General features: G+C 41.1%; 1 protein-coding gene, 1 long non-coding RNA gene and 2 pseudogenes across 10 annotated transcripts, besides 6 other annotated features; 2 read left to right on the top strand and 2 right to left on the bottom strand.

The window, feature by feature from the left end:
• Positions 1-1,336: 1,336 nt before the first annotated feature.
• ANKRD18A (ankyrin repeat domain 18A) lies at positions 1,337-55,782 on the bottom strand. 9 transcript variants are annotated; one of them, XM_024447481.2, is made up of 22 exons: positions 55,266-55,782; positions 51,116-51,230; positions 50,780-50,953; positions 46,401-46,507; positions 45,459-45,596; positions 42,612-42,679; positions 40,049-40,102; positions 39,339-39,473; positions 38,345-38,398; positions 36,317-36,390; positions 30,672-31,589; positions 28,946-29,095; positions 23,737-23,849; positions 21,369-21,498; positions 13,053-13,334; positions 12,239-12,450; positions 10,662-10,884; positions 8,270-8,315; positions 7,192-7,245; positions 6,308-6,387; positions 4,587-4,627; positions 4,342-4,433 (listed from the first exon to the last, which is right to left on the bottom strand). In XM_024447481.2, exons 1-21 carry the CDS (start codon positions 55,469-55,471, stop codon positions 4,601-4,603), a joined length of 3,360 nt encoding a protein of 1,119 aa, XP_024303249.1. In that variant the 5' UTR covers positions 55,472-55,782; the 3' UTR covers positions 4,342-4,433; positions 4,587-4,600. The 9 variants fall into 9 exon arrangements, with proteins under 9 accessions (XP_024303251.1, XP_024303249.1, XP_024303248.1 ...); XM_024447480.2 differs by lacking the exon at positions 4,342-4,433 and having other exon boundaries at positions 4,619-4,759; XM_024447479.2 differs by lacking the exon at positions 4,342-4,433 and having other exon boundaries at positions 4,619-4,762.
• Positions 2,587-4,368, bottom strand: SNX18P3 (sorting nexin 18 pseudogene 3; annotated as a pseudogene).
• Positions 4,048-4,717: an enhancer, noted in NCBI's record as "H3K27ac-H3K4me1 hESC enhancer chr9:38568859-38569528 (GRCh37/hg19 assembly coordinates)". NCBI's record gives its function as "activates a minimal SCP1, AML or CMV promoter by ChIP-STARR-seq in primed H9 embryonic stem cells {active_cell/tissue: H9 hESC(primed)}" and the evidence as "EXISTENCE:reporter gene assay evidence [ECO:0000049][PMID:30033119]".
• A 491-nt stretch (positions 55,783-56,273) lies between the features above and the next one.
• FAM201A (family with sequence similarity 201 member A) lies at positions 56,274-58,470 on the top strand. The gene is made up of 2 exons (NR_027294.1): positions 56,274-56,551; positions 57,018-58,470. It is a non-coding gene; the product is annotated as a family with sequence similarity 201 member A (long non-coding RNA).
• Positions 56,428-56,547: an enhancer, noted in NCBI's record as "active region_28417". NCBI's record gives its function as "activates an Ori minimal core promoter by ATAC-STARR-seq in GM12878 lymphoblastoid cells {active_cell/tissue: GM12878}" and the evidence as "EXISTENCE:reporter gene assay evidence [ECO:0000049][PMID:35858748]".
• Positions 57,200-57,409: an enhancer, noted in NCBI's record as "active region_28418". NCBI's record gives its function as "activates an Ori minimal core promoter by ATAC-STARR-seq in GM12878 lymphoblastoid cells {active_cell/tissue: GM12878}" and the evidence as "EXISTENCE:reporter gene assay evidence [ECO:0000049][PMID:35858748]".
• Positions 77,750-78,251: an enhancer, noted in NCBI's record as "H3K4me1 hESC enhancer chr9:38642561-38643062 (GRCh37/hg19 assembly coordinates)". NCBI's record gives its function as "activates a minimal SCP1, AML or CMV promoter by ChIP-STARR-seq in naive H9 embryonic stem cells {active_cell/tissue: H9 hESC(naive)}" and the evidence as "EXISTENCE:reporter gene assay evidence [ECO:0000049][PMID:30033119]".
• Positions 78,226-79,135, top strand: YWHABP1 (tyrosine 3-monooxygenase/tryptophan 5-monooxygenase activation protein beta pseudogene 1; annotated as a pseudogene).
• Positions 78,252-78,751: an enhancer, noted in NCBI's record as "H3K4me1 hESC enhancer chr9:38643063-38643562 (GRCh37/hg19 assembly coordinates)". NCBI's record gives its function as "activates a minimal SCP1, AML or CMV promoter by ChIP-STARR-seq in naive H9 embryonic stem cells {active_cell/tissue: H9 hESC(naive)}" and the evidence as "EXISTENCE:reporter gene assay evidence [ECO:0000049][PMID:30033119]".
• Positions 107,454-108,097: an enhancer, noted in NCBI's record as "H3K27ac-H3K4me1 hESC enhancer chr9:38672265-38672908 (GRCh37/hg19 assembly coordinates)". NCBI's record gives its function as "activates a minimal SCP1, AML or CMV promoter by ChIP-STARR-seq in primed H9 embryonic stem cells {active_cell/tissue: H9 hESC(primed)}" and the evidence as "EXISTENCE:reporter gene assay evidence [ECO:0000049][PMID:30033119]".

Below are 111,357 nucleotides of genomic sequence, written 5' to 3' on the forward strand. Positions count from 1 at the left end.
ACCAACACAATGGGGAAAAGGCCTTGAAGGCATTTCATAGCTCCACTTCACAGCACTAATTTTGTGTACAATCATAAAGAAAGAGGTGTAATTGGCTCACGGTTCTGCAGGCTGTAAAGGAAGCATAGTGGCTTCTGCTTCCGGGAGGACTCAGGAAGCCTCCCAATCATACCAGAAGGCCAAGGGGCAAGGAAATGCTTCATGTGGCAGCAGTAGAAGCAAGACTGAGAGAGGAAAGAGGAGCCCGCCCTGTTATACAACCAGATCTCATGAGAACTCAGTATCACAAGGTCAGCATCAAGAAGATGGTGCTTAACCACTGGTGAAGGATCTGCCCCCGCAACCCCCACCTCCACCTCCCACTGTTTCCAGGCAGAAGCCTGCTGCAGAGGCAGAGCCAGATTCATAGACCCACCAACAGCTTGCACCCCCACTGTGGAAAAGCTACAGGCACTCAACAGTAGCCCAGTCCTTGAGAGCAGCCGTGGGGGCTAAAACTTGCAAAGCCACAGGTGCACTGCCCTAACACAGGTTGTCCATGAGGCTGTGCCTCTGCAGCAGGCGACTCCCCACTCCCACTACACCCCACCCTTCCACCACCCTACACCAGCCTACTCCTCCCCACCCTGCCCACCTCTTTTTCCTTCCACCCCACCCGCCTCCCATCCGTGATTAAATCACTCCCACCAGGCCCTCATCTTTTTGTCATTTTCCAATCCCTGCAAACCCTCCCAATCTTTGTTTGTTACCCACTTCTGAACCTGCTTCTACTTTTTCAGGTATCTCTATAGCGGGTTGGCTATGTAGTAATAACACAAAACCCGATTTAAGGGGGAACATTCAAGAAGACTTCAGAAATTTGCATATAAAGAAGCCCTGTGCTAATGGCCAAGACAAATGGAAAAAGGCCTTGAAGGCATTTCACAGCTCCTCTCTGCAGTTCTAATTTTCTGTATTATCCTAAATAAAAGAGGTTTCATTGACTCAGGGTTCTGCAGGCTGTGAAGGAAGCATAGTGTCTTTTGTTTCTGGGAGGAGTCAGGGAGCCTCCTAATTATACCAGAAGGCCAAGGGACAATGAGCTGTCTCCTATGGCAGGAGTAGGAGGAAGACAGAGTGAGGAAAAGAGGTTCCACAGCCTGTTAAACAACCAGATCACATGAAAACTCACTCACTATCAGGAGGACAGCATCAAGGGGATGGTGCTTTATCATTCGTGGAGGATCTACCTGCACCATTTTATGACTAAATCTTTTTCCACCTAGGCCCCACCTCTAACGTTAGGGAGTATAATTCCACATGGGTTTTGATAGGGATATAGAGACAAACCATATTATTCTGTCCCTGATCCCATGAATCTCTTGTCCTTTTCACATTGCAAAATACAATCATGCCTTGCCAGCATGAGTCTTAACTCATTTCAGCATTAACTCAAAGTTACAAAGTTCAAAGTCTCATCTGAGTCAAGGCTGCAGCCTCTTTTGCCTATAAGCCTCTGAAATAAAATGCAAGATCACTGCTTCTAAGGTACAGTGGTGGTACAGGCATTGTGTAAGCTTTCCATATCCAAAAGGAAGACATTTTCCAGAAAGCTTCTTATTTCTATCTGAGACCTCCTCAGCCTGGCCTTCACTGTCCATGTTTCTGTCAGGATTTTGGTCACAACCATTTAACCAGTCTCTAAGATGGTCCAAACCTTCTCATCTGTCTTCTTTTGAGCCCTCCAAACTCTTCCAACCTCTGTCCATTACCTAGTTCCAAAGCTGCTTCCACATTTTCAGGTATCTTTATAGCAATGCTCCAGTCCTCATTTGCCATTTTCTGTATGATTCATTATGAAAAAGAGGTTTAATTGGCTCACGGTTCTGCAGGGTGGACAGGAAGCACAGGGCTTCTGCTTCTGGGAGGCCTCAGAAATCTTTCAATCTTTGTGCAAGGCAAAGAAAGAGTCAGTTGTCTCACACGGCAAGAGGAAAACATGCAGAGTAGGGAGGTGACATAGAGTTTTCAATGACCAGGTGTCATGAGAAGTCACTCATGATTGTGAGGACAGTAGCAAGGGGATGGTGCTGAACCATTCATGAGAAATTTGCCTTCAGGATTCAATCACCTTAGACCAGGATCCACCTTCAACGTTAGGAAATATAATTCAACATGAGATTTGGTGAGGACACATATTCAAATTGCATCATCAATCTTTGAATATAAAGACATCCACAGCAGGCTTTATCCAGCCAGCTTCTTTGAGACTCTTCACAGGGTTTGAGGTCTACAGCATATACACGAAAATATTCATACTTCAAAAAGCAATAAAGTAAGTGGTATCATTCTTCCAAAAGTTACAATGGTAGTGTAGGAATTCATAGCATGGTTTAGGTCATGTTTGCTACTGTTTCTATTCTATCGCCATATTAACTGTTTCCTACACAATTCTATGTTCAGCCGAGTTTCAATTGAGAACAAAGCCATCCTTGTACTACCGCCAATACCTGGCACTATCTCTTTGCTAGTGTTATTATTCTGCTGTAGAAAGCATCCTTGAACTGGAAACAGTGCACAATCGAGTATCTAGTCATTCAACACTATCAATTCCTGGGTGACCTTTTGAAAAAATAGTATCTCTTGTTGCAAGAAATGCTGCATCTGTGAGTCCATGTTTCTCACTGGAATTGGATGGAAGTGGTGAATTTCAGCCACAGTGTCCAAAGAAATCCTGTTCCTGTGATTCTGATGTCATCAGCCTCTGCATCTCTGTCTTCCCTTCTGCCACATGTTGCCTGCTCTCCATGACTTTGGTAAGAGCTTCCTTGTGTATGTGGATGATGTCCAGGATGATGACCTGGTGTCCCAGAGACAGCACTAACAGGTCCATGACTGGGTCCAGTTCCTGGCTGGGCTGATTGGCAAAGAGCTCACCGACGGTGTTGAAGGCATCTCTGGTGAAGTGATGGCCTGGTCCAGCTCCAAGACCTGGCTGAGGCTGAAGAGCTGGCCACCTTCTGATGCTCTTTCTTAAAGCCCGTCACCATAATCTGCTTGCATGTCAACTCATTGGCTGAGAAGTTGAGCTGAGTGCCCTGTGGTCCATCTTCTTGGTGAAGCGCTCGAAGCCGTCAATTTTGCTCTCCCACTCTTAAAGGTTGAGGGCCACCTTGGGGGTGGGCTCAGGGTCAGGAAGAAGCTGGAATTCACCACCTCATCCTTCGCAGCCTTCCTCTTGCCCTGTCTCCAGGCTGTCTCTTCAGTGCTGGTGTGGCACATCACGAAGTGATGGAAGACGTGGCACTGTGCCTGCACCCAGAAGCTGGCCATGTGGTTCATCCACGAGATTGGGCCCTTTCTGCACTTGAACATGGAGTCCTTCTCAAGATGGCCTGCGGTCTGCCTCTTGGCACCCAAGAAGCCCACAGTGCTGTAGGAGCCCTCATGCATGGACTGGAGCCCCAAAGGCAGCGCACAGCCTGCTCCTGAGCCTGCTGCTCATTTCCTCTATGTGGCTCCATCTGCAGCACAGTGGTTGCATTGAGGCCTGTGCATGCCAGGCAAGGCCAAGCTGGCTCAAAGAGCAACCAGCCACCTCTGCAAGGGTGTGCCAGGAGCAGGTGGACCAGCCACCAACCTCACTCGCTGCCAGTCAGGGTAAATCAGTTATTCTGCCCTGGAGGTAGGGCCCCAGTGCCATCTGCTTTTCCTCAGGCCTCTGCTCCATCAGCCGTCAAGTGGCAGCCCCTCAGGCTGTGGGAACCTGGCCACCCCTGATTCCTTGAGTGGGTGAGGTTGGTGGCCGGTCCACTTGCTCCAGGCACACCCTTGCAGAGGTGGCTGGTTGCTCTTTGAGCCAGCTTGGCCTTGCCTGGCATGCACAGGTCCTGGGTACTGACACCCTGCTCTGAGTGAGCTTGTCCTGTCTTGGGCCAAATTCTAACTCTGGCCAGGGCCACAGAAGGCTGAGTCCCCTGGGTGGTAATGCTGACTGCTGCTGGGGGGACCATAGTGCCCCTCCCCTCCCAGGGCCCAGGATGAGGCCCAACTGGGCCAGGACCCTTTAGGTATGGATCTCGCTCCCCAGCAGGGGGCCTCTGTCCCACAGGTTGGATGACAAGATGCTGCTGGCTGCCAGGGTTGTTCGGATGCCACGTTCACCCTTCCCTCCAGGGACATCAAAGTTTCCAGCTTCCCCTTTGAGAATGACTTCCCAAGGCCCAGGTGCCATCTGGGGCTGCAGGGCAGCTGGCTGCATGCTGCCCTGGCTTCTTCCATGTTGGGCTGGTCACTACCCACCAAGGGGGGTCAGATGCAGGAACCAAGTAGGGCGGTTGTCTCTGGACCTGCATCTTGGTTATCACGGAGCGAGACTGGGCCTGGTGACAGGGCCATGATGGGGTTGTCCTGGTGGTCCTGGGGGTGTCCAGAGGAGATGCAGAATGGAATTGCTGCAAGGATGAATGAGATGACTGTCAGCACAGAACAGGCACCTGGTGAGTGCTCAGGGATTACCCTCAGTAGCTGCCCAGAGGCCAAAACCACCCACCCGATAGCGACTGTCCCCAAGCCAGGAGGAAGAGAAGAGAGCAGGTCCCACTCACCTGAGTCCGATCAGTCAGCTGTGTTGAGATGTGCCTTTCACCTAGAAAACAATCCTTCATGCAGAGCCACTCACAGAGACTGCTGCGTGTCTCTAACTGCTCCACAACACAGAGGCGATGGGGACTCAGCAAGAGTGACATTGTGGGGTGACACAACCCACCACAACAGGAGCCTGCTTGGGTCAAGAGGGCCCAGAGTCGGTGTCCTCTATCCCCTGAACTGACATGTGTGCATGCATTGTGTTTGTGTATGCGTGTGTGTGTGTACATATGGGTGTGTTTGTTTGTCTTGCTTCTCTGGCCAGGCCTAGCTGCTCCACTCACAGGTGCACCCAGGTCCTCATCACTGTCACCACCAGGGCCCAGGGCCAGGATTAGAGCCTCCCACAGGTGCTCCCCAATTTCTTCCCTCTCCACTGAGGGTGGTCCTGGGGATGCAGACAGAGGAGGGGTGCCGAGCAGAGCAGAGAGGGCTGGCACCCTTTCTAGGTGGAACCCAGGTACTGTGTAAAGTTGGAGGTCTGCCAAGCAGTGCTGAATTCAACACATCTTCTCACGTTCTCTTTCCAGCCACCCTCCAGGGTGCCCTGACTCACCTTCCCTACAGATGGAGGCAAAGAGGCTCCACAGACAAACCCCCTGCCTGAGGTCACACATCGGCTAACTGGCCAGGTTCCTACTGACCAGGTGGCCCCAACGAGGCCCCTAATGAGCACTCCCCCATTGACCAGGCCCCACTGACCAAGTCCCCACGGACCATGTCTCCCTAACCAGGCCCCCATTAGTAGGCCTCATGGACCAGACCCCACTGACCAATTTCCCACTGACCTGGTCCCCACTGACTGGGTTCGCACTGACAAGACCACAATTTACCAGGTTGCTGCTCACCTCACCCCCATTGAATAATTCTCCATGGATCAGTCCCCAGCTGACTGAGCCCCCTCTGACCAGGCTCTCACTGACCAGGCTCCAAGCCACTAAGGCCCCACACTGACCAGACCCCTAATACACTGAATACACCCCACCGACCAGTTTTTTATTGTTTATGTTCCAACCGATCAGGCCCCACTAATAAGAGCACCACTGACCAGGTCCCCACTGACTAGGCTTCCAATGACTAGGTCACAAGATACCCACTGGGTGAGGCCTTCACTGAGGCGGCCACCACTAACCAGGTCCCTGCTGATCAGGTCCCAACTGACCAGGTCGTGATGGCTAGGTCATCTCTGACCATGGTCCACTGACGAGGCCCTTGAGCAGCTGTGTTCAAAGTCTCATTACAATGCCACCATCAGCTCACAGAACCTCCCCTCCCTGCATGTGTGCCCAGGGGTCAGGCCTGGGGGGTTTTCTTGGGCTGCAAGGCCTCTCCTCCAAGACACAGGGAGGGAGTCAGCCTCAGGCTCCAGGTACCCAGCTTCACACTCACCCCGCAAGGCCCTCTGGGCCCATCTCAAAGGAGACAATGAGGTGGCCTGGCACTGCCTGGACATGCCATCTTCCCTATTCCTGAGTGTCAGAGTGGGAGGAAGGGAGGGACATTTGGCAGACAAGACATCCTGTGCTGCTGGGTCTCCCAGGGCCCTTCCTGAAGAGCCCCGACCTAGAGACACAGCACAGAGACTGCAGGGAGACTAATCAAGAACCCTTGAGGCTGAGCCAGGGACCACATGAGGACTGTCCCCAGACAGCTAGAAGGCCCTTTGCTAGTTTCTTGGTACCTCAGTGGATGCGACAGTGGTTCTTCTGTTGGGGACTAGTGAGCGCATGATGGGAAGGGCTCGCCTGTGCTTCCTTGGTGCTGCCGCAGAGAAAATACATTAGTTTAGAACACCTTGTGCCAGAAAGTAAAAAAGTGCTGACAGAATAATGGGGACAATTCAAAAAGACATAAAGTCAGCTTGAAATGTCTACCACTGGCCTAATCTTGGGGAACTGGAGCACCAGAATCATGAGCTTTCCCTTCTCCTTTATTTATTGGTTTTATTTCTCCATGTAGAACAAAGAAGAAAATAAGAAAAACAATCATCTGGCAACCATCACAGTAATACTTGTTCAAACACAAGTCATCCATGAAATGCTAAATCTAGTGGGTTTTGAGGAGTAACCAGATATTTACAGAGCTTCAAAGTATCTCCACACAAAATACTATTGAGCTACAAGAAGAAAACCGTAACACTAGTATGGACAAACCTGGCAGATACTCTTTAAGTCTCCTACTACATATGGTAATAAAAACTGTAAAATGCAAAGAAGCCCTCGATGACCTTTACTAAAGTATCAATGATGACTTGGTTGTTTGGCTGTTTAAACAGCTGACATTCAGGCAATTTGAGTAGGCCAAACTCAATAACGCTGGTGTTCATTTGCAAGATCCACTTAAAACTTAAGGAGGCTAAAAAACATCATTTAAAATAACATATAAATATACACCATATGTGACATGAAAATATTCTACTTTAGTAAAGATTATGATGTTTTATATTATATGAGAAACAATTAAAATTTCATGTAAATAGCCCAGTAATAAAGTTTTATGATCTTTTAAATCATACAACTTTTCCTTAAGATTTTATGGTTAATCTCTTCATTAGATGTGGCTTACCAGTGGATTCTACAAAAGAAAGTAGACGGGAGCAAGTGCTCAACATAGCAAAACCTGGAAAGAAAAAGAAAGGATTATGTTCTTTACCTAAAACATTTCAGTTAACGAAGTGTAAGTTTAAAATGTGGAGTTGAGAACGTTATCAGAGTTAATAAGAATGAGAAATATGTACGTGCAATTACAATACAAAATTACTATTAAATCATTTACACATGGCGTTAATTCCAATTGTGGTTAAATATCACAGCTTTTTCATTCTTCATTCATGTACTCAACAGCCACGTGCTAAGGTACTAGAGCCAGCACTGGAATTACAAGATGAAGATGGCATGGTCCACCTCCCAATAGTCATATGCTATAACCTAAAAGACCGGCAGGTAATGTCCATATAGAGTCATAGATACCATGACAGGTATACAGCAGGGCACTACTGGAACATACAGAAGGGACATCTATCCCACTTTTGTGTCAATATCATGGGCTTTCTGGTGGAGGGGATACATAGGTTGATGACTGAAGGACGAGGAAAATCTTGCCAGATAGAGGGAAGAGGCGAAGGCAAAGATCCTGAGGTAACAAAGAGCCCTGCGGAGCTCTATTCTGTCCACTTTGGTGCTAGAGCAAAGGGCAGAATGCAGTAAGTGGTGAGAGACAAGGCTGAGTAACCTGACAAGAGTTACATTGATGTGAGTGTTTTTATTTCATGGTGAAATTTTTGGAACTTTTCCTGAGAACAGATGTAAGCCAACTGATGCCTTTGTTTTTGGAGAATCGTTTCAGTGTGCTGGCTGACAGTTCCATGAGGATGGCAAAAGTGAACAAATTGTAGAGCTGGTAAAAAAGAGATGGATCCACTTCTTGGGAATTTTTTAAGCTATGGAACATGATGAATTAATGATGCATAAGTATACTCTTCACTGTGAAAGTTTTCGTTTTCACATCTTTCATTAGATGTGTGTAAGAAAAAGATACTGAATATAGTATCTACTAACCCAACAATGAAAAGGAATGCCATTTGCTATTTACACTTTATTACTAAAATAAACCTAAATTTAATTAATACATTTTGGCAACATACTTTTCTTTGTTCCTGTAATTATTTGTTCTACACGGTCCAGCTCCATCTAAAATAAGTAAATAATAATAATAATAATGTTTAAGTTAAACAAGAAATATTATCATGAGATTAATATATTACAAAATGTGGCCCTTAGTATTTTTAGTGACTAGACATAACACAAAGTTTGCTTAAATAGAAAATTAATCACATTAAGTAAAGTAAAATTTCTACTTATTCTAAGTTTAGATAATAGAGGATGTATCTGTGTAATGCTATTTAGAGTAATCTGACAAAAATAGATAATATTGGTCTATTGGATATACATAATTTTAGAAAGGTGGTGTTTTATTTGTACAAAGGTTAAACAATGGCCGGGCACAGCAGCTCATGCCTGTAATCCCAGCACTTTGGGAGGCAAATGTGGGCAGATCACAAAGTCAAGAGATCGAGACCATCCTGGCCAACATGATGAAACCCTATCTCTACTAAAAATACAAAAATTAGCTGGGTGTGGTGGTGCATGCCTCTAGTCCCAGCTACTCGGGAGGCTGAGGCAGGAAAATGGCTTGAACCCAGGAGGTGGAGGTTGCAGTGAGCCGAGATCGTGCCACGGCACTCCAGCCTAGTGACAGAGCGAAACTCCATCTCAAAAAAAAGAAAAAAAAAAGGTTAAACAATTAAAGTCACATTTTGCAATGAATGAATGCATTGCTTTGAAATTCTTAGCAAAACTCTGTCCTTTACAAAAGTTTAATCCATTTTTTACTTAAATAAATTTTTTCTTAAAAAGAAATTTATATTCTTTAGTTACTGAAAAAAATATGTAAAGTTTTCTTTTTTTTTTCTAGTTTGTATTCTAAATTAAAGCGGTACCTGTGTAAGTTTCTTCCAAAAGTATATTGAGGAATGCTAAGGTTTGGAGTACAATTGAACCCATCACACAGGTAGTGAGCATAGGACCCAAGAAGCAGTTTTTCAACCCTGGCCCACTCTGTCCCTCCCCATTCTTATTTCCCAGTGTCTATTGTTCCCATGTTTATGTCAATGGGCACCTGATGTGTAGCTCCCACATATGAGAGCAAACAAGATATTTGGTTTCTGTTTCTGCGTTAGTTTCCTTAGGATAGTGGATTCCAGCTGTATCCATGTTGCTGCAAAGGACATGATTTTATTCTTTTCATGGCTGCATAGTATTTGGTATATATGGAATTTTCCAATCTACCTTGGATTTTCAAACTACCTTGGGTGCACCTGGATTGACTCCATGTCTTTGCTATTGTGAATAGTGCTGCAATGAACATACATGTGCATGCATCTTTTTGTTACAATGATTTATATTTTCCTTTAGGTATAACCCTAGTATAGTAATGGGGTTGCTGCATGTGGGATTACAGGTGCCTGCCACCACACCTGGCTAATTTTTGTAGTTTTAGTAGAGACGGGGTTTCATCATGTTGGCCAGGCTGGTATCAAACTCCTGTCCTCAGGTGATCCGCCTGCCTCGGCCTCCCAAAATGCTGGGATTACAGGTGTGAGCCACCACACCTGGCCAAGCACAAAGCTTTTAACAGAAAAATGGAAATGAACCTTTCAGTGTTTTGTTTATTTAATTCATAAAATGCACTTATTTGGGGTTCTATTAAATAATAAATATCTATATGTTGTTAAGTGTTTGGTTGCCTGTCATTCACTTGTGATTATGGGTGGAAAGAGTTAAGTTGGTGCAAAGAAACTTTAAAAGTGGTATGGGCTGGGCACAGAGGCTCACCCCTGTAATCCCAGCACTTTGGGAGGCTGAGGTGGGTGGATAACAAGGTCAAGAGTTCGAGACCTGCCTGGCCAATATGGTGAAATCCCATCTCTACTAAAAATACAAAAATTAGCCAGGTGTGGTGGCAGACACCTGTAGTCCCAGCTACTTGGGAGGCTGAGGCAGGAGAATCACTTGAACCCAGGAGGCAGAGGTTGCAATGAGCTGAGATCATGCCACTGCACTCTAGCCTAGGCAACAGAGCAAGACACCATCTCAAAAAAAAAAAAAAAGTGATATGAACCACAGACAAACTACAATCAAGTAGAGTAAGACAAAGCATTTCAAAGTATACCATCAGTTATTAGGCAATAACATGCATTTTCTAAAACCTAACTTAAATGCAGCTTTTAAAGAAATTTTAAATGTGTCAGTTTAACCACATTTATTGAATAAAGTTAGCAAATGGGTGTCTCTTGAAAATGAGAGCTCCAGGGAATTAAAAAATGTAAAGTTTCCATTTCCTTTCTGTGTTAACACAGCTAATTATAATCTTTACTTAACATGCGTAAGTCAACAGAACTCAGTATTTCATCAAATTATAGACAAGAATTATATTAGAGAAATGAAACCCAAAAGAGAAATGGTCATATAACTAACCTCAGTCAAGAAGTTCTTGCAGTTATTTGAAGTCTGTGGGTTTGAAGTAGGAATTCTTATGGCCGTTTTGGGAATATATTTTCTGTTGAGTTCTATACTATTAAGATTTTCAACACAAGGTAACTCTGGTTCTGGCCTTGTAGGAAGAGTGCTGAGAAAATATTTCATCCGCTGTTTCTCCGTAAAGAGCTTGGTGCTGATCACTGCTATTTTCTTATCCGATCTGTAAAGAGAGCAAAGACAAATGCTTAGTATTTCATTTTTCCTTGAATGATTCTTAATGACTTGCATTTTTTAAAAAGTTGCCCTGAGAGTAAACCAAAATACCCATTAAACAGTGCTTTCACACAAAGATGTGTGAGGGCATACCTCTTGTAAGTAACGGTAATTTTAAAATCATCCTAAATAAGTATATGTGTTTCTAAGGTGATTTCTACTGAACAAGCAGTTCAAAGTGGACAGGGAAGAGAAATGGCTATCAGTGATGTACGGCTCAACAGGTAACCTAGCTGCCTTCTAAAATAGCTCTACTTATAAGATTCTAAAGATTCCTTTAGATATACTTGTATTTAAAGGGTAACTATGTGGGAAAATGATTACGTTAATTTGCTTGACTATAAGAACTACTTCACTATAAATAATTATATGAAAACATCATGTTGTACTCCTTAAATAATGTAGATTAAGAAAACTAAAATGAACAAAAATAATCTAGAAATACTTGTGTTTAGTAAACCAGTTTCAGGTTTCACCCTTGTACATTTCACCCATTCTCTAAGAACACTTAAGTATTTGGCACTGAGGAATAACTCAGAGCAACAACTCCTGGGGGAGAACTAGACTGGTTGGTTGGTGATCAAAAAGAACTAAAGCATCTCTGAAGGCAATTAGCCCTCAACACCGTGACCAAGGCACTGGAGGTGGGGCTTGTTCTTTCTGCCTTCCACACAGCCCTTCAGGCTGAAAAAGGTGTTATTTTTGAACCCTTGTGGATTACCCTTCTTTTCATTCCTGTGATAATTATTCCCTCTTTCACAAGGATGACTTTATGTAACACCTTGAAAATGTTACACAAATAGTCTTTCTTGAGGCACCCTCTAGTGATAATACCAAAGATCACAATCAAAAACAGTCCCTGCCTGAGTGCCAGGATGTGCCCAGAGTAGCAGTATCACTTGACACTTTGGGTTTAGGTTGTGATCTACCAAAAAATAAATTAAACTCACTAATATTCCCATTTAGGGAAATTCTGACAAGTAATTTTATAACAAGATCACTTTATTGATCATAAAGCTTCAAAAATACTTAGTGAAAAAAACTAACAGGTCAGGTTAACTACATGAGACTTTTCAGGGGAAAAAAGCCACACAAAAACAAAAAAAGAGAAGAGAGACAGAAACTATCCTTGATGAACATTTTAAAGGTAGGATTATTTACTAACATTATTTTCCAAAATTACATTATCAAATTAGCATTCACTTCCTACTGATCTCCTGAAGCCATCTCACTAAAAATTATGCTTTTAAGACAAATTAATGAGCTGAATTCATTTTCTATGAGTGTATGTTTTGACTTACTTCATTAATTTTTTTGACATGGAATTGTTAGCTTTCACTGCTCCTGCAAAGGCTTCCTTAAATTCTTCTAATTCAGTTGTAACCTCTTCATAAGCAGTTTTCATTTTGGAGAATTTACATTCCACATCTTTAAGTGTGAGTTCCTTCTTTTTTAGTGAAGCCGTATTATCCTTGTTTAACTGCTCTAATTGTTTTTCATATTCTGCTTGTTTCTAAAACAAATGAAAAGAATACACTTTTAAAACAATTATAAGTTAATTACCATAGGTTTGTTGCCTTTCATTTTGAATCAGTGATTCGAAGAGCAATTTTGAGTATGTTGAAAAGAGGCTGAAGCTTAAAATATTTATCAGCAATATCAACAAAACTAATAACTGAATTCAGAATTGTCTGATTTAAAAAAATTTGAAATCATACTTATGTTAGTATTAATGTAATCTTGTCCTATAAAAAGTAATAGAATCCATTTATAATTTTAAAAAGTGAACAATGAACAACGTAGCTTAAGACCAATTCAAAAGTATCATATAATTTCTAAATCACAGTTTTCTCTTATGCCACCTGGTCTTAATCATCAAATTCCCCCTTTTACTCTATAGTGAGAATCATTACTTTGAAAGATTGATTTTGTTATAATAATAATGGAAATTTAAATATTTAAAAGGAAAAAAGTCACTTTTTTTCTAGAACTCTACGAAGGAAATTGCTGTAAGAGAGGCAGAGGAAACACAATATATACATATCCAAAATATAGTTTGCAGTGAAATAAATGAAAGCCCATTACAGATAAACTTACCTGATTTTAAAAACTAACCTGTAAATGGATTTCTTCTAATTTTTCTATTTCCTGCACTGCCCTTTCATCCAGCTCCGATTTATATTCTTGTAGTTTACCAAGTTCTACCATATCTTTTTCCATATGTGTCTTAAGATTTAATACTTCTTCTTCCAACATCTTTTTATCCTTCTCAAGTTTTTCACATTTCTCTTGTACATTTCTCATAGATAATAACTCCTGATGAAGAACTTCATTGTCTTTGGCCAAATTGACACATTCTGAAGACACAGCTTCCTTCTCGGCCACAAGATCATTAAACTGCATTAAGAAAATAATAGAGCTTGATAATGAAGTAGGCTGAGAATAATCCAATACAAAACCAATAGCAAATTTTGAAATGCATTGACTTGAAATAAAATGTTATCTATAATGTAGTAGATTCTTCAAATGTGAACCCTTAAATTACTCAGAATTTTAAGAACAAAGTTAAAGCTACCATGAGTCACAAAAATGTGCTTTACTGTCATCATCTTTGCCACAGAACTTTTGCACTTGCTTTTACTTTTATTTTTCTGATAATTCATTTTTGTTCCTCCTTAAATGGCACTAAGTTATCTCTTAGTAAAAAGTGTCTAACCCTCTTCCCTCATCATCATTCCCCAAAATTTGTCAAAAAAACTTTCAGAGATATCATATTGAGTTATTTAGGCCAAAGTCAATAAATGGCTCTCAGAATAAGACTTTGAAAATAATATAATACTCTACGCTAGGCATGGTGGCTCATGCTTGTAATCCCAGCACTTTAGGAGGCTGTGGCAGAAAGATCACTGGAGGCCAGGAATTTGAGATCAGCCAGAGCAACATAGTGAGACCCCCATCTCTACAAAAAAACAAATTTAAAAAATTAGCCAGGCATGGTGGCTCAGGCCTGTAGACCCAGCTAGTTGGGAGACTGAGGCAAAAGGATGGCTTGTACCCAGAGTTCAGGGCTGCCGTGAATTATGACCACATCACTGCACTTCTTCCTGGACGATAGACAAAGACAATATCTCAAAAAAACACAAAATAATGAATCCTGTAAATAAGGATTCTGATGCCATAAGCCTTTCCCTAAACTGCAAATGTTTCATGCTAATTTGAATTGCATTTTAAGAAGTAATGATTCTTGGGGTAAAGGCCATAGAATACAGCACCCAGAAACAAATCCACATATTTACAGCCAACTTATTTTGGAATAAGGTGCCAAGAACATACATTGGGGAAAGGACACCCTCTTCAAATGAATAGCGCTGGGAAACTACCCATATGAAGAATGATACTAGCTTCCTATCTATATAGCACCATATAGCAAAATAAACTCAGAATCGATTGAAGACTGAAATGTAAGGCCCCAAATTATCAAACTATTATAAGTAAACATAGGGAAAATGCTTCAGGACATTAGTCTGCACAAAGATTTGTATAGGTAAGACATCAGAAGCATAGGCAACAAACAAATGATAGACAAATGGTACTACAACTGAGTGAAGAGAAAACCTGTAGAATGGAAGAAAACATTTTCAAGCAATTCATCCAAAATATCCAAATACACAAGACAAATATCCAAAGTACACAAGGAACTCAAACACCCTGACAGTAAACAAAAATAATCTGAGTTCAAAACTAGGCAAAAGATCCGATTAGATATTTCTCCTTTTTTTAAGAGAAAAAAAAGAAATACAAATAGCGAACAAATACATTTTAAAATGTTCAGTATCACTAATCATCAGGGAAATACAAATCAAACCTACAATGTGATATAATCTTGCTCCATTTCAATAAATGGCTATCACAGAAAACACACAAAAAAGTGCTGGTGAGGTTTCAGAGAACAGTAAACTCTTACATGCTGTTCGTGGGAAGGTAAATTAGTGCAGCTACTATAGAAAACAACATGAGGCTTTCTCAAAAAATGAACAATGCAACTGCCGAGGGATCCAGCAACCCCACTACTGGGTATTCAGGCAACAGAAAAGAAAACAATAGATCACAAGGATACTTGTCCTCATATGTTTATTGTAGCTCTATTCACAACAGCTAATGTATAAAATCAACCTACATGTCCATCAACAAATGAATGGACAAAAAAATTGTGGTACACATAAACAATGGAATACTCACCATATAAAAAAATGAAATCCTCTTACTTGTAGCCACGTGGCTCAGTCTGGAGGATATTATGTTAAGTGCAGACACAGAAAGATAAATACTGCACATTCTCACTCATGTGTGGGAGCTAAAGAAAAATTGAGGGCTGGGCAACATGGCTGATGCCCGTAATTTCCTAGCACTTTGAAAGACCGAGGCAGGAGAATCACTTGAAGCCAAAAGTTCCAGAGCAGCCTGAACAACATAGAGAGACATCTCTACAAAGTAAAAAATCAGACAGGTGCAATGGTGCACGCCCATAATCCTAGCTGCTCAGCAGGGTGAGGTCAGAGGATCACATGGGCCCAAGAGGTTGAGGCTGCAGTGAGCTATGATCAAATCACTGTCTCTAGCCTGGATGACTCTACAGTTGCCCAGAGCCCAGACTACACTAGCAAGACCTTGTCTCTTAACAACAAAAAAGCTCATAGAAGTAGGAGAGGGGAGTCTGGTTAATGGATACAGAATTACAGTTAGATAAGAGGAATGAGTTCTGATGTTCTGTGGCATTATAGAGTGAATATGGTTAACTATGATTTATTGAATATTTTTAAAAAGCTAGAAGATTTTGAATGTTCACAATTCAAAGAAATGAAAAATGATTGAAGTAGTAAGAAGTAGTAAATATGCTAGTTAGCTTGATCATTATGCACTATATAAATTTATCAAAATGTCACCCTATAGCCCATAATTATGTATATACATGTCAATTAAAACAAAAGAGAATCTATATTCATCCCATTAAAAGAATAGAATATGGGCCATCCTTACTGATGGCCTTCTCCTAATGAATAGAATGCAGTAAAAGGGATACCATGTAGCTTCCCTATCTCAGACTGCTTTCCCTTCGAACTCAGCCCCCAGATTGTGAGAGAGATCAGTCCACAAAGACAGCCTGGGAGTGCCAGTGTCGGTGTTCATGCTGCCTGCCCCAGCCGAGGTTCCAGCCAGTGGCCAGCATCAACCATCAAACACATGGGTGAGCAAAGCTTCAGATGATTCAATTTCTCCAACTTCCTAGGGAACCTGAGGGGAGCAGAGACAAGCTGTCCTGGCCAATCTTTTTCCAAACCACAGGTTCATGAACAAAATAAATGTTTTTCTTTTAAGCCACAAAACTCTGGGTAATTGTTAGAAAAATAAGTTTTAAAAAGAGACAACAGGAAACAACTTAGGTAGCAGAAAAGAGTCTCCTTTAAAGTAGGATCTAATAAATGTTGAGATTAATTTGTTGATGACAAACATTATTGAGAAACAGCAGATAACCAGGAGAGAGATGTAAGCTGCTGAGGAGGAACTTTTCCTAAAACCCCCTTCAATTATGAACTCTGATAATAAGGCAAGGGTGTCTCCTTACCATTTCCCCTCAAGTTAGGAAATAAGACTGCAAAGCAAGAAGACACATGATTTGAAAAACAACTGGAAATACTTGGTTACATAACCAAAATCAGACATTTACCTGATTTCAATTAATGAAAATTCTAAAAGAAGAAGCTCTAAGTATTTATTAATCAATCTAGTATTCGATTTTCATTTTCCTTTTTCTCAATGAGGAAATAAGGAGAAAATTATGGAATGACTTTTACTCTTCACAGAAGTAAAATAAACACAGCATACTTTGAGTGTTAAGACATCAAATGCATTTTCTCCTTTACCTTACTTCACGTTTGTTTGCATGGAGAAGTTAAGACCATCCCATCTCTGTATTATACCGCAATGCTTCTCTATAGCACACAACTTGGCTCTGAAATTTTGAAATTCAAAATACTAATCTACTATTTGTCTCTGATAAATTGCCTGAATATTACCTGATTTTTAAGTGCTGCACTCCTAAAACTTTTTCTTGGAATGAGTTAAACTTTTTATTCCAAGAATCCTCTACTGAGCTAGAAAGCAGAGCTGTGCATCTCTGTTTCAGTAATAGGAGGTCAATACAGAAACCGTGGTTTCTGAGAATGCAAGATCTGCACCAAGAAAAGGATTAGCCACAGTGTTACACAAGAGAACAAGATGCCAGGTGGAAAGAGGATCTGTGAACTGAAAGATGATGACTTCACTTGATTTCCACTGAGGAAAGCTGGCAGCTCAGACTTAAACTCCTCCTTCCTGGATGGTAAACATCTATGGATGATTCTATGAATTATAATGAGTTAGTAAAACATAAGGCACTAAATAGTAGACTATTTCAGCAGATACTGCGACCAAAATTTACTGAAAATGAAACTATAGAGGGAGGCACTGGATAAGAGACTAAAGGTTCAAATGGAGAAAAAAAGAAATAGTGTGTCTCGTAAGCCTGACTTGCCATCATGTCTTAGAGTAAGTAAGGTATAAGCTGGCCACAGACTCCTTTGAGACACAAAAGGTGAAGTTAAAGATATTCTACTACATTTAATTTTTATTATGACATAAGACAACTGGTAATATGCAACATGATTGAAAAAATTTTCTCAGTAAATTCAATTTGGTCCTCGTATAAGAATAGACATAAACTAAGAATTGATAACCTAAAAATAAACCTGCACATTTACAGTCAATTGATTTTATACAAGGTAACAAAAAAACAGAATGGGAAAAAATAGTCTTTTCAATAAATGATATTGGAACAACTGGGTATCCATGTGCAAAAAAAATTACAAAGTTGGACTCTCACCTAATACCATATTTAAAAATTAACTCAAAACAGTTAACTGTAACAGCTAAAACTATAAAACTCTCAGAAGAAAACATTGGCATAAATCTTTGTGACTGCATTTGGCAGTGTTTTCTTAGCTATGACTCCAAAGGAAAAATGGATTCAATGGACTTCAAAATTGAAAACTGCTGTGCCTGAGAAGACAGTATCAAGAAGTGAAAAGGCAAGACACTGAGTAGAAGAAAGTATTTGAAAAGTGTATATCTGATAAGGGACTTACATATATAGGATATATAAAGAACCCTTGCCATTCATAAATAACAAGATAACCCAATTTAACAAATGGGCAAAGAATTTGAATAGATATTTCTGCAAAGAAGATATAAAGACGGATAATAAGCACATTAATAGATGCTTAATGTAATTAGTCATTAGGAAAATGTAAATCAAAACCACCTTGTGGTATCACTTCACACCACAGGACCAAATCTTTGTTCAATAAAAAAGAGAAAATAAGTGTTAGGAAAAATGTAAAGAAATTAAAGCCCTTATCCAATGCTGCCGGGGATGTAAAGTGGTGCAGCCACTTTGGAAAACAAACTGTCAGCTCCTCAAAAGGTTAAGCATGAAGTTACTGTATGACCCAGAAATTCCAGTCATAAGTATATACTCCAGAAAAATAAAAACATATGCAAGCACAAAAACTCATACATAAATGTTTACAGCAGCATTATTACTATATTTTTTTTGAGACGGAGTCTTGTTCCGTAGCCCAGGCTGGAGTGCAGTGGCGTGATCTCAGCTCACTGCAACCTCTGCCTCCTGGGTCCGGGTTCAAGCAATTCTCCTGCCTCAGTCTCCTGAGTAGCTGGGATTACAGGCACACACCACCATGCCCAGCTAATTTTTGTATTTTTAGTAGAGACAGGGTTTCACCATGTTGGCCAGGATGCTCTCGAACTCCTGACCTCGTGATCCACCCGCCTTGGCCTCCCAAAGTGCTGGGATTACAGGTGTGAGCCAACACACCTGGCCTACAGCAGCATTATTAATAAGAGTCAAAAAGTGGAAAGAACCCAAAGGTCCATCACCTCATGAATGGTTACATAAAATGTTTAATGTATCCATACAATGGAATATTTCTCAGCAATAAGAAGAAATTTAGTACTGATACTGATAGAAGCAGGAGACAGCAAAATGCCTAGGCAGATATGGAAGGGTCCCCAGAGAATCTCCAGGCCCACAAGTGTCTACACCAGATAAAACGTCCGGTGCAGATAAGGGAACCTGCACAGGGGCTTGCCTGGACTTGCCAGCAGCAGACTGGAGGCCCACATGCACTGGGGGGATGGGGTGGAGCCACCAGGAATTCACGCCTTATGCAGAGGAGGAGCCTGGCCTCTTCAGCTCCTGTGTGCCTGTCCTGGTATTCAATTGTGAGGTGGAAATCTGTTTGCAGGACCCCTCTCTTTGCTGAGAGCTTCCCTTTCACTTAATAAATTCTGTCCTTCTCACCCTTCAATGGGTCCACATGGCTAATTTTTCCTGGTCATGAGAGAAGAACCCAGATTTGGCTGAACTAAGGAGCGAAAGCCCTGCATCAATACCTGCTACAGCACAGATGCAGCATGAAAAATTATGCTAAGTGAAATAAGCCAGTCCCAGTCGACCACTTGCTTTTTATTTCAGAGGCTTATATGCAAATCTATACAAAGAAGGTGGGTGGTTCCCTAGGGCTGAGGGAGGAAGGGAAAACTAGTGAAGATAGCTAAATGATGTGGGGTTTGTTTTTAGGGTGATGAAAGTGTTCTAAAATTGATGTAATGATGATTACATAACTCTGAAAATAGTAAAATTGAATGACTTGTATATTTTAAATGAGTGAATTGCATGGTGTGTTAATTACTTCTCAATAAACCTGTTACACCCCAAAATTTATTTGGTACTAGTGATCTGGAGACATGGGCTGCTTCGTTTCAGATCACTGGCCAGGGTTCAAGACATAAGAGAATCAACAGCACATCTTTTGTAAGGAAAAATATATACATACATATATTTTAAAGTATCTTTTTATTAGTATCAAGTCTGTAAAATTAAATGAAAAATCTTTCACTGCTTAAAGCACTGAGAGATTTATATTGAGGAGCAAGACCTTGTATTCTTTTGCCCCAGTTTCTATCTAAAGGGTCTGGGAATCACACCCTTCAAACAATCAAATCTCATCAGATGGGTTTTATTAACTCTTATAATGTGGTTTACTTTCTAACCTGATTCTGGTACAGCATCACAGAGAGAAGAAGCTGAAAAAAATCAAAGTTATTTTACCCCCAAATATATATTTTTTGACATATTTTGAAATGGCTGTTGCAGGGCCAAGAGATTGAAATGGCAGTACAAAGCTGCCTTCTGTGGGGGAATCTGCATCTGTAAGAAGTCTTCATTAATGTAGCCCAATCTCTCCCCTTCTAGGTCTTCCCAGATCTAGGGAAGATTAACTAAGATCCTGATGCATTTCAAGTCTGAAAAGATATATTTACCCTCTATTTTCTCTGAGGGCTGCCAGCTAGGAGGCTTCATCTACATAATAAGAACCTTAACCTCCATAATGACCTTATCTTAATTAAGGCCTTCCTTTATACCTATTTCCAGTTTTAGACAACAGATTTTCTTTATCAATTGTCACCTAAAGAATCCTTAAAACCCACCTATGACTTGTTAGCCCCTCCTTTTTGATGTCCCACTTTTAGGCTGAGCCAATGTATGTCTTCCTCATATTGATTTATGATTTTCCCTACAACTCTGTCTGCTGGAAATGTACAAAACCAAACTGTAATGTGACTGTCTCATGAAGCATTCTCAAGAGCTCTTGAGATTGGGTAATCCAGGGCCACAGTCACCATACTGGCTCAGAATCAACCTCCTTAGATGTATTTTGGCTGAATTTGGGTTTATCCATTATTAATATTTCTCCAAATTACATAATTTTAATCCCCAAACTGATTTAAAATTACCTTATGTTTAAATATAAATTATTGTATTATGAAGACACATGTATTTGTATGTTCATTGCAGCACTATTCACAATAGCAAAGACATGGAATCAACCCAGATGTCCATCAATGATAGACAGGATAAAAAAATGTGGTGTATATACATCATGGAATACTATGGAGCCATACAAATGAATGAGATCATGCTTTTTGCAGGGACATGGATGAACTCGGAGCTGTTATCCTCAGCACACTAACGCAGGAACAAAAAACCAAACACTGCATCTTCTTACTTATAAGTGGGAGCTGAATGATGAGAACACATGGACTCAGGGAAGGGAACAACAAACACCGGGGCTTGTTGGGGTCAGGAGGGAGAGCATCAAGATTAATAGCTAATGCCTACGGGGCTTAATACCTAGGTGATGCATTGATACGTGCAGCAAACCATCATGGCACACATTTACCTATGTAACAAACCTGTACCTCTTACACATGTAATCTAGACCTTAAGATAAAATAATAATTTTTTAAAATTACCTTCTGTTTTAGCTTCTTAAACAGAATATCCATTTTCAGTTGGTCTGTATTTAAGTCTCCATGGCAACTGAAGTCCTCATTTGCAAATGCATTTAACATATTTATTGTCATTTCTAGGCATTTCTTATATCTGCAGAAATGTAAGAACTAGTAAGTCAAGTATTTTTAAGAGTAAATATTTAATAATTGTTTAAACAGATATTATGTTATGGCATATCAAAGAAACAAATCTATAAACTATGATCCTCTCAGTTTCAACTGAACATAGTTTGAAAGCATTCTATATGAAATTATAATCTTATATAAATAATATGAAGAACAATTTTATGGTATATATAGCAGGTAAAGTGATAATAGCCATACAGTTTTTGGTTTTTTTTTTGTTTGTTTTTGTTTTTTGAGATGGAACTTCACTCTTGTTGCTCAGGCTGAAGTGTGATGGCGTGATCACGGCTCACTGCAACTTCTGCTTCCTGGACTCAAGTGATTCTCCTGCCTCAGCCTCCCAAGTAAGCTGGGATTACGGGCATGTGCCACCATGCCTGGCTAATTTTGTATTTTTAGTAGAGATGGGGTTCACCATGTTGGTCAGGCTGGTTTTGAACTCCTGAGCTGAAATGATCTACCTGCCTTGGCCTCCCAAATTGCTGGGATTACAGGCATGAGCCACCACACCTGGCCTAACCATACAGTTTTTTATAAATAGACTATTCATATCCATTTTGGTATGCTAAGATGAAATAACGTATTAGTAAATATAAGGCATAACCGAGAGATGAGTAACCAAGATTTTTAAAAAGTAAAACACATATATGTTTGAAAAAGACACAAAAATACATTTTGATATCCGTTGACCACAGTCTATAAGAAGAAAAAAAAGTACACCCAAAAAGCACAAGGACATTATTCAATGTAGAAAAAGAGAAGAAAACATCTTTAATGTCTGAATTGAGGAGAAAAAGAAAACGGGCAGTTTTAGAAAAAAGGAAAGGTGGAGAGAGATATGTGATGATTTAAAGACTTTGAAGAAGAGATCTAGAGATCTTTACTGACATAATGTCAACAAAATGAAAGGTACAAAACCATGTAGAGAAAGACAATGGCAGAAAAATGTTGATTAGAATCAGAAAACCAACTTAAGTGCTCAGTAAATACATGGAAAAGTAGCTGTGTTCAGGGCTTCAAAGACACATTCCATTTTTTTAAAAAAAGTCTGTGATCAAAACATGAATGCTCATTTTACTCTTTTTCTTTAGGTTATACTTTTTTATATATAAAATTTATTTCTGTAAAACAGAAGTTTAATAAGATGTATACTTCATGTATACAATGGAGGTACCCATGTAAAATGAGTAAATTTCCATGATATGTTTTATATCTAAAAGAAAAACAAAGAAGCAGAAACAAAATACAAGCTATATATCAAGATAAATTTTGATGTTAAAGAAGGACACAAATAGGTCTTTAAAAAATTTGAATGCAGCAGAGAAGAATATTACAAAAGGAAGAAAAGATGACCAAATACAGCAAAAATATCTTCAGAAATAAAAATTCAAACTAGATAATGAAAAGTGCACTTGACATTACATGTCCAAAGCATTGTCATTATTGTTTTCAAAATCATTAAAGAATACGTTGCTAAGCGCAGTGGCTCATGCCAACTTTGGGAGGCTGAGGCAGGTGGATCATGAGGTCAGGAGTTCGAGACCAGCCTGACCAACACAGTGAAACCCCATCTCTACTAAAAATACAAAAATTAGCCAGGCAGGGTGGTGCACACCTGTAATCATAGCTACTCAGGAGGCTGAGGCAAGAGAATCACTTGAACCCAGGTGGCAGAGGTTGCAGTGAGCCGAGATCGCGTCATTGCACTCCAGCCTGGGTGACAGAGCCAGACTCTGTCTCAAAAGATAAATAAATAAATAAATAAAAATAGGCGTAATGTTTTGGCATTCAAAAAAATTTCAGATTGTGTTGTAAGTTTCTTTTTTCACATATTTTTAATATAAATTTTTTCATCCCAATCTCGCCCCAGCAGCTCAGCTGACTTCCACCCCGTTTCTCCCCTTCCATTGGACTCTATGACACATGGTCTCATCCAGAGATCTATTTTTCATCACTTATTGTGTTTTTATACTGAAATTTGATTTTTTTAATAATTCCAACAAAAAAGTCCAAGGGTCATGGACTCCTGCTCACATGCCTATAAAGTTGTGTTGTCAGTTTCTGAAATACATTTTAAAACAGAATTCATTTAATTATGAAAATGAAGACATAAAATGGATTTGTATCAAAGTTTTAGTCAAGTAAAGTTAGAGTTAAATCAATTACTAAATGGTTAAAATGTTCTACAATATGAAAACCATACCCAGTTGCCTCTTCTTCTAATTCACGATTTTTCTTTCTTATTTGGTCCGCAGTATAGTTCAGTAATGATATTAATTCAAAAAGTTTTCTGAATTCTTCATGTTTTTCTTCAGGCTTGAAAAAAAGTGTTTAAAATTATTTTTGTAAAATCTAGAGACCCTCTTCTATCTTAAAAATATTATTTCTCATAAGTTGATGAATAATATGTATTTAGGCGGTTGTATAAAGTGCATTTTACAAACCTGATGCCAATAACGAGATTTCAAAACTAGTCATTTTCTTAAAACAGCTAAAAAAGATTCACACTTTCATCATTACCTTTTCTGAAATTTAAACTGCCAAAAATGTTTGTTAAAAATGAGAGTTTTTACACATAAAGTACTAAGGGTTAGTAAGATACATTAAGAGTAGTAATATTTACATTTTAGTTTTTAAAGATGCTCTAGAAACATTGTCATTAATAGTTTAAGATATTCCAAGTTAAATTACATCTTACTAAGATGATTTTTAGAAAACTCTTATCTAGTTCCCACTACATTTTTGATCCTCATCTATCTTCAGGCTGAGCTAAATACTGTCATTCTCTGTGAGTATTCACCGGTAGGTTTCGGTTTTTCCCTGTCTATTAACCATTTCTCTTTAAACAAAGTTTATTTTTTCTACAATACACAAATAATAACTTTTGTCTACTTTTTGTGGCTTTTCTATTATCCTGTTTCTCCCCTTCCATTGGACTCTATGACACAGGGTCTCATCCAGAGATCTATTTTTCATCACTTATTGTGTTTTTATATTGAAACTTGAGATAAACCAGTGCAAGTCTCTTTAGAGCAAAACCTAGGTAACAGACATCTGGGTTGCTTGGCAAAGGTCATGTGTAATCCTAAGTTATGAACCTGTCACAATTTAATTAATTGTTCTGCCTCTGTATCCGTGCTTTCACACCACTGTAACTGTAAGCCTGCTTCAAGCTAGCCCACCCCATTTTTGAAGTGTGTATAAAAGTCAAGTGCTGTCTTTGTTCTGGGCCCAGTTTGTCAGATGTTGAGTCCGCTGGGTCTGAGTACACTCGATAAAGATATCTTCCTGTGTACACCCCAAGGTCTCTCTCTGGTCCTCCTGATTCTGCAACACCACCTCACCCAGCTAATTGTTTGTATTTTTAGCAGAGATGGTGTTTCACAATGTTGGCCATGCTGGTATTGAACTCCTTACCACATGATCTGCCCTCCTCGGCCTCCCAAAATGTTGGAATTACAGGCGTGAGCCACCATGCCTGGCTGCTACTCCTCTTTTTAAATTCTCTCAGAACTCCTAATATCTCAAAACATTAACCTGGATTCCCTAATATAAATTTCCAGCTCTGACCTTTTTACTGAGGCCTCTTCCCTCTAGTACACATATTATAGACAATATTCTCAACCACACACTTATACATTTGCTACCTGGTGCAGATTACTTTTGTAGATAGTGAATCTTGTCTATTTTATGTTGATTCTTATGGATGTTACTTTGAGTACAGTGTTATTTTCTAATCTTGAAGGGGGGCTGTCTCACCCTTAGGATATTCACCAGTATACTTTGCTTTGTCCTTTCTTTTTCTTTCTTTCTTTCTTTTTCCTTCTTTCTCTCTTTCTTTCTCTCTCTCTCCTCTCTCTCTTTCTTCTTTTTTGTACCAGTATATTTTGTCCATTTTTTCTTTTTCTTTTTCTTATTTATTTTTTTTGAGATGGAGTCACACTCTGTCATCCAGGCTAGAGTGCAGTGGTGCCATGTCGGCTCACTGCAACTTCCACCTCCTGGGTTCAAGTGATTCTCCTGCCTCAGCCTCCCAAGTAGCTGGGGCTACAGTTGCACACCACCAGCTAATTTTTGTATTTTTAGTAGAGACAGGGTTTCACCATGTTGGCCAGGCTCTTCTTGTACTTCTGACCTCAGGTAATCCACCCACCTCAGCCTCCCAAAGTGTTGGGATTACAGATGTGAGCCACGGCACCCAGCCCTTTTTTCTTTTATAATGAAAACTTTTCCATGAGAATCAGATTATCAATTGTTTGCCTTTGTTTTCTTTTAAAGAATTTCCTTTTCCATAGAGATATGGCATGATGAACATCTTGTTCTAAAGTTCCTTTTGGGGGACACTCAACTATGTCATTGGGAAGCTTCAGTAAGTAGAGATCTCCCTTCTTCCTGATCGAGATTCTTCATCTCAGAATGGTGTCCACCAAATGTCTTAATCCAGGTAGTCTCCTGCTTAGGAATTCATGAAATAAGAACCTTCTGGAGAAGTTAGAGGCTATTGATTGAGATGGTTTAAAGCTGCCCCTTATTATATGTTTTACTCCCAAGGCAGACATCAAAGCGGCTAATAATTCTATGCCTGATGTCTAACTCAATTCTATGGGAATCTATACAAAACGTTTTATTTATGAGACAGAGCTTGCTCTGTTACCCAGGCTGGAGTGCAGTGGCTTGATCACCGCTCACTGCAGCCTTGATATTCTGAGCTCAAGCGACCCTCCTACCACAGCCTCCAATGTAGCTGGGATTACAGGCATGCACCACCATGCCCCAGCTGTTTAATTTTTTTTTTTTTTTTGGTAGAGTCAGGGTCTCACTTATATTGCTCTGGCTGGTCTCAAATTCCTGGGCTCAAGCACTGTTCTTGCCTCAGCTTCCCCAAGTGCTAGAATTACTGGCATGAGCCACCTCACCAACCAGGTGTTCCATGGAATGGTTTGAGAGGCAGTTCTACACAGAAGCCAGAAGGGCTGGGTCTGAATCCCAGATCTACCAGATACTAGCCGTGCGACCTTGAGCAAATTAATTTTCTGTGTCTCCGGTTCTTTATCTATGAAATGGAGAGAATAATACCATCTACTTCACTGGGATGTTGGGAAGATTAAACCAGGGACTGACATGAAGCACTTAGAAGAGTATGTGGTGCATGGTGAGCTACAGGTAAGATTTGCTTAGAAGCACTTAGAAGAGTACATGTACATAGTGAGCTACAGACAATATTTGCTATTAGCATGATAATTTTCACTGTTTTTTATCTCTTGACCATTGTATGTGTTAGGGAGGTGGCATTCCAATGGAAGTGGCCTTCTATAGATGCACTGAATCATTCTTCACACCACTGAAAGTGGCAGCAAATGGGGAGTGTATAATTTATAGCTTACTCTTCTCTCTGTGTGACTCAGTGGGCAACAGTCACGTATGTACTACAATGGAAACAGCACCTCCTGGATTGAGTAGTACATAACCGACATGACCAGCAGAGACAGGCTGAGCCACGGAGCTGAAAACCCTGGACTCTATTGCTAAATCAAGTCTTCTGAATCAGTTCCCTCCCAGCAGCTGTTGCTGTGGCACTGCCTTCACGAGTACTCTGCTGAGCGCTCGGATTAAGGAGCTGTGCTGTCCTTCATCAGACAAGCTGCAGCCAGAACTATTCAGCTGACAAACTGGCAACCATCCAGAAATACAGTTTTGGCTACATAGTGAAGGAAGGCAAATTTAGATTCTTTTTTCATACTGAGAAAAACATGAGCATTTGATTGAACAATTCTCCTCTATTAGACTAATTGGTTTTAATTTCATATTTAATTGCTAAAAATACACTTAGAATAAAAGATTTACTGTGTTAATGTCTCAAAGAAGTAATTGGTAGGGTATATTTTGTTCTATGCTGAAAGCTGCCAAGCTAAACTATTTTCAATTTATAGAAGGATAGGCGACATTCATGTCATATATTATTTTCCCTTTAAGCAAATTTATGTTAAGACAAAATTATCTTCCATTAAAAATGAAAAGCCATGTCAAATTAAGGGCTAAGTTGTTCTGAAGACTGGGCAACAAGTGCTGAGATGTAAGGTCAGTGAGAGAACAGTCAGAGAAAGCTTCAAGAAGAGGAAATTGCCTGCCAGGTCTGAATGAATGAGGCTAGATGAGCAGGAACTGAGAAGGCAGGAAAGACAGCATGGGTAAAACTGGTGCTGATATCTGCCCAATTAACTCTGAGGATAGAGTCCAATGGCAGGGAAATAAAAACATATGTCCATACAATAACCTGTAAATGAATGTTTGCAACAGCTGTTTTCATAATAGCCAAAAAGTGGAAACAACCTAAAGGTCCATCAGCTGATGAATGAATGGAAAACTGGTGTAGCCATGAAATAGACTATTATTTGACAATAAGAAGGAATAAACTACTGATATGTGCTACAACATGGATAAAATTCTGAAAACATTCTGCTAAGTGAAAGAGCCAGTCAGAAAGGACTTCATATTGTATGACTCTATGTATTTAAATATGCAGACCATGCAAATCTGTGGAGACAAAAGTGGATGGTGGTTGCCTACAACTGGGGTAGGTGGAGAGACATGGAGTGGGGTTGCAGTCATGGCTAAGAGATGTAGGGTTGCTTTTCAGAGTGGTGAAAATGTTCTACCATTGATTATGCTGATGACCACACAGCACTGTGAATATACTAACAGACACTGAGTTGTACATTTTAAATGGTTGAACTGTCTGACATGTGAATTATCTCTCAGTGAAACTGTTTTTAAAATCCCATGGTAGGATCCAGATAATTTTCTGAGCTCTCCATTTTGGATGTACATACTCTATTAGATCTGAGTATTTCTACGCCATTACAGTATATTTTAAATGAAAGGAAGATGAAGGCAATGCCTAACTTTTCAAGTAGTTTGTAAATTAACCTAAAACATGTGCATTTCAAAGAACAGTATGATGGCCTTTCTGTACAAGTTAACCTAGAATCCATGAAATGAATACGCACAGCTGCTGTGTCCATTCACAAAAGTGAAGAAATAAGACAACTTGCTGGAATATTCCATTAAACATTCTCTTCTGACTTAATCTGGCTTGCCTCACCAAGGCATTAAGGAAATTATCTAAAAATACTGTTTAACGGGAAAAAAGTCAATTTTCTGTGAGGAATGATGTATTATTCTCAACTTTCCCAAGTGTAGATATTATAAGAGAAAACATATGCAACTATTATTTCAAAATGGCAGAACAAGAGCCAGAGTTGAAGAAGTACGTTATAAAGATAATAAAATGGTAATGATCAATTATAATAAAATATAAAATCAAGCTGTCCACTGAAATTAGTATCCTAAGACACTTTATATTATTCAACCAGCTACAGATTAACTGTCTACATGTTAAATTCCATACATACTTGAATTTCTACTTGAAATAATTTCTTCTTTGAAGTCCATGTCTCATTCAAATTAATATGACAATGTGATGTACCTTCCAGTGGAGACTCTGATATTGAAAATGTTTTAAGGTGATCGACCAGTTCTTCTTGAAATTCTCTCACAATCACCTGACAAAATATTTTTGTTACCAATTTTATAAAGTGGCTTATTATTAAATTATGTTAATATTTAAGTCTAGCATACATACTTTGAAAATTATTACCACACACACAGATTCACTTTCTTTTCCTCATATGTACACTTTCTTCTTTATTACTGAATTCAGTGAGGGACATAGAAGGTGTTATATTCCTGCCAAATTGGTATTCTCTTACATGACAGATTGATCCAGCCCGCTATTCACTCACCTTAGACCCTCAACTCAACCTGAGTTCCTCACATATTCAGTCGCCTGTTGAAATCCTTCCAACGGATTCCTACCTCAGAATAAAATTCCAACGGCCTTCAAGGCCCTAGGTAACATGGCCTCTACCTCCCTCCCTGACCTCAGCTCCTACAACTCTGTCCCGTACAAACTTCAATCCCACTCTCTGTGAACTCTGCCACCCCTCATTAGTCTGAAAATGGGGATTCAATGTCAAACTCATAAATCACAGACAGCTAAAAGTATCTTTGTACTGGAAAGAATTATATCCAAATGATAGTCATTGAGACTTAAAATGTAAATTATGAGCTAATTACTCATAAAAATATTCACAGTAAATTATAAATACCTGCCAGTGGAAACATTACATCAAATATTTTTTTGCTAAAATTTACCACATTTATTCCAAATTGTGATTTTATAACAAGTAGAAGTCTTTAAAATACTAAGTGGTCAGAAAAATACATAATGTGAGACTGACATATTTTCAGACTTAAGTCACATTGGCATGAATCAAAACAAAGTTACACCAACTAAAATACATATAAGAGAGAGCCACTGAAGGAAAAGCATCACAAGACACAGCAACACACTTCAGTTCATCTGGAAAATCTAGAATTAAGTGTCAAAGCAGCTCACTTAATTGAATCTGATTTTCAAAATACACATTTCAGGTACAAGCATTTCCACTTACCTGCTTCATTATGCTCTTAAAATGCGGCAACATGAAGACGTTACATTTCTTATTTCAGTAGTCTAAGACTACACACCTTATCAGCATTGCTCTGCATCTACTAACATTTCATAGGTGACATAATGTCTTTACTCAAAGGAAAGCATCTTGTCAGCTCTACCTTTTATCTCCTGGAAACAAAGCATGTTTCCAAGCTGATATAGTAAACACTTTTTTGGTTTACTAAAACAGCTTTGTTGAAATATGATTTTTATTCAAACAGCTTTGTTGAAATATGATTTATAGAATTTATCTTTTTTAACAAACAGTTCAAAGATTTTTAGTAAATTTACTGTGTCGTGCAACCATCTCTACAATCCAACTTTAGAACATTTTCATCACTCCAGGACAATCCCTAATGCCCATTAGCAGTCACGACCCGCTTCCAGCCCCAGGCCTACACAAACATTAATCATCTTTCTGTCCCTATAGATGTATTTCCTGGATGATTCATGTAAATGGAATTATACAGAATGGTAAACACATTTTCATCTATTTATTTGTATATTGAACTAGGTTCAACATATAGCCAGAATGAAATATTTAAATTTTCTTTCCAGAAGTTTATAGTTTTCTTCATACTTACTTCTCTTTCTGCTTTTTCTTTTTCACACTGAAGCAGTTTTTCTTTTAAATAATTATATTCTTTCATTAATTCCTTATTTCTTTCTTCTAGAAGATCTTCCTTTCCATTCTCAAGACAGTCTCTGTGGATATTAATGACTATCTCTTTATTATCGCCTTCCTTACGAGCATCCTCTAGTTGTCGTTCAAGCAAGAGATTTTCAAGTTCTTGTTGACGTATTCTCTCCTCTAAAGAGTTCTGCTTTCCAATGGATTGACTTTCTTTAGCTTCTCCATTTGGATGCATCTGCTTCATTTCCTTTATTCGATGCTGTGCTTGCCTTAGGTCCAGCTGTACACTTCCTAAAGCCAATGTCTTTTCCCTGAGAGCATCTCTTGTCTCACGGAGCTTACCTTTTAAGGTATTGAACTTCACCCGAGCTTTATGGACCTGTTCAGTAAGCAACTCATTCTTATCTGTTAGTTGAGAAATATTAGAACCCATTTTTTCATGTCTAGAAACATCATCTGCTCTCCATAAAACTAGTTCTAGGTCTTTTCTTTCCACAATTTCATTGTACTCATTTATAGCAGTGGCCAGGCTAGAATGGAGGGATTCAACTTCAGCTTCTAGTCTTTCTTTGTTGTGTTTTTCCTTCTCCAATTCTGAATTCAGCCTTGCATTCTCAGCTTTCAGATCATTAAGCTGTTGCGAATACCGGGCCACTGTTTTTGTTATCATTTTTTCATTGAGTCTTACACTCTTTTCAAAGTTAGCATTTATTTCTGTAATGCTTTTAATTTCCTGAATATATTTCTTTTCCTTTCTGAGACTGTCATTTTTTATTGCATATAATTCCTCTTTGAGCATGGCAATGTCTTTCTTCAACATAAAATTTCCATACATCGCATCCTTCTTTTTTCCGTAACTTTGAGAATCCTAAATAAAACAAAACAAATTTTTAGTTAGCACTCAATAAAATAATCTATGATGGTTATTTCTGAAGTGAAAGAGCAATCTATACATTCATGCAATTAAAAGTTGCTGTAAGTGGATATCCAACTGGAGAAAAAGTTGAAGCAAAACCTTGAACCTTAGAGAACATACATTTCAAAAAGTTCAAAAATGTATTTGAAGTCAATGAATCCATAAAATACACACACACACACTCTAGAGAATTTTTAAGAATATCAGAATTGGAAAAGCCTTTCTCTGAATTACAACAAACTCAAAGCATAAAGTTGTTAAAAAATTTGACTAAATTAAAATCTTGGAAAAAGGAAATTGCATTTATACTCTGATATCTAACCCAGACACCACCCTATAGTAAGACCTTTACCTCGACATCTATTTGGACAGATAAAATCTCTCAAAGTTTTAAAAGTTCTGTTTCCCTGATCATATTCTATTGTGATTTGACTCAACATTTTTTAGTTGTAAGAATTACATTTACTAAATCATAAATCTAGACATTGTACTAAGCACTTCTACATACATACATTGATGAACTTATTTAGTTATCACAATCCTTAAAAAAGACAGGTTAAAAATATAAGCAAGCTGCAGGATTTTCCTCAGGGCTTCTGACTCTACTTCTAGTTCTCCATCAGATCACAGTTACCTCTGTGGTATAAATATATCAACACAAAAACAGAGAAACAAAAAGACACAGGCATAAAATGTGTCTTCTGCCTTTGTCACCTGGATTCTCCATGAAATAGCCAGATTGAGAGGATGTGACCTTGTGGGGCTTCAGAAACAGAAAAGAAGCTTTCCCTTTTCTGCACTAAGATATTCTTTTCCCCACTGCCTTTTCTCCTTATTTTTTCATTTGGTTCCTGGGATATCAAAAAAGTGAAGGTGCTCATTGAAATAGAGGAACCAAAGTTTGCCACAACACAAGGAGCCGAGTGAAACTGCTGAGTTTCTAGTGTGGAATCCTGGAAAATGAGATGTTCCTCAAATTTACATTCAATCACCACAGAAGTTTGTAGCTGGAAGATACACAGTATAGCTGTCCACTCTAGCCCCATATCTACTTGATACTGGAAGTAAAACCAAGAAATATTAAGTAACTCACCCAAAGCTCCTAAGGTGGCATTGCCTAGCATTTCGTGGCACCAAAAGGGAAGATACAATTACATATTGCTGAATTACATCAATTACCAGATAAATACATCAAATTTGTCAAATAAATTAAAAGTGTGACTTTGGCAAAACAATTTAATGGCTCAGAGGGTGGTGGGAGGCCTCATCTGCTTTTACTTTGAAAGAAGAAAATCTCTAGATTTTTGTCTATCTTTAGAACATAACGTACAGGACTCAGCCTTCTACTATAGAGTCAAATGCTAAATTTTTGGCTGAGGAGTTACGCTACTTATATGATAAAATCATACATGTCAAAACCTACCATATTTTATTAAACAACATCATGTAAAAGTCTGATTCAACAGAAACATTGGAGAGTGGTGATTTTCTTAAATATGTGAAAGTATGTGTATTTGTTTCCAAAAACATTTAAAGTGGCCATGATGGAATTATAAGTTTAAACAGTTTGAGTCAAACAGATAAACTTGCATGCATGAAAGCACATTAAACAGACTGGTTTGGCTGGGAATATTTGTTGCAACTCTCAAGGTCAGATACATTTTCATGTCTCTTCTCAGTCATTGCTTTCCTCCCACTGTCTTACCATTTTATCATTTAAATAAATGTAATTCATCTTTAAATGAATACAGAAAAAAGAATCTAGACATTATTTCTTTAGCAATTTCCCTTATGCTTATCTGGTTCAGAAGGTCACATGGTATATGGCCAAATAATTTTCCCAGCCCATATGCCACTTGGAAAACTCACAGTGAGACTTAGGTTGATGAATGAACAAAGATTATGAGAATGTTTTCCAGAACCGTCATTTAGATAGCAGCACTAATCTACTTTGACACATAATTACACATTTAGATAACCCCACTGTAACTATACACATGAGATTTTCTTGAGTAGAAAACCAGAACGGATCAGATAACTTATAATAAGAGAAGCAGCAAAGGAACCTCTTTTATAGTTGAACTTTTTTTCTTCAAAGCCAGGAACTCTACTTGTAACAAGCCTATCTCATTCTTAAGCCTTTGCATATCTTGCTGTAAGTCTTCTTCTAGACATGCTTTTGATGTTCTGTCATCACTATGTGGTGGAGAATAACTCACATTTTCTAATTCAGGTTTCATGCTTTTATAGATATTAGCAGTGGGACTGTCATATGTGGGTCCCTGAAACACACTTGCCAAACACCTTCTAAGCTTTAGAAGAGCTTCTAAGTTCCATATGGCTTGTGGAACAAGCGCTGTATTGGTTTTCGGCTTCATAAGTGTCTGCAATAGCAGAAATACTGTAGCTTTCTATTCGTATCACATGCTTCCATTCTTTGGAGTGAGCAAACCACAAATCAAAAAGACTTTTTGGATCTACAGACTGAGGCCAATGTCTAATGACTAATTTCCAATCTGTGGTATTTTGGGTTATATTTTCTCGTATTTGCATATCAAACTCTTGGTCTTTTTTCATTTCAGCCATAACTACTGGGTTCCTTAATTTTTCAATTTCTGTATCATTACAACAATTCTCTTTCTTCTTCTTCTCTGTGAGAAACAGGCTGCATGTCTGGTTTGTTATAATTTTTACAGTCTGATCTATTTTCATTTGAATAAAGCTTAGAAGATGACTGGCAAGTGTGTTGGAGGGACCCAGAGTATAAATGCAACGATAAGACCTGAGTGAGATGGGCTCCTTCTGTTCAGCCAATGCCTAGAATACCACAGAGTTAGACACTCCAGGTGCGTCTGCTTCCTCACCATCAGGGATAGGATTCATCAGATTACGGGGCACTCCCTTTAAGTTTGTCCCTCTTTAGAGTTACAGTGTAAGAGCTCTTCCTCAGGACAAACAGTAATTCTGGATTTTTCAAAACTTTCACCAATCTTCAGTTGAACTTTTTTGTAATGAATTTTTTTTTTTTTTGAGATGGACTTTCACTCTTGTTGCCCAGGCTGGAGTGCAATGGCATAATCTTGGCTCAACACAACCTCTGCCTCTCAGGTTCAAGCAATTCTCCTGCCTCAGCCTCCCGAGTAGCTGGGATTACAGGCATGCACCACCACACCCAGCTAATTTTGTATTTTTAGTAGAGACGGGGTTTCTCCATGTTGGTCAGGCTGGTCTCGAACTCCTGACCTCAGATGATCTGCCTGCCTCAGCCTCCCGAAGTGCTGGGATTACAGGTGTGAGCCACCACGCCCAGAATTGTAATGAATTTTAAAGGAAGTCCTGAATATACAGATATATCCTCTTTATTACAATTCTTACTCAGTTCTGGTTCTTGAGACATTTTTTTGCAGGTGCAAAAGTGGAAAATTAATTTGCTTCTTTTGTTTCTCAAATGTCTTTTCTGACAGGGTGCAGGTTTTAAAATTAACTTTATTCTAAATTGTTTCTCAGATGTCTTTTCTGACAGGGTGCATGTTTTAAAATTAACTTTATTCTAAATTAAGTATGAACAAAGAAAAAATAGAAAATAATTAAAACTGAACTGTGAAACTTAATCTATGTTTTACTACTCCTAAGTTGCTGGATTATAACTAAGAAGTAAAAATAATTTCCCTTGGCTTAATATAGGGGAAAAACGTGAACCAGGAAGCTTAACTCTCACTGTTTGTTTGGAGTAAACTTAATTCATTATCAATTAAATCTGACAGAAATAGGTTCACAGATGATATGTAGTATCTAAAGGCTTTCTCTCTTGAAAAGATTTTTACCTCAGCATACCCTAAATAGTGAACCCCTACAGTGAATTCATATTTCTAGGATTAATTAAAGAGTAGGCAAATGCTAAATTATTAGAAGCCAAAATGAATACCAATCAGAAAGGGAAGAAAACTTTTAGATTCTACTTCAAATGCTATACTGTAATATGATAGTGTTATCTAGATAGGTTATCTGCTTATACCCAGATCTAATATATTCTAAGCTCCACTAGTGACAGCGCTTTACAAATTTTAATAGCATTTTCTACTTATGTTAAAACAAGAAAGTTATTGTTTGCACCCTGACACCAAAGTCCCATTCTGGAAAGCATAATTCTCTCAATAGGCAGTTGGATTGCTTTTATGACCCCATCTTCTCCCTGAACATAGACACTGAAGGCAACCAGAAACCAAAAAACAGAAGAAGTCTTTAACCTCAGCACTGGTGACCGGCAACATAAAATTGCAGTTTGAACCACCGGGAATGATGACTCCTTTCACATGAGGTGAACTCAGTGGCCATCACCGTTCAATTGCTCATCATTTCTCTTGCTTAGTAATACAACTCCATTTTTGATGTTACCTTCTTTATCAGGAAGAAGATTATAAAAATAAAAGAGCAAAGAGAGTTCTGGAAATTTCTGGCCTCAATTCCAAGGGTACAGATAGCTATGAGTTACTATAGACTATTAGAATATTTTACATTTTATAACAGGCTAAAATATTTTAAAATTCAATATGAAATTATGCTCTGTTGGATTCTAAAAGGATAGTCTAAAAGGTCACTTCATTTGGCCTATGCTATGTTATTAAAGAAAAACAAACAAACAAACCAGTATTAAACCAGAAATTTAAATTGTTACATACCTGTGGCTGTTTATTTTCACTTCTTTGGAGCCTTTCTTGCTTTTCCTCTGAAGCCACTTTTAGGTTGTGTTCTGCTGACAAATCCATATGTTTAGTTAAAATGAATGATTTAAAGACTATAATCTTTATAAAAATTGATACAGAACAACACACACTTTTATAAATTGAGAGTTTAAATGAAGCTTAATGTTTACTGGAATATTTACATTTTTAAGAAACATTTCTAATTACCTAAAACTTTAACAAACCACTTGGGGAGACGCTAGATATCAGCAGGTTCAAGCCATGCAAAAGTCTCAGGGTCACCCAAAAATTATTCCACCCAATATAAAAAAACAAAACTGCTGGAAACAAAACAAAATTTAAAAATACAGTAAAAACATATAAAGTAACACTTTACTATTCTCTGCTTCATAATAGTATCTTTTTAACAACATGCTAAGCACGTTATTTACTAATAATTTGCAAAATTTTTGTTACTGTTATACCTTTACAGTGTACACCCTGTTTTTTACATCTGAAATATTTTCCTCTACAATTCTGAGGAATTTATTTTTGTGTTTTAAGACTCAGAATGTAGGCTGGGCACGTAGCTCACACCTGTAATCCCAGCACTTTGGAAGGCCCAGGTGGGATAACTGCTTGAAGCCAGGAGTTTAAGATCAGCCCAGAGACCATAGTGAAACCCTGACTCTATAGAAAATTTGCCAGGCATAGTGGTCTGTGCCTATAGTCCCAGGTACTCAAGAGGTTGAGGCAAGAGGATCCCTTAAGCCCAGGAGTTTCAGTTTGCAGTGAGTCTCGGTCATGCCATTGCACTCCACCCTGGGTGTCAGAGTAAAAACTTGTTTCCAAAAACAGAAAAAAAAAAAAAAAAAGGAAAAAAGGCTCAAAATTCTATGTGAAGTCCTCCCTGAATCTGGCTATCTTTTCTCCACGTACACAGGTGTCTCCTTTCTTGGGGCTCCCTTCGTACTTTTTGAATTTTTCTAGTGTCACTTCACCATCTGAGCTGCACATCAGGTCTTTGCATGTCTATCCCCTTTGTTGCTAGACTGTAGCAATCATCTCTGTGTAGACAGTCTTTATTTTACTAAATATTTATTGAGTTCCTGCTAAGTGGTAGGCACAGGTGTTTAAAGAATGAGAATAAAAGCTGTCAGGGATGGCTTTTCTAGAGATCATGCCTGAGCTGAGACTTAGACAGTGAGATTCACCAGATTAAAAGAGGCAGAGGGCAGGAAAGATAGCACATGCCAGGCAGCGGCAAGAGAGGGAGAGAAGCCTCCCAGAGCGTATGTTTTTGTTTACATGAGAAGGATGGTGACAGGGGCATCACCAGCAGCTCAGAAATGCCAGAAAAAGGGGCAGACAGAGAAAGGGCTGCAGATGGAGAATTGGGCAGAAGCCAGTTTCTGAAAGCCTTATATAAACCAACTATTATTGTCATTTCTTAAATTTTTTAAAAAAGCAAAACAAATTAGAAAAGCATAATTCCAAGAAAAAGACCAACATTTTATTTTATTGTATCTTATCTTATTTGACTTGAATTTTCTGAGAGATGGGGTCTCACTCTGCCACCCAGGCTACAGTATAATGTTGCTATCACAGCTAACTGCAGGCTCAAAGTTCTAGGCTGAAGTAATTCTCCTGCTTTGGCCTCCCAGGTAGCTGGAATTACAGGTGCAGAACACCACACCCAGTTACAGTTTTTGAAAAAATAGTCACGGGGTCTGGCGATGTTGCCCAGGCTGCTGGACCTCCAAGCCTCAAGGGATGCTTCTATCTCAGCCTCCAACACTGACTCATTACAGGCAGGAGCCACCGTCCCCAGCAACACCAATATTTTCAAATGAATAAACTGGAGCTCCATCATTTTATTTTATCATGGATGGGTGAAAACCTTGTAATAGACTGATGTACTCCATGGATTTGTGACAAGGAAACTATACCATTAACTACGGCTGAAGCTTCCCTTGTCTCCCAGTCTCTTTACATGGTTAGGAGTAGAGAACTCAAGTGTCTTACCTTTTGCACGTTCTTTTCTTTTTTTCAAATTTGCAGGCTTCATAGCTGCTGTTTCTGTCAAACATGCAAACTTGTTAGATATTCCTTCTGGAAAACATCATCCCTCTGCCTCCTTACCTGGCAAAGTTTCACTTACTCTGCATGCTTACCCTAAATCCTACCCATCTTTTTTAGAAGCTTGCACTCATCACCACAAATTTAAAAGTGAATGGCATCTAATGAACATACCAAATACACAGTAAATAATAACTATAGGCTCCCAGGTGACATCTATCCTCCATCTATCCTCTACAAAATGGGTCAGTACACTGCAGACCACAGGCCAAATCCTGCCTACCATATGTTTTTTCTCAATGCAGTTTTATGAGAGTACAGTCATGCCTATTCACTGACATGCTACCTATGACGGCTTTCACACTACAATGGCAGGGTTGAGTAGCTACGACAGAGACCACATGGCCTTCAGCTGCTTAAATCGTTCTTGAAAAAGAGAGAGAGAGACCACATGGCCTAAAATATTTCCTATTTGGCCCTTTACAGAGAAAGCTTGCCAATCCCAGCTTTATACCCTGAACAGAATGCCCTAAATCTCAAATTGAATCTAATGCCTCCCCTGCTTACAATTTTCCAATGAATTTCTAGAGCAAACACTGTTGGCTCCCTACCCAAGAGCAGTTCCTTGTTGTTTCTTGCTGGAGAATCACAAATCTATGTGGATATTTATTATCCCAATACCCCTCCTCATCTTCAAAACATAAGTGATTATTCTAAGCTAATCATATAACTACATTTGCTTTCCCAGTGCCTGGTTTAGGAATGAGCATGTGGTGTGACCCAGCTAATAAAATATTACAGAAAGGGCTGAGCACGGTGGCTCATCTTTGTAATCCCAGCACTTTGGGAGGCTGAGGCAGGCGGATCACGAGGTCAAGAGACTGAGACCATTCTGGCCAACATGGTGAAACCCTGTCTCTACTAAAAATACAAAAATTACCTGGGCATGGTCGCATGTGCCTGTTGTCCCAGCTCCTCGGGAGGCTGAGGCAGGAGAATTGCTTGAACCTGGGAGGTGAAGGCTGCAGTAATCTGAGATCATGCCACTGGACTCCAGACTGGTGATAGAGCGAGACTACATCCCCGAAGGAAAAAAAAATTTACAAAAAGTCCCCTGCATGCTTCTGAATTTTCTCCCAATTTAAAAGACACATGTGAAGAAAAGCAGCCCTTCCAGCCTTTAGATACTGTCTTGTGAGAACATGGTGTTTGGAGCTGTTGCTAAGTAGCCAACCATGAAGGGAGACATGAACAAGACACTGCCAACAGCATAACTGAAAGAGGAACAAGTGGAATCCAATAATATCACTGGACAACCAAAACAAGTCTGGTTCTTATGGTTTTGGCCACTGTTAGGTCTTCCAGTATTTGCAGCCAAAAGCATTCTACCTCAGAAGTTTCCCCTGGCCTACAGGATAAGATCTACTCATTTCTATACTATTAGAAGTCTTTTATTGAACTTGTATCTAGACACAGGTAAAACAACAACAAAGTCTTTCCCAAGCTTGCCTTCACTGACACGTACTAAGTATAATAAATAATAACTATAAGCTATTTTCACCTCATTACCAAGCACTCCATATATTTTTTTTTTGCACTAGTAAATTTGAACTGCTCATAAACTCTACAAAGTTCACTCAGGTGTCCTACCTTTTGAACTTGCTCCTTGTGTTTTAAAACTTTCATTCTTCATGGCTGCTGCTTCTGTCAAACATGCAAGCTTGTTAGATACTCTTTCTGCCAAGCATCATCCCTCTGCCTCCTTACCTGGCAAAGTTCCACTCACTCTGCACGCTTACCCTAAATCCTACCCACATTTTAGAAGATTGCATTCATCACCACAAACGTAAACGTGCCTGGCACATACTGAACGTGATACATATGTAATAAATAATAACTATAAGCTCCCAGATGACATTGGACACACAGTAAGCACTATTTCAGGTAGTAAATAAAATAAATAACAGTGGTAATAACAATCTCCCAACTGTATTTTTTAAATGTATTTTGTAACATTGGAAAAATGCTTAGTCTGTAACAGATACATGATAGTTATTATTTAAGTGGACAAGTATTTGAATGAATTACAGTATTTTTCTTAAAAACTCTGTTGAAAAAACACAAAAATTAAATAGTTATCTATATTCTATTATGAGCACCTTAAAGACAAAAACTATGTCAATTCCATCTTTGTCTCCTGCAATTTGCCAAACCTAACTTATAGAAGTGGTTTGACAATTATGTACTAAGTTAACGGTGTCTTTATACAGTTCAGATTGTACAATGCATTAGGTGTTACATTTTTGTTATTGTGAACCATTTTTATAATTTTATTATAATTTTTGGAGCCTAGAGTTTGGCTATTGGAACATTTATTATGATTATCTCTTGCCTAATGGTAACAGAGTATGGTTTTTTTTGAGATGGAATCTTGCTCTGTCACCCAGGCTGGAGTGCAGTGGTGCATTCCGGCTCACTGCAATCTCCACCTCCTGGGTTCAAGCAATTCTTCTGCCTCAGCCTCCAGAGTAGTTGGGAATACAGGTGCCCACCCCCATGCCTGGCTAATTTTTGTACTTTTAGTAGAGATAGGGTTTCACCATGTTGGTCAGGCTGGTCTCAAACTCCTGACCTCAAGTGATCTGCCTTCCTTGGTCTCCCATGTGCTGGGATTACACATGAGCCACCACGCCCAGCCTGGTAACAGATTATCTTGTTCCAATAAAATTACTATTATTATAATAATTATCCAGCACATAAAAAAACACAGCTTGTTCTAAGAAGTGAATATATCTCATGAGGTTCCAACTTATGGTGAATAAATTAAAAATAGACCTTGTTTGTATAAGAATATGTAACATAACTTCTGCTTCTTGGAAAGGAATTACTTTTCTGTCTTCTGCATTCAGTAGCTATCTTCAAAAATAATCTCCTATTTGTATGGGTGCACATTAGCTCAGTTTTATGGTTCTTATTGCCATTTGTTTACGGTGTCAGAAAGGGATTGTTGAATTCCTAGTTCTAAAGACAGTTACGTTCTTAGTGACACAGATTCCTGTGTAATGCAGTTGACCCTTGAACAACAAGAGTTTGAACTGCAGGGGTCCACTTATACGCAGATTTTTCTTCTGCTTCTGCAACCCAGAGACAGCAAAACCAACCATTTTCTTCCTCCTCAGCCTAATCAACCTGAAGATGATAAAGATGAAGACTTTTGGGAGGATTTGCTTATGTTTATGAACAGTAAGTATATTTTTTTCTTTTCTATGATTTTCTTTATAACAGCTTCATTTCTCTAGCTTCCTTTATTCTAAAAGCATAGTATATAATAATGCAACACATACAAATACGTGTTCACTGACTGTTCATGTTATCAGTAAAGTTTCCAGTCAATGGTAGGTTATTAGTAGTTACGTTTGGAAGGAGTCAAAGTTATACTCAGATTTTCAACTCCACAGGGATCACAGTCCCTAACCCCCACAATATTCAAGAATCAATTGGAATTAATATTTAGTTACTAAATGTAAACCATTTACTATAAAAATTAAATAGAAGATCCATTTGCATAACAAGTCCAATGCGTAACAATGTAATTATGGAGGAAATTGCAACATATTAACTTAATCTAATTTCTTATTTATATTAATACAAAAATATGTAGAATTTCAAGGATCATAAGTAGGTAAATGAATTTTTTCAGACAATACTGTTTGAGATTGAGAATTAGCTACAAATTCCTAAATAACTCTGAATTCTAAACTAAAGAAATTAAATTTAAAAAATTAATTTATATATAAACATATATATTTTAAACTGCTCTTTTATGATTAAAAATATGTAATCTCACTTTTTGTTTTCTTTGGAGATAGAGTCTTGCTCTTCCATCCAGGCTGGAGTGCAGTGGTGCAATCTCGGCTCACTGCAACCTCCACTTCCCGGGTTCAAGTGATTCTTCTGCCTCAGCCTCCCGAGTAGCTGGGATTACAGGCGCCCGCCATGATGCCCAGCTAATTTTTGTATTTTTAGTAGACATGGGGTTTCACCATGTTAGCCAGGCTGGTCTCAAAATCCTGACCTCAGGTGATCCACCCGCCTCGGCCTCCCAAAGTGCTGGGATTACAGGTGTGAGCCACCATGCCTGGCCTGTAATTTTGCTTTTTAAAATCAGTAAGATCACCAAGGGAAATGAGAAATTTACTATCAGAAGTCTTACCTTGATTGTCATTTCGAAGATGATTTTTAAGCATTTTATTTTTATGTTCCAAAATTTGTTGTCGGATGCTATGCATAATAAACGTAATAAAATTAGTATTTTAATAGTGATATGAAAAATATTTGCCAAACAGATTAAATTCTTAAAGCATTTCAGACAATATCAGAGCTAATATCAGAAATCTAATGTCCGATACACTTTAAAATTTTAAGCTCTATAAACTTATTAAGCTTCTAATTGAACAAGAAAAACAGGAAGTGCTCATAAACTGAGAAAAGCATAGCTCAGTAAATTAATTCTAGTTAGCTTAACAGCCTGGAAACTGTCCTGCATTCACAGTAAGTCCTCGCTCTGTAACCAATAGGTATTTTGTTTTCAGACCAGTTGCTTCTCTTAGCCTCCATGGCTTCTTCTAAAAAATAAAGGTTTTACTACTTGACTTCACTAGGTCATTAGGAAGATGCAATGAGAAAACATGTTTAAATGTTCAGAGAAATAGTAAAGCAATGGAAAAATTTATTCTTGAACTGCATTGCTGAAACCATTTTGGAATCTCAAATAAAACCTGATGAGTGTTTTTCCATAGTTTCTAATATTCGAATGTCACAGTTTTCAGAGAATGTTATTAAGTGCTAATTTTGGTTATTAGTTCTATTTATTGTGGCTTGTAGTTCAGAGCATTTTAGCTAGTTCATAACTTGTAACTAAATTTATATACAAATATATTATTATCTCATTAAAACATATACTCTAATTTTCCCCTATTACTGAACTCATCAATCACACCAAGGGCAGAAAACTAATAGGTGTCAAAACCTGGCTGGGACAACTACCATTCCTTCTCTACCTCCTCAAACTCAGAGCCAGCAGGTCTGTGTTAGAGGCTGCATCTTCTTGGTCCTCTCCAACTGACATACAAGACAAAGCCCTGCTTGTATTGTTTTTCAGTTCCAGATGCAAGTTGATGTTTCCTCATTTCCAAGTCATGTACTAACAACATATTTGCATGTAACATCCCGTGTGCTACTCAGCTCTGTTCTCATTTCACAGATCACCTTACATGAATACTTTTATAATGATTTTCATTATGAGATTATATAATCTATAATTATATAATATATAGATTATATAATCTATAACTATATAATAATAGATTATATAATCTATAACTATATAGCTATATATATTTATAATAATAATATAAATATAAAAATATAAAATATAAACTATAAATAAAAATTTAAAATAACATAAATATAAAAATAATATAATTATATACATTATATAATAATTATATAATATATAGATTATATAATCTATATGTAATATAATCTCACATAAATATAAGAGATTTTCATTATTATGGAAACACATTACTTGAGGGGCCAACTCCAAGTTGGTCCCCATTACTCTATTGAAGGATAATGTACACAGGTCAGAAAAAAGCCTCAAGGTACAGATGTGATAACAAAAGGCAAAGAGACCTCTATTCTCTTCCTGCAACATTATTTGAACATCCCTAGCTGTTGAGTACAATCCCAACTAATATTTGCTAGAGAAAAAATGGACACTGGTCTCAAAGGATAACATACCATGAAGGTACAGGCTAAGCCTAGCCAAAAGGTGGGCTACAAATAAGATTTTTAGTGTTGGGGGAAGGTCAACTTACTCACTATGTGTGTGGGTAGAGCCAGGAGGCCTCGCTGCCAGAGCAGGGTGCTGGGAACAATGGCTGAGCCTATGTACATGAACTAAAAAACACTGTAGCTGTGGGCCGGGCGCGGTGGCTCACGCCTGTAATCACAGCACTTTAGGAGGCCGAGGAGGGTGGATCACAAGGTCAGGAGATCGAGACCATCCTGGCTAACATGGTGAAACCCCGTCACCACTAAAAATACAAAAAAAATTAGCCAGGGATGGTGGCGGGCGCCTGTAGTCCCAGTTACTTGGTAGGCTGAGGCAGGAGAATAGCGTGAACCCAGGAAGGGGAGCTTGCAGTGAGCCAAGATTGCGCCACTGCACTCCAGCCTGGGCGACTGAGCAAGACTCCGTCTCGAAAAAAACAAAACAAAACAAAACAAAACACTGTAGCTGTGGACTCTGTGTATGAGTCACCATGAAGAGTGAGGGATCTGAATCAGTAAGGGCATCCTGGTGGCAAAAGTCAATCATTACCAGATTGCAGGACCAGTTACAATGGCAGCAATACAGCAAGTGAATCAATGGAAACAACAGAATGACTAGAATGGCCTTTTCCCCTCTTCTTCTGACTTGTAAAGCAAGATTGTCTTCCTTGGGCTTAGGGAACCCCTTAGCTTTTTGAAAAATTCAAAGGAGGAAGGCATAGGAGGTAGCCCTAGGGGATAATACAAGATTTTCTGCTAAAGTGGACATTTCAAGACCCAATAACTAATTAGAAAAGTCAGGCCAGGCATGGTGGCTAGCAGTTTGCGAGGCCAAGGCAGGAGAATCACTTGAGCTCAGGAACATGAGCAACATAGTGAGACCTTGTCTCAAAAAAAAAAAAAAAAAGGAAGAAAGAAAGAAAAAGTAAAAGATGGACATTATTTCTATCTCACATATGAGTTATACTTGGAATAAAATGAACAACACTGAGATTCCTAGGGATAAAGGTCTTTAAAAGTCCGGAAAGAATCTTGCACTCATTGCTACTTCTAACTAGTCTAGCTTTCTGTGTGATTTCTGGCTAAAAAGTGGACTAACTTGTTGCCATTCCAAGCTACCTCAACCAAACTATGAACTGTCACCTAATGTATAAGATGCAATAGTTACAATTATTTTAAACCTTAATTTAGTATTAACCGGTCTTTTAATATAAGCACATACCTTCTCAAATCAGAACAAAGAGCATAATCCTCGGCAGTTTGGCCAAACATGTCTTGAGAAGAGATACGTATATTTTGTTGAAGCAGGAGGGTGACGATACTTGACAAGTTATGCTGTACTGCAAGTATGAGGGCTGTTCTAAAATAATAAAGAAATAACAGCACTCAAGAACTTTGATGAAGATATTTAATTAGCAAATTGGATACACTTTACCAATTTCATATCTTGCCTGTCAGGATAGACATAATAACCATTTACATGTACTAGCTTATGTGTATAAGCATCTTGGGTGCTCAAGTGTTCATCTTGTTAAATTACCACCAAGGCTAAAAGGCAGGGACAACAAGCAAACTTCGTGTCCCATTGGGACATGACGTAATACAAATTGCTAATTTATAGTCCTTTGATGGCCAAGAAACTGTGCTGAGGTCACTTATCTAAAGTGGGCAAAGATTTAGGTGAAGATTTTCCCATTGCTTTCCCATTGCTTTGAATTATATTGTAATTCAAAGTCAGCTAGGGATCAAATAAATAAGAGCTATCTGCAGGCTGAAAACAACAGCATCAACAACAACAGCAACAACTATAATAATAATAATAATAATAATGGTAATAGTAGTAGTTGTAAACTGAAAGTTAAAGTCTACACTTCATAAAATTAATAAAATACAAACCCCCTTTAGCTAATATAAGATTACAGGACCAAAAACACCAAATTACAAATAACAGTCTATAAGAGAAGATGAATCCTACTATATACTGTTTTTTGTGTTGCTTAGTCCAAATAACTTCTTTTCTACCTGATTATTCATGTTACTTTTTACTATATGCCAATAATTATAAGTTTAATCTTATTAACATTTCTGACTTGAGTGACTGTTACCGCTCTAGAACACTCAGGTTTTTAGGAAAAAAGAAAACAAAAAACAAAAACTATTGCACCTTTTGAAATTGTCAACGGCATGTATATTTGCCTGGTTCTTCAATAAAAATTCCACCATATGCTGTCTCCTGGAATTTATAGCAAACAAAAGTGGAGTGTTTCCCTCCTGTAAGAAAGCAAAAACAATTTATAATTCACAAAATTACATATTTCTCCACTGAACTAAAAATCTTCTATAAGATGCTATGAACTTAAACATGCAATATAGAGAGAAAGTAAATGCAAAGCAGTCCCGTCCCTTTCACTCCTCTGTGCTTTCCCACACACTGCCTTGAAACACCCCTCCTCTGCCTCCCCACATTAACTTCAGTCATCTCCAAAACTCACTTTATTTACCAGTCCCCAAAATCCTTGCTTCTATCTCAGCATTTAGCACAGTCCATTGTAATTATTTCATTGTTTCCCACTGAAACCAAGAGATTCTCAAGGGCAAGGGCTGTATCTTTTTTCTCTATAACCCTAAAACCTAAGACATAGTAGCGAATGCTTTAAGTTTTTAAAATAAATTAATGATCTAAATTATTACCTCTAGAGAAGTGTTTCTTAAACTATATTTCAAAGAGTAGTTGTTTTACCGAAAGAACTGTACCCCAACAAAAAGATTCCATGATCATCTGCATTTGAGAAGTATTAAAAACTATATTACATGGCCAACAATCTAGAAATCCCTTGAACTTTGCCTAATCTCAATTTGACAATGCTTTTTGTGGCAAACATTAACATTTTAGGAACTAGAGTTTCAGGGATACAGTTGCCAGAGCTTCCCAATACAAGTGGAGGTTTCCTCTGGGTGGCACAAACTTGCTTGATTTATGTCTATCAATGGTCTCAGGATGCCAATGTCAGGCACTCCTGATCCAAAGGGGCCACTAAGGAAATGAGCTCTGAATTAAGAGAGATTGGCTTCAAATGCACTTATTTTCCTTATTATTAAATACTCCATGGGATTTCTCCTAATGCAAGAGGATAGATTTTTATCTTAACTATTAGAAAGCTCAGTATGTTCTGTGTAAGAGAGACCAGTTAAAACTTTTTGAAAATAAATATTAAAAAGCAAAGCTCAGTAAGAAATTCTATTCTCAATTATAATGATAATCCTGGGACGTTAATGCAACTTTACTTTTTAAATCCATTTGTATTGATTTCCATTTAAATTGCTATTTAACATTATTTTTTTTACTTTAGGCAAAATATAAATCAGAAATAAAAATACAATGGCTTATCAAAAAAAGTGCTAATACTGATGTATAGGGCTTGTTTCTAGCATAATAAGAGCCAATAAGTCACTTGCATTTTTTTCTTTTTCTTTTTTTTTTTTTGGAAATGGGGTCTCACACTGTCACCCAGGCTGCAGTGCAGTGGCATGATCTCCGCTCACTGCAAGCTCCACCTCCCGAGTTCATGCCATTCTCCTGCCTCAGCCTCCCAAGTAGCTGGAACTACAGGCACCTGCCACCACACCTGGCTAACTTTTTGTATTTTTAGTAGAGTTAGGGTTTCACCGTGTTAGCCAGGATGGTCTCCATCTCCTGACCTCGTGATCTGCCCGCCTCAGCCTCCCAAAGTGCTGGGATTACAGGTGTGAGCCATTGCACCCGGCCGTCACTTGCATTTTTAAGGGACATTGCTGAGAAGAAAGATATAATGTCTGCAATATTCATAATCTATCCACTTCTCAGCAGGAATAACCTAAAAGGGCTTCTAGGCATTCTTATGAGCAGATGACTATTTGTGGTATAGATATAAAAAAAGAGTTAAAAAAACTTCTGAATTCTAAAATTCAACTCTATAATTGAGGGATTTATATAAACTATAGACTATATATTATGAACCAATATATGCTGTCTTGAAAACCTTGAAATCTTTATGAAAATATATTATAAAAAAGGAGTTAAAGCTCAAATACTTATAAGGATGAAGGAGGTTACCTAAGTAAGTGAAGTACTCAGGTGGGCACAGTAGCAAACTGGAGAATATGTGCCTCCTACCCAGGGCAACCTCTGCGCAGCAGACCAAGCAGTGATGTGGTTCTGGGGACACCAGATTTGTTTCTTAAGCCTGAGGTCCAGACTTCTGCATGAGTCCACTAAAGTTTACATGTTGACTCAATTCAAAGAGGCAAAGAACAAATCTATACGCCACATTTAGACTATAGCTCTTGTGTTTTTATATTTGCTGTGAATGTGTTGCTAAATGATTGTGTATAAACCAAGTATTTGCATGTGGAACTTTTTCTCTGTCTAGTATCGTATGTTTAATAAAAAAACTCAGGCCCTGATATATACATAATAAAAATTGCTGTTAACACTCATAATACCCACCTCAAGAATTTTCCCAACATTTATTCATTTGCAATCTATGTGCATATAATTTTCCCAGATTGTTCACCAAATGGACAATTAGTTCATAGGAATGCTGAAACTAAATTATTAAAAGAATTCCTATTGTATTCTCACTGACTTCAAGGATTTCAGTGTTTAAAACTGACATCCTGATAATGCCAAAGCTCTATAAACTTAATAGGCATACTGAGATAGTCCCTAATACAACTGCAACTGAAACAAAAAGGTTCAAGATTTGCTACCGATCTAATTGAGAAAATCTCACTTGTAATGAACATTTGCTGACACATAATCACTTGAATGGTGACAAAGGAACATGAAATTGTGAAAGGGTCAGTCTCTACTTATTGAAAGATTACCCACAAGTAAATTGCTAAAGACTGTCTGAATGGCAGTGAGTGATTCATGGTGGGAAGCAAAAAGTGTTATTCTGTAAGCTGAGCGATATTGCCAATGATATTCCCTTTCACTTCCCAGTCACAAATGTAGAGAAAGACAGATAAGTCAGTTTAATGTTATTGGAAAAGAAAACTTTGAAGAAAGTAGCACCTATCGAATGCCAACTCTTTTAGAGATTTCTTATGTCTTTGACATACAGGAATTTATATCCTGCACTTATCTATTCTGTGCTTCTTAATCAGGAGTGTATTCGAACACTGAGGTTTTTTTTTTTTTTTTTTTTTTTTGCTCTTGTTGTGGTAAGAGACAAGAGTCTTACTATGTATTTTTAGTAGAGACGGGGTTTCACCATGTTAGCCAGGATGGTCTCCATCTCCTGACCTCGTGATCTGCCCGCCTCAGGCTGGACTTAAACTCCTAGGCTCAAGCAATCCTCCCACCTCAGCCTCCTGAGTAGCTGGGACTACAGGAACATGCCACAGTGCATGGCTTCAAGAAAATATTTTTAACCATACATGTTCAGAACTTATTAGATCTATTACATCAAAATCCTCAGGGGAAAGCCTACACTTGTAGACTTTTAACAAAATTTCCCCAGGTCATTGTAATGCACAATTCTAGCTGAGAATTACTGCAGCAGACAATCACTTCAGTTTCATCTCTCACCCACATGGCCAATATCCTTTATCAGCTTGGGATGTGGCCAGAGAGGAGTATGAGATAGAGTTATGTATTAAAATTCCAGTTAATTTTCCTGGGTGTGGGTATATCAGGGACAAGTAAACTCAAAATCCCAGTTGATTTTGCTATTTATAAGCTGCTTATCTCCCACCTTCTCATCAAGATATTCTAGATTTGAAAGGAGAGTTTAGACTCTTATCTAAGTTGCTGTTTTTGCCGGGATGGGTAATAAGTCAGTTACTAATTTGTTCCACCCTTTGCTGAAGTGTTTCTCACTTCATCACCGTATATTCACTGCCAATCTGGTTTCCTCAGAGTCCTCTAAAAATTAATCTTTAGGCAAGTTTCGGTCACTCTTTTTACCAAACCAAAAATGATTACCCCAAAGCTGAAGAGCGCTTTGTCTCAATACATAAACTGGAAAAACAACAAACTAAAAAACAAAACCTCTTCTTGGCATTTTCCCTCATTACCTAATTTCCAAGTGACCTGCATGTTTTTGATTGCTCTCCTTTTCCCTTTCTATTTTTCCCTGTTAAACCTTGCCCATGAAAGATACATCCATTTTGTTAGAAAACCGTCAGCAGCAGCAAGACTTCCATTTATTGTAAGTTGCTTTAGTTTTGAGTTTTAAGATAAAGCCTATTTCCAGGGTAATTTTTTCCCTGTGCTGTTTTTACACTAATTAGAAAAAAAATACACCTGGGGTAGGAAACAAATACTTGAAAAGAAGAAGTTTTACCTTAACAAATTCACAAATACTTCCCATACGTGCACTAAAATAGCTGTGCCCTCTAATGCTTCTTTAAAAGTATCAATATTTAAAGTAAAATTTTAGACAATTATTTCAAGACATTTTCATTCAGGAATACTTGAGTTCCAAATATGAAAAATTGACTCTTAACTATGTCAATATTAAAACAAACATTTTGAAAAGAAAGTTGATTGATCTGTACCTTGTTTAGTGCTTCAATATTTGCATGGTGGGAAAGCAGTCTTTCTGCCAGTGAAGTCCCCTTATTATACACGGCATAATGGAGAGCAGTGTTGCCGTAGATATCCTCAATGTTTGGATTGGCGCCACATTCCAGGAGAACGATGGCACAAGCCTCTTCCTGGCTGTGTACAGCCTATTAGTGTTAGATAAAAAACTAGACTATAAATTCTAAGAATTCAAAATACATATTCCACAGGTTTCACCAACTAGCTATATTTAAATGAGACAAATTCATTTTAATTCTATGTATTTAAATCAAATCCATTTCATGCTGAAAGAGTTGGCTACTATATACCTTCATTAAAGGTGTCCTGTTTAGTCTGTCACAGATGTCGATCTGGCATCTTCTGTGCAGCAAGAGAGTGACCACTTGCACACGGCCATGGGCACAGGCCAAATGTAGAACAGTCCTAGGAGAGCGAGAGGGGTTTTCAGGAAATGTAGTGCAATATCTCAAAACCTACAATGGTCCATGTCATTGTAAACATTGAATGGCATTATTCCTCTGCCTTCAAAACAAATAATTTTCTTTTGAAGAAAGTACAATATTTATTAGCTCTTACTGCTCCCTACCTTAATGAAACAGCAGCCTATTTGGATAGAATGAGCTTGGTGTTTGGATTCAGCTTAACTAGGGCTTGAGTTCTACTTTGAACTCGGTCACGTACCAGCTATTGCTTAGCCTTTCTGTGCCTGAATTTCCTCATTAATAAAGATGACCACAGCAGCTAGCTCACAGGACACCACTGTGATGCTTAAATGAAAATCTATGTAAAGCATTTAGAACTGTTTCCAGAACAAGCAACAACTCAATAACTGTTAGACTTTTGTTTGTTGAGACACGGTCTTGCTCTGTTGCCCAGGCTGGAGTGCAATGGTGTATTTATACCTCACTGCAGCCTGGCACTTGTAGGCTCAAGCAAACCTCCTGCCCCAGCCTCCTGAATAGCTGGGACCACAGGAGTGCACCAGCATGATCAGCTAATTTTTAAATTTTTTTTTGTAGAGTAGGAATGTCACCTTGTTGCCCAGGCTGGTCTCAAACTCCTAGCATCATGGGAACTTCCCACCTCAGCCTTCCAAAGTTCTGGAATGACAGGTGTGAGCCATGCACTCAGCCAGATGTTATAATTATATTACTAGTATTTAACAAAAATATTTTAATTAAGTAAAATGATACAATTATTGCTATTTTGCAGGATGATTTAAAGATTAGGTCACATTTTAGCATATCTGATATTGGAGTGGTATTTATAATTCATAATTTTTATATGGTAGCATTTATAATTGGTAGCATTTAAAAATCATCTTATTAATATAGAAAATAGTAGGGTATCACACAATCCATGAGGTCTTACATTAAGTAGAATACTGTATACACAGCAGGTCTAGGGCAATTCTAGGAATCTAATTGACACTTAAATACATTTTAATTCCTCAAAGTACCATGGGGAAAGAGCACTGAAATAACAACATATTTTTTAAACAAATTACTTCTTACTTTGATTTTTAAAAATGGGAAGCTGGCCGGGCCCAGTGGCTCACGCCTGTGATCCCAGCACTTTGGGAGGCCGAGGCAGGTGGATCTCTAGGTCAGGAGTTCAGGACCAGCCTGGCCAACATAGTGAAACTCTGTCTCTACTAAAACTACAAAAATTAGCTGGGTGCGGTGGCAGGCACCTGTAATCCCAGCTACTCGGGAGGCTGAGGCAGGATAATCACTTGAACCTTGGCAGCAGAGGTTGCAGTGAGCTGAGATCACGCCACTGCACTCCAGCATAGGCGACAGAGTGAGACTCTGTCGCAAAACGAAAAAACAAACAAACAAACAAAAAGAAACGTGAAGCTAAAGGAAACTCATGATTGAGATGAACAGGTATGGCTCATTTTAGTCAACACTTAGATTTACAGAATATATGCAAATCAGACTTTCCAATGATTAATATTAGTATTTAAGACTGATAAATTTTCAAAAGGGCAGTTAAAGGTTATCTCTTATTGTTTTCTACCTTCAGAAAGGCTTTTGCTTGAAAGGTGGGAGGAAAAGCTTCAGTGAGATTAAGTTCTACTATTCCTATTTTAAATCTCTCATCTTGCTCAGGCAGAACAGGTAAACATAAAGTTTTTAAGTATGGAAGGGTCCTGAGAGATAGTGCAAAATGTTTGCTACATAACATATTCGAGTTATGTTTGATGAATAAATGGATTGATAGAATACAGTTGGGGAGCTCAATATTTTTAAATACAACTTCTATAAACCAATATTTTTGTGATAGTAATAATATTTGCTATTTGTTATTTTGATAAGACTACAACTATAATGAAATGATTAATCTATCATTGTTTGCCTATATGTAATGAATCTATACATAAGAAAAACATATATACATAATAAAGTATATACATAAAATCTGCAAGCACAGATAAAAAGATTCCCTTTTTACTTCTGAAGAAGCTAAAAGTTCAAACCCTCACAATAATAATGATAAAAAATAGTGAGAAATTATTTTTATCTGTTCAAGAGTCATATTTCTCTTCCCAAAATTTATTCCATTAATAATAAATTTTTACTAGAAATTTTATAAATGCTCACTTCAGAAATCAAAGGTAAGAAAAAGGAACAAAAAACTTTAAAATACAAATGCTCAGAAGTTACAAATTTTATCCTATTTTGTGCATAGTATTGCCTAACACCAGACCATAGTATGTTTGTGTGTATGTGCAAGCAAACTGATTTGTTTTTCCTCACTGGCTGTAACAAAATGCATCTTCACATATCAACATACTTCTCCACCTATTGCCACCTTCAATGGCCACATACCATTCTATGGGTTCTTGTTAACATAAATGCTGGGGAAAAAAAGTGCATGTATCTCTATTTTCTGAAGGTATTTTAATACAATGGAATTGATGGGTAAAGGGCATATACATTTTTAAAATGTGGTAATTATCTCCAAATTATCCACTTGAAAAGTCATCAGCAACTTAAACTTCAAGCAGCAGTGTAAGTGCCACTGCTCTTCATTCTCACAAACACTGTGGATAGAACACAGTCTCACTCCTCTTTTAACTTATCTTATGAGAAACACTAAGGATTTTTTCCTATGTACATAAGTAACTTGTGAATCTGCAAAAAGTGCTTTGCTCACTTCTAGAGTTCTTTTCTTGTGGATTTGATTGGAAAGAATTCCCTGTAAAATAAAGATGTGCTTTTTATCTGTATATATATAACTGATATATATATATAACACATTATATTAGTAATATATACAATTTCTTATACATATAATCAGTAATATGTATTATATATAATAAAGAATAAATTCCCTGTAGGATGAAGATACACTTTTCATCTGAATATATATTTTTATATATTAGTAAAAATATATATAGGAAATATTTTTCGAGTGTGTTATCTTTTGTTAATTTTTTTCTGATACACAGGGGATTTTAATTTTTAGTTTGCTAAATCAACTTTCAGAATGCCTGCTTGCGAGGTCATTCTTACGAAGGCCTTTGTTAACATAAAATGTACCTGTATAAATAAGTCTTTGCGTTTTCTTCTGGTACTTTTTCTCATTTTGCATGTGTAAAAATTTCAGTCTGAATTCCATCAGGAACCCATTTTTGCGACATAAAGTTTCATTAGTTTTCTTCACACAGCAGGCATTTTATTAATAACTCATCTTTTCCTACTCATCTGAAACGTTACCATTATCCATCCCTATGTATATATCTTACATATATTTCAGTGTTTTTGGATTTCCTGTTCTGTTCCATTTATTTATCTGTGTTTTCAGCTGTTAGTAAATAATTAATTGTGGGAATTAATAGCACATTTTGATATCTAGAGGAGCAAGTCTTTTCACTCCATTATAAACATTTTTAAATGTCATCACAATGGTAAGATAGATAGCAAGTGTCATGCAAAAATGATAAAACCTTGATATCTTCATTCAGTTTATGTAAAACTGATAAACATGGAAACAGTTCATATTTTGAGAAAACTGAGTCTTCCCATTCAAGGAACCCACCTCGCGCTTCCCAGTGTCCCTCTAAGAAGCTCCAGTAAAGAACCTGTCTACCTAGGTGGATTCGGATGTAAAACCGACACAGGGTTTTATCTGAGAACTCTTCGCCTACTGAAAAAGGCTCATGGTATTTTTGACAGGGGAATGAGTTCTCATTAGGCACCTCCCTATCATGTATATGGCCCCATGTTTTAAACGTGGATATGCCTAACTTTGTGAGTTAAATCACTCAAATTTTCCACCAAGCGCGACGGACGGGGAATTGCCAGCGACGGAAAGCAGCTGAGGCTCCATTTGGCTCCGCTGCTCCGAGGGTGCCCGGCGCCCTCCAAGGTCCCCGCCCCAGGGGCTGCCGGGCTGCAGGGAAGCCGGGCCTGCGGCCCCCTCCCACCGCGGGCTGAGTCCCCGAGCTACCTGTCTTTTCTGTCGCGGGCGTCCAAGTCCCGGAACCTGCGCGTCAGGCAGCGCTCCACCTCCGCGGCGTCGCCCTTGATGGCAGCCCTGTGGATCTTCCGCAGTTCCCAGTCCCGAATGTCGTAACCCGGACCCGCATACTCTTGGTCCATGGAGCTCAGGAGCGCCTGGCCCAGGCGTCTCCCGAAGCTGAAGAGCTTCCTCATGGTGGCGACTTCTCAGACGCCCACCACCCGCTCCTGAGCCGCGGCGGCTCCTCGTGGCCTTTCCACCCCCACTCCGCCCCAAATCCGCGATCTCCCCCGCAACCCGCGATCCCCCCCGCAACCCGCGATCCACCCCCAAATCCAAGATCCACCCCCAAACCCGCAATGTAGCTCAGAATCCGCGATCCAGCCCGGTCCACCACAGCCTTCAGCAGCGACACTCGCAGACTCCGACCTCTCAGACCGAGTGAGCCCAGCTAAGCCGTTAGGCGCGCGCCTGAACCTCAGCGCTCCGAACTCTCAGACCGAGTGAGTCCCCGCGATGCCAGTTAGGCGCGCGCCTACAACTCAGCGCCAGCCGGGACTCCGGAAGCCGCTCCCAAGCCCTCGTGGCCGGCAGGGGGCACCTGCAGCACGGGCGCACGCGTCGCTGGCTTGCGGGTTCTCCTGGGCTCCCGCGGGACGTCCCGGAATCCCAGGAGTGCATCCCTTCCCGCCTGAGGGCCTGCCTGGCCCTGACTCCCGACCCGCTCCTCCTCCGAAGAGAGATCGGGGCCGCTGACAGGGGCCCTCCGCAGCCACCGGGGATGGGACTGGGGGGTCGGTTCCTGTCCCGGTGCAGCCGCCGCCGGGTAGACCGCCTGGCTTGGCCGCAGCCAGGGCGACATGTAGCCCCGGTTCTGCCAGGCTGGGAGCGCCAGCCATCTTGGGAGTTGCCAGGCAGCTGTCGCCAGCAGGTAGAGGGCGCCTGCAGCTTGGGCGCCCAGGTGGTGGAGCACGGCCTAGGCGGCCTCTGGATCGCGAGTGCACCTGGCCTGAGAGCCCGCCAGGCCCTGCCCCTGCTCGGCTCCTCGTCTGCTGAAGCTCGGGACCTCTAGCCAGTGGCCCTCTGCAGCCACGGGGAATGGGGCTGAGAGCCGGTTCCCGCTGCAGGGCAGACCACCTAGCTCAGCCGCAGCCACAGGGACATCTGGCCCCGGTTCTGAGATGTGGGGAGTGCTGGCGGGCTCGGGGGTTGCCTGGAGGCTGCTGCCTGCACACAGAAGGCGGATGCAGCTTGGGTGCCCAGGCGGGCTGGAGGTGCATGGCCTGGTCGGCCTCGGGATCGCCAGCGCGCCCAGCCTGAGGGCCCCCAGGCCGTGCCTCCCGCCCATTCCTCCACCGGAGGGGGATCGGGGTCGCTGGCATGGGCACTTGGCAGTCACTCCGGATGGGGTTGAGCAGGGGTTCTCAGTTTTCGCCCCTGTGCAGCCGCCGCCGGGCAGAATGCCTGGCTTGGCCGCAGCCACTGCTACACCTAGCGGGTCGGGCGGGCCGGGGGGTGAAAGCGCTGGGAGGCGGGTGCCTTCTCGCCCTGTGGCGCCTCTGGGCCCCACGGCTTGTCGGCCTCCGGCGCGCAGGGCTCCCCAGCATCCTGGGCGCCGGCCCGCTGCCTGCACAAAGTCAACTCAGACAGGATGAACTTCGGTTGCCTTGTCTGGCTGGGCTGCCAGGCGGGGCAGCTGACCTGCTGATGGGGTGACTTTCTTCATCTTCTTGCCCACAGGACAGCGGGCTGGGAAGCCAGGGGCCGCCGGGACCTGGGGCTGGAAACCACATCTGCCCACAGCCGCAGCCTCCTGCACCTGTCATCCTGGCGGCGCCCTGACGTCGGAGAAGCAGCAGGCGCGGAGCTCCTGCAGCGGGCACCGCTGCAGCAACCCGACCCGGCGCAGGCGGCAGTGGAAGGCGGCCTGCTAGCACGGCTCCCGCGGCCCCAGGACCAGGGGTGCGGCCAGCACCGCCCTCACTCCCCGCGTCTCGTGGATATTGCCCTCCCTGGAGGCGGCTGGACCTAAGCGAGGCTCGCAGCGATCGGCCCCGCGAAGACTCGCATGCAGGGCTCAGGATCCCGCATTCTGGCGCCGCGGCACCGCACCTTTCAGCAGCCCTGCTCCTCTTCTTGTTGGTAAACTTTTGTCACTCTGCCATGAAAAGCATCCAGGCGTCCTTGATTTCGACATTGCGTGCACGCTCAGCCGAGCTCATCAGACGGGCGGTTGTCCCCAGAGCCCGCGGGTAGCTTGTTCCCGGGCGGCGGCTCCTGCTGGATGCAGCTCCTTGTGGGCCTACCAGGCTTGGTGGAGCCACAGCAGACCTGTGGAGAGGAAGAGTAAGGCGGGCTCTGCAGGGCAGTGGGCCGGGACCATGAGAGAGGCGGGTCAGTCTGGGCTCCAAGCTCAGCCTCTCGGATTCCCCGGGACCCACGGCTTATAATGCGCTTAAATCCCACGCCTCGCCCGAGAGACAGCACGTCACCGTCACCGTCACCGCCTAGCGCCCCTGACCCGCTCCCACTCCGCTGCAGCGGAGGGTGTGTGAGGGAGAGGGACGCAGGGAGGGAAAAGCGTTGGGAGGGCAAACATCTTTTCATAAGCTTTTCCCCTTCTATATGCCATCTCTGATGGGAGCCTCTTTAGATCTTTCGTCCATTTACTAATTGGGTTGTTCGATTTCTTATTGTTGAGTTGTAAGTGGTTTTTAATGGTCTGGATGCCAGACAGGTGTTTTGCAAATATTTTCTCCGTCTGTGGCTTGTTTCTCCATTCTCTTATTTCCTTTCCCAGAGCAAAAGTTTTTAATTGTAACGACTTCATACCAATATCTTCTTTCATGGTAGAAATTTGTCTTTTATGTACTTTACTGTTGTATCTACAAAGTAATTGCCAAACCCAAAGTTACCTAAATATCCCTTTTGTTATTTTACAGAAGTTTTACAGCTTTTGGATTTAAATTTAGGTCTAAAAATTGAATTCATAAAAGTAGAGAGTATAATGATGCTTACCAGAGGCTGTGTTGCTGGGGAGAAAAATGGGAAGTTGTTCACAGATGCAAAGATTCAGTTAAACCGGAGAAATGCGTTTTGAAATCTATTGCACAGCAGGATGACTATAGTCAATAATAATGTACTGTATATTTAAATAACAAAAAGTAAATTTCAAATATCTAACCACAAAAAATAAAATTGAGGTGATGGGTATTTTTTATTTTATTTATTTATTTGTTTATTTATTTATTTTTTTGAGACAGAGTCTCGCTCTTTCGCCCAGGCCGGACTGCAGTGGCAGGGTCTCGGCTCACTGCAAGCTCCGCCTCCTGGGTTCACGCCATGAGGTGATGGATATTTTATCCTCGATGTAGTCATTCCTCATTTTATACACATATCCAAGCATCACATTGTACCCCATAAATGTATGCAATTGTGGTTTGACAATTTAAAATATTATTAACTTAAAAATGTGTCGTTCGAGTTAATTTTTGAGGAGCAAGGTCTGTGTCTCAATTCTTTTTTTTTTTGCATATATGTATATATACATACACGCAATGTATTCATCACTGTTTTTGAAAAAGCTACCCTTTCTCCCTTGAATTGCCTTTACCTTTTTGTAAAAGATCAATTGACTGTGTTTGTGCACTCTTATTTCTGAGTTCTCTATTCTGTTCCGTTGATCACTTTGCAAGTCCTTGAACTTTGTTCCTCCCCCACAATATTGTTGGCTATTCTTGTTAGTTTGTCTTTCTATATAAACTTTAGAATTAGTTTGTCAATTTCCACACAATAATTTATTCATGTTTTCACGAGAGTTGTAATGAATTTGTAAATCACACTGAAGAGAACTGACATCTTAACAACACTGGGTCTTATTTTGTGAATACAGATGTCCCTTCATTTATTTAGATCTTTAATCCCTTTCAACAGATTTTATAGTTTTTCTCACATAGACCCTGCCCATATTTTGCTAGATTGTGTCTATTTCATTTTCTTGATGCTAATGAAAATGGTATTGGGCTTTTAATTTCAAATTCTCGTTGTTCATTGCTGGATGTAGGACAGCAATTGATTTTGTATATTAACCTTATACCGTGCAACCTTGCTATAATCCAGAAGGGTTTTTGGCTGATGCTTTGAGATTCTCTACATAGAAAATCAAGTTATCAGCAAGCAAAGGGCATTTTAATGCTCCCTTTCCAATCTGTATACCTTTTATTTTATTTTCTTGTCTTATTGCATTAGCTAGGATTTTAGTATGATGTTGAATAGGAGCAGTGAGAGGGGATAACATTTCCTTGCTTCTTTTGTGTAAAACATCCCATTTTTCACATTATGTATGATATTGTCTGTAGGATGTTCTTTTGGTATATGTTCTTTATCAGTTGAGGAATTTCCCTTCTATTTCTAATTTGCTGAGAGTTTTAACCATGAATGGGCTTTGGATTCCGTAAAATGCTTTCTTGATCTATTAATATAATCAAATAACTTTTCTTCTTTAGCTAGTTATCTGAGGGATTGCCTTAACTATTTTGTGTTAAGCCAGGCTTGCATACCTGGAATAAATCTCACTTGGTCTTGGTGTGTAATTCAACAATGTATTGCTAGATTCAGCATGCTAATATTTTGTTGAGAATTTTTGATGAGAGACATTTGTCTGAACATTTTTCTTTAAATGTCTTTTTCTGCTTTTGGTATTAGAACTTCATAAAATGAGTTGGGATATGTTCCTTTTGCTTCTGTTTTCTGGTAGCAATTGTAAATAATTGGTATCTTTTCCTCCTTAAATGTTTCATACAATTCGCTAGTGAAACAATCTAGGCCTGTTGCTTTCTTTCTTGGAAGGTTGTTAATTATTCATATATTTCTATACTAGATAAAGAGTTATTTGAATTATCTATTTCTCCTTTTGTAAGTTCTATGGACTACATTTTTGTGTCTCCCCAAAATTCAAGTGCCAAAATCAATCCTCAATGTGATGGTATTTGAGGTCCTTTGAGAAGTGATTAGGTCATGAGGATGGAGCCCTCATAGGTGGGATTAGTGGTTTTTTCTAGAAAGGTTCCTCACCCCTTCTGTTATGTGAGAACATATTGAAAAGATGGCTTCCATGAGCCAGAAATTGAGTCCTCAGCAGACATGAAATCTGCTGATGCCTAGAATTGATGTTGGATTCCCTAGCTTCCGGAACTATGAGAAATAAGTTTCTGTGTTTATAAGCCACCCAGTTTATGGCATTTTGGTATAGCATCCTGAACAAACTAAAGGAGTTTTGGTAGTTTGTGACTTTCAAGATATGGATCCATTTTGTCCAAGTAATCAAATTTGAGAGCACATAGTGTTTATACTATTCATTTATTATCCTTTTAACGCCCATGGCATCAATACTGATAACCTTTCATTTCTGATACTAGTAATTTTTGTCTTCTGTTTCTGTTTCTCATTTGTCTCCTCTCCTCCATTTCCCATCCTCTTTCTGCCTCTTCTTCATCCCCTTCTCCTCCTCCTCCTTTTCCTCCTTCTCCTCCTCCTCCTCCTTCATTATCTTCTTCTTATCCATTAGATTATATAAAAGTAAGCAAAATAGAGATTTTATTTTACCTTCATGTATTCCTTCTCTAAGCTCTCCCTTCTTTATGTAGATCCAAATTTCTTATAATTTTTCTTCTTCCTGAAACTCTTCTTTGAAATTTTTTACGAAGTAGGTCTGCTCGTGACACATTTCTTCAGTTTCTGTTTGTATGAGAAAGTATTTTTTCTCCTTCACTTTTGAAGGATAGTTTTACTAGATACAAAAATATCAGTTGATTATATTGTTCTTTCAACATTCTAAATATTTCAACTTACTCTCTTTTGATTGGATGGTTTCTGACAAGAAGTCCTATGTAAATCCTATTCTTGCTTCTTTATAAATCAAGTCTTTTATTCCATTCACTTTCAACAATTTGTCTGTCTTTGATTTTCTGAAGTTGAAATATAATTTGCATATGAGTATATATTTTTGGTATTTTTCTGAACTTCCTGTATTTGTGGTTTCAACACGTAATGTTGTAAAATTCTCAGTCAGTATTACTTCAAATACTTATCTGCATTTTTTCCTCTTTCTTCTCTTTCTAGCAATCCCATTGTGCATGTGCTACATGCTACAACAATTATTGAATATTCTGTTCTTTTTTCCCATTGTTTTCTCTTTGCATGTCAGTTTGGGAAGTCTCTATTGACATACCTTCAAGATGACTGATGTTGTTCTTGACCGTGTTCAGTTCACTGATAAACCTATTGAGGACATTCTTCATTTCTGTTGCAGTATTTTGTTTTCTAGCATTTTCTTTCTTTTTTTTTTTTTTTTTTAAGAAAAAGGGCTTAATTTATGTCACTGAGGCTGGAGTGCAGTGGTATGAACATAGCTCACTGTAGCTTCAACATCCTACGATTTAGGAATTCTCCCACCTCAACCTCTGGGACCACGGGCATGTGCCACTATGCCTGGCTGGTTATTTGGTTTTTTTTTTGTTTTTTTGTTTTTTTGTTTTTTTAAGAGAAGGGTCTTACTTTGTTGCCTATGCTGGTCTTAAACTCCTGGACTCAAGTGAGCTTCCTGCCTCAGCCTGAGATTATAGATGCGAGCTGGGATTATAGATGTGAGCCACTGCATCCAGCCAAAATTGATACATTTAAAATATACTGTTTTTAATATAAATGGAAGATGGAGAATCACTATGAGTATTTCATTAATATTTTGTGGGAAGCCTAATAAAAATGAAATTTTCTGTGAGTGTACCTCACCCTTCCAAATGTTGAGCCACTTCTCCAAGGGACAGTTCTTCGGCTGATTTTTGGTGTTTTATCTTCCGCCAGTAGTGAAATGAATGACATGACTTATGGCCCAAGGCTTTACTCAGAAGCTTGGTGCCTGTTACCAGCGCTGCTGGGAGCTCCTGAGGTAGACACAAAGGCCAGGTGTCAGGGAGACTACCCAAGAGCAAAGAGCCGGAGAGGGGAGGCATGTGCTGTTGGACAAAATTGCCATCACTAGGCGGGTACTGTGAATCCAACATAGATCTGAGTCAGGTTCCATATGCAGGGTTCGGGGTGAGTGCCTGGGATCACTCTGTGGCTGGAATTCTCCAGAAACCTGGTTTATACAGTGTAATTGAAACTTGAAGCAGCATCTGATGCACCTTAGATGATTAGAACTGATTAGAGGTTCTAGGCTGATTAGAACTAGGTGATTGGAACACGGTCTGGCTAGGAAGGAAGGGACCATGCGCATCAGGGCGGAGACTGCAGGTGGGCAGATGGCCATCACAGCCCAGCGGGCTGCCCTTTACTCTCCTCCAGGCCCAGGAGACTAAACACACTTGAGTCGCAACTGCCTCTGGGCGTGGGAACTGTGGTCTTGTTTCCAGTCACCTGTCCCAGCAAGAAGGAGCTTCCGTTGTGCTTGCAGACTTGACCTTACTAGTCTGGGCTGGGGAGTTCTGTGTCTGCCCATGGCTGGTCATTATTGTCTACAAAACCTGCTGTGTGATCTGTAAGAATTTTTGTGACTAGCTAGCTCAAGGGCATGATGACATGCCTATGCTATTGCTGAGGGAATATCTCTATTTTCAGGTGAAGATTGTTTCTAATTTTATGTTCAGAATTACATACAAGAGGCACAGTGGAGGTATATAAATGAAGATCCACCAGCATTCTTTCAAAATACTGAACCACATTTTCTGATAGACATTGGGGTGGGGTGGCTGCAAGCAGAATGTCTGGGTTGGCATTCTCATTCCACAGCTTCATGCGGTGTGATAGTGAGTAATTTACTTTCCCTCTCTGTGTCACAGTTTCCTATTCTCTAAAAACAGCTAATAATAATGACCTACCTTATAGACTGTTATGAAGATTGAATTAATTTATATATGTAAATAAGACTTGGAACATAAATTTTCTGCACATTTTTTTTTGTTTTTTTGAGACGGAGTCTCACTCTGTCGCCCAGGCTGGAGTGCAGTGGCCAATCTCGGCTCACTGCAATCTCTGCCTCTTGGGTTCACGCCATTCTCCTCCCTCAGCCTCCCGAGTAGCTGGGACTACAGGCACCCGCCACCATGCCCGGCTAATTTTTTGTATTTTTTTAGTAGAGGCGGGGTTTCGCCGTGTTAGCCAGGATGGTCTCAATCTCTTGACCTCGTGATCCGCCCGCCTCGGCCTCCCAAAGTGCTGGGATTACAGGCGTGAGCCAGCGGGCCCGGCCGATTTTCTGTAAATGTTAGCCATTGTTATTGCTCCTATTGACCTGAAGTATAAAAACAGAAATGTGACCCTGGTCCTTGACCTTGGGTGGAATCACATGATAAGCAATAGTTTAGGGAAAATGTTTGTACCGGGTATTTTCATTATTCAAAATATTATTAATAATAATGTGCTATTAAGATAATGTTACAAAATTAAAATATTGAAAAGAAGCCTCTGGTACAGAATCAGAAAGTCTTACTGTGCATGTGTGTATTTTGACTTTCTATAATTCCTCTGTCAATCATAAGCTTTGCAGATTTCAGTTATCTGGGTCAACTTGCCAGTAGTAACTGCTTTGGTCTCCCCATCTCTAACGCACCTCATGATCTATTTGCTGTCCTGCTGCTACAGTAACCCTGCTACAGTTCTCTTACCTGAAGATCTTCCTTTCCCAGGAAAACATTTCACACTTTCCCTGACAACACATCACACACACACACACACACACACACACACACACACACACCATAAACACCCCCCATACACACACACCACACACCAAAAACTCACACATTCTACACACATCACACACATGAACACCCCAGCACACACATATTCATACCACAAATACCACACACACCACACACACATCACACCCACCACCTACACTAACATACATACCACACACACACCAAACACACATTCCACACACATACTCTGAACACCCCAATACACGCACACTCATACCACATGCACACCACACACATCAAACTCATACACACTGCACTCACTTCCTACATCCACACACACCACATACACACACCACATGCATCACACACACACACAAACACTCCCGCATACACTCACACTCACAGTATTAAACAATACCACACACTGATGCATTCCACACACACACACCATAGACACCCCAATACACACATACTCATACCACACATACCACACATACCACCCCCACACACACCACATGCACATCACGCACACTCTCACAAATACAACACTCACTACCTCCACTCACACACATGCCACATACACACACACCATACACACCACATGCATAAAACACACACCAAAAACACTCCCTATACACTCACACTCACGTACCACACATAAAACACACACACATTCCACACACACACCGTGAACATACACACACTCATCACACACACCACACACATCACACAAACTCTCACACACCACTCCTACACACACACCACATACACAGACACCACACACACCACCGCCATCCCTGATACACTCACACTCACATACCACAAACACACCACACACACCTTCCACACACACACACCACAAACATCCCCCATACACCCACATACCACACACACACCACACACTCCACACACACACCATGGACACCCCATGCATACACTCAGATCACACCCACACACCAAGCCCACTACACTCCATATATACTCACATACGCCACATAAACACAAACCACCCACACCCACACACACACACATCACACTCACTCCTTGAAACGCTTCTCTTCACTCACTGATCCCTTCCTGACCCTAATCCACACCCACCGGGCTCCCCAGGCTTTCTTCCACCAGGACCTCCATAGCCCCTCCCTCCAGGGACTTCTCTCCACTCTAGGCTCCCTATGGAGCCTCCGTTCCTTCTGCAGCTCTCGCTCCCCACCTCCCCATGCATTTGCCTCACTGATTGCGCTGGACCATCTTGGTGGTTTTTCCAGTGTGTCCCCCGTGGTAGGTCTCCTCACATACACTGCAGGCCCCTTTTGACAAGCCCACATCCTGGCACCGGCAGTTCCTTGGGCATTGTACATCCCTGCACGTAGGACCGCGTCTGGCACACAGTGTGCACTCAGCTATAATTTCAGAGCGTGAATGCTCACAGGTATTAGGATCAACGTTCAGAAGGTGCTTTCCTTTTTACTGAACCTGTGGCCTACTTGATTTACCTGATAGCTTGTAATTCAGTTCATTAAATTTCTGTTAAAATATTAATACACCAGGTGAATCTCAATATTATTGCTGCAAATTATGTTTTCATTAAGATGGACAAAGACTATTAATAAGCCACATTTGCAGGGCACTGAGTTAGAGAATTAGCCTAGAAGACTGAAGTCTTCAGTGATTTCTGTTTATATCAACATACAGAAGAAAAAGGATAGAAACGACAAGCGTATAGAAATGAGATTAGAAACTGAAAAAAATTAATAGTTTTGTAAAATTAGCTAGGTGATGTACAAATTCCATATAAAATCTCTATTTTTCATTTGGGGTGCAGTGTCTCAGGATTTTTGCTTCCTAACTGACTAATTGGAGTGTTGTACCATGATTACATTGCCAAGACTAATAGCATCTGCACTAAATATTTTTTTGAGATTTTGTTGAGGTTTACTTGACATATACAGAAAAGCGCACATTGAAAATGTGCAGGCTGGGGGCGGTGGCTCACAGCTGTAATCCCAGCACTTTGAGAGGTCAACACAGGATGATTGATTGAGTCCAGCAGTTTGAGACCACCCCGGGTAACACAGAAAAAAACCCTCTCTCTACAAAAAATACAAAAATGAGCAGGACATGGTGGCCCGCACCTGTGGTCCCAGTTACTTGGGAGGTGGAGGTGGGAGGATAGCTTGAGCCCGAGAGGTCGAGGCTGCTGTGAGCCATGATTGCACCACTGCACTCCATGCATCCTGCCTGGGAGACAGAGTGAGATCCTGTGTTTTACTAAATAAATAATAAAAGGTTCAATTTGGTAAGTTTTAACGTAGGTATAGAACTCTGAAACCATTACAACCATCAAGATTACCAACATATTTCTTGTTTTCTTTTTTTTGGGGGGGGATGGGGGGAGAGTGTTTGGCTCTGTCACCCAGGCTGGACTACAGTGACACAATCTTGGCTTACTGCAATGTCTGCTTCCCAGGCTCAAGCGATCCTGCCTCCTTAGCCTCCCCAGTAGCTGGGACCACAGGAGTGTGCCACCACACCCTGCTCATTTTTGTGTCTTTTGTTTGTTTGTTTGTTTGTTTGTTTGGTGTGTGTGTAGGCACTGGGTCTCCCTGTGTTACCTGGGCTGGTCTCGAACTCCTGGGCTCAAGCGCTGCACCCACCTCGGCCTCCCAAATCACGCCGGGATTACAGGCGTGAGCCCCCGTGCCCAGCTATACATATAATTTCTAAGCACTTTCTTGCTTCTCTTTCCCTCCCACTTCTCCCAGCCTTCCCCATTCGCATGCAACAACTGGAAATAATTTTGATTTAGAATATAAACACACTTTATATGTCTAAAGAGATAACAGGGAAAATGGAAATAGTAAGAGACTTATTTTTTATATCAAAATTATCAAGTAAAATTGAAAAAGAACAGTATTTAGAATGAAAATTGAATTACAGAAATGAAGAATTTAGTGGATTCTGAAACAGCAGATCAAACGTACATGAAGAGAGACTCAGCAAATTAGAAGAAAGCTCTGAAATGGCTGGGAGCAGTGGCTCACGCCTGTAATCCCAGCACTTTGGGAGGCCGAGACGGGCAGATCACGAGGTCAGGAGATCGAGACCATCCTGGCTAACACGGTGAAACCCCGTCTCTACTAAAAATACAAAAAAATTAGCCGGGTATGGTGGTGGGCACCTGTAGTCCCAGCTACTGGGGAGGCTGAGGCAGGAGAATGGTGTGAACCCAGGAGGCAGAGCTTGCAGTGAGCCGAGATCGCGCCACTGCACTCCAGCCTGGGTGACAAAGCAAGACTCAGTCTCAGAAAGAAAAAAGAAGAAGAAGAAGAAAGCTCTGAAATAATTAACCAGCATGCACAATAAAGAGACAAGAATTGGGAAATGTGGAAGAGATGTTAAGGGATGGGGGGAAGAGGAAACACTGGAGAGATAATCTGCAGGAATGTCCATCTATGTGACTAGAGATGGGCACTGTTGCTGTAGCATTGTACAGCATCGCACTGTCGAAGGGAAAGCATCTCTACAATGAGAAATTGTATGGGTTCATTCACAAAATGTTTTGTCTAGTCTAGAAATATTATGTCTCTTTATCACAAACTCTCCTTTTAAAAATATAGGTAATTATACATTAAGAGAATTTTGTAAAGAACAGTATGCATAGCTGAAATATATTTGGCATCATTTATTGAACACTCCCTCTGCATATTAAAGTCTGGGTCACACAAACAAAATAGTCACATAGGGGCTGCTGTCAGCCAGTGAAAAGAAATACTAAATCTATTGACTGAACTCAACACGCTGACAGAAAGGCATGCTGAAATAGACAATGTGGAAGAAAAAGTCAATTCAACCAAAACAAATGTCCCTAATCAAATAGGAAGCTTGGCTTTCAGCAAAGTAATTTCGGGAAAATGAACACATGATTTAACCCCTCAATCATATCATTTGTCTATCAACCCAACGTTCTCACCTTAGGCAGCACAGAGTACCAGATTCTTCAAGGAAGATGAACAACCGTCATTACATGGGAATAACTCATGCAATGTTACACACCGATTGAAAAAGGAAAAGTATTTCTGTGAATGATGTGCAGTAACTAAATCAATTTTTTTTTTTTTTTTTTTTTTTTTTTTTTTTTTGAGACGGAGTCTCGCTCTTTCGCCCAGGCTGGAGTGCAGTAGCGCTATCTCGGCTCACTGAAAGCTCCGCCTCCCTGGTTCACGTCATCCTTCTGCCTCAGCCTCCTGAGTAGCTGGGACTACAGGCGCTCGCCACCACGCCTGGATAATTCTTGTATTTTTAGTAGAGATGGGGTTTCACCATGTTGGCCAGGCTGGTCTAGAACTCCTGACTTCGTGACCCGCCTGCCTCAGCCTCCCAAATTACAGGCATGAGCCACTGTGCCTGGCATATGTATTTCTTTCTGAAGATTTGTTTTTGTTGGCAAGATTGTTCTTTTTTGTTTGCTTGTTTTGTTTGCTTATTTGTTCGATGATATATTTTTCTTTCTTCCCTATATGCACATTTATTGAAGTGTAGCAAACTAAAAAGTGCACAGATCATGAATGTCTAGCTCCACGTATTTTTCCAAGGCGAACCACCACGCAGATTAACTCTTAAGAGAATTATCAGCACCCTTCAAAGCCTTCTTGTATCTTCTCCCAGTCACAATTCTTTCCTCCCATCTTGCCAAACTATAAGTTAGTTTTATATCTTTTTTAAACCTTTTTATAAGTGAAATCGTCCTATGTATACTATTTTGTTCAACATTATGTTAGTGAAATATATTCGTGTTATTGTTTGTAGTAGTGTTTCGTTTACTTCAATATCTACATAGAATTCCCATTGTGTGTAAATACAAATAGGGGATGGTTAATATTTTTAAATTCTTGAAATTTTTATTGAAATAATTGTAGATACACATGCAGTAGGTAGTGCAAAATAATACAACGAGATCACATGTATTCTTTACCTGGTTTCCCCCAATGGTAACATTTTGCAAAACTATAACAACCAGGACATTGACATTGATACAATCTACCAGCCTTGTTAAAACTTTCCGTGTTTTATTTGTATTTTGTGTGTCCATGTGTGCACATAGCTCTCTATAACTATGCCACACGTCTTGGCTCCTGAATCCACCACCACAGTCAACCCAGGGCAGCCTATCCCCTCAGAATTCTCTGGTGCTGTGCCTTGAAAATCACACCGACCCCCTTGCAATGCCCCCCTCCACTGTCCCTAATCCCTGGCAACTCCCAATCTGTCTCCATCTCTAAATTTTTCGTTAAAAAATGTCATACAAATGAAATCATAGTGTTTAACATTTTGGGATTCGACTTGTTTTACTTGGCTTAATTCCCTGGAGATTTGCCCCAGTTCTTGTTTATACCAATAGTTTGTTCCTTTTTATTGCTGGGTAAGTATGTCATGTTGTGGATATACCACAGCTTGCTGAAGCATTCACCTGATTAAGAATATTTGGGCTGATACTATTTTTGACAGACGACACCTGAAGCTGCTATGGACACGTCTGTGCAGGTTTTTGTGTGAACGTAAATCTTCATTTATCTGAGATAAAAGCCAAAGAGTGCAATGGCTGCATTGTATAAATCACATGCTTAGTTTTTAAGGAATCTACCAAATTATTCCCCAGACTGGTTGTACCATTTTACATTCCCACCAGCAATGTGTGAGCACCCCACATTCTCTGGATTCTCAACAGGCATTTGGTGGTGTCAGCATTTATTTTTAAGTTTCTCTAATAGCTATGTGCATTTAACTGATCGCTAATGATTTAAAACACTGTCTCACATGTTTATTTTCCATCTATACCTCCTCTTTAATGAGAGGATCCTCTTTTCTTCTTTCTAAATATCAAGAGCTCTTTTTATATATTGTAGCATAGATCCTAGTCCTTTGTCAGAAAATAGCATTTTTTATTTAAATACGGTCAATTTTGGTAAGGGTCCCACATGCACTTACAACAAATTATATTCTGTAAGTATTGGTTGCAGGGCTTTCTGTGTGTCAAGTTTGTAATCAAGTTGTTCAAATTGACATTTCTATTGATTGTTTTGTCTGATTGGAGCATCAGTTTTAGAGAGGTAAGTTAAAATCTTTATAATGTTGAATGTTCTTATTTTGGTTTGCAGTTTGGTCAATTTCTGTGTTCCATATTTTGAGAATATATTATTATTTAAAGCTTACAAATTTAGGATTGTCATATCACTCTCTTTGATGGCTGTTATTCTTTTTTTTTTCTTTTTAGCAATATATCTTGCATTAATGTCAACTTTGACTTATGATTATAAAGCTATACATTTTTTTTTCCTTCTCTTGTTTGGTCTTTACAAAGAATATCTTTTTCTAACCTTTGACTTTCAACTATTCTACGTATGCCTACTTAATGTTTGTTTCTTGTAAGTATAAAAGAGTTGTTTTATTTTCACCCAATCAGTTTTACTATTTATTTAGAATGTAATTACTGATAAATTAGAGGTTTTTATTGCTTTTTCTTTTTGATTAATAAACTTCTTTTTAATTATCTTTTTTGTCTGTTAGCTTGTTTCACTTTCCCAACATTTCAAGGACGCCATTCTGTTTACCTCCTTTGTGTATATTGAGACACTGTCTGTCAGCCTTATATTAATATTTTCTCTTTTGAAAATAACATTTCTTTGTTTGTGCTGCTTTTAAAATCTTTTCCTTGCCCTGTTTTTCTGCATACTTATTATAATGTACTAGGTGAAGTTTTTCTTAAATTAATTTGCCTGCTTTGTAGAATTTCTTAAATCTCTCTTTTACTGTCTATTGTCAGTTTGGGGAAATTCTTGGTGATATTGTCTTAAAATATTGCTTATGTCCCAATTCCTCTCTCCCTTTCTTCTGGAACTTCAATTACACAGATATTTTCTGTACATTCTATCAATTTTTTTCTGCTTCACTTAAAATGTTTTCTACTAATCTATCTTCCAACTCAACCCATATGTATGCATTTTGTATTTCAGATATTTATTTTCAATTCTGAATTTCTATTTGATTCATTATGGTTTCCAGTTTTCTGCCAAAAATCTGGATCATTTGTTTCTTTTCTAAAACACATGAATCATAGTTAACTATTAAAGTTCCTGTTATTATTGATAACAGTGGTATCCAGAAACCCTGCTCCCTTTTTTTTTTTTTTTTTTTTTTTTTTTTTTGAGACGGAGTCTCGCTCCGTCGCCCAGGCTGGAGTGCAGTGGAGCAATCTTGGCTCACTGCAAGCTCCGCCTGCCGGGTTCACGCCATTCTCCTGCCTCAGCCTCCTGAGTAGCTGGGACTACAGGCACCCGCCACCACGCCCGGCTAATTTTTTGTATGTTTAGTAGAGACGGAGTTTCACCATGTTAACCAAGATGGTCTCGATCTCCTGACCTCGTGATCCGCCTGCCTCCGCCTCCCAAAGTGTTGGGATTACAGGCGTGAGCCACCGCGCCCGGCCCCTGCTCCTTTCTTATTGTGTCTCTCTTGGTGTTGGGTCATGGGATGCTGTTTCTGGATGTTTCAGGTGAGTTTGCGTTGATACCCAAGCTTGGCTGTGCATTCTTGTCTTCTCCAGAGAGGACTTGGTTTTCTTCTGGCAGTCAAAGGACCGCCTTGATCCAGTCAGTCAAGGGAGTGAATCAAGACTACATTTCAGCCTAGTGACTTTCCCAGTGCTTATCTCTTTTTAAGTCACGACTCCAGAGACTGTGATTTTTCCAAGCAGATCTCCTTTGAAAGATAGGCCATGAACTCCCACCTCTGTCTCCCAGGACCCACAATTCCAAATGCTCTGTTAAGCTTTCTAGACCACTGAAAGCACCTCTTTTATTTGGTTCCTTTGCTTCTAATCTTAGAAAAAAAAAATAGGATTGGGTAAATCTATCAAGAACCGAAAGCCAGGCAGATGTCAGGCTCACTCTCTTGTAATTCTTCCTAGATAATAGGTCCTTCAAACTCTCACTGCTTGATAGCCCAGTTCAGGGGCTCTCATATCCTGTGTCTCCCAAAACCACTTTATCTGAGCTGCAGATTCCTGTTTGACTGCAATGCCCTAAACTGAAACTCAGCAGCAAATCCCCTGAAAGGAAAATGATTTGCAAAATGTGAAAATAATCTTAATAGATATGCAGATATGCCTGTGTCTTGATTTTATTTTAATTTTTAATTTTTTTTTATTTTTTATTTTTTTTGAGGCGGAGTCTCTCTCTGTCGCCCAGGCTGGAGTGCAGTGCCGCAATCTCGGCTCACTGCAAGCTCCCCCTCCCAGGTTCATGCCATTCTCCTGTCTCAGCCTCAGCGTAGCTCCTGCCTCAGCTCCCAGACTAGCTGGGACTACAGACGCCCGTCACCATGCCCAGCTAATTTTTTGTATTTTTAATAGAGACGGGGTTTCACCGTGTTAGCCAGGATGGTCTCAATCTCCTGACCTCGCGATCTGCCCGCCTCGGCCTCCCAAAGTGCTGGGATTACAGCGTGAGCCACCGCGCCCGGCCGCCTGTGTCTTGATTTTTTTACTTTAAAAATCCTGTCTGCCTTTTATCATTCTCCTAGACTTTAAGAGATTTGCTTTTCTGTTATCATTATATTCAGATTTCAAAACTATTCTCAGTGGGAGTTAGATCTGAGATATTTGGGGCTGGGGGGGGGTTCCAGTTACAATTTTTTGTTTTGTTTTGTTTTGAGACTGAGTCACTGTCGCCCTGGCTGGAGTGCAGTGGCGCGATCTCGGCTCACTGCATCCTCCGCCTCCCGGTTCAAGCGATTCTCCTGCCTCAGCCTCCCGAGTAGCTGGGATTACAGGCGCCCACCACCATGCCCGGGTAATTTTTTGTATTTTTAGTAAGACGGGGTTTCAACATGTTGGTTAGGCTGGTCTCCGATTCCTGATCTTGTGATCTGTCCGCCTCGGCCTCCCAAAGTGCTGGGATTACAGGCGTGAGCCACCATGCCCGGCACCATTTTATTTTGTTTTGAGACAGGGCCTCGTTCTGTGACCCAGGCTGGAGTGCGATGGCATGATCACAGCTCACTGCAGCCTCGACCTGTTGTGCTCAAGCAATCATCCCTCCTCAGCCCCCCAAGTAGCTGGGACTACAGTCATGTGACACCACACCCAGCTAATTTTTTTTCTTTTTTTTTTTTTTTTTTTTTTTTTGTAGAAATTGGTTTTTGCCACGTTGCCTAGGGCTCAACTGTTCCTCTTTCCTCAGCTACCCAAAGTGCTGGGATTACAGGTGTGAGCCACTGAGCCTGACCCCAGTTACTCATTTTTCTATCTGGCTTAGTTTCTGTTTCTTTCTTTCCTTCTTTGGTTTACTATTCCTTAAGTTATGTGAACATATAAAGGAAAAAAAATGTATCTTAAGTCAAATTCGTGGCTTTGGGTGGAAGAAGAGGGAAGAAAGAAAATGTATTTTTGGCCAGACGTGGTGGCTCATGCCTGTAATCCCAGCACTTTGGGAGGCCAAGGTGGGCAGATCATGAGGTCAGGACTTTCAGACCAGCCTGGCCAATATGGTGAAACCCCATCTCTACTAAAAATACAAAAATTAGCCTGGCATGGTGGCATGCGCCTGTAGTCCCAGCTACTCGGGAAGCTGAGGCAGAAGACTTGCTTGAACCTGGAAAGCAGATGTTGCAGTGAGCTGAGATTGTGCCACTGCACTCCAGCCTGGGCGACAGAGTGAGATTCTGTTTCAAAAAAAAAAAAGTATTGTTTTATTATACATTTAAAGAAGAAAGTGTTCATAGCCATTGATTTTTCCCTACATGGTAATATATTCGTGGCACCTGGGTCACGTGGAATTATGGGAAGAGAGTCCTTTTCCCTTCTCCTAGGCTGGAGTGCAGTGGCACCATCTTGGCTCACTGAAAGCTCCGCTTCCCAGGTTCACACCATTCTCCTGCCTCAGCTGAGTAGCTGGGACTACAGGTGCCCATTACTACGCCCGGCTGATTTTTTGTATTTTTAGTAGAGGCGGGATTTCACCGTGTTAGCCAGGATGGTCTCGATCTCCTGACCTCGTGATCTGCCCACCTCGGCCTCCCAAAGTGCTGAGATTACAGGTGTGAGCCACCACACCCGGCCAGTCAGATCTGCATTCCCCACTTCCACTCGCTTCTCCGTTGTTACACGCCTTTGACTTTTGAGACTCATGCCACCATGCAACGTGACTCCACTGATGTCCATCATAGTCCTCTCCCTTCCTGTAGCCCTGGGCTTCTTGTCACTGCTCCCCATGGGCAGTCTGATAATTCTTGTAAAGTGACTCATGGTTCCTCGACTCTTTTGACCCAATAACTTTTCTCTCCACTCCACTGCAAGGTGTGACATCAAGATGCAAGATATGAAATGACTGGTCATACCTTGCAACTTGCTACACTTTATCATAAAAATCTTAAGCACCTGTCCACAGTGCCATATATTTTAACTGTCATATGCTTGCACTTCCTGAAACACTTTCCCAATACTTGGGGACCTCTATTAATGGTTTTGTCAAATTTTTACCCAGCCTAAAGAAAATAATTAAAATACATTCAGTGTAGCCTGAGTGTACTGTGTTTATAAAGTCAGCAATAGTGTACATTAATGTCCTAGGCCTTCATATTTACTCACCACTCACACACTGACTCACCCAGAGCAACTTCCAGTCCTGCAAGCTCCATTCATGGTAAGTGTCCTACATAGGTGTACCATTTTTTGTCTTTTCTACCATATTTTTACTACACCTTTTCTCTGTTTAGATATGTTTGGATATACAAACACTTACCATTGTAATACAATTGCCGGCAGTATTCCATATAGTAACATGTTATGCAGGCATATGGCCTAGGAGCTACAGGATATACCATATAGCGTAGGTGTGTAGTAGGCTTTATCATCTATGTTTGCGGAAGTGCACTCTGTGGTTCACACAGTGATGAAATTGCCTAACGACACATGTCTCGGAATGTATTACTGTCATTAAGAGATGCATGGCTTCATATATTTTTTACTCTGTTCTTATGCTTCTCTCTGTAGAACTCCAATGGCACAGATGTGTCATTGTATTGTTACACAGATCCTTAAGGCTATGCTCATTTTTCTTCAAACGTTTTTCCTCTCTGTTGCTTATATTGAATACTTTTTATTGATCTATCTTTAAGTTCATGGACTTTTTCCTTTGTCATTTCTATTCTGCTGTTGAGATCATCTTGTGAATTTTTAATTTCAGTGTTTTTATTTTTAGTTCTGAAGTGTAACTGTCTTTTCACTTGCAAGTTGAGATTTTCCTTGTTCTTTACATGCTGAACCATTTTGGATTATATCCTGAATATTTTGGATATTATCTTATGAGACTCTGGGTTTTGTTTAAAACGTCAGGACAATGTCTTTTGCTGTTGTTTTCAATGGCAATCGGCTAGGTCAGATTCAATATGCAAATTCCTCCAGTGGGCTGTAGTTCTATTGTGGTTCAGAGCCATGTGGTACAAGCACACAGAGAAAAAGAGCAGTGAAGAATCACTCTGAACTCCTGGAACCATAGATTCTCAGGTAAGAGAGAAGAGTTTCTTCCTTCAGAGTTGTAGGTGCTTCTTGTTGGTAGCTGTTGCTCTTTGCCCAGCTGCAACCACTGAATCACCAGCACAGTATTGCTTAGGTTATAAAGAAAGGAAAGCAGAAATATAGGAGGGAATTCATCCTCCTCTTTCTCACCTGTAGGGGCTCATTTTCCTTCCCCTCAGATCAGAAAGTGAGAGATCTTCGGGAATTCTTTTTGTCTGTAACCAGGATGTATTTCGTTTCTTTAAGCCTCCTCTGACTGGCCAGTTTTGCATGTTGCTTGTTTTCAGTTTTCAAAGTAAGAAAAATCCTATGATTCTCCTGATGCTTTATAAGTCTATGCTTTCAGATTAATGCGAAAGATTATTTAAAAACAAGCTTTCGGTAAAAATGAAGGGCATCCAAAGAAGCCTGCTTTCCACTTGGCTTCTGGCCATCTTTCCTTTCTGCGGGGGTTCAAGAGCTTGGAGGCATTGGATCTGGTATCAGAGCGGTCACCTTCCCCACTGATGGGGAAGCCCAGAGGCCTTAGGAATAAACGAAGCCCGTACTGAGGAAAGGGAAGCTGAGAGGACCGAGGAAACACCGACTTTACACGCCTGTGGACTGCAGGAACCATTTATGGCACGAGCGGGTCTTTACTTATTTATTTTTATTTTTAGATTTTACTTTAAGTTCTGGGATACATGTGCTGAACATGCAGGTTTGTTATATACACGGGTATACATGTGCCATGGTGGTTTGCTGCACCTATCAACCCGTCATCTAGGTTTTAAGCCCCACATGCATTAGGTATTTGTGCTAATGCTCTCCCTCCCCTTTTCCGCACCCCCTGACAGGCCCTGGTGTGTGATGTTCCCAGGAGTGGGAGTCTCTAAGGGGTGAAAGGAGAGAGAAAACACGCTGGGCTAGCACTCTGCTGAGTTCTGCACTGAGTTAGTGCCTAACTTTGTGCTGTCTGCAGCTGTCTCCCCTACTCCTGCCCCAGGGTTCACTTCCTAGAACAGAGCCCCGGGGAACCCGGGAGCTGTGGAAAGCCAGGTCTCCCTTGTGGTTCGGGAAACACAGAAATTCAGCTGACCAAGAGACGAAGAGAAGTAAAGCCAGCGCACGGAGGTAAGAAAGTGAACATAACTTCAGAGCGCTATCATCAGGCCTGGTGAGGCATGCTTGGATCTTGACACAAAAATCCCTCTTCGACTTGATCTGGCTCTAGTATGGATCTTTCACTTTAGCCCAAAGTGCCTCCTTGAACTCTCAAATGCATTCTGAGCTGAGCACGATGGTGATTTGGGGTCAATCATGATATTCCCCGTGGGGGATTTTCTCTCTCGGAGCGCAGACCTCGTGATGACCCCTGTGACCCACCTCCTAGAGCTGGGGGCTCCGGGGAATGCCTGACGTGCCTCAGGACAGAACAGGTGTGGTCCACCACCATTCGTGCTAACCATGGAAACAGGGTACATGGGGTATAGCTCAAGGGTGATGTGCAATTTTATCAGAAAATAAATGCTATTTATTCTAACACTGAAAACTGAATTAGGTCCTCATGCTTCTTTTCTTCTTTTTTTTTTTTTTTTTTTCCAGACTAGGTCTCACTCTGTCGTCCAGGCTGGAGTGTAGTGGCATAATCATGGCTCACTGCAGCCTCAACCTCCCTGGCTCAAGCCATCCTCCCGTCTCTCCTCATGTTTCTTATGTCTGATTGACAGGGCAATAAAAGCACATATCTGGCACCTCTCCTTGTCTGGGAGGACTGGCCACAGAGTCATTTTGCAGAAGTTGGAGAGGAGTGCACTAGATGGGGCTGTTGGCTTGCATTATACAATTCACACTGCAGGGGGTAGAGAATTGAATTTCACATTTGAGAAATGGGAAAGGAGGAAATAAAAAGATGGAATGCCCTAATCTTTCTGAAAATCCAAAAAAGGCCCAAGGAAAGCTAGTTCAATTATTCCTACCATGACAAACTATGATATGGTCAGACATGCGCACTCTGGCGGGGTGTTCCTAGCCTGGGCTGCCCAAGAGGTGGCAGCTGTTCTAGGACAGATGGAGTGTGGGCCCCTTTCCTGTAGTGAGCTGGGATCACTTAGGAATGACCATCAGCCCAGAGCCGTGGGGCTTATTAGATGCAGGGGTGAGTGGGGCTTGCAGGAAATGGCCCACCATCAGTGCTCTGATGTCCGAATGCCACTCTCGTCACCTCGAGATTAACATTTAGAGGGAGACCATCCTGTGTGGCCTATTGGTGAGACAGGGACTCAGAGGAACACAGGAACCACCCACACCCTCGCCCTGCCGTGGCTACCAGCTGCCCTGGCACACCTGGTTCCCTTTGAGTTCGCCATTCTCGTTGCCACATCCCATCCTTTTCCAGACACTTCTATTTTTCTCACACCTGGAAGTGACACCTGCTGGCAGTCTTCGGAATTTTCCAGAGAGTTGGCAACTTGGGGCTCATTTGTTTCTGCTCATTTTTATTTAGTTTTTCAGATGGGCTGTGCTGCGGGCAACACATGATAGTAGCTCATCAAAGAGAGGCTGTTTTTGGGAAGTGGAGCAGCCACCGCTGATTTTGGAGCTGGGGTAGCTGCCGCTGCCACAGCCACTGCAGCGGCCTAAGGAGTCAGCTTGGGAAGGTAGTGGTCACCAAGCTCAGAGCTGTGCTTGGAACTGACAATGGATAAAAGTGTGCTGGTACAGAAAGCCAGGCCCGCTGAGCAGGCTGAGCGCGGTGATGATGTGGCTGCAGCCGGGAAGGCAGCCATGCCACAGGGGCATGCGCCCCCAGCTGAAGACAGCAATCTGCCCTCTGCCGCCTACAAGAATACGGTGGGGCCCACTGTTCTTCCTGGATTCTCATCTCCAGCACTGAGCAGAGAACAGGAGGAATGAGAAGCAGCAGATGGGCAAAGAGTACCATGGAAGACAGAGGCAGAGCTGCTGGACATCTGCAATGAGGTTCCGGAGCTGTTGGACAAGTCTCTTATTCCCCATGCTACACAACCTGAAAGCAAGGCGTTCTCCTTGAAAATGAAAGGAGATTGTTTCGGGTATCTTTCTGGGGTGGCGTCTGGAGACAATAAACAAACCACACTGTTGAACTCCCAGCAGGCTTACCAGGAAACATCTGAAATTAGTAAGAAAGATATGCAGCCTACACACCCAATTCGACTGGGCCTGGCACTTAATTTCTCAGTCTTTTGCTACGGGATTCTAAACTCTCCTGAAAAGGCCTGCAGCCTGGCAAACGTGGCATTTGATGAAGCAATTGCTGAGTTGGATACACTGAATGAAGAGTCTTATAAAGACAGCACTCCCACCATGCAGTGACTTCGGGACAATCTCACTCTGGGGACATCGGGAAACCAGGGAGATGCAGGAGATGCTGGGGAGGGAGAGAACTGTGTCTGCCATGCCTCACAATCTGTTCAGTGTCACCCTGTACCATCCACGTAAATCCCTTTGTGTGATTAAAAAAAAAAAAGAATTGTACATTGTCTTGCGATTTTTCACAGCCTCAGCCTAGCAAGAATGGTTCGTGGGATAAACAGCTGGCACTTGTATCTAAAACCTAGATTGGTTGCATAAACACCATGGCATTCTGAAGTTTTGGTTTTGATTGACATTGGCAAGATTACTGTGTGTTTAATTTTCTTAAAGCTGAGCACTGTGGTGATGGGTTTTGTAATTCAGCATAATTCTTACTGATAAGAAAAATAGACCTGAATGTTATGTAACTCTTTGGAAAGTTTAATCCAATATTAAAATAGTCACTGAAATACAATTTCATTGTAAAGTTGTACAGAAAGTTACAGAGGTTATGTCGTGATGCTGGGATGTGGAGTGAGACACCATCATTTGGCATTCAAGTTTAATGGTAATTCACAGTGATGCTGCCTGTTCAGAGCTTATAGACACTGGACCTGTTTGGGCTATTGCCACTCAAAAGTTCATGACCACAAATGTCCACAGCGTCTTCCTCTGAGGAAATGCAAATCCTGAAGCTGAAATTCCTTGTGACAGATAACTGGCTGTGACACCTTGAAAAGTTCTGGTGCTCATATGACACACCTGACTAAACCCCCCTTCCTACAGCAATAGGAATATGTTACTGATTTGAAACTTGTGCCTCAATAATGGAATAGTTTTTCATTGTTAACACTGAGCTAGTGCTGTAAATGCTGTCTGTTTTATGAATGCTCTTTTCTGTTTCCTGGCTAATATCTCCTTCTTTTTTTTTTTTTTGGTGTGAGGAATTTAATAAGATAATGCATACAAAGTGCTCAGAACCCCAGCAGATACACGGCATTCACTGAGTGTTAGCCAGTCTCATTATAGCACAGATGTCCCTTCCCCCACATGCCTTTGCCCCACATTCCTGGATAATACCTTTAAGAATAATGTTCTGAGTCAGGCATGGTGGTGTGTGCCTGTGGTTCCAAATACTTGGGAGGCTGAGGCAGGAGGATCACCTGAGCCCGGGAGTTTAAGGCCATAGTGTCCTGTGGCTGCCCCTGTGAATAGCCACTGCACTCCCACATGGGCAACATAGCAAGACCTTGACTCCAACAAAACAGAAGAATGTTCTGTAGAGATTGCCTTTCACTTCAGGAGTGCTCAGTTTTCATGTTCTTCCTAGATTGGGGCTTTTATTTATTATTATATTATGTTTTATTTTATTTACTTATTCATTAATTAATTAGTTAATTTTGAGACAGGGTCTCCCTCTGCGGCCCAGGCTGGAGTGCGGTGGCACAATCTTGGCTCACTGCAACCTCTGCCTCCTGGGTTCAAGCAATTCTCCCGCCTCAACCTCCTGAGTAGCTGGAATTACAGGCACGTGACACCAAAGGCCACCTAATTTTTGTATTTTTAGTAGAGATGGGGATTTATCTTTTTTTTTTTTTTTTTTTGAGATGGAGTCTTGCTCTGTCGCCCAGGCTGGAGTGCAGTGGCGAGATCTCGGCTCACTGCAAGCTCCGCCTCCCGGGTTCAGGCCATTCTCCTGCCTCAGCCTCCTGAGTAGCTGGGATTACAGGTGCGTGCCACCATGCCCAGCTAATATTTTGTATTTATAATAGAGATGGGGTTTCACTATGTTGGTCAGGCTGGTCTTGAACTCCTGACCTCGTGATCTTCCCCGTCTTGGCCTCCCAAAGTGCTGGGATTACAGGCATGAGTCACTGTGCCTGGCCTTTTGTTCACTTTTTTTTTTTTTTGAGACAGAGTCTCTGTCACCCAGGCTGGAGTGCAGTGGTGCAATCTCGGCTCACTGCAAGCTCCACCTCCCAGGTTTACGCCATTCTCCTGCCTCAGCCTCCCGAGTAGCTGGGACTACAGGCGCCCACCACCAAGCCTGGATAATTTTTTTTTTTTTTTTTTTTTTTTTTTTTTGTATTTTTAGTAGAGATGGTGTTTCACTGTGTTAACCAGGATAGTCTCGATCTCCTGACCTCGTGATCTGCCCGCCTCGGCCTCCCAAAGTGCTGGGATTACAGGCGTAAGCCACCACACCTGGCCTGTTCACTTTGTAATGCTATATATGGGCAGGGGTGAGAGACATGAGTCAGCACCTTGGTGAGCAAACCTTGCTTTAAAGAGTTGAGAAGAGCTGCCCGCACCACAGCTCTGCCTTCCTCCAGTTCTCAACACAGTGTTGCTCTGCAATCACACCATGATCTGAATCAAAAAAGTATTTTTAAATACCCAGGATTTCTGCCTGTATTGAGGCTGACCCTGATCATGCTTGCAAGTACCTGTCACCAAGTGTCCCAAGTGCACTCATCCAGCTCAGCTCTCAGAAGTGCCTAAACAAGACGCTACCACTCAGGGCAGTTGTGTGGACACTGCAGGGGAGAGGCTGGAGAGGATCCAGGCCCATCAGTGTCCCAGGGTTTCCCCTCCACCTCTGACATTCCACCTGGCTGCAGGGTCCATCTGTTTGTCCATCTGCGGAAACAAGAAAAGAAAAATTCATGCACTGACTTAAAAAAAAACCAAAAAAGACAAAACAGTCTCTATTAAAAATACAAAAAGAAAAAAAAAATTAGCCGAGTGTGGTGGCGGGCTCCTGTGGTCCCAGCTACTTGGGAGGCTGAGGCAGGAGAATGGCATGAACCCGGGAGGCGGAGCTTGCAGTGAGCTGAGATCGCGCCACTGCACTCCAGCCTGGGCGACAGAGTGAGACTCCACCTCAAAAAAAAAAAAAAAAAAAAAAAAAAAAAAAAAAAGAAAGAAAGAAAAAGAAAAAGAAAAAACAACACTAAAAATCCCTCTTTTTTTTTTTTGAGACGGAGTCTCACTCTGTCGCCCAGGCTGGAGTGCAGTGGCGCGATCTCGGATCACTGTAAGCTCCGCCTCCCGGGTTCACGCCATTCTCCTGCCTCAGCCTCCCAAGTAGCTGGGACTACAGGCGCCCGCCACCAACGCCCGGCTAATTTTTTGTATTTTTAGTAGAGACGGGGTTTCACCGTGTTAGCCAGGATGGTCTCGTTCTCCTGACCTCGTGATCCGCCCTCCTCAGCCTCCCAAAGTGCTAGGATTACAGGCAGGAGCCACCGCGCCCGGCTCTCCTTTCTAGCTGAACAAAAGAATGTGCTTTCGGTTAATACCTGCTGCTTGAAAATGAGTAGTGAATGTGCAACCAAGCTTGTCTTGTGTATCTGGTAGCTTTGTTTTTCCTTACCAGTTTTCTGCCTAATGTTTGCTTCTGTGATGGTTCTATTGCCTAGCAAGCATACCTGTTTTTGGGAAAATAGAATAGCAAAAAAAAAAAAAAAAAAGAAAAGAAAAGAAAAGAAAAAATGCCTGGTTATTGATTTACTAGGTGTGTGTATGTCTTTTAAACAGTTATTGTTTTACCTTACATGGAATAATCAAGAAAAGTGTAAAAATTCAAAAGTGAAATAAAAATTTTAGCAGTTAAGAGAGACTTTTAATTTTCCTTTTTAGGTGGCACTTAGAACGCTTCAATTATATATTCTATTATTACATGTGGATGTTAGCCAATTAACCTGTTGAGTAAAAGGCTTGACTTCCTTACATCCATTTAAAAAATTTAGTTTCCATTTTTGTGCGTACAGAGTAGGTGTATATATTTATGGGGTAATGAGATATTTTGACACAGGCATGCAATCAATGCATTGCAGCAAGGCAAATGGGGTATCCTCTTCACTTTTATTTATTATTTTTATTTTATTTTATTTTTTGAAATGGAGTCTTCCTCTGTTGCCCAGGCTAGAGTGCAGTAGTGGCACGATCTAGGCTCACTGCAGCCTCTGCCTCCTGGGTTCAAGCAATTCTCCTGCCTCTGCCTCCCAAGGATCTGGGATTACAAGCATGCACCACCACACCTGGCTAATTTTTGTATTTTTAGTAGAGATGGGGTTTCACCATGTTGGTGAACAGGCTGGTCTCGAACTCCTGACCTCAAGTGATCCTCCCACTTTGGCCTCCCAAAGTGCTGGGATTAGAGGCATGAGCCACCACGCCTGGCTTTCCCCTTTACTTTTAAATGAGAAATATTTTTCTACTTTTTCCATCATGGAGTTTATGATTTAAAACAGAAGATGGAAAGCCATCTTACTCTCCTGCACTTACTGTACTATTAGGTTCATTTAAAAGAAAACATATTTCTTGACGATATTGGCTGCCCAAGTTTTAAAATCTGTGTGGAAAGGTATCCCATTAAGAGGTTTTGGATTATGAATTTTAGGGAAGTTATTCACTGGACACAGCTAGGTGCCCTGTTGTGTATTGTTGCAAAGTATGAAGACTTTGTTTGGATCTTGCCCCATTATACATATTTTTCTCTCTTTGGAGTCTTTAAAATCTACCGGGTGAATATATGGTGAGGACAAGGCAAATGTGCCCTGCCTGTAACATGCCAATTTAACTGCTCATGGCATTTGTGAATGATGTGGAATGAAAAGTGAGGGGAGAGTGAAGTGTGGGGATGGAAATCTCGAGAGCTGGTCTTGACGAGGTGTGCCTTGCAACAGTCAGGCCAGGCATGGTGGCTCATGCCTGCAAGCCTAACACTTTGGGAGGCTGAGCGGGGAGGATCACTTGGGGCCAGGAGCTCAGACCAGCCTGGGCAACACAGCAAGTCTGTCTCTACAAAATAAGAATGAAAATAAAAATTACCAGGGTATGGTGGTGCCTGTGGTCCCAGCTACTTGGTTGGCTGAGGTGGGAGGATCCCTTGAGCCTAGAAGTTCAAGAGTACAGTGAGCCCTGATGGTGCCACTGCATTCTAGCCTCGGTGACAGAGCAAGACCTTGTCTCTAAAAAATAAAAAATAAAGAGCAAACCTATGTGAATGGTGGAGTTCATTGGCTTTGTTCAAAGACGGGGATCACTTACAAAAGGGGGACCCCTTGCTGCTAGATTAGCGTGGCTCCATTGTGACGTGTTTTCAGAACTCCTGCATGTTGCCATTATGGAGGGTTGCTGTGGCTATTAGTGTGAGAATTTGGTTATCATTTTTCTCCCCAACCAGACTAGAACCCTGTGAGTCCCAGGGCTGAGCCCATTTTGCTCATCGCGGTATTCCCACCACCCAGCCCAGTGTCCAGCACAGGGAAGGTGCTCAGTGCACTTAGAATCAAAGGCATATCCTTTGCTGTGGCTCACACAGCTGTGTGACTGGCCTCAGCCCCTTCAGCCTCCCCATAGTTCTTGGAAATGACTCCAGAGAAGTGTGGATGTCTGGACTGGGAAAGGGGAGATGGGAAACTTTCCTGTGTGGCAGAATAGCAAACGCCAGACCTACTCATTGTTTAGTCAGATATTGTTTAAGAGCTTTTGATATGCCTGGTACTGGGGAGACAGTGGTGACCTAAACAGACATGAGCCTTGCCACGTGTTTTTTGTTCTTCTGGAATTTACAGCCTAGTGAGGGAGATAGACTGTAGTAAAACAGCCACAGACATGAGTGTACAATTACAAACTGAGGGCAGCAGGTCAACCCTGTAAAGTCAAGGAACAGGCACCCATAAGGGTATTCATCAATGGAGCCCAGCGTAGACCTGAGGAGTCAGGGGAGGCTTCCCATAGGCAGTGACACTTCTGCTGAGTCAAAGGGATGTGAAGCAAAGGGGCCTGTGCAAAGGCCCTGTGTCCAGAGGAAGCTAAACTTCTTCAAGGACCTGCCAGAAGATGAGATGTCTGGAACCCTGAAAGTAGGGGAGCCTAGTGGCCAGGTGAGGTGCAGAGGTCAGCAGAGTCCAGGTCACAAAGGCCCTCAGGCGTCAAGGGTTTTAGTCTTTATTCTTAAAGAATGGGTGATCTTGAAGTAAAGAAGAGTGTGGTATAATAGGTGTATCAGTTATCTATTGCTGGGTAACAAATTACCCCAAAGGGTAGTGGTATAGAACAACTTATACTATTATCTCACAGTTCTTTGGGCTAGGAACTTGGTCATGGCTTAGCTGGGTCCTCTGTCTCTGGGTCTCCCGCGAGGTTACCATCCAGTGTCAGCGGGAGCTGCAGCTATCTCAAGGATTGCCTAGGGAGAGGATTCACATTCAAGGTCACCGAGTGGCTGTTGGCGGACCTCAGGCCTTTGCTCACTGCCGGCTGGAGGCATTTCTTCATTGTCTCATGGGCCTCTCCCTAAGGCTTCTCACAACATGGCAATTTGATTCCCCCAGAATGGGAAGGCAGGAGAGAGAGAAAACATTCTTTCTGTAACCTAATCTGAAATGTGACATTCTGTCACTTTTACAATATTCTATTCATAGAAACAAGTCACCTGATAACGGCCCACACTCAGGAGGAGATTGTACCAGGGAGTGAATGCCAGGGGGTGGGAACGTCTGGGTGCCAGTGGAGATGCTGCCTACTGCAGTGTGGAGAATGGATTGGAGGGGTCAGAATGAATGTAGAGAGAATTCAAAGGCTCCTGCAGGAGTCCAAGCAAGAGGATTGCAGATTGTAGCCTGGAAGAGGCCAGTAGCTGTGGTGACAATGGACACCAGGTGGATATGTTGGAGAGACACTTAGAAGGTAAAATTGACAGGTAGTAGCTTAGAGATGGGTTGAATACGAGAGAAAAGGAAGAGAATGTTACAGAGCATTCTTAGGTGTCTGTCTTCTACACTGCATAGACTGGTGCCATTTGTGGAGTCAAGGACTGTGAGACGAGGACCAGGTTAATGGGGAAAGATCAGGGGTTCTGTCTTGAAGGGACTGGCATTGAAACAATGCACAAGCAACCTAAGACTACGAGTCACTTTACTGGAAATCCTGTGCATGCAGGAAGATGTCTAAGTCTTGAGCTCGGAGGTGTAGGTTTGAGATTTAAGAGTGGGAACATCAGCAGGTTGCCTTGTGAAGAAAGTTCAGGGTGATGAGGCGTAGATTCAAGCCTGAGTCTTGGTGAGCTCTCCATGTCGTGTAGGGTAGAGAAGGAGCAGCCTAAAAGAAGGTAGATGATAGGCCGGGTGCGGTGGCTCACGCCTGTAATCCTAGCACTTTGGGAGACTAAGGTGGGCAGATCACCTGAGGTCAGGAGTTCAAGACCAGCCTGACCAACATGGAGAAATCTCGTCTCTACTAAAAATACAAAATTAGGCTGGGCATGGTGGCTCACACTTGTAATCCCAGCACTTTGGGAGGCTGAGGCGGATGGATCATGAGGTCAGGAGATCAAGACCACGGTGAAACCCCATCTCCACTAAAAATACAAAAAAATTAGCCGGGCGTGGTGGCGGGCGCCTGTAGTCCCAGCTACTCGGAGAGGCTGAGGCAGGAGAATGGCATGAACCCGGGAGGCGGAGCTTGCAGTGAGCCGAGATCGCGCCACTGCGCTCCAGCCTGGGCGACAGAGCGAGACTCCATCTCAAAAAAAAAAAAAAAAACATACAAAATTAGCTGACATGGTGGTGCATGCCTGTAATCCCAGCTACTCAGGAGGCTGAGGCAGGAGAATCGCTTGAACCCAGGAGGCAGAGGTTGCAGTGAGCCGAGATCATGCCATTGCACTCCAGCCTGGACAACAAGAGCAAAACTCTGTCTCAAAAAAAGACGGTAGATGAGGTGGGGCTATATCAGAGAGACAAAGTTCAGGGAGGGGCGATTTCAGAGGCACAGGGAGGAGAACATTCAGGAAAAGGGAGTGGCTGACAGCACTGGGGCTGCTGAGAGGCCAGGTCAGGTGGGGGCCACTGACGACCATCACTCATCAGCAGACACTTAAACAGAGCACCTGCTAAGCGTCAGGCCCTGTGAGCACAAAGATGAAATGTCTCTATCTGTTGTCACCTTCCTGCACATCTCAGAGTAGGCGTTGTGTGGGAACCGAACACAATGAAGTATACTTTTAAATCCCCCAGCCACAGTGTTAGTTGCCAAATCAATGTTAGCAGCTGCTTGACATCTCATTTTTTCCAAGGGCTTCAGTGGGTGACTGGATGGGGTGACTATTTTGCATGCAGGCCCCTAGCCTGGCTACATAAGGCTGGGAACTTTATAACAAAACAGACACCAGGGCCATGGTCCCAGGAGATTCTAAGTCAGTGGGTCAAAGGGAACGAAGCAACTGATTTTTAAATAATCACGGTTTTTTTCTGGTGCACAGGCAGGATGGAGAGCCCCTCAGAGGCCTGGACTGAATTCTAATTCCTCCAAAAGTTAGTGCTTTCCACCCCGTATGGGTCACTTGCTGAGCCTCCTTTTCCTGCCATGTGACATGAGGAGGATAGCAGCTGCTGCTAGGTTGCTGTATTGAATGGGATCCTGTTTGTGGAAGCACTGGAGTAATGCCTCAAAAGAGTCCCAAACTCCAGGGTGGCTGAGGATGGTGCCACTCAGGCACTAATGTGCACAAAGCACCTGCAGATCCTGTAAAATGTACATTCTGCTTCAGTCGCCCTGGGTGGGGCCTGTGAATCTGCCTTTAGAGCACACTCCCATATAAGTCAATGTTCTGTTGTGTGAACCGTGGGTCCTTTGAGTGGTAAAGGTTGAGGAAATTTGCATGTGGTGTCATGCATGACCTCCTAGTTGAGGTCTTCATGATGTTGGCATTTGAGAAGATCACAAGATTGCTTCATATTTGATAAATGGTATCTGCTGTAATACTAATAACCAAAAGAAAAGCCATTCTAACCCCCAAGCCAGCAATCATAGAAACAGTGAACCCTCCAGCTCTGAGCACTGTGATAATAAAAAGCAAGCAGCCCACTAGAACACCGGCTAGAGAAAAATAGAACAGTCAAACTTGCGACTGTCGTAAAGCACTGCATAAGCAGCATACGTTGCATAGGCAGATGAATAAATCAACCCCACCCACTGCAAATGCAGCCTATTTCAATATGCTTCATACCAAAGTACTTTTGATTAGACGGTTTATCCAGGAGGTAAATGCAAATTACTCTGGGTGTGTTCCCTTCAGCCAGCTGTTGAGGAATCTTAAGTGCAAGGGTTTGGCACCCGTAGATTTTATTTCGTGCAAGCCCAATGATGCACTGTTTTCTTAGGCAGGGATTTTGAGTATGTCTTTCAGAGCTGCAATTTTCAGCAGCACAGCCAGAGCGTTTCAAAGGACGATCATGAGAATGAGATTCAGGTGATTGGAGGTGCGCACAGTTTCATGAAGAGGGTTATTCGTGTGGGATACAGCCCAGGATGGCACATGCCAGACCTCTTTTAAGTTGATGACATTTGCAACAGGCTCTCACAAGCAGAGCATGTAGAAAAATGAAATACATTCTGAAATTATGCAGGTAAAAGAAATCAAGCTCTTCATTGCAGAGAGGGCTTGAGAGCAGACAGAGGAGAAAGCAGAAAGGGTTTGCAGAGGCCCCAGTATTCCAGAACAGCCTTGACTTCAAGGAGACTGCTCTAATGTCCCCATAATCACCCCAGTATTTGTCACACCAAAAATATCATTTACCATAAGGGGCAGGCACTAACATTTATTTGTGCTCATGTTGTTTCCAGGCACATTACGTTCTTTTTCTTTTTCTTTTCTTTTCTTTTTTTCTTTTTCTTTTTTTGAGACACAGTCTGGGTCTGTTGCCCCGGCTGGAGTGCAGTGGCACGATCTCGGCTCACTGCCAGCTCTGCCTCCCAGGTTCAAGCAATTTTCCTGTCTCAGCCTCTCGAGTAGCTGGGATTACAGGCACACGCCACCACACCTAGCTAATTTTTGTATTTTTGTGTTTTTTTTTGTTTTTTTTTTTTTTTTGGAGATAGAGTCTCACTTTGTTGCCCAGGCTGGAGTGCAGTGGTGCAATCTCGGCTCACTGCAAACTCCACCTCCCGGGTTCAAGCAATTTTCCTGCCTCAGCCTCCCAAGTAGCTGGGACTACAGGCATCTGCCACCACACCTGGATAATTTTTTTTTGGATTTTTAGTAGAGACGGGGTTTCACCGTGTTAGCCAGGATGGTCTCGATCTCCTGACCTTGTGATCCACCCTCCTCGGCCTCCCAAAGTGCTGAGATTACAGGCGTGAGCCACCATACCCAACCTAATTTTTGTATTTTTAATAGAGACGGAGTCAGGCTGGTCTTGAACTCCTAACCTCAAATGATCCACCTGCCTCGCCTCCCAAAGTGCTGGGATTATAGGCGTGACTTTTTCTTATTTAATATTCAAAACAACCTTAGGAGGTGAGACTATTATTATTCCCACTTTGGAATGTGAAAACTAAGGTTCAAAGTCATGTAGTTAGAAGCAATGAGGACAGGATCCAAGTACGACTGAGCAGCATGTGGAATTCCATTGCATGGAATTGCATGGTGCTGTTTCCTCTCTGCTCGGGGGAGCCTGGCCCAAGACACAGCAGCAGCCTGGCCAGTGTTGTCCCCACTTTCTACTTCTGCCATTTACTGCTTCCCACTGATGACAGCTCTACCACCCACACTTCTCCAAGGTCATGTCTTGTCTAAGAGTGGTGTCCCTGATGTATTTTAAATAAAAAGCGGCATTTTTACAAAATGCATATGGCAGAACTCCATGAAAAAGAACCACCCTCAGTTCTGTGTGTGTGCATGTGTGTGCCCGTGTGGGCTTCAGATCCCTTGCACTTCCCTCCACTTTGAGGAGGGAATGGGGAGGTTGTCCCAATCACGACTGTATTTTGAGCCTGGTGTGATAGAGCCCAGAATGAAAGTTAATTTGTTTTAGAGAAAATAATGCGGCATTTTACATTCACACAGCAGTGAAGTTAACACTTCATCCCAGTTACACATGCAAAGGGGCCAGACTGACTCCAAACCCCGGAGTTTGTCCTCAGTTTTAGCTGCTGCTGTGTCCCATCTGCACCAAGGACCTTTATTGATTTCTCCAGCGGTTATTAGCAACACTGCTGACTCCAGTACGCTTCATCACTCTCAAAACGACTCAACTTGGAAGAGGTAACGACTCAACTCTGCAGGGGTAAAGATGGAGAATGTTTCACATTGGTATCAAAGAGGAGGCTGTGCTTGTGTCTTCTGGGGCCAGTTTTTTTGTTTTGTTTGGTTTTGTTTGAGACGGAGTCTTGCTCTGTCACCCAGAGTGGAGTGCAGTGGTGCGATCTCGTCTCACTGCAAGCTCCACCTCCCAGGTTTATGCCATTCTCCTGCCTCAGCCTCCCGAGTAGCTGGGACTACAGGCACCCACCACCACACCCGGCTAATTTTTTGTGTTTTTAGTAGAGACAGGGTTTCATCGTGTTAGCCAGGATGGTCTCGATCTCCTGACCTCGTGATTCGCCCTCCTCGGCCTCCCAAAGTGCTGGGATTACAGGTGTGAGCTACCGCGCCCGGCTTTCTGGGGCCAGTTTCACAGAAATTTTGTCACGTCTGGCTTTCTGAAGACTGCAATGCTATAAATTATTTGTTCCTTCTCATAGCTTTCATCAGTTATAAGGTTTTGTCCTTTGTGAGAATGTAAAAGCTGAAGTCTTCATTATATCTTACTGAGAAAGATCTTATTGATTTTTTTTCTGATGGGAGGTGGTGGGTGAAGCAAGCAGAACAGAGGGTCTAGGAAAAATCTGGACAGGAACCAAAAGGGTGGCAGGGGACTCTAGTGAGCCCCAGAGGAAATAGCCTGGGCTCCCCTTTTCCCGGTAGAATAGTGCCAGTTGGGCTAAGTTTGCAGGGAAAACAAACAGCAAATATAACATTTTACTGTGTTAGTGATGGTGAACGGGTCTGAACTTAATCTGAGAGGTGAGTCCACTTTGGGGCTTGGCTCTCACACTCAAATGGTTACTCCTGGTAACTGTGAAATAAAGCCTTTCTGTCCTCTATGTACCAGAATCATTGCTTTTGTCTGCATATTTTCTGAAAGGTGCTTCTCATTCTATTACCCTTTAATTAATCAGCGTCACCAATGTGAATATTATGAATGAGTTTTATGCCCTGCACAAAATATCATTGTCAGAAACATATTCTGAAGCAGGGAACATTAGATAAAATCAACAAGGGTTGGAGGAGACCCCTCCGTCCCCTCTGCCACCACCTGGGTGCAGGTTCTCATTGCCTCTTTCTAGACCACTGCAATAACTTCCCAGCTCCTCTTCTTCTTGCCCCAGAGCACCAGCAGATTCTGCCACAGGGGCCAATCCTTCTCAGGCTGGCCCCAACCTGACCTTTTCCTTGTTCCCCCATCCCCAGCCCCAACTGTGGGACTGCATGTCTTTGTTGATGGTCCTGCCCACAATTTTCATCTAACTCCTGTTCTAGGTGTGTTCCACCTGAGTATTTCACTCTCGTGAAACTGCCCTAGAACACCCAAGTGGAGAAACACTTTCTAAGTGTAATGGGCTGTGTTTACTCATGAAGTTGTAGCCCGTTCAGAAATACATTGCTTTGTATTTATATAGAATTATAAAGGATCTTGAATAGTCAAGGCAAATGTTAAAGAATAAAAACAAAGTTGAGGAACTCTCAATGCCAGATTTCAAGATTTGCACTAAAACTTTGTTAATGAGGACACTGTGGTATTGACACAAAAACAAATAGTCGAATGGAAGAGGCTGGTGAATCCAGAAATACACTGCACATAAACAGTCACAGAATCTACACAAAGCCACTCCTGCAATTTAGTGAGTGAAGAATTTATTTTCAATAAATGATGCTACATCAACTGCATATCTATATGGAAAATGTGGAATAAGCTCTTAGCTCAGCCCATTTACAAAAATTAATTTGACATGGATCACTATCTTAAGTTGAAGGTTAAAACGATGATTTGAGAAGAAAATATAAAAGAACATCTTCATGACCTTGGGATAGGCAAAGATTCCTCCCATAGACACGACCCATCAGCACTAACAATAAAGAAGTGATAAATTGAACTTCATTAAAATTATGAAATTCTACTCCTTGATGTACACTATTGAGTGGAAACACAAGCCAAAATCTTGGAGAAGATAATCACAATGCATATGTCCAACAAAGGACTCATGTTCTAAGTATGTAAAGAACATGTTCAAATTAATAAAAGACAATTTTTTAAGGCAAAAGAATTAACAGGCACATCCCCAAAGAGGATATACAAAATAGGCAAGAAACATATGGAAATATGTTTAATATCATTACTCATGAGAGAAATGCAAATTAAACTCACCATGAAAAATCACTGTACATTCCACAGAATGAATAAAATTAAAAAGACTGACGATGCTGAGTGCTGGCAGGGATGCCAAGTATACAGAACTCTCACACACTGCTGCTGCACGGGGCAAAGGGTGGACCAACTGCTTTGAAAAACTGGAACTACCTGCTAAAGCTAGACCTATGCCTGTCTTATGACCCAGAAATACCAGTTACCTGTAGGTGTTGTCGGGATTAATTCAAGTAGGCTAGAATTAGCCTGAGCTCTTTTGCTAAAGCACCTGCTGACCCCTAGTCAAAGCGTGAAACATAATGATTAATTAATGGTGGTGCATTGCACCCATGGATTTGAGGGGCATCGTGTGAGTTGTGCCAGCTTGTCATTGTTGTTCATTGGTAACAGATGATTTGTACCTGGTGTTGCTGAGAATCCTAGAGGGCTCTGCCATTGTAGCCATGATGTTCTGAAGTGTCTGATATATGTTAAAATTAGAGGTAGTAAAATAACATGTTTTGCAAATATCTTTTTGTTAAAATTCATATGAAATGTTGTTTTTGGGGAAGAATGGCCAAACCACCTGTTGAATAATACATAGTGCGTTTGAGCCCCTGTTCAGGAGAGTCGGGAGAAGGGTGAAGTGGAGAGAGCTCTGTGCCACTGTACTCACAGTGAGGCAAGATGAACCATTATCTCTATGTCTGTGCATTTTGTTTTACGTATCTCTGTACATAGTGTATATAAAGGACAAACGAGTCCAGTTTACATCTAGTTTTTCTAGATGTTAAAGAGGTTGCCAGTGTATGGCAAAAGTAGATTAGTGAACTAATGTATTTTGTACATTTTGTTTTAAAATTCCTAGGAGAGATTGTCTTCTGAAAATCTGAGCATTCTTTCTCACTGGGTTGATGGAGCTGGGAAGGGTCCTAGGCCAGAATGTCCATATTTCAAAGACTCTTTCAAATTATAACTATGGTTACATGGGTGCAGTTTATTCCAGACTACTGTGTACATAGTGGACAAATTAACTCCTTACCTGAAACATCTAGTTTACCTAGATGTTTAAAGTGCCTGATATATGTTAAATGTAGAGGTGGCAACATAGCACTTTGTAAATATCTTTTTGCTAAAACTAATAGGAAATACTGTCTTTTGGAAATTCAATTGTGAAGCCACCATTGTGAGCAGTAGAGTACTGTCTATACTTGTTCAATGGCTTAGAGGAGGTGGGAGGGAAGAAATTGCAAAAGGTAATATGCTAGCGTGTTCATACTTGGACGTCTTCAGACACCATTTTTTCTCTATGTTTTGTGCATTTTGTTTTGCTCTGTATATAGTGTATGTTATGAAAAAATGAGCACTAATTTTGCAACATCTAGTCTCTAGTTGTTAAAGACATTGGCAATGTATGACAAAGAACTTAGAAAATTAGCATATTTTTATGCCTTGTGTTGAAATTAATAGGAAAATTTGTCTTCTGCAAATGACTTTTGGATAGAAATTTGTTCATCTCTAAGCATTACGTGTGTCTGTACTTGTCCACTGGATTGAAGGCAGAGAGAAGGAAGTGAGGAGAGAATGATTTGAGGCCAAAATGGTCATATTTAGAAGACACCTCACATTATAACCATTGCTATGTGTGTGCAATTTTATTTAACAGTGCTGTGTAGGTGGTGGACAAGTTACATGAAATATCTAATCTTTCTAGAAATGTGGAAGTGCTTGATTATTTATTTATTTATTTATTTATTTTTATTTTTGAGACAGGGTCTCACTCTGTCACCCAGACTGGAGTACACTGGTGTGATCTCGGCTCACTGCAACCTCCGCCTCCCAGGCTCAAGTGATTCTCCTGCCTCAGCCTCTCGAGTAGCTGGAATTACAAGCATGTGCCACTACCACCCTGCTAATTTTTGTATTTTTAGTAGAGATGCGGTTTCACCATGTTGGCCAGGCTGGCCTTGAACTCATGACCTTAAATGATCCACCCGCCTCAGCCTCCCAAGTGCTGGGATTTTAGGTGTGAGCCACTCGCCTGGCAGGTGATTATTTAAAAGCAGAAGTAGTATAATCATATTTTTTTGTAAATAGCTTTTTAAAAATGGATGGGAAATAATATTTGGAAGTGGAGTTGTTGAACTACCTCTGTGAACAGCATACTCTCTCTAATTGTTCATTGGGTTGAGGGTGGTGAGAGGGAAGAAATTGCAAAAGTTGCTTTGCTAGTGTTTATTAGCACGTTGTGCACGTGTATCCTAAAACTTAAAGTATAATAATAATAAAATTTTAAAAAAAGGTTTTAAAAAAAAAGAAAATTTCAGCTTAATCCATTGCCTGTATGTTACATGCGTTTCATTTACCTTTGCTGTACTGTATATATTGTGTATATACTGAACAAATGAGTCCTAATTTTATAATATTTAGTCGAGTCTCTAGAGAGTAAAAAGGTTGCCAATGTATGACAGAAAGAGTTAGTAAACTAGCATAAGTTGTATGCTTTGTTAAAATTCACAGAAAGACTGTCTTCTGAAAAGGACTTTTGGGAGTGAAATAACATCAGCTCTAAGTGACTCATGTGCCTATATCCACCTGGTTGGTGGTGAAGAGGAGTTGAAAGGAATGAAGGATTCTAGGACAGAAGGTTCCTATTGAGAAGACACTTTCGGCTATAACCACTGTTACGTGTGTGTAATTTATTCAACACTACTGTGTATATAACGGACAAACAAATCATATTTAAAACATCATCTAGTCTTTTTAGATGTTTAGAAGTGCACAAAGTATGTTAAAAGTAGAGGTAAATAACACATTTTGTAGATATCCTTTTGATGTGAAATATTGTCTTTTGGAAATTGAGCAAACCAATTCCCTGAGCCGTACACATTATTATATCTGTGTCAGTTTGGGGAGGAAGGAGGAGCAGAAAGTACAAAGGGCTTTTCACCAGTGTGTTTATGGTGAGGCACATTGACTATTATCTTTTTTTTTTTTTTTTTGAGACGACGTCTCGCTCTGTCACCAAGCTGGGGTGCAGTGGCGCAATCTTGGCTCTCTGCAACCTCTGCCTCCTGTATTCAAGCGATTCTCCTGCCTCAGCCTCCAGAGTACCTGGGACTACAGGTGTGCACCACCACACCCAGCTAATTTTTGTATTTTTAGTAGAGAAGGAGTTTCACCATGTTTGCCAGGATGGTCTTGATCTAAGTCTGCATTTTCTTTGTGCTGTGTAGATAGCGTACATAAGAGGACAAACCAATCCTAATCTATATCATCTAGTCTTTGTAGATGTTAGAGAGGTCCAGTGCGTGACAAAAGTAGATTTAGTGAATTAAAACACTGAGTACGTTTTGTGTTAAAATTCATAGGGAAGACTGTTGTTAAAAACATAGAAGTGGGCAGGGCACGGTGGCTCACGCCTGTAATCCCAGCACTTTGGGAGGCTGAGGTGGGCAGATCACTTGTGGTCAGGAGTTCAAGACCAGCCTGACCAATATGATGAAATCCTGTGTCTACTAAAAATACAAAAATTAGCTGGGCATGGCAGCGGGCACCTGTAATCCCAGGTACTTGGGAGGCTGAGGCAGGAGAATTGCTTGAACCCTGGAGGCAGAGGTTGTTAGAATCCTTTCTACACAATACATTTGGCTTATAGCTGTCCACAGGGTGGACAGAGGTTGGAACGGGAAGGGTTCTAGGCCAAAATGTTCAGGGGAGGGGTGCTAGGCCAGAATGTTCGTATTTAGAAGACACTTTCAAATTACAGTCTATGTTATGTATATGCACCATTTATTCAATGCTACTATGTATATAGTGGAAAACCTAAGTCCTCTTTGAAACATCTAGTCTTTCTAAATGTTTAAAAGTGCACAACATAGGTTAGAAGTAGAGGGCTAAAGTGACACCCTTTAAGCATTTTCTTTATTACTTTTTAGGAGTGTTTGCATTTGGAAATGGAATGGTTAAACTTGATGCTTTGGACTGTTCATAGGGTGATGGTGGGTGTAGGAGGAGGAAGTATGCAAAGGGAAGGGTTCTGTGCCCAAGAGTTAGATTAGTTCACATGATCTAACCATTGTTCTATATGCATTTTAGTTAATAGTGTTTTGTTTTTTATTTTTGATGGAGTTTTGCTCTTGTTGCCCAGGTTGGAGTGCAATGGTGTGATCTAGGCTCACTGCAACCTCTGCCTCCTGGGTTCAAGTGGTTCTCCTGCCTCAGCCTCCTGAGTAGCTAGGATTATAGGCACACACCACCACACCTGGCTAATTTTTTTGGTAATTTTTAGTAGATTCGGTGTTTCACCATGTTGGCCGGGCTTGTCTTGAACTCCTGACCTCAGGTGATCCACCCACCTCAGCCTCCCAAAGTGCTGGGATTACAGGTGTGAGCCACCGCACCTGGCCAATAGTGGGTATTAAAAGATAAACAAGTCTTAATGCTCAAAGTATGTTAAAAATAGATGTAGTAAAACAATCCGTCTACAAATGTTCTTTTGTTATATTTTAGGAGGCCTGTCTTCTGGGAGTGACCTTTGTTATTCCACCTCTTGGAGCTAGGCATAGTCCTATACCTAGTCACTGGGATGGTGGAAGAGGGAGAAAAGGAAGGATGAAGGAAAGAGCTATTTGCTAGTATCTCCACATCTAGAAGATGGTTTTAGATGATAACCATAGGTCTACATGAGCATTTTTAGTAAAGTGCTTGTGTGTAATTCTGGACAAAGTTTATTATTTTGCACTATCTAAGCTTTATGAATGTCCTGGGGTGATAATGTGTGATAAAAAGTAGAACTAGTGAATTAGCCAATTTGTAAATTTTTTCTTGTTATAATTTATAGAAAAGATGCAACTTGGACATGGAACTGTTAAACCATCTCTGAGCTTTGTATGCCAGGACTTGTTCATTAGGTTGGCAGCAGAGCAGCAAAAGGAAGTATAAAGAGAGAGATGTATGCAGATGTGTCGATATTTACATTTTGATGATAGCCATTGTTGTATGTGCATCTCTTTTAGCTGTACTATAGGAATACATTAGGTATTTCAATGAAAACATACCTTGCTAATATTTGAATAGTATAGATCTGCTAATGGATTCTCTTAGAAACATTATACTTAGTGTATTCTATTGCTGTATATTTCATTTTAAAGTGAGCACTAAAGGAATGCGGTATTTTAATAAAAACTCTGCCAACGCTTTTACTTAGAGGCGTGTTGCCAATTTTTGTCTTTTATGAAAATTTGGCCCAAGAAAGGCAGGATTACATTGTTTTTCCAACAGATTGAGTGGGTGTAGTGTATTCTTGATGATCAAAATACTCATATAGCTTTGAGATTTTGAATTGGTAAATACTCAAGATGTGTGAAAAAGCATGATACATACTATATGATCTCAGTCCCATAAAATTGACTATTGTATCTACACCCACACAGGACCTAGAAGGACATGTTAAACTGTAAACTGCTTGTGATTGTGGATGACCTTTTTCGTTGCTTCTTGTGTTTTTCAGTTTCCTATAATGCACATAGTAACTTAAAAAAATAAAGATTATTTTTGAAACCTAAAAAAAAGAGGTTACAGAATTGAATACTCCCTGAGATAAGGTAAAATCATCTTATGCTAACGGTTGCAAGATAATGGTATAAGTAAGCTTTCGTCGTACATATCAATGAACTTTAAGATTTGGAAGACAAAATTCAGTTTATGTATTCAATTAAATGTGCTCAGATTGTATTGTGCTAGATAGGCACATTATTCTAACATAATATGAATGAATCAATAAAATCCTTATAATACTGATGAAATGTGGTCATTTACATGTAAATCTTATATGGCTATTTCCATATGGATATTAATAATATGTAGACCATTTGTTACTAATAGATATTTAAATTCCTTCAAATACTTGTTGATATAAGTTTATGCCACAGATTTATCTTTGGCATGAAAAGAAAGAATGGATAAGAGAGACGACTTGTAGAAATATCTTGGAGGTTGTGTAACATCTCGTTTCTGCCCAGGCTCTGTGTGTATTCACAGTATTCTGTGGAGAGGAAGCAAGTATAAGTCAAATTCCTGGTACCTTGAATAACACTCAAATCTGTGTCTCTGTTTCATCATCCTGCAGTGAGCTAGATGGATTCCCCTATCCCTTCTCATCCTTCCACCCAATACTCACCTGTCCACTCTGACTTTTATTTTGACTTTCGAGGCTGGGGATGTTAAGGGTTGGTGGAGGCAGTGCGGTACTGCTGCTCAGCAAGAAGCTTGCGTGGCCTTGCCAGGTTCCCAAATCACAAAACCACACACTGTTCTCATTAGTGTGAAGTGCAAGATTCTCTCTTCTATGCTAATTTGCAAAGAAATTAAGATGGTACCTTTCAGTAGAAAAATTTCCCTCAGTGCCCTAGTTCAGAGGAGCGATGAAATGTAACACGCAGAGAGTCAGATGTTTAGGTACTCCTCAAGTTTCCTGTAAAAGAGCAGAACTGCAGGCTGCTGGAAAGACTGAGGGTGGAGCTGGCGCTGCAGCAACTGAGGGATGTCTTTGCAAATGTGCTCATGTATGTTTTTATGTGAAAATAATCTTAAAATTTCTCAATTCAGGCTAAGAAGAAAGAAAGAAGACACAATTACTAATACCAGAAATGAAACAGGGATCATCATTTCTGATCAAATGGATGTTAAATGGACAATAAATGAATATTATGAACAATTCTATGCCCATAAATTGTACAACTTAGATGAAAAGAACCAATTCATTGAAAGACAGAACCTACTAGATGTCACATAAGGAGAAATAGATGATCTGAATGGGCCTATATGGACTACAGAAATCGAATTGATAATTAATAAACTTCCAAAACAGAAAGCACCAAGTTTAGAGGGGTTCAAAGGTGAATTATACCAAACAATTGAGGAATAAATGATATCAGTTATTCATAATTTGTTCCAGAAAATTAAAGTAGAATGAATACTTCCTAACTCATTCTATGAGGCCAGCATTACCCTAATACCAAAACCAGATAAAGATATTACAAGAAAGGAAAACTCTAGACAAATATTTCTTATGAACATAGATGCAAAAATCCTCAACAAAATATTAGCAAATTGAATCCAATAGTATATAAAAAACACAATATGTGTGTATACACCACAATCAAGTGAGGTGTATGTCAGGTATGCAATCTCAACATTCAAAAAACAATTAGTGCAATCTATCACATCAACAAGCTAAAGAAGAATCAGATCAAATGATCATATCAATAGATTCAGAACAAACATTTGACAAAATCTAACACGCATTTATATTAAAAACGCTTAGCGAACTAAGAATAGAGGAAAAACTGCTCAAACTGATAAAGAACATCTACAAAAAGTTTACAGCTAACATCATACTTAATGGTGAGAAACTAAATGCTTTCTTTCTAAAATTGGGAATAAGGACAGGATGTCCCCTCTCATCACTCCTATTCAGCATTATACTGAAGTCCTGGTTAATACAGTGTGAAAAGAGAAGGAAATAAAAGGTATACAGATTGGGAAAAAAAAAACCAAAATTATCTTTGTCTAAAATGACATTATTCTACATTATTCAGTAGAAAAATCTCAAATAATAAACAAAAATTCTCCTGGAACTGATACGTCATTAAAGACAGGTTGCAGGATGCGAAACCTTTAATTGGTTGAAATTTAAACCAAATTTAATTTGGATTAATATCCAAAAGTCAGTTGGTTTCCTATATATCAGCAATAAACAATTGAAATTAAAAGCAAAACACCAATTACATTAGCAGTAAAAAAGTGAAACACTTAGGTATATGTTAACAAACCAGGTATCAGATCTATATGAAGGAAAACAACAAAACTCTGATGAAAGAAATAACAAATCTAAAGAAATGGGGAGATGTTTAATGTTTGTAGATAGGAAGACTCAATATTGCCAGGAGGTCAGTTTTCCCATCTGGGAATCTATAGATTCAATGCAATTCTTTCTTTTGTTTTTTTTTTTTTTTTTTTTTTTTGAGATGGAGTCTCTCTGTCTCCCAGGCTGGAGTGCAGTGGTGTGATCTCGGCTCACTGCAAGCTCCGCCTCCCGGGTTCACGCCATTCTCCTGCCTCAGCCTCCCGAGTAGCTGGGACTACAGGCGCCTGCCACCAAGCCTGGCTAATTTTTTGTATTTTTAGTAGAGACGGGGTTTCACCGTGTTAGCCAGGATGGTCTCAATCTTCTGACCTCATGATCTGCCCGCCTCGGCCTCCCAAAGTGCTGGGATTACAAGCGTGAGCCACCGCACCCGGCCGACTCAATGCAATTCTAGTCACAATCTCAGCCGATTACTCTGTGGATATCAACATACTGATTCTAAAGTTTACATGAAATGGCAAAAGATCTGTGGATAGATCAATAGAATATTGAAGAAGAAGAAAGAATGACATTACCCAACTTTAAGACTTATTTTAAAGTTACAGCAATCAAGAGTCTGGTATTGGTGAAAGAATAGACAAATAAGTCAATGTAAGAGGATAGAGAGCCCCAAAATAGACCTATGTAAATGTACAGTCACCTGATTTTTGACAAAGAAGAAATGCAGTTCAACGGATAAATGGACAGTTTTGTTTTTTGGTTTTTGGTTTTTGTTTTGTTTTGTTTGAGATGGAGTTTTGCTCTTGTTGCCCAGCTGGAGTGCAATGATGCGATCTCAGCTTACTACAACCTCTGCCTCCTGGGTTTGAGCAATTCTCCTAACTCAGCTTTCTAAGCAACTGGAATTACAGGTGCCTACCACCACGTCTGGCTAATTTTTGTATTTTTAGTAGAGACAGGGTTTTACCATGTTGGCCAGGCTGGTCTTGAGCTCCTGACCTCAAGTGATCCACAACGCCTTAGCCTCCCAAAGTGCTGGGATTACAGGTGTAATCCCGCACCTGGCCCAAAGGTACAGTCTTTTTAACAAATGGTGGTGGAACAACTAGACATCACATGCAAAAGAAAAAAAAAAGGATCTAGACAAAGACCTTACACCCTTCACAAACTGAACTCAAAATGGGTCATAGGCCTAAATATAAAACATAAAAGTATAAAACTTCTAGAAGATAACACAGGAGAAAATTTACATGACTTTGGATTTGACGATGAGTTTTTGTGCTACATCGAAAGCATAATCCATGAGGGGAGAAAACAGGTAAGCTGGACTTTATCGAAATTAAAACTTCTGCTCTGTGAAAGAAACTGTTAAAAGAAAAGAAGGCAAAGCCACATGGATGAGCTTAGACATAGTTGTGAAGAGACACCAGCATGCTTTTTGTGAGTCATTTCCCTCTCTCCCTCTCTCTCTCTTTCCCTCTCATCCCTCAGGTCAGTGGAGAGTGGTTCTTTCTGCCTCCTTTGAGGTCCTTGTTAAGAGATGGAAACTTGGCCAGGCGCGGTGGCTCACGCCTGTGATCCCAGCACTTTGGGAGGCTGAGGTGGGTGGATCATGAGGTCAGGAGATCGAGACCATCCTGGCTAACACAGTGAAACCCCATCTCTACTAAAAATACAAAAAATTAGCCAGGCATGGTGGCGGGCGCCTGTAGTCCCAGCTACTCGGGAGGCTGAGGCAGGAGAATGGCATGAATCCGGGAGGTGGAGCTGGCAGTGAGCCATGATCATGCCACTGCACTCCAGCCTGGGTGACAGAGCGAGACTCCGTCTAAAAAAAAAGAGATGGAAACTTGTCACTAAAAAACACAGTCATGAATAAAATCCCTGAGTGCAGGTACTGGTCAACAGTGTTAAAAAGCTTCCGTATGTATGAAAATTTGCAGAAATAGAAAAAATATATAAATAACATTTGAAGTGTTTTCTGTAATTAATGTAAAAGTTGATAATTTTGGAAAGCTTGGAAACGCTTCCAAACTGGACCAGTTTGCTGTGGGGTGATGAGAACATCAGGCTCATTCATAGTTCCAGTCAGAAGAATAAGAGACTTTAGTGACATCCTGTAGGCCTAGTTCTCACACTGCTGAAGGAGCCTGTCCCTTCTGAAATCCATAGTCTTATCTCAAAATTGAGTGAAGGGGCCGGGCTTGGTGGCTCATGCATGTAATCCCAGCACTTTGGGAGACCGAGGTGGGCAGATCACTTGAGGTCAGGAGTTAGAGACCAGCCTGGCCAACATGGTGAAACCCCCGTCTCTATCAAAAATATAAAAAAGTAGCCAGGTGTGGTGGCGCATGCCTGTGATCCCAGCTACTCGGGAGGCTGAGGCAGGAGAATCACTTGAACTTGGGAGGTGGAGGTTGCAGTGAGCTGAGATTGCACCACTGCATTCCAGCCTGGGCGACAGAACAATGAGTGAAGATTTTCCCTCTTGAGAAAATGTTGACCTGTAAAAGATTGTGAGGACCTGAATTGGTCCACTCCTCTGTGGTTCAAAATGGTTTTATTTTCCATGTTACGACCTGGGGACAAGTTAAAGCATTTTTTCTCCTTCCTGATTGCTATAACAAAACTATCAATATTGTCATGGCTCCAGCCAAAGAAGAGAGTGGCCGTGGATTCTTGCCTTGATTTATTTTTATTTTTATTTATTTATTTATTTTTTATTGAAACAGAGTCTCTCTCTGTCACCCAGGCTGGAGTGCAGTGGCGCAATCTCAGCTCACTGCAAGCTCCACCTCCCGGGTTCACGCCATTCTCCTCCTCAGCCTCCCGAGTAGCTGGGACTACAGGCACCCTCCACTACACCTGGCTAATTTTTTGTACTTTTAGTAGAGACGGGGTTTCATTGTGTTAACCAGGATGGTCTCAATCTCCTGACCTCGTGATCCGCCCACCTCGGCCTCCCAAAGTGCTGGGATTATAGGCATGAGCCACTGCGCCTGGCCTCTTGCCTTGATTTCTGTTCATTTATCTCTCCCCGTGTTGGAGGGGCTGCAAGTCAGCTGGCTGGACTGTTCTGATCATGCATGAAGTACCTGGTGACCAAGGAATTCATATGGTTTCCTTAGTTGCATTTTTAGGGCAACCACACAAGATCTGTCAAGGTGAAAGCAGCTATGTCATGGCCAGTGGCAGGCTGGAACCATTGGATGGGTTTTCACTGCCTTCCTGGGTTGCTTTTCCAGGAGGACCCACATATGTGACAATGGCTCTTGGGGTCTAGGGGCGAGATAACAGGTATCTTAAGCCTCGATTTAGTGTGTCCTCAGGGAAGTTTTAAATGTTGGGCGTTGCTCCTAGCCCAGGATTCTTAGCAAATAGTAGTCATGGTAATTTCTGGCTTGCTGACTGCTTAAACAGAAGTTTCAAACATAGAAACAGGTAGTGGTTTTTACACATTATTGTATGCCTATAACTAGATGCTGGTCACAGCACAGCCAGGTGAAAAACCCAAGATGCCGCTGGTGATGAATCCCATTTGCAACAGTACAGTAACTAAAAATCCAAAAGAAAAAAAAATACAGGAGCTTTCATGGCATAAACCATAAGCCTTTACAGACACCAATAAAAGTAGACTTGAATAAGTGGCAGGATACTATAATAAGATTAAATTCAAATTAAAAGCCCCATGCGATTGGGAGAGCAGGATTGGACAAAGTGTTGCTAAAATATCCTGTAGGTAAGTGCCAATATTCACCAAGAAATCTTTAAAAATCAAGAGTATTGGAAAAATTTAAATATATTACAGACCTCTATGCAGATGTAGGTCTGTTTTAAGAGTAGATAGATGAATTGGAGAGCACAGGCTGCTGGCAGAGACCCCTCCTCTGCTCCACCCCCCAGAATAAGAGTTTATAGGCGGCATCACTAATTACGAGGGAAGGAAACTTATGAGTCAGTGGTGCAGGCATAATAGGTGGGGAATGGAGGTAGATTCTCTCCTCATACCGTATACTGACCATAGCTACTCAGTCTCCAGCCTCTTCAGTGGTCAAATGGAAAGAGCATGGGCCAAGGCCTCCACCCTGAAATAATCGCACAGTGAGCACACATGTTGGTGTGGCCCGAGACACCAGGTACACGAAGATGCTCTCGTAAGGCAGGATGTTCTGAGCACCTAGAGGTCACTGCCCAGAAACTGGCCAAGGGCCAGGCATGTTTTTCAACATACAGGGTTTGAATGCTCCAGACTTTCTGAATTAACCTTTTACTGTACAGGAACTACGTGGTGGCTGCACAGAGAGTGGGAACAGGCAACCGGAGACCTGAGTAGGGACTCGGGCAGGTGTTTGTGAAGAGGGGAAGGGGTGGAGATCTGGGGTTGGGAAAGGACACTGGAAGAACTCAGCCCATTGTCTGATCTCACACATGTTTAATGGAGGGGCAGCTGTCCTGAAGGCCAGAGGCCAAGGCCATCAGGAGGGAAGGCAGTGCTGATGGCTGAGGCACAGTTCAGTCCCAGGTTCCAGGGTCCACAGCAGAGCCCCGGCTGCAGCCTCATGCCCTCCTCCCCAGCACTGGCTTAGCAAGGGCCATGCCTGGTGATGATCTTGCAGAATGAAGGCTGAGAGTTTTCTTGTAGGCTGCTCGGTCTGTTTCTAATTGGGGAATGAGAAGATTTCTGAAGAGCTTCAAGGCATTGCTGCTGATTCAGATATTTCCACGGGTGCTGTGCATGCGACTTATTTTTTTCTCTCCTTGTCTTCTTCCTTCCTTCCTTCTTTTCTTTTCTTTTTTCTCCATTCCATTATGAATTATCATTACAGGATGTTTAAAAACATAGTTTTCGGTGGCTCACGCCTATAATCCCAGCACTTTGGGAGGCCGAGGTGGGCGGATCACAAGGTCAGGAGATCGAAACCATCCTGGCTAACACGGTGAAACCCTGTCTCTACTAAAAAAAAAAATACAAAAAATTAGCCGGGCGTGGTGGCAGCCACCTGTGGTCCCAGCTGCTCGGGCAGCTGAGGCACGAGAGTGGTGTGAACCCGGGAGGCAGAGCTTGCAGTGAGCCGAGATCACGCCACTGCACTCCAGCCTGGGTGACAGAATGAGACTCTGTCAAACACAAAACAAAACAAACAAACAAAAAAACGTAGTTTTTACCCATTTTCTGGAAAAAGAACATCTATAAAGATTGGACCAATTCTTGCCATGACCCTCTCTCCTCTTGTATGACCCTACAAGAGAAGAGACAGCCAGATTGGGGCAGGACAACACGTTCTTAGAAAGAGAATGCCACAGAGCAGACACCACACATTTGCTAGTGCTTTTTAGTTCAAAGATCCTGCTCATTCCATCCTCAGAAGCAGTTTTCACGGTTATCAGGGCTTTAGGGCCAAAGTATGAGAAGAAACTGAGGGCTGATCCCATTTCCTGTGCATTCAGTGTTTTCTTTTTTCTTCAGAGTCTCTGTCACCCACGCTGAGGTGCAGTGGCACCATCTCGGCTCACTGCAACTTCCAACTCCCTGGTTCAAGTGATCCTCCTGCCTTAGCCACCCAAGTAGCTGGGATTACAGGTGTGCACCACCACACATGGCTAATTTTTGTATTTTTAGTAGAGACAGGGTTTCACCATATTGGCCAGGCTGGACTTGAACTCCTGACCTTGTGAGCCACCCACCTCGGCCTCCCAAAGTGCTGGGATTACAGGTGTGAGCCACTGCACCCAGACTGAGCATTCAGTGTTTTAAAAATTAAAACAGCAAAGGATATTTCATTATCATTTGTATCTAGTGGGTATGATCCCATAGGAAAATTAGAAGGTGATGTTTCTTGCTGTGGGTTACGAATTCCCAGGAAATGGATGGGCTCTTCTGAGACAGGGACAGTCTGCACCACTGGCCATTCCCTTCTGGGAACAGAGCCTTCTCCACAGCAGGGCAAGCCCTGTGACTAAAGCACTGCTTCATCTCTGTTAGCCAAGCACTTAACGCTGTATCAGAAGATATTACAAGCTAATGATAAATGTGCCAAAGCCTGCAATACTTTAATCACTATTTCTCAGATTTATGTAAAAAGCAATTAAGGAAAGCTGTGAAATAAGAGCATAAATCACTAGATGAACATTTGACATTTAGTGCCCCGTTATGAGTGATGAGAGAGCACTCCAGCACTGGTTATTAGTGGACTCTTAAAGCAATCTCAAATTATGTGGAATTCAAATTCTGCGGAGTAATTAGAAATCTAAATAGGAATAAACTTTTCTCATTTAAGATATTTATGACTTAACTATTATTGAATTACCTATGAGCAAGAGCTGGGGAGTAGAAAAAAATCCCTTTCATGAACAGCCCAAAACAGTAAATAAGAGCAAGAGATGAGAAGTAGTAATAGGAACCAAAGGCCAAGACTTTTCTCCATATCACTCAACCACAACCCATGCCATTTAAAAGTTTACTGAGAGGGTATTGCACACCAGAGTTTAACCACCTTCTATGTTAGCCAACCCTACGCTGTTCTTTAATTATACACTGTAATTAGTACACTAAACACAATGTCTAGTAAATTAAAAAATAAATTCAGGTCTTAAGATACTTGTATCTGTCTTGGTTAAAGTTCTGAGTCAATTATTTGATAAAAGGGTGAGGAGCCTGCTTTTATGCTCAGCTGGAAGAGCTGTACATGTCACATGAAAGTACTCCATACACCTGGCATAGGCAGGGCCTCAGACGAATGAGCAGTCATGGGCTTCTCCAAACCAAACAACTGGGCCCTCACCTCCTCCACGTGGAATTCTTCTCACGCAAATAGACACAGGCCTCATAGCAGAATGGCAAAATTCTGAAAGTGTTATCTCAAAAGACCAGAAGGGGACATGAAAAAGAGGTGAACCGAGGCTTGAAAAAATGTCACAAATGGTGAATAGATGAGATCAGGGTGAAACAATGCAAATGTTACTGGAAAACAATAAAAGAAATGTTTGGTGAAAGAAAGTCTAAAACTCATTTCCTATGATATCTCATAGAGACTGTTTACTGCAGAAAATAGCTCAGGAAGTCATCGGTCAGGGAATGATCACTGGAACACCTCACTTTTTTGGAGATGACCTCTGGTAAGGACCAAGTCCTCTCTCGTGTTTGCTCTCATGACCCTCCCCGTGGGGGCTAGAGACTCTTCTTACTCTCCTACCTGTGGGAAAATGACTCACCCCTAAACACTTGGTGGTCAGGTTTGAAAGCCACACAGGCAGGCAGAAAAGTCATGGCAGGGGCACTTCAAAATAAATCTCTAAGGGAACTGAAAAAAAAAATTCCGACTAATCGAAGCCCTGAAAAACCTTCTGAATCCTACCCACTCTGCCGATTTTCTGAGGGAACCTCAGAAAATTAAGGATGTAGAAGCGGAACTCAAATACTGTTGCAGCTCCTCTTTTGGAAAAATCACTCTTTGCTGTAAACTTTCATGTTCATGGGACAATCCAACCAATATTTTAATGCTAGTAGCAATCACGGGACAAGCAGTTCCACTCGAACGTTCAGAAGCCAAGGAATAATGGCATGCCGGCTTCGATGCCTTCTGTCCTTGTTTACATAGTAAACGAGACTCTCTTAACGGCCCTTGGAAAGATGCCCTTTCATATTTGACACTGAATTCATCTGGTGCAAATAGAAAACCTTGAGGAAATGTGAGCCTGCCTTCCCCAGAGGTCAGCGCTTGTTATGTGAGCGCTGAGGGCCCTGCTGCCCCCTGCTGGGTCTGTACCCCGCAGAGACGCTGGCCACACCCAGCAGAGCCAGCTGCTCTCGGACCAGCTCTTCAGCCGGATCTGTGGTCGCCTCTGAAACCGCAGGCTCCCTCTGTGATGGGCTCGCCAGGCCCTGCTGCTCCTCCGGCTCACGGAAGTGCCCTGTGGTGCACGGGGTTTTCACTCCAGAGAGAGCCGGGGAACCCCGCCCCCATCAAAGTTGAAGTGTCCTCTATCCAAAGGAGCTCCTCTGCCAGCTTTTTTTTTTTTTCTTTTTTTCTTTTTTTCTTTTTTTTGAGATGGAGCCTCGCTCTGTCGCCCAGGCTGGAGTGCAGTGGCGCAATCTTGGCTCACTGCAAGCTCCGCCTCCCGGGTTCACGCCGTTCTCCTGCTTCAGCCTCCCGAGTTGCTGGGACTACAGGCGTCTGCCACCACGCCCGGCTAATTTTTTGTATTTTTAATAGAGACCGGGTTTCACCGTGTTAGCCAGGATAGTCTCCATCTCCTGACCTCAAGTGATCCACCCACCACAGCCTCCCAAAGTGCTGGGATTGCAGGTGTGAGCCACCGCGCCGGGCCACTCCTCTGCCAGCTTTGCAGACCACTGCCTCCCTGAAAATCAATCTGACATCCAAAACGTGTATGCTCGACAGTGTTCTGGTGTGTGTTTTACCACTTTAAAAACAAGAGTGGTCCAAACATCTACATTAAGGACTAACTAGTAAATTGAGACTTGCTCTCTGAAACTCCACAGTTATGGCCCTAAAAGTTCCCAAGGCAGGGCCTTGCACTTGGCGATGGGAAATGTAAATGAAATGTGTACGCTCAGTGGTTTTCATTGACTATTAGGCTTATGGCAGATAGTCTCTGCCAAGTTATAGAATTAGTATTCCTTCTCCAGATTTCTCCCTCTCTTACACCTGGACAACTGGAGCAGAATTCATAAAATTCTGTGCTGAAAAGGTGAATGTGCTGAGAGAAGGAGGAGGAAGAAACAGTCCCTCTATTTGTTCAGCCAAATGGCTAAACGCACCGTGACGAAAAGCTGGGGACCGAAAATGAGCCGCTTCAGTTTACGTGAAGCAAACTAACATCTTAAGTTACATTCAGCACAGACATATCTGCTGCAGTAATTTTTAAAAACCGTACAAAAAGTTGTTAGGCAATCGTTGCGAACACAATACAATGAAAAGAGCGCATGCCCTAAGTCATGGCTCAGTCCTGGGCACCAAAGCCAAGCTGTGCCATCCCCGGCAAGACCTGGAAAGTCTCCCGGCCTCAGTGTCCTCCTCCGTGAGGCCTGGATGTGAACCTCACAGGGCTGCGCTGAAGAGTAAATGTGATAATGAATCTGAGGACACTTTGTCAGTGCCATTCAAAAGTTCTTGTTTTAAAATTTATTGCTTTTGAAGCCATGTGAATTGGCTGTTGAGATATTTAAAAATTCTCACCACATGTGGCAAGGTTTATAGAGCCCTGAGTTACAGAATGCCAATTCACAAATGTCAGCCACACCCGGCTTTGGGGTGGCTCCGTGCGTCTTTGGCTGTGAGAACTGTACTCTCTGTACGCTGCTGTATTTGGTGCTGCTGGTGCCTAGGCTTCCTCTCTCTTCTCCCTTCCATTTCTCTTCAAAACCCCTCTCCCACTCTCCGCCACCATAGCACAGAGCCATGCTTCGGGCATAAGGTAATTAAATAGACTTTTGGAATTGACCTAAATACTGAAGCAGCGAGCACAACTAAGGTTTCATGTGAAAAAGTCTCACAATTCCCAAGGAACTGACAAACATACACATTTGAAGATCAACATATTTGGAGATTGAAGACTGCCTGGACAATATTTTTCCATGTGTAGGCCTAGCACAATTTGCTTTTTTTTGTAAATTAGATAAAGAACCTTCACAGCTAAAGACAGTACTCTAGCAAATGCTTAAAGCTATGACCAAGTAGCAAAATCATGAGTCGTGATTCTATTTACTTTTCTATATCCAAAGCTCAATCAAACTAGGAGCAGAAGAAAGCTTTCTCAATCCGATAAAAGTTATCTATTAAAAACTCTACAGATAAATACAATGAAATAGTGAACACATTTCCCCCTAAGTTGAGAACAAGACAGGGATACCCACTCATACCAGCTCTATTCAACCTTGATAGTACAGTAAGTCAAGAACAATAAATGAAAGTTACAAAGTCTAGAAAGGAAGAATTAAAGCTGTCTTTATTTGCAGGTGATAACGGTGTACACAAAACATTCAAATTCAGAGACTCGCATGGTGGAACTTTCTGAGGTGTTTCAAACATTCCATATATTGACCTAGGTGATGGTTACACAGGCATTTACTCATGTGAAAAGTCACTAAGCTTTACACTTAAGATTTGTGAATTTTACTTGGTATAAGTGTACTTCAAAATAAGTTATAATGGTTTAAAATCATTGGCCTGAAAATATAACCACTGATGGTTTCAAAACATGTTTGCAAATTATTTGATGCTCCTCCTTTCAAAACGTGGACTGTAACTCCCTCCCCTTGAATATGGGCTGAACTTAGCGACTCACAGCTAGTGAATAAAGGTGGTGGAAGTGAGGCCATGTGACTTCTGAGACTAGGCCATCAAAAGGATGCAGCTTCCACCTGGCTCTGTCTCTGCCAGGATGACACTCTGTGGGAAGGCAGCCACCATGTCATGAAGACTCTCAAGCAGCCTTGGGGAGATGCACGCTTGATGAGGAACTGAGGCCTCACACCAGCAACCAGCAGCATTGTGCCGGCTGTGTGAGCTCGCCAATGTGCAAGTGGATTCCCTAGCCATTCAAGTCATCAGGCCCCGGCAGTCCTGACTTTTTGACTGTAGCCTCATGAGAGAGCCTGAGCCAGAACCACCCAGGGAAGCTGCTCATAAATCCTTGCCCCACAGAAAACTTTGAGAGGTGATAAATGTTTATGGGTGTTTTAAGCCGGAGAGTTTTGGGGGTAATTTGTTACACAGCCATGGATAATCCTTGTCTTCAGAGTTAGTGATTATGTTTGAATCGGATGCTTCATGACTGGGAATGATTAAAATGTTAAAAGTTCTATATATCTTTTATTCTACTCTGCAAAACAAGCTTCAAGTGCTATGTATAAGGCATTATGTAAATTAAAACATACCAAGTCCTGAAAATGTAAAAAATGCAAGTAATGTTATGTTGTTCGTTTACTAGATGCCCCTTTTCACTTTTGGGCCCCAAAGCCTCTAAATCTGGAGAATGTGGGTGACTTTGGAATAAAATACTAAGAATGCAGCAGCCATAAGAAAGTGACATTCTAAGGAATTTTCCCAGGATAGCGAACCAAGCATGACAACTGAGGCCTCTTTTGCCAAAGTGACAGTGTGAGAAGGAAGAAGGAAAAGCCTCTGAATGGTTGTATTTTGGTCTCATTATACTACTTTGTTCTTCTAAGCTAGATGTCAAGTCCTTATAAATCCTCTTCTGATTTATGCTCTTGAAGCAGTAGGAAGTCAGGTTTGAACTCACCAAATGACAGAGGGTTTGATGAGCACAGCATCCCCATCATTCCAGCTGCCTCCCATGCTGGCCACCGGGCTGAGGGCACCTTCCACTTTAGGAACTGGTCAGAGCTTGTGTTGCTGTT

Source organism: Homo sapiens, chromosome 9 (genome assembly GCF_000001405.40).
Source record: "Homo sapiens chromosome 9, GRCh38.p14 Primary Assembly".
NCBI lineage: Eukaryota > Metazoa > Chordata > Mammalia > Primates > Hominidae > Homo > Homo sapiens.

What these genes read in the sequence shown, in the direction of transcription:
- ANKRD18A (XM_024447483.2), bottom strand. Translation starts at nt 55,471, where the DNA reads ATGAGGAAGCTCTTCAGCTTCGGGAGACGCCTGGGCCAGGCGCTCCTG. An exon ending in TCTTCGAAATGACAATCAAG is followed by an intron (nt 38,399 to 42,611) that starts GTAAGACTTCTG and finishes CATGTTTGACAG; the next exon opens with AAACAGCAGCTATGAAGCCT. An exon ending in TTAAGAAGCTAAAACAGAAG is followed by an intron (nt 13,335 to 21,368) that starts GTAATTTTAAAA and finishes TTCTTAATGCAG; the next exon opens with TTTAATGATCTTGTGGCCGA.